Consider the following 121,896-nt stretch of genomic DNA (forward strand, 5'->3'; position numbering starts at 1 on the left):
GCTGTCGTCGCGATAAGGACAAGAGGACCAAGGTGCAGCGTGGTAAGTGTCCATATTAACTTTTAATAAATACTAACACTTGAACAAAAACGACAAACGAACAGTTCTGCAAGGTGCACTACACTAAACAGAAAACAACTACCCACAAACACAGGTGGGAACAGGGTACCTAAGTATGGTTCTCAATCAGAGACAACGATTGACAGCTGTCTCTGTTGGGAACCATACCAGGCCAAACACATAGAAATACAACACACAGAACAAAACATAGAATGCCCACCCCAACTCACGCCCTGACCAACCAAAATAGAGACATGAAAAGGATCTCTAAGGTCAGGGCGTGACATACTGGTCTGACCTGATATCTGTTCTTGATTTATTAACCAGTGGTAAGTCCAGCCTGTGAAGTCTGATATGTCACAATGCAGCTTCTATCAGATACAAAGGTACCAAACTCTGGAATTCTTATCTTCACATTGTCAAAACCTCATCATCCCTCAATAACTTCAAGCGAAGACTTGGGGTCAGCCTGATGAACCAAACTACCCAATAATCCCTTTCATGTAGCCTCTCACTCACACACACAAACACATGTACCCACATATAATCAAATATGTTTTTTCTTGTTTACTGAATATATTATGTACACTTATAATTAATATGCTTTGTTTAACTGATTGAACACACTTTTTTAAAAACATATATTTGTGGTGTGGTTTTCATAACAGCCATTTTGGGCTTCTAACCTCAATAAATAAAATATATATTGATAGATAGATATATAGATAGATAGTGTAGGCCTCCCCTCAATTCGTTGCTAAGTTGTCAGGTGGCAAGCCTGCCCAGCTAACCTTAGTTGTCCCCCCCCCCCCACACACAGAGTGTAGTTTAATTTTGCTTCACATCATTACATTTTGAAGAGTTGAGACGCTGTGTGAAGAAACAAGGTAAACATCTGGGGTTTCTTATCGCCCCCTTCAGGACAGACCTGTAACTACTCCACTATCTTGTGGAACACAATATATATACTAAGATGTGATTGGTCACATAGCAACAACATAACCCCTCAGTCTCCTGGGTCTGTCCCCTCATTCCTTCCTCTCTCTATCTCATCATATTAGTTTATATTATATGTTTCTCAGGCTCATGCTACAAGCCTGAGCTTGAGTATAATTCTCATTAGTTTGTTTTGGGCCGTTTGAAGTTTGTTCGTCAGATTTTCTGTCATGTTTTTTGTTATGCTACTGAACCATGAACTATGATTGTATCTCATGGTTCAGAGGCATGACAAAAAATCTGAAGAACATACTTCAAACTAATGAGAATTGTACTCAAGCTCAGCCATAGGGACACACGTTGTTCCTGATCATTTCAGGGAACTGAACTGGCTTCCAGTTGATCTGGTGGTGGAGCAGATTAAACTGTTGATGGTTTTTAAAGTGATACATGACCTTTCCCCCAGTTACCTGTCTGGTTATTTTAATTTCATTACAGACTCTCATAGCATCACACCAGAGCCAGTGTGGGGGAGGAGTGGACTTCAATGAAGTCAAGAAGGACCCAAACACTCAGATATGTAAAGATATAATGTGAAAATATGTAAAGTGCCACATACAGCATAAATGAAACCTGGAAATGTGCTATATAAAACCAAATACATTTTTGATTAGGTAAGACTCTGCATTGCAGTGTATTATTGTGTAATTATTCATTTAGGCACACTGTAACAAGTATTACACTGTAACAATAAGTACTTACAACACTTGCTACATTGTACTACATGAATAATTACACAGTAATAAGATCATTGTAATATAGTGTGCAACCATTGATTGATGTCAAAATAACGTGTGCATTTGTGTGTTTCAGGTGTGGGTGTTCCTCTGATCATCAACAAGAGAGTGGGGGACTCTGTGGAGCTGCTGGCAGGCATAGAGAATGGACATTTCAAATCCTTGGTGTGGAAGTATATGGGAAAGGATATTGCAGAATTCAACTCAGAAGTTGTATATTCACCTGGATCCCAGTTTGAGGGGAGACTAAAGATGAACACCAAAAACGTCAGTTTAACAGTCAGAGAACTGACACTGCAAGACTCAGGGGATTTTCTACTTACAGGCGAAGGGGACAAAGGTCAGATTGACAGTAAGACCATCACTCTGAAAGTCCACGGTAGGCTGTTTTCATCTTTTTGCATCCTATTTTAAATATCATTCTAATTTATATCCATAACCATGGCTGATGATCTTTAAACTATAACATAGATTTTGTGCTTTTATACTGACCTTACTCACCATGCTTTGTTAAATATCCATAACATTTTCAAGTCTTTCTCCTGGTGGTCTCAATCTCTCTCCTGGTTGGTCAGAGCCTATATCCAAGGTGCGGATCCAGACAGACATCAAGCTATTGGCCAACCACTCCTGTACAGTACGGCTGGTGTGCAACGTGTCCTGCTACCACAACATTACCTACACCTGGGAGAGAGACAATGAGATCTACGGGGACGCCCAGCAGATTTACTTCTCTCTCTCACCAGCAGAGAGAAACATCAGTGTAAAGTGCAACGCCTCCAACCTGGTCAGTTGGAAAACTGCCTCTGCAACAGTAAAGTGTAGAAATGACACAACCACCCCAGGTACCTAGATATCATAATAATCCCTTCTATACACTTTTCACTGTGCTTATACGCTTATGTTGTCAAATATAATATGTAATGCATGTGATTACATTGGATGTATATGATATAGAGCCATTTAGTCTTTATCATATTGTATAGTCTAATCATGTGTGTTGTAGAATATGTGACAGGACTGGCGTGGTATACGATCTACATCGGAGAACCATTGGGAGGCGCTGTGGTGCTGATCCTCACTGTAGCTGTGGCAGTGTGCTACTGCAGGGGCCAAAGTATCACGGGTATGTACAGCTTAGGGGCCTCCACTATATTTAAATTGACATTTCTGTTGGTTCTAGAAGTATTCTTCAGCTGATATGATTTTTGGGGGGATTTGTTAGAAATTAGAAAAAGAGTGAGACCCCTCATTAATTCCTGGGTATGTTTGTTGATATCCTGTATGAAATGTATCTGATTGGTTGATATTTTGTTCTTATAAAACACAGAAGATCTAACTGACAACACAATATATGCTGATGTTATGATCAACACAAGAAGTAGAGATGTAAGTACGCATTGACGTTATTATGTATCTGAGTGTGTGGAAGCTGTATGTACTGTATTGTAATGGGCTGTATTTTGATTCCAGACAATATCAAACAGTCATGTAAACTCAATATCCATCTATGAAACTGTCAATGATCTGGTTATCCCAAGATTGAACAAGGTAAGACATAAATGGTCATAATGGTAAAATGTCTGTGATTGAATGGAAGACTATGTAGTCTACTTTGAGAATAGTCTATACCTTTCTTGATGCTGAAACAGTTTCTTCTTGACTGTCTGTCACATGTAGCCGCAGACTCTGTATGACAAGATCGCATTTGGATGCCCAGAAGGCCCCCCTTGTCCCTACCAGGAAGTACTGTGAGCTGAACAGGATGTGGTCATAGGCTGGGCCTTGCATAGATATACAACCCTCTGCATCCTCTGCATCTTACACATGTACATTCTGTAGATAGGCCTAGATGTTACTGTTTAATTTCATCAGGATCTACACAATTTGCTTACAATTTGATGATTGTAATCGTCTCCCTTTATTAGTTATCATATATACAGTATATCATCAGGCCTTATGCCTTTCTTTGAGGGCCTAGTTACAATTAGGAGATTCTGAAATGTGTCATAGGCAGTTATAGATGTTGTGATCAGACAAGCTCATATGTCGAATTTCTATTTTCTAGATTAAAGAAAATAGTTGTAGATAATAGTATGACATTGATTAGTGAGGTTGATTTATGCCTGTGAATAGAAAGTGGACTCTTTTGCATTAGGATTATGTGCTCGCCAGGCATTGATGAGGTTGTAATCAGAGAGTATATGATGGAGAGTCTTTGTTACATGTGGATTGTAGTTGTTCTTATTTGATTTGTCCGCATGTCCAAAATGGCATTCATGTCTGTCCCAATAACCAGATGGAATTCAATTAATTCCCCAAAATATTCCATTCACAGAATAAAAAATGTTTCTACCTTTTTGCATACGTTGAGTGCCTTGCTTTTAGAGTGAATTGTAATTAACATTCACAACTGTACTTGTTAGCGACAGAGGCATGATTGTTGTATTGAATGGTTTTCAGTACTGTAGCCTTCACCAAGTGAATGTCTAAGTGGATATGTTACCTTTAAAATTAAACTCATTATGACAACACATTACCTATATCATAAAGCCGCTGAGGGCCTAGTTACACCCTGACACACTGGTCTGAAACTCCTGGTTTAGTCAAATTATGCCGGCTTGCAAAGGGATGTGTCATTTCTATTGGAATCCAGTCAAAGTTAGGATATCCAACTATTTAACATTTCAGTCACATGCAACCTGCATTCAGAATGACTGTTGGGGTAGAGAAGATTGATTATTGAGACTACCTAAATCATATAAACTGGAACAGCCATAACAGTAATGTGTGAAATAAGTCTAACAAGTAACAGATAGGATTAGTTTTGAAAAATGTATGTTATCTATGTTTGTGTAGCATAAGATTATTCAACCAGTCATAGTACATGCAAATACACAGGTATTGAAACAAACCATTCTGAAAATCAACCTGCAAGAGATCATGCTGGAATAATGATAATGATGATGATTGGTGTCGTTTTGAGCAAAGAATCATTTTGTATTTTACTCAACAAGCTTGTTCAAATACAACTGACTTCAAGCAGAGTTTTTTGATTAAAGACTAACACTTTGGCTTAGTCCACTCAACTTGCATAATAACGCTAATTAAGCAATTGGTTAAGTTTGACTTTTTCTAGTGCAAAGTGTATGAAATTAAAAGGCTGAGGAACTTCACACTAGGTCACTTGTTTGTCATAGTTGAGTGGTCATGGTTTGCTCTCTTCCTCTTTAGCAGTGTGGGTTTGTGAAGGAAGGCACTGTGTGAAGCTGATCAGAGAGAGTCAAATAGAGAAATGGTTGTAATCATATGCAATAACCTGTGAAAACCTTGTTGTTGATTTGATGAGATCACATGAAAAGGTGTGCTGGGATGTATGTCCTTTTCAGAGAGAAGAATGACATTGTTCTTGCAGCATACATGTTCTGTAGTTCACTTATTAATCTATCTTTTACATTCAATCTACCACTGTGATCACTAATTTCCTGGGTTATTACTTTGAACAGTTGACAGACTGTAACTCAAGAACATCTACATGCAGTTGACCTCCAAATAGCTACAACATAAACCAAATGATAAACATGCCATGACGTCAAACCTTTGACACCTCTCTTAGTGACATTAAAGACTGTACTGAACATGTCAACATGACCAGGTATGATAAATATAATATTGACTTCACGTTTTGTACAACTATGTTTTATCCACTAAGTTTCTTCTCTGATACATACTATAGTTATCTCTTCCTCCCACAAAAAGACCACAGTGTTGATGTGTCCATTCCTTTTACAGTAAGAGGAAGTTGTGTAGAGATGAACATGACATCAGATGCTATTTTTTCTGTTTCTCTTTTAGCATCTGTACCTTTCTAATTCTGTCAAAGCCCCATTCGTGTCACAGCCACAGGAACTGTAGGGGTCCGGAAGACTTGCCAGAGACTTAGAATGGAGTACACTTCATGTGCAACTCTGCGATGATGATGATTAATGTATTTCTCTGGATTTTGAATATTGTTAGATAACTATTTCCTTTGTTGGACAAGAAAATGTTTCATTCATAGAATATGAAGTATGTCATATATGCACAATAAATGTGGCAACTGATGATGACGTTGTTTGGTTACACTGTGTTTTCTGACTGCAGAGAAATGGAGCTGTTGGTCACTACAGCTTTTAATCAGGTTGTAGCATGAGCCTGAGAAACATATAATATAAACTAATATGATGACATAGAGAGATTAAGGAATAAGGGGAAAGACCCAGTAGACTGAGGGGTTATGTTGTTGCTATGTGACCAATCAAATAAAAAACTTTGTTCAATCAGTTAAACAAAGAATATTAATTATAAGTGTACATAATATATTCAGTAAACAAAAAAAAACATATTTGATTTTATGTGGGTACATATGTTTGTGTGTGTGAGTGAGAGTTAGGCTACATGAAGGGGATTATTGGGTAGTTTGGTTCATCAGGCTGACCCCCTGTCACGGCCTTCAAAAGGAGGAGACCAAGGTGCAGTGTGGTGAGCGTACATATTCCTTTTTATTAGAAATGACGCCGACAAAAACAATAAACAATACAAAACAACCGTGAAGCTGAAGAGCTATGTGCCACAAACAAAGTTAACTTCCCACAAAGACAGGTGGGAAAAAGGGCTACCTAAGTATGGTTCTCAATGAGAGACAACGATAGACAGCTGTCCCTGATTGAGAACCCTACCCGGCCAAAACATAGAAATACAAATAATAGAACATAGAATACCCACCCCAACTCACACCCTGACCAAACCAAATATTTGATTGATTGATTATTTCGATATTGTGATCCACAAGAATGTGGAGTAGTTACAGGCCTGTCCCTGAAGGGGGCGATAGGCCATCAAATATACAAACAAATTGAAATACAACCATAAAATACACAATAACAAACATATCTATGTAGACAGTAGCTAACTAAACATATTACTCATAACAGAACCATCTGAGGTGTGGTGTGTGTGTGTGTGTGTGTGTGTGTGTGTGTGTGTGTGTGTGTGTGTGTGTGTGAGAGAGAGAGAGAGAGAGAGAGAGAGAGAGAGAGAGAGAGAGAGAGAGAGAGAGAGAGAGAGAGAGTGATTGAGAAGTGAGAGGTGGCTGGAGATGTCCATTTCCATTGTGCCACAACTGAGGTTAGCTGGCTTGGCTTGCCACCTGACAACTGAGCAAAGGTTTGAGGGAAGGCCTACACTTACTTATCTATCTATTTTTACATTTCTCTAGAATCTTTCTCTCTGTTTTTCTGTGTACGGTGAAGAGGTGTGATCTAAGCAGACTGTCATCATATAGGAAGTAAAGGGGTTTGTTAGAAGGACTGTAGTTGTAGAGAAAGTCACTTGTCTGTGGGGACAGAATGGAGCACACCTTGCTCTGTTTGCTGCTATGTAAATACTGAGTTAGTGGGTTTGTTAATGAACACTAATTACCTGATTTACTAAGAATGTAAGGGAAAAGGGAATACGACATTAATCAAAATGAAGACAGTTTCATGCTTTAGGTTTGTTTTTGGTGTTTTAGCCCTGATTGAGAAAATATTAATAAATGGCACTCAAAGGAATATCAGCAAATATGGTGTAGATATGAAGTAAGAAAGTGACCACCCTACATTGATGTTGCATCTCTGTGAGAACCTGAGCTTGTATAGCCGATGCCATGCAGACCTGGTTAGTGTGGTGGTGTGCATTTAACCAGGTCATTACTCAGGAACTAAAGAGTGGTGCTAACTCAGTGGTTGCAAAATGTGTTGTCAATGACAATGAATATAAAATGCAATATTTGTTGGATGTGTTGTATTATCATGTTGTGATTATTGTAAATGGTTTAGGGTTCCTTCGCTACAGTCATAGTAAACTGTGTTAAGAGATTAATGACTAGTGTTGTGGTGTTTTTGGTCTCTGTACACTCTCTGTGTGCAGAACATGGGAATTCAGCGGCCATTTAAAGCTGCCGTCCGTAATTCAAACTACAACAAAATGGCCACCCTGACACTTTTTGTAGAATATGGCTGAAGGATGGGGCTAAGGAAATTCATTCATCTACATTGTTTACAATAATTGTCATAAAATAAACACAAGTTTTGGTTTATGATGGGATAAGACAGTTTTGAAGGAATTAAAAGTTATACTCTTCAAGAATAAATGCCTGTGATTAATTTAATGATAAAACATTTGTGTAGAAATCATAGATTGCACCTTTAAAATAAATTACAGGATGGATTTGGTAATCAGTAACATGATTATGGCATGTTATTATTTATTTCAAGTTAATATTGGAGCAATGTGACTTTCTTTGTTGTAGTGCTGAGTACACACATCTACTCTGGACACTCTGATGACGATGATGGTAGATATTTGTACACTTGATCAAGCCTCCATCTCTTAATGCTTCATCAAATGTTTTATTTGTCATTTTTAAGCTACTTTTGGAAAGACATATTTTGTGTTTTGAGTGTCTCAAAATAACATGTGTATAGTATTGTTTCATGCTGGTTTTATTTTGTGCAGGACAGGCAAAGGCTGTTCTGACCATATACTCCACATCCTCCCAGATATTCAGTGGAGAGTCTGTCACTCTCAGATGTAACATACAGAGGGGAGAAGTCACTGACTGGGAATACACATGGAGCAAGGATGCTGTAGCCTTATTCAGTAGGGAGCATAAATATGAGATCAGTGAGGTTATGATTTCAAACAGTGGAGACTACTCGTGTCTGGGTAAACATATTGATAATGGGACGTATTCTATGTGGAGTGATGCAGTCAGACTAACGGTAACAGGTATATCATCTTATCTCTCAAGTGCCTCCATGCCCATAACCACTTGACATAGGGCCAATCTCTCTACATTAGTGTCACTGGTGAGCTCACTATTAATCTTCAATCACTATCTGGACTTTATGAATTTTGAGCCAATGAGGGTTAATCTAAATACAGATATACTGTGTACACTGTAAATTCTAACTGAATAGAGTCAACATACCGCTATTTAAAATAAACTTTAATCAAAACTTAAATGCAAAGGCAAAATTATTTAAAATGACCAAGCATGAATCCAGATGTTTTGATATTCTGCTCTCTGTTTTCTTAGCTCTTCCTGAAACTACACTGACCGTAAATCCAAAGCCTGCATACACTGGAGAGACAGTAACTCTGACGTGTTCAGTGGGATCTGACAGTGGCTGGAGGTATACATGGTACAAAGACAACACTAACAAAGTAGTGACCTTGTCTAGCAGACACACTACAACAGGAGCCACCTTCACCATCACTAGAGCTGCTGAGTCTGACCAGGGTCTCTACTGGTGTCAGGGAGAGATCCAGTCCAGATCCATATCATCAATCATCAGTGATTCTGTCACTATCACTGTGAAAGGTGAGTTACTTTATGTGTTTTTTTAATCAAACAAATGGACACAATTTATATTGAGTCAATCATGTAGATGTGGTCTGTGTATCAGTATGAATGGAAAAATGCATAGTTACAGTACTACCTACAGAAGTAAGATCATACATTGGAGAGATTTGTGCTCTGACTGCATTTGTCTTCATATATAACTGTGTTTCCACAGCTCTGCCCACGGCCTCAGTGAAAGCCTCTCCACGCGGTCCCCTCTATTCTGGAGAGACAGTCACTCTGCAGTGTGACATAGACAACAGAGACTGGACGTACTGCTGGCACAGAGACAACCATCTGCTTCCCATTCGGACCAGTAAGACCACCACCATCTCTCTCCCTGACCAGGCTGGTCAGTACCAGTGTGAGGGGACAAGGACAAGACGGCCCGAGAGGACATATATCAGCTATTCTTTCACCATCATTGTTGCTGGTGAGTTTAATAACATAACCATCACTTACTTAAATGTTGAGAAGGATAAGATCTTCATATTATTCTGTACAGTGAAAGTATTTTTTTTCTTTAAACAGATGTATACCTTTAATTCAAACCAAATCAAGTCAACATAACCCTAAAATGGACTTTTATAGTAAGAAAACGTTCCAACAACAGCTAAATCTTTGGATGTTGCTAAGCATGTATCCAGATCTTTAAATTATGCTATTTTCTTACAGCCCTGCCCAAAGCTACACTGACCATAACACCAAACCCTGCATACACTGGAGAGACAGTAACTCTGACGTGTTCAGTGGGGTCTGACAGTGGCTGGAGCTACACATGGTACAAAGACAACACGAAGAAAGTAGTGACCTTGCCTGGCAGACACACAACAACAGGAGTCACCTTCACCATAAAAAGAGTTGCTGAGTCTGACCAGGGTCTCTACTGGTGTCAGGGAGAGATCCAGTCCAGACCCATATCATCAATCATCAGTGATCCTGTCACTATCGCTGTGAAAGGTGAGTAAGTGTGTGTGTGTGTGTGTGTGTGTGTGTGTGTGTGTGTGTGTGTGTGTGTGTGTGTGTGTGTGTGTGTGTGTGTGTGTGTGTGTGTGTGTGTGTGTGTGTGTGTGTGTGTGTGTGTGTGTGTGTGTGTGTGTGCGTGTGTAGACATCACTGTATATGTCAGTATTCTGATAGATCTTGGTAAGTCAGACAGGTCATACTGTATGTTCAGAAATGACAACTTATGATATGGTCATGTTGTGATGAATGCTGATCAACATTATTTTACATTCTAAGGTGTGTGATAATGTTTATTTTCTGTGTTGTGTCTGTGCAGAGAGACCTGTGGCTGTTCTGACCCTTCAACCCAACTGGCCCCAGATATTCTGTGGCGAGACTGTCACTCTCAGTTGTGACATTCAAGGGGGAGAAGAGATTGAGTATGTTTTTTATAACAGTGTGAAGTCGGTCTACACCAAAACAGAGCCTGAGTACAGAATCAGTCCTGCAAAGAATGGTCTATATACCTGTGAAGGTCTTCAGAAATTAAATGGCTTAAAACACTCCCAGACAAGTAATGCTATACAATTGACCGTGTTTGGTAAGTCTGTTTTTATGGGATTGAAAGAGAAAGACAGAAGGGATGAGGTCAAATAGCAGACAGTGGTTTCAATGATGAAACAAAACTATAGTTAGATTTTGGGGTGAGGTACAATACCATAATAATAAAATGGGTAAACATTTTAAAGACTGAACATTTGATTTGTGTCATTTCCTTCATAACAGATAAACCCCAAGCTGTCCTGAGTGTCTCTCCTCAGTGGCTGAACCCTGGAGACTCAGTTACTCTGAGCTGTGGGGTTAAAGAGTCATCTACAGGCTGGAGGTTCTTCTGGTACCGAACTGTTCCCTACACAGCTGGGTTACTCTCCCTATCGGACTCGTCCTACTCTGTAGAGCCTCTATCTGGCAATGGGACTAGTGAAGACTCCTACACTCTGATCCCTGCTGGTCCTAGTCACACAGGAGGATATGTGTGTAGAGCTGGGAGAGGAGACCCAGTCTATGACACACTCTACAGTGAACCTCAGTTTCTCTGGTCAGGAGGTAACTAACTGCATTGAAACTACATTTAATCACATTTAAGTTCCCCTCATGTGTATATAAAACTACTGTATACGTTTGTCTCTGTCACTCTTTGTTTCAGATCCGCAACCATCAGTGTCTCTCAAAATAAGACCTAACAGAACTCAACACTTTACATCAAAGTCTCTCTCACTAAGCTGTGAGGAGAAGAGGAACTCTACTGGATGGAGACTGAAGAGATACAGAGAGAAAGCAGTGGTCAGAGTGTGTCTCTAACTGGGGATCAATAGCAGGGTCCACATGTACCATCAGATCCACACGTAAAAAGGACAGTGGAGTGTACTGGTGTGAGTCTGGATCAGGAGAGTACAGTAATGCTGTCAACATCACAGTGGCTGGTACGTCTGTTATACAACAGTCACTAACGTTTTTTACATTACAATGTGTGATATTGATGTTCAATTCTGTAACTGAATGGTTGCATCTCATAAAATACAAGCTCATGTGGGTGATTACTCCAGATTTACAGTATTATTTATATATTATGTTATACAGTTGGCCCTCTGATCCTGGAGAGCCCTCCCTATCCCATAACTGAGGGAGACTCTATGACTCTGAGCTGTACAAATAGATATCAGGAAACAAACCCGAACCCCAAGGTTGATTTCTACAAAGATGGAGTACTCATCAGGAATGAGACCACAGGAGAGATGACCATCCCTGCAGTATCCAAGTCAGATGAAGGCTCCTACAAGTGTAAATCTAATGAAGGAGAATCACCAGAGAGCTGGGTGACAGTGAGAGGTGAAAAAAACTATTATAATCACATGACCTTTTCATTATATCTGTGGTCATCAGTCATTTGTTGTGTTAAAAAACATACTGTAGGTTTGGAGTTACAAGCTCAGGCTGGTCATCTGATCTCAAGTCAGATGTCAAATATATATTCACGTTGTCCACTACTTTATTTATTTTCTACAACTACCTCAGAACCTGATAGTGATTTGCTGTTCTCTCTCCAGGTGTAACTCCTGGACAGTCTACATCAGTCCTAGTAGGAGTGGTTGTGGGCCTGGTTGTTGCTGGTGTTCTACTGGCCATTCTCCTGGTACTGCTGTGTCGATATAAAAATGCCGGAGGTGAGACTTTTATCAATTCATATTTATCTTTTTGGTTCATGTTTAGGAGAAAAATGTCTAATTACAAAAGTTTAAAACAGTAACGAATTGATACAGTATAATATTATGCATTTCTCATTACAGGTTCCTGTTGCAACAGAATATTCTGGTGAGTACACCTGTCTTTCAACTTTTCATACAGTAAAATAGAATCTGTGTGTTTCATGAGTATCTCTCTCCCTGTAGGCCCCCCCAGCCCCAGAGGACCAACCTGGACCCCCAACAGGATCAAGAATCTACCCAGGGCCGGGCTCCTGATGCTGGGTATACACGTCTGCAGCATGGTCAGTCTCTCATCCCAGACCACTGTCACTCTCCTCTCTGTAACTTCACATACTGACTTTTCACCATTCACTTTATATAGATGTTACCGTACTCTATGTCCCTAGGCAAGCTGAGGGAAAACCAACATATTAATCTAACTCTCTCTACTTTGACCAACAGGTGGCGCTAACATCTATGATACAATCACGCCCTCAGACAGTAATGACAATGGTACTGGGAAAGGGACAACTGAATACCTTCAAATGAAAAGTGTCTTCTGCATTTAACCCAACCCCTCTGAATCAGAGAGGTGCGGGGGGCTGCCTTAATTGACATCCACGTCTTCGGCGCCTGGGGAACAGTGGGTTAACTGCCTTGCTCAGTTGCAGAACGACAGATTTTTCCCTTGTCAGCTCGGGGATTCGATCCAGCAACCTTTCGGTTACTAAACACTAGGCTACCTGTATGTTAAATTGAGCATGAATACAGTATAGAGTTGTTGTTGCTGTTATTCTTCATATGTTTAATATTACTAGCATACTAACACTAAGTAGAGATATTAGTGTATTACCTGTATATTTCAGATGCTGGTGCTGCTACTGCTGGACCAAGTGATGTGACTTACACACAGATTCAACTCAAAAAGTTGGACAAGAAAAAGAAAAGTAACTCTCAACTGTCACATAAATTCATCCAAAATGTAGCAGGGTTTTTTACTCATCAAATTTGATAAAAACATACAAGTTCTCTCCCCCTCCTCAGAAATGACAGCTGATCCAAAAGAAAATCCAGTCTATTCTGAGGTCAAGACAGGGAAGACCACAGGTGAGACTCATTCTACAGGTTGACAGTCAGTGAAATCTAAATGTGTGATTTTGGAGTTTCAAAAAGATGCAGAATATTCAATAAGTTACTTCCTTAATTTGCTGACTGGAAATGTTCATTTTCAGCAGCAACTGGACCTGTTGATGTGACCTATGCTGAGGTTGACCTTAAACAGAAGGCCAAAGCCAAGAAGAAGAAAGGTAAGACTGGATATCCCTCCATCAATATTCCCCCTATCATACCCTCACACCTCTGACCCCATATTGACTAGCTGCATAATATTCTGTATATAACTGTTATATTATTCTGGTGTTCTATCCTCACCCCTTACAGAAACAGCAACACCACCTGAGGCAGATTCGGTCTATTCTCAATTGAAGCCAGTCACAGCACCAGGTAAGACTAATAACCATATGATATTGATACTTAATATGATACTAATATGGATCTAATTCTCTGATATCAAAATATAATGTATTTAAAGTATGTCTCTTTGTTTAATTCTTAACAGTTTATTTGACTGCATGTCCTGAACAACTTTGTGTGATGACATGTTGCAGGTACCTGAGGGATGGAGGTATGGAGGGATGGAAGGATGGAGGGATGGAAGGACACACCATCAGAGGAGGAGGAGGAACCCGGAACATGGATTCTACGCTCAACACACACAAGCAAACACACACATGCACAAACACACACGCAATAACAGCTTGTATATTAAGGAGTTCTTACTTATTTTATTTACTTATTTTATTGTATTTAAGCACGGTTTCATTGTGTTTCACTGTAAAAGCTTATTTTCCTACTATATGGTGCAATGATGATGCATCTTATCTGCAGCTACTGCAATTGTATCTGCTTTGTATTGTGAATTGAATTTTATTGTTGATCTATTCAGATGATAGAATAACATATTTGTTTATGAATTTCCCAAAAGGTATTATTCACGTTTTCTTCTAATGGCCTGTACTTTTACAATATATTTGCATTGTGCTTTTTTAATAAACAATTTTTTATCCACCAGATGGTATGAGTGCTTTCTTACAGTAAATAGATATTGTCATCATCATCATCAACTTTTCCATACAACCTCATTTGGTCAAACCTCCTTTCAGCCTAGTATAGATCTCAGGCTCCACAATGTGTGAGTTAAAGGGGCAATCTGCTATTTCTACATCAATTTTTGGACTTAAATATATCTACCCATTGAATCTTGAGAAATATAACATAAATGCCCCATGAGCAAAGTTGAAAAGCTGTACCCCATCAGCTGAAGACCCATTGAGATGTTCAGAATGACTTTTGGGGGAAGAGTGTGCCTGAAAAGAACAGGTCTTCTCAATTTTATGATGTCATATACTCTGCAGGAGTTCTGAGGAGCTAGTAACCTACGTACGAATGACTACCAGTTCTCCCATATTGCCTCTTCATCCTACAGACAGGTCATAACGATTAATGACATTAGTGGTGTATGACTCTGACTGATATTTTCAGTGTCCCTGCATGGCCCGGAAGGTCACTGTTCCAGTTAGGGGGTTTCTGTGTCTATGTGTTAATGTCTAAGTGGTCAGACAGACAGCCGGCAGCCAGGTCATTGTCACTGCACCTGAAAAACAGTCACAGGAAGTGACATCACCACAAGCTGTTATATGAAACGTAGAAGGGGGGACTCTATCAGTAACCTGGGACCCACTACCTTCCGAAAAAGTTGGCAGGTGTTTCATGTCACTCAGTCACACTGACCTATGAGCATGCAGAAGAAGTCATGCAAACACTTCTGCAGGCATATGAAGCCAAGAGGGAACTGCACAGACACTGTTATGACATTTTTGCTCTCTCTCGCTCGATCTCTCTAAACCCCCCCCCTCTCTCCCCCCTCTCTCTCTCTCTGTCTTTCTTTCTCTTTCTCTGTCTCTGTCTCAATCTCGCTTTCTGTCTTTCTCTCTCTTCTCCCGAGCCGTCTATCTAGCTCCTTCCTCTTTCTCTGCAACATTGAATGGTCTGCTCATAAAGTAACAAAGCTACCGGTATCTGTGAAACACCATGACCATTAACCACACCACCAGCAGCAGCTAGGAAACACATGCTCCAACACCACCACCATCAGACTGATCAACACAGTGACAGACCCCAAACACACCCACGCCTCATCTTCTAGGGGTAGAATGTGACTTATTTTTCAGCTAACATACAGGAATTATTTTATAGAACAGCAGCCCTCATCAAAAGGAAGTCTCTGCTCTTTCTCCTCTCTGCTCTTTCTTTGTGTGTTTTGGATAGTCAACTGCTAGCTACCAGTAACAGTGATAGATAAGGACATACAGCCAGAGGAAACAGTCAACGCATTAAAGAGATGTCTGGTGGTCCCATCTCCTGCTTCTCCAAACAGGGAATACTACTTCTCCTACTCTCCAACCTCCACTATGGTAAGTTCTGTAACTATTCTTATTTATTTCAACATTTTAAACACATTAGAACCATCAACGAGGATGACACAAACAAGTTTAGAAACGTATCCCCATTGTGGTCCTCTTGAATATACAATAAAACAAAAATACAGTGTACACAATATAACATGAAAACAAAATACATCTCAAATACATCTCATGAATAGAGAGGAACCCGTAAAAGGAATAAAATAGATTACCAAGTAACGTTCATTGAAACAATTATACTTGCACAGTTTTGAAGCATTTTGCACATAAACCATTTCTTAAGGCAGAGCTTCTCAAATAGTGGGGCGCACCCCCCTGGAGGGGCTCGGATCGATGCCAGCGTGTGACCCCGGGGAACATGCTTTTTTTTGCCGCAGGGAGTAGGTTTTTTTTGCACCGAACAAGAGCACACAGCACAGAGCAGGATATATGAAGTGCAGATAACAAACCCTTAAGAGACACCATGGAAAAATATTTAACAGGGATGAAAAGAAAGGCGGAGAGAGACGGAGATAATGAGACAAACGTAAGTCTCCCGAAAGCTAAGACGAGGAAATATGACGACGCGTATGTAGTGCTTTGCTTCACTGTGACTACGGTGGGAGAGGAGGAAAGACCGGTATGTTTACTGTGTCTAAAAATGTTGGCAGCGGACAGCATGAAGCCAAATAAATTAAGGCGTCACTTAAAGACATTACATCCCAATCACGCTGATAATCCGCTTTAGTTTTTTCAGCGAAAACGTGCCGAATATTGCCAACAATCGTCCCGCTTTGTGAATGCTACTTCAGTAAACCAGCGAGCACTGTTAGCATCATATAAGGTGGCGTACCAAATTGCTCAGTGCTGATACTACCTGCAGCATTAGACATGGTCTCTGTCATGCTGGATGACGCAAGTGCTGCAAAAATAAAAACTATTCCTCATTTTTTTTTTTTTTTAAATCAGCACAAATTGTTTTATTCATTTATTTTTATAGGTCAGTGTTTCATATATTGTGCTCCTGAGTTAATGTTGCTGATCAATTTGAATGTATTATTATTCATTGATTATATTTTATTTTATTTTTTTGTATCAAATGGTCAAAAAATGTTTACAGTTTAAATAAGGCTTGAATTTTTTTTTACATTTCAGGCAAATTGATGCACTTTAAGTCTTTTCTGTTACAGACTAAAAAACAATGTTAATAAAGTTATTCTTTGTTGTAAGTTGATCTATATTTCTTTCTTTTTTCTTTTTTTGTTTTCTTTAATGTTAATAAGGATACAATGTTATGCAGAGGTGTACTTATAACAATTTTATAGACAAATTATACTATTTACAGTCGCGGCGGAGAGTTGGGGGGCGCAAAATGTTTACTTCTTCCTAGGGGGGGCGTAACAGAAAATAATTGAGAAGCACTGTCTTAAGGTATATATCAAATCAAATCAAATTTTATTTGTCACATACACATGGTTAGCAGATGTTAATGCGAGTGTAGCGAAATGCTTGTGCTTCTAGTTCCGACAATGCAGTAATAACCAACAAGTAATCTAACCTAACAATTCCACAACTACTACCTTATACACACAAGTGTAAAGGGATAAAGAGTATGTACAGAACGGCATAGGCAAGATGCAGTAGATGGTATAGAGTACAGTATATACATATGAGATGAGTAATGTAGGGTATATAAACATAAAGTGGCATAGTTTAAAGTGGCTAGTGATACATGTATTACATAAAGATGGCAAGATGCAGTAGATGATATAGAGTACAGTATATACATATACATATGAGATGAGTAATGTAGGGTATGTAAACATTATATTAAGTGGCATTGTTTAAAGTGGCTAGTGATACATTTTTACATACATTTCCATCAATTCCCATTATTAAAGTGGCTGGAGTTTAGTCAGTATGTTGGCAGCGGCCACTAAATGTTAGTAGTGGCTGTTTAACAGTCTGATGGCCTTGAGATAGAAGCTGTTTTTCAGTCTCTCGATCCCTGCTTTGATGCACCTGTACTGACCTCGCCTTCTGGATGATAGCAGGGTGAACAGGCAGTGGCTCGGGTGGTTGTTGTCCTTGATGATCTTTATGGCCTTCCTGTGACATCGGGTGGTGTAGGTGTCCTGGAGGGCAGGTAGTTTGATGCGTTGTGCAGACCTCACTAACCTCTGGAGAGCCTTACGGTTGTGGGCGGAGCAGTTGCCGTACCAGGTGGTGATACAGCCCGACAGGATGCTCTCGATTGTGCATCTGTAGAAGTTTGTGAGTGCTTTTGGTGACAAGCCGAATTTCTTCAGCCTCCTGAGGTTGAAGAGGCGCTGCTGCGCCTTCTTCACAACGCTGTCTGTGTGGGTGGACCAATTCAGTTTGTCCGTGATGTGTACACCGAGGAACTTAAAACTTTCCACCTTCTCCACTACTGTCCCGTCGATGTGGATAGGGGGGTGCTCCCTCTACTGTTTCCTGAAGTCCACAATCATCTCCTTTGTTTTGTTGACGTTGAGTGTGAGGTTATTTTCCTGACACCACACTCAGAGGGCCCTCACCTCCTCCCTGTAGGCCGTCTCGTCGTTGTTGGTAATCAAGCCTACCACTGTAGTGTCGTCCGCAAACTTGATGATTGAGTTGGAGGCGTGCATGGCCACGCAGTCGTGGGTGAACAGGGAGTACAGGAGAGGGCTCAGAACGCACCCTTGTGGAGCCCTAGTGTTGAGGATCAGCGGGGTGGAGATGTTGTTACCTACCCTCACCACCTGGGGGGCGGCCCGTCAGGAAGTCCAGGACCCAGTTGCACAGGGTGGGGTCGAGACCCAGGGTCTCGAGCTTGATGACGAGTTTGGAGGGTACTATGGTGTTAAATGCTGAGCTGTAGTCGATGAACAGCATTCTCACATAGGTATTCCTCTTGTCCAGATGGGTTAGGGCAGTGTGCAGTGTGGTTGCGATTGCGTCGTCTGTGGACCTATTGGGTCGGTAAGCAAATTGGAGTGGGTCTAGGGTGTCAGGTAGGGTGGAGGTGATATGGTCCTTGACTAGTCTCTCAAAGCACTTCATGATGACGGAAGTGAGTGCTACGGGGCGGTAGTCGTTTAGCTCAGTTACCTTAGCTTTCTTGGGAACAGGAACAATGGTGGCCCTCTTGAAGCATGTGGGAACAGCAGACTGGGATAAGGATTGATTGAATATGTCCTTAAACACACCAGCCAGCTGGTCTGCGCATGCTCTGAGGACGCGGCTGGGAATGCCGTCTGGGCCTGCAGCCTTGCGAGGGTTAACACGTTTAAATGTTTTACTCACCTCGGCTGCAATGAAGGAGAGCCCGCAGGTTTTGGTAGCGGGCCGTGTCAGTGGCACTGTATTGTCCTCAAAGCGAGCAAAAAAGTTATTTAGTCTGTCTGGGAGCAAGACATCCTGGTCCGCGACAGGGCTGGTTTTCTTTTTGTAATCCGTGATTGACTGTAGACCCTGCCACATACCTCTTGTGTCTGAGCTGTTGAATTGCGACTCTACTTTGTCTCTATACTGGCACTTAGCTTGTTTGATTGCCTTGCGGAGGGAATAGCTACACTGTTTGTATTCGGTCATATTTTTGGTCACCTTGCCCTGGTTAAAAGCAGTGGTTCGCGCTTTCAGTTTCACACGAATGCTGCCATCAATCCACGGTTTCTGGTTTGGGAATGTTTTAATCGTTGCTGTGGGTACGACATCGTCAATGCACTTTCTAATGAACTCGCTCACCGAATCAGCGTATTCGTCAATGTTGTTGTTGGACGCAATGCGGAACATATCCCAATCCACGTGATCGAAGCCGTCTTGAAGCGTGGAATCAGATTGGTCGGACCAGCGTTGAACGACCTGAGCGCGGGAGCTTGCTGTTTTAGTTTCTGTTTGTAGGTTGGAAGCAACAAAATGGAGTCGTGGTCAGCTTTTCCGAAAGGAGGGCGGGGGAGGGCCTTATATGCGTCGCGGAAGTTAGTATAACAATGATCCAAGGTTTTACCAGCCCTGGTTGCGCAATCGATATGCTGATAGAATTTAGGGAGTTTTGTTTTCAGATTAGCCTTGTTAAAATCCCCAGCTACGATGAATGCAGCCTCGGGGTGTGTGGTTTCCAGTTTACATAGAGTCAGATAAAGTTCGTTCAGGGCCATCGATGTGTCTGCTTGGGGTGTAATATATACGGCTGTGATTATAATCGAAGAGAATTCCTTTGGTAGATAATGCGGTCGACATTTGATTGTGAGGAATTCTAAATCAGGTGAACAGAATGACTTGAGTTCCTGTATGTTGTTATGATCACACCACATCTCGTTAATCATAAGGCATACACCCCCGCCCCTCTTCTTACCAGAAAGATGTTTGTTTCTGTCGGCGCGATGCGTGAAGAAACCAGCTGGCTGCACCGACTCCGTTAGCGTCTCTCGAGTGAGCCATGTTTCCGTGAAGCAAAGAACGTTACAGTCTCTGATGTCTCTCTGGAATGTTACCCTTGCTCGGATTTCATCAAACTTGTTGTCAAGAGACTGGACATTGGCGAGTAGTATGCTAGGGAGTGGAGCGCGATGTGCCCGTCTCCGAAGCCTGACCAGAAGACCGCTTCGTTTGCCCCTTTTACGGCGTCGTTGTTTAGGGTCGCCGGCTGGGATCAGATCCATTGTACTGGGTGGAAGGCAAAACACAGGATCCGCTTCGGGAGAGTCATATTCCTGGTTGTAATGATGGTGAGTTGACGTTGCTCTTATATTCAGTAGTTCCTCCCGACTGTATGTAATGAAACCTAAGACTACCTGGGGTACCAATGTAAGAAATAACACATAAAAAAACTAAATACTGCAGAGTTTCCTAGGAATGCGAAGCGAGGCGGCCATCTCTGTCGGCGCCGGAAGTTATTTAAACTCCCTAGCGTATTGATAGATTTTATATGGTTTTGTACACCATTCCATTCCACTGCACCAGTGTTAAGGAAAGAGCTTTTTCCAGCCATGCTCCTATAGAGCAGCGGTCTCATATTGGCAACACTGGCTCTGGTGTGATGCTATGAGAGTCTCTAATGAAATTAAAATAACCAGACAGGTAACTGGGGGAAAGGTCATGTATCACTTTAAAAACCATCAACAGTTTAATCTGCACCATCACCAGATCAACTGGAAGCCAGTTCAGTTCCCTGAAATGATCAGGACCAACGTGTGTCCCTATGGCTGAGCTTGAGTATAATTCTCATTAGTTTGTTTTGGGCCGTTTGAAGTTTGTCCTTCAGATTTTTTGTTATGCCACTGAACCATGAGATACAATCATAGTCATAGTGGCCCTGTATCAGAGATGTTGCCAGGGTCCTCATAGTCTCTCTATCCAGGAACTTGGCTACCTTTGCCAGGAACTTGGTCCTGTAGTGAACATTCCCAATGGCCTTCAGAGCCACAAGTTCACATGTCATGTGTTGGTCCAGTTCACATCCCAATGAATGTAACAGAGCTTTTTTCCTTCACCGCTACACCAATAAACTTGACCGAGAAGTTGGAAGAGTTGTTCACTTTGTGTTTGGAACCAAACAGGATACATTTTGTCTTGCCTAAATGGATAACCACTTACTGACTTTAGTCAGTTGGCTGCTTAGGGTCTTTTCAACGGTCTCCTTATTCTAATATGAAACCAAGAGTGTAGAATCATCACCAAACAGGATCAATTGCATGTGCTTGCTTGCATGCATGATAAAGTAAGGAAAACCGTCAGCTTTCTCTAACTTCCTTGTTGGTTTTTACATGGTGTGTGTTGCCTGTAAGAATGCCTAGTCATCAGTGATTGGTTGGATATCTCGAAACATTTGCTTTATTACTGTTTGATAACACCTACATAATACCTATATTCAGGAACATAACATGATGTACTGATTCTGCAGTTTTGAATGAGTGCCGATGGTGTGGTTGGGACAGCAGCTGTTGCAGTGCTTCTAGAACGTAACAGATCTTAAGACCCTGTGCCTAAAGGCTGTCATTCATTACATTTAAGGCGATATGGGACTGTATCAAATTATTGTTTCTATTACATAATATGATACATTGCAGGACTAGGATAACTGCAGTTATGTCTTAAATTCTTCAATGAACTGTAACTGTATTTTTTTCTTAATTCATGACTGACATTTTTTTTATAAGGGTTTATAAAACATTTCTTCAGACTGATATGTAATTATAATGTTGCCCATGCAGTATATGATGCATTTCTGGTGAATAATTACACAGTAAACACAGTGGTATTTGTACTTGTGAGCTGAGGAGGGGTTATCAGATCCACCCCCACTTCTCTTTTCCTGTCATCTCATCCTGTTCTACTGAATGTGGGGGAGGAGTGGACTTTAATGAAGTAAAAAAGGACCCACACACTCAGATACATAAAGATATAAAGTGAAAATATGCTAAGTTCCACGTACAGCATAAATGAAACCTGGAAATGCGCTATATAAATCCAATCCATTATTATCTATTATTGATTAGGTAGGACTTTGCATTGTAGTGTATTATTGTGTAGTTATTCATGTTGGCACACTGTCACAAGTATTACAGTCACACTGTAACAAGTATTAGAGTGTAACAATGAGTAATTACAACACTTGTACATCGTACTACATGAATAATTATACAGTAATAAGATCATTGTAATATAGTGTGCAACCATTGATTGATGTCAGAATTGTTTTATTTGTAATTTTATTTACCCTTTATAACGTATTTATTTGTGTGTTTCAGATGTGGGTGTTCCTCTGATCATCAACAAGAGAGTGGGGGACTTCGTGGAGCTGCTGGCAGGCATAGAGAATGGACATTTCAAATCCTTGGTGTGGAAGTATATGGGAAAGGATATTGTAGAATTCAACACAGAAGCCGTTTATTCACCTGCATCCCAGTTTGAGGGGAGACTAAAGATGAACACCAACAATTTCAGTTTAACAGTCAGAGAACTGACACTGCAAGACTCAGGGGATTTTCTACTTACAGGTGAAGGGGACAAAGGTCAGATTGGCAGTAAGACCATCACTCTGAAGGTCCACGGTAGGCTGTTTTCACCATTTTTGCATCCTATTTTGATATAATTCTAATTTATATTCATAACCATGGCTAAAGATCTTTAAACTATAACACAGGTTTTGTGGTTTCATACTGACCTTACTCACAATGCTTTGTTACATATCCATCACATTTTCAAGTCATCTTTCTCCTGGTGGTATGGCTATGGTAGGGTTCATTTAGAAGATTGGTTACGAGTTTTTTATCTCTCTCCTGGTTGGTCAGAGCCTATATCCAAGGTGGCGATCCAGACAGACATCAAGCTATTGGCCAACCACTCCTGTACGGTATGGCTGGTGTGCAACGTGTCCTGCTACCCCAACTTTACCTACACCTGGGAGAGAGACAATGAGATGTACGGGCACACCCAGCAGATTCACTTCTCTCTCTCACCAGCAGAGGTCGACATCAGTGTAAAGTGCAACGCCTCCAACCTGGTCAGTTGGAAAACTGCCTCTGCAACAGTAAAGTGCAGTAATGACACAACCACCCCAGGTACCTAGATATCATAATAATCCCTTCTATACACTTTTCAGTGTGCTTATACGCTTATGTTGTCAAATATAATATGTAATGCATGTGATTACATTGGATGTATATGATACAGAGCCATTTAGTCTTTATCATATTGTATAGTCTAATCATGTGTTTTGTAGAATATGTGACAGGACTGGTGTGGTATACCATCTACATCGGAGTATCAGTGGGAGGCGCTGTGGTGCTGATCCTCACTGTAGCTGTGGCAGTGTGCTACTGCAGGGGCCGAAGTAACACAGGTATGTACAGCTTAGGGGCCTCCACTATACTTAAGGTGACATTTCTGTTGGTTCTAGAAGTATTCTTCAGCTGATATGATTTTGGGGGGATTTGCTAGAAAATAGAAAAAGAGTGAGACCCCTAATTAATTCCTGGGTATGTTTGTTGATATCCTGTATGAAATGTTTCTGATTGGTTTATATTTTGTTCTTATAAAAATCACAGAAGATCTAACTGACAACACAATATATGCTGATGTTATGGACAACACAAGAAGTAGAGATGTAAGTATGCATTGCCAGTATTATGTATCTGAGTGTGTGAAGCTGTATGTACTGTATTGTAATGGGCTGTATTTTGATTCCAGACAAGATCAAACAGTCAGGTAATCCCAATATCCATCTATGAAACTGTCAATGATCTGGTTATCCCAAGATTGAACAAGGTAAGATATAAATGGCCATAATGGTAAAATGTCTGTGATTGAATGGAAGACTATGTAGTCTACTTTGAGAATAGTCTATACCTTTCTTGATGCTGAAACAGTTTCTTCTTGACTGTCTGTCACATGTAGCCGCAGACTCTGTATGACAAGATCACATTTGGACGCCCAGAAGGCCCCCCTTGTCCCTACCAGGAAGTACTGTGAGCTGAACAGGATGAGGTCATAGGCTGGGCCTTCCATAGATTCCTCTGCATCTTACATGTGTATATTCTGTAGTTAGGCCTAATGTTCCTGTTTAATTTCATCACAACCTACACTATTTGCTTTATTTCCTTCTCCCTTTGATGATTCTCATATATACAGTATGTCATAAGGCCTTATTGTCACGCCCTGACCTTAGAGATCCTTATTATTCTCTATGTTTGGTTAGGTCAGGGTGTGACTCGGGTGGGAAAATCCATGTTTTCTTATTTTATTTTATTTGTCCGCATGTCCAAAATGGCATTCATGTCTGTCCCAAGAACCAGATGGAATTCAGTTCATTCTAATCAAAAATAATTCTACCTTATTTGCATACCTTGAGTGCCTTGCATTTAGAGTGATTTGTAATTTCCACTCACGACTGTATTTGTTAGCAACATGATTGTTGTATTGAATGGTTTTCAGTACTGTAGCCTTCACCAAGTGAATGTCTAAGTGGATATGTTACATTTAAAATTAAACTCATTATGACAACACATTACATATATCATAAAGCCCCTGAGGGCCTAGATACACCCTAACACACTGGTCTGAAACTCCTGGTTTAGTCAAATTATGCCGGCTTGCAAAGGGATGTGTCATTTCTATTGGAATCCATCCAAAGTTAGTATATCCAACTATTGAAACTTTCAGTCACACGCAACCTGCATTCAGAATGACTGACGGGGAAGAGAAGATTGATTATTGAGACTACCTAACTCAATTAAACTGGAACAAACATATCAGTAATGTGTGAAATACTGTATATCATAAGGCCTTATATCTTTCTTTGAAGGCCTAGTTACAGTTAGAAGATTCGGAAATGTGTAATAAGCAGTAGAAGGCGTGGTGATCAGACAAGCTCATATAAAAAAATGATATTTTCAAGAATAAAGAAAATTGTTTTAGATACTAGTATGACATTGATTAGTTAGGTTGATGTAGTCTTTTGCGTTAGGATTATGTGCTCGCCAGGCATCAATGAGGTTGTAATCAGAGAGTATATGCTTTAGAGCCTTGGTTGCGTGTTGATTGTAGATGGTCTTATTTGATTTGTCCGCATGTCCAATATCGCATTCATGTCTGTCCCAATAATCAGATGGAATTCAGTTCATTCTAAAAAAAATATGCTGTTCAGAGAATCAAAAAGAATTCTACCTTATTTGCATGCCTTGAGTGCCTTCCATTTAGAGTGAATTGTAATTAACACTCACGACTGTATTTGTTAGCAACAGAGGCATGATTGTTGTATTGAATGGTTTTCAGTAACCTTCACCAAGTGAATGTCTAAGTGGATATGTTATCTTTAAAATTAAACTCATTATGACAACACATTACATATATCATAAAGCCCCTGAGGGCCTAGTTACACCCTAACACACTAGTCTAAAACTCCTGGTTTAGTCAAATTATGCCGGCTTGCAAAGGGATGTGTCTTTTCTATTGGACTCCAGCCAAAGTTAGGATATCCAACTATTGAAACTTTCAGTCACACGCAACATGCATTCAGAATGACTGACGGGGAAGAGAAGATTGATTATTGAGACTACCTAAATTATATAAACTGGAACAAACATATCAGTAATGTGTGAAATAAGTCCAACTACTAACAGATTGGATTCGTTTAGAAAAATGTATGTTATCTATGTTTGTGTCGCATAAGATTATTCAACCAGTCATTGTACATGCAAATATACAGGTATTGAAACAAACCATTCTGAAAATCAACCTGCAAGAGATCATGCTGGAATAATGATAATGATGATTGTATGTCTTTTTGAGTTGTTTTGAGCAAACATACATTTTGTATTTTACTCAACAAGCTTGTTCAAATACAACTGACTTCAAGCAGAGATGGTGATTAAAGACTAACACTTTGGCTCAAATTCTTGTCATTTTTAAGTCCACTCATCTTGTATAATAACGCTAATCAAGCAATTGGTTAAGTTTGGCTTTTTACAATGCACAGGGAATGAAATTCAAAGGCCGAGGAACTTCACATTAGATCACTTGTTTGTCATAGTTGAGGGGTCATGGTTTGCTCTCTTCCTCTTTAGCAGTGTGGGTTTGTGAAGGAAGGCACTGTGTGAAGCTGCCGTTTCCCGCTGTGATCAGAGAGAGTCACATAGAGAATTGGTTGTAATCATATGCAAAAACCTATGAAAACCTTGTTGCTGGGCTGATGAGTACACATGAAAAGTTGTGCAGGGATGTATGTCCTTGTCAGAGAGACGAATGACATTGTTCTTGCAGCATACATATTCTGTAGTTCACTCATTAATTTCTCTTTTACATTCAATCTACCACTGTGATCAGTACTTTCCTGGGTTATTACTTTGAACAGTTGACAGACTGTAACTCAAGAACATCTACATGCAGTTGACCTCCAAATAGCTACAACATAAACCAAATGATAAACATGCCATGATGTCAAACCTTTGACACCTCTCTTAGTGACATTAAAGATTGTACTGAACATGTCATCATGACCAGGTATGATAAATATAATATTGACTTCACGTTTTGTACAACTATGTTTTATCCACTAAGTTTCTTCTCTGATACATACTATAGTTATCTCTTCCTCCCACAAAAAGACCACAGTGTTGATGTGTCCATTCCTTTTACAGTAAGAGGAAGTTGTGTAGAGATGAACATGACATCAGATGCTATTTTTTCTGTTTCTCTTTATGCATCTGTACCTTTCTAATTCTGTCAAAGCCCCATTCGTGTCACAGCCACAGGAACTGTAGGGGTCCAGAAGACTTGCCAGAGACTTAGAATGGAGTACACTTTATGTGCAACTCTGCGATGATGATGATTAATATATTTCTCTGGATTTTGAATATTGTTAGCTAACTATTTCCTTTATTGGACAAGAAAATGTTTCATTCATAGAATATGAAGTACGTCATATATGCACAATAAATGTCGCAACTGATGATGACGTTGTTTGGTTACAATGTGTTTTCTGACTGCAGAGAAATGGAGTTGTTGCTCACTACAGGTTTTAATCAGGTTGTAGCATGAGCCTGAGAAACATATAATATAAACTAATATGATGAGATAGAGAGAGGAAGGAATAAGGAGACAGACCCAGTAGACTGAGTGGTTATGTTGTTGCTATGTGACCAATCACATCTTAGTTTCTATATTGTGTTCGACAAGAATGTGGAGTAGTTACAGGTCTGTCCTGAAGGGGGCGATAAGAAACCCCAGATGTTTACCTTGTTTCTTCACACAGTGTCTCAAACTCTGCACACTACAAGGTAAATACAACTAAGGTTAGTTGTCTAGGCTTGCCACCTGACAACTTAGCAACGGTTTGAGGGGAGGCCTACACTATCTATCTATCCATCTTTTATTTATTGAGGTTAGAAGCCCAAAATAGCTGATATGAAAACCACACCACAAATATAAGTTTAAAAAAACTTTGTTCAATCAGTTAAACAAAGCATATTAATTATAAGTGTAGATAATATATTCAGTAAAAAAACAAACATATTTGATTATATGTGGGTACATGTGTTTGTTTGTGAGTGAGAGTTAGGCTACATGAAGGGGATTATTGGGTAGTTTGGTTCATCAGGCTGACCCCCTGTCACGGCCGTCAAAAGGAGGAGACCAAAGCACAGCGTGGTGAGCTTACATATTCCTTTTTATTAGAAATGACGCCGACAAAAACAATATACATTACAAAAGAACCGTGAAGCTTAAGGGCTATGTGCCACAAACAAAGTTAACTTCCCACAAAGACAGGTGGGAAAAAAGGCTACCTAAGTATGGTTCTCAATCAGAGACAACGATAGACAGCTGTCCCTGATTGAGAACCCTACCGGGCCAAAACATAGAATTACAAATAATAGACCATAGAATACCCACCCCAACTCACACACTGACCAAACCAAAATAGAGACATAAATAAGATCTAAGGTCAAGGCGTGACAGTATTCCCCCCCCCCCCCCCCCCAAAGGTGCGGACTCCGGCCGCAAAACCTAAACCTATAGGGGAGGGTCTGGGTGGGCATCTATCTGCGGTGGCGGCTCAGGTGCGGGACGAAGACCCCGCTCCACCACTGGCTCACCCCACTTTGGTGGCACCTCTGGTGCGGGGACCCTCGTTGCGGGCCCCGCGGGCCCCGGACTGGGCACCCTCGTTGCAGTCCCCGGACTGGGCACCCTCGTTGCGGTCCCCGGACTGGGCACCCTCGTTGCGGTCCCCGGACTGGGCACCCTCGTTGAGGTCCCCGGACTGAGCACCCTCGTTGCGGTCCCCGGTCTGTGCACCCTCGTTGCGGTACCCGGACTGAGCACCCTCGTTGCGGGCCCCGGACGGGGCACCCTCGTTGCGGGCCCCGGACTGGAGACCGTCGCTGGGGGCTCCGGACTGGAGACCGTCGCTGGAGGCTTAAAGGCTATGTGCCACAAACAAAGTTAACTTCCTACAAAGACAGGTGGAAAAAGGGCTACCTAAGTATGGTTCTCAATCAGAGACAACGATAGACAGCTGTCCCTAATTGAGAACCCTACCCGGCCAAAACATAGAATTACAAATAATAGAACATAGAATACCCACCCCAACTCACACCCTGACCAAACCAAAATAGAGACATAAAAAGGGTCTCTAAGGTCAGGGCGTGACACCCCTAGTCTTCGCTTGAAGTTATTGAGAGATGATGAGGTTTTGACAATGTGAAGATAAGAATTCCAGAGTTTGGTACCTCTGTATCTGATAGAAGCTGCATTGTGACATATCAGACTTCACAGGCTGGACTTACCACTGGTTAGTAAATAAAGAACAGATTCCAGGTCAGACCAGTAAAACCACCACCATCTCTCTCTCTGACCAGGCTGGTCAGAACCAGTGCGACGGGACAAGGACAAGACCGCCCCAAAATTCATATATCATTTTATCTCTCCACATCAACGTCACTGGTGAGTTCATTATTTATCTTCAATCACTATCTGGACTTTCTGAATTCTGAGCCAAGGAGGGTTAATGCAAATACCGTACTGTAAACACTAAATTCTAACTGAATGGAGTCAACATACCCCTATTAAAATAAACTTTAATCAAAACTTAACTTCAACAGATAAATAATTTTAAATAACCAAGCATGTATCCAGATTTTACATTCTAGTCTGTGTTTCCTTAGCTCTGCCTGAAACTACGCTGACCGTGAATCCAAACACTGCAGACACTGGAGAGACAGTAACTCTGACATGTTCAGTGGGGTCTGACAGTGGCTGGAAGTATACATGGTACAAAGACAACACTAAGAAAGTACTGACCTTGTCTGGCAGACACACTACAACAGGAGCCACCTTCACCATCAGTAGAGCTGCTGAGTCTGACCAGGGTCTCTACTGGTGTCAGAGAGAGATCCAGTCCAGACCCACATAATCAATTATCAGTGATCTTGTCACTATCACTGTGAATGATGTTGTGTGTGTTTACGTGTCTGTTGTGAAATGTGTAGTAATGTTTTGCTTTGTCCACTACTTTATTTATTTTCTACAACTACCTCAGAACCTGATAGTGATTTGCTGTTCTCTCTCCAGGTGTAACTCCTGGACCCTCTACATCAGTCCTAGTAGGAGTGGTTGTGGTTCTGGTTGTTGCTGGTGTTCTACTGGCCATTCTCCTGGTACTGCTGTGTCGATATAAAAATGCCAAAGGTGAGACTTTTATAATTTCTCATTTAACTTTTTGGTTAATGTTTATTAGAAAAATGTCTAATAACAAAATTTTAAAACAGTATTATAATATGCATTGTTCATTACAGGTTCATGTTGAAACAGAATATTCTCACGAGTACACATGTCTTTCAACTATGTTCCTTTTCACACAGTAAAATCTAATCTGTGTGTTTCATGAGTATCTCTCTCCCTGTAGGCCCCGCCAGCTCCAGAGGACCAACCTGGACCCCCAACAGGACCAAGGATCTACCCAGCGCCGAGCTCATGATGCTGAGTATACACATCTGCAGCATGGTCAGTCTCTTAGTCCAGACCGCTCTACCCTCTCTGTAACCTCACACTCTGACTTTTCACCATCCACTTTGTATACAACATGTTACCGTACTCTATGTCCCTAGGCAAGCTGAGGGAAAACCATCCAATTAATCTATCTCTCTCTTCTTTGACCAACAGGTGGCGCTAACATCTATGATACAATCACTCCTTCTGACAGTAATGACAGCGGTACTGTACACTATGTTAAGTTAAGCATGAATACAGTATATAGTTGTTGTTGCTCTTGTTCTTCATATGTTTAATATTACTAGCATACTAACACTAAGTAGAGATATTAGTGTATTACCTGTATATTTCAGATGCTGGTGCTGCTACTGTTGGATCAAGGGATGTGACGTACACACAGATAAAACTCAAAAGGTTGGACAAGAAAAAGAAAAGTAATACTCAACTTGTCACATAAATTAATACAAAATGTAGCAGTGTTTTTTACTCGTCACATTTGATAGAAACGTACAAATTCTCTCCTCCTCCTCCCCCTCCTCTGAAATGCCAGCTGATCCAAAAGAAAATCCAGTCTATTCTGAGGTCAAGACGGGGAAGACCACAGGTAAGACCCATTCTACAGGTTGGCAGTCAGTGAAATCTAAATGTGCGATTTTGGAGTTTCAATGAAGATGCAGAATATGCAATAAGCTACTTCCTTCATTTGTTGACTGGAAATGTACATTTTCAGCAGCAACTGGACTTGTTGATGTGACCTATGCTGAGATTGACCTTAAACAGAAGGCCAAAGCCAAGAGGAAGAAATGTAAGACTGGATATCCCTCCTTCAATATTCCCCCTATCATAACCTCACACTTATTTGACCCCATATTGACTAGCTGTATAATAATCTGTATATATCTGTTATATTTGTCTGGTGTTTTATCCTCACCCCTTACAGAAACATCAACTCCACCTGAGGCAGATTCAGTCTATTCTCAATTGAAGCCAGGCACATCCCCAGGTAAGACTAATAGCCATATGCTACTGATATTTAATATGATACTAATATGGAACTAATGCTCTGATATCAAAGTATAATGTATTTATTTAAAGTATGTATCTTTGTTTTATTCTAAAGATTTTGTTTGACTGCATGTCCTAAACAACTCTGTGTGGTGACATGTTGCAGGTCCTTGAGGGGGAAGGGATGGAGGGATGGAGGGATAAAAGGATGGCTGAATAGAAATATGGAGGGTTGGAGGGATGGTGGTATGGAAGGATGTAATGATGGAGGGATGGAGGTAATGGTGGTATGGAAGGATGGTGGTATAGAAGGATGGAATGATGGAAGGATGGAGGGATGTAGGGATGGAATGATGGAGGGATGGAGGTAATGGTGGTATGGAAGGATGGTGGTATGGAAGGATGGAATGATGGAAGGATGGAGGGATGGATGGAGGGATGGAAGGATGGAATGATGGAGGGATGGAGGTAATGGTGGTATGGAAGGATGGTGGTATGGAAGGATGGAATGATGGAGGGATGGAAGGATGGAAAGAATGGAGGGATGGAGGTAATGGTGTGATGGACAGATGGAACAATGTGGAGAAGGAGGAATGGAGGGACACACCATCAGAGGAGGGAACAGAAGGAACCCAGCAACATGGATTATAGAAGGTCAACGTACACAAGCAAACACACACACACACACACACACACACACACACACACACACACACACACACACACACACACACACAAACACACAATAACATATTATACATTAAGGATTTTTTTCAAATGTTTATTTACCAACAGATATATTATACTTAAGCATGGTTTAATTGTGTTTCACTATAACAGATGTTTTTTAATTATAAGGTGTAATGATGATGGATCTTATCTGCAGCAACAGTAATTGTATCTGCTTTGTATTGTGTATTGAATTGTGATGTTGATTTATATCTGTCATTCAGATGATAGAATAACATATTTGTATTTGAATTTCCCAACAAGTATTATTCACGTATTCTTGTGAATGGCCTGTACTTTTACAATATGTTTGCATTGTGCTTTTTTAATAAACCATTTTTTTATCCACCAGATGGCATGAGTGCTTTCTTACAGTAAATGAATATTGTCATCATCATCAACTTTTCCATAAAACCTAATTTGGTTAAACCTCCTTTCAGCCTAGTATAGATCTCAGACTCCACAATGTGTGAGTTAAAGGGGCAATCTGCTATTTCTACATCAATTTTTGGACTTCATTATATCTACCCATTGAATCTTGAAGAATATAACATAAAACATAAAAAAGCCGTACCCCATCAGCTGAAGACCCGTTGAGATTTTCAGAATGACTTTTGGGGAAGAGTGTGCCTGAAAAGAACAGTTCTTCTCAGTTTATTGATGTCATATACTCTGCAGGAGTTCTGAGGAGCTGGTTAGTACTGGTACTGTGTATCACTTCCTTTTTAATATCGAATTGTGGACATGCACATCTATGATGGCAAAGGGATCTTCCAAGTAAGCAAAGGTATGACTCATTAGCCAGGGTGTGGTATCTAAAGGGAAACAATATAAAATATTTTCATTTCTGTGTTGAATTCCACATAGTAACATACGTATGGATGACTACCAGTTCTCCCATATTGCCTCTTCATCCTACAGACAGGTCATGACGATTAATGACATTAGTGGTGTATGACTCTGACTGCTATTTTCAGTGTCCCTGCATGGTCTGGAAGGTCACTGTTCCAGTTAGGGTGTTTCCGTGTCTATGTGTTTATGTCTATGTTGTCAGACAGACACCCAGCAGCCCGGTCATTGTCACTGCTCCTGAGAAACAGAAACAGGTTGCCACGGAGACCACAAATCACAGGAAGTGACATCACCACAAGATGTTACCTGAAACGTAGAAGAGGGGCCTTTGTCAGTAACCTGGGACTCACTACCTAACGAGAAAGTTGGCAGGTGTTTCATGTCCCTCAGCCACACTGACCTATGAGCATGCAGAAGAAGTCATGCAAACACTTCTGCAGGTATATGAAGCCTAGATGAAAATGAACACACTGCCCAAAATAAACTGCCTGTTACTCAGGCCCAGCCAGGATATGCATATAATTGGTAGCATTGTATAGAAAACACTCTGAAGTTTCTAAAAATGTTAAAATATTGTCTTAGACTATAACATAATTGATATGGCAGGCAAAAATCCTAAGAAAATCCGACCAGATTATTATTTTTTTTCACCTCGCAGGCTCTTATTATGGAAACCTATTGTTTCTATATATCTCCGTCACCCAAATTGCAATTCCTATGGCTTCCACTAGATGTCAACAGTCTTTATTCAAGGTTTCAGGCTTCTTTTTTGAAAAACGAACAAGTATTTGGAGTTTTTGTAATGGGACCATATTATTTTTGCCATCATTGTAAGCCTGCCACACACACACAAAACAATACATTTATTAAACATAAGAATGAGTGAGTTTTTGTCACAATCTGGCTCATGGGAAGTGACATAGACCTCTTATAGGATAATGGCAAAAATAATAATATAATAATAATCAATCAATTTGCTCTTTATTTAACCATCTTACATTTAAAACCTTATTTGTTCATCGAAAATTGTGAATAACTCACCACAGGTTAATGAAAGTGTGCGCTTGAAAGGATGTAAATAATCCTATATTTAGTTTTCATGCTAGTAAGGGCCGAGAATCCACTCTCACGTAGGTACGTGGTTGCAAAGGGCATCAGTGTCTTAACAGCGCGATTTGCCAAGGCAGGATACTCTGAGTGCAGCTCAATCCTGAAATCTGGCAATGGCTTCTGATTAAATTAAATTTTCACTGAACCGCTTGTTGCAATTTCGACGAGGCTCTCTTTTTTAAATATCGGTAAGTGGACTGTTGGCAGGGCATGAAAGGGATAACGAATCCAGTTGTTTGTGTCATCCGTTTCGGGAAAGTACCTGCGTAATTGCGCACCCAAGTCACTCAGGTGCTTCGCTATATCAGATTTGACATTGTCCGTAAGCTTGTGTTTATTTGCACACAACATAATCATACAATGATGGAAAGACCTGTGTGTTGTCCTTGTTAATGCAGACAGAGAAGAGCTACAATTTCTTAATCATAGCCTCAATTTTGTCCAGCACATTGAATATAGTTGCGGAGATTCCCTGTAATCCTAGATTCAGATCTTTCAGGCGAGAAAAAACATCACCCAGATAGGCCAGTCGTGTGAGAAACTCGTCATGCAAGCTGTCAGACAAGTGAAAATTATGGTCAGTTAAGAAAACTTTAAGCTTGTCTTTCAATTACAAATAACTTGTCAATACTTTGCAACTTGATAACCGGTGCACTTCTGTATGTTGTGAGAGCTTTACATGGTCGCTGCCCATATCATTGCATAGTGCAGAAATACACAACAGTTCAGGTGCCTTGCTTTAACAAAGTTATCAATTTTCATTGTTGTCTCCAAAACTTATTTCAAGCTGTCAGGCATTCCCTTTGTAGCAAGAGCCTCTCAGTGGATGCTGCAGTGTACCCAAGTGACGTCGGGGACAACTGCTTGCACGCGCATTACCACTCCCCTATGTCTTTTGCGCCATCAGTACAGATACCAACACATCTTGACCACCAACATCCGTTTGATGTCACAAAGCTGTCCAGTACTTTAAAAAGATCCCCTCCTGTTGTCCTGGTTTCCAGTGTTTTGCAGAAGAGGATGTCTTCCTTAATTGACACTCCATAAACGTAACGGACATATGCCAGGAGCTGTGCCAGATCTGACTCATCCAGCTGTAACGCATAGATTTCACTTTCTTATATGCGAAGCAGTAATTGTTTCAAAACATCTCTTGCCATTTCACTGATGCATTGTGAAACAGTGTTGGTTGTTGAAGGCACTGTCTGTATAGTTTTTTGGGCCTTTTCCCCCAGAATTGTCCAAGCCATATCCTGGCAGGAAGAATTAACTCCTCCACAATAGTATGGGGCTTGTCTGTCCTCGCCACTCAGTTGCTCAACATATAAGACACTTCTAGTCCCTTCTTATTAATGTTATCTGTTGCTTTTATTCATGTCTTATTACTCGAAAGTCGTCTTAATACTCGCTCAAAAAACTCCTTTGGCTTATTTTTCAAATTGGCATGTTTTGTTTCTAAATGTCTGTGCAAAAGTGAAGGTTTCATCGAGTTGTGAGATAGTACTTTTGAACATATAACACACTCTGACTGAGGAAAGGCACTGCTCCCAATATAAGTGAACCCCAAATCAATGTAATTCTCATCATATTTGCGCCTCTTTGATGGTCCAACGTCCCTATCTGTTGTTCGGTTCTTTCCCGGGTAAGGGGGCAGTAGCTCTTCGGCTGCATCAGATTCACAACTGTCAGTGTCCATGCTAGCTGGTCTATCAACAAATGTAGAATTACTGATGCTAGCATTGGATGTGCTTGTAGAAGCAGAACAACTTGTGTCATTGACAGGTGCCGGTTTAGTACTGCTGGTAGTATTAGTACTACCAGTAGAGCTGGTATGTGTCTCTATGGTCGCCATGGATCATGTGTCTCTTCGTGCCATTGGTATGTGTCTCTTCGTGCCATGGATCATCACTGGAGGCTTCGTGCCATGGATTATCACTGGAGGCTTCTTGCCATGGATTATCACTGGAGGCTTCTTGCCATGGATCACCACTGGAGGCTTCGTGCCATGGATCATCACTGGAGGCTTCGTGCCATGGATCATCACTGGAGGCTTCGTGCCATGGATTATCACTGGAGGCTTCTTGCCATGGATCATCACTGGAGGCTTTGTGCCATGGATTATCACTGGAGGCTTTGTGCCATGGATTATCACTGGAGGCTTCGTGCCATGGATTACCACTGGAATGGAGAGACACACAGGAGGCCTGGCTCTGGGAGAAGGCACAGGACTCACCAGGCTGGGGAGACATGCAGGAGGGTTAGTGCTTTGCACAGGCACAGAACTCACCAGGCTGGGGAGACATGCAGGAGGCCTTGTCCTTGGCCGAGGCACCGAATGCACTGGACTGTGGAGGCGCACTGGCGGTCTCGAGTGCAGAGCTAGCACCACCCGTCCTGGCTGGATCCCCCCTGTAGCCCGGCAAGTGCGGGGAGTTGGAACAGGCCGCACTGGGCTGTGCTGGCGAACTGGAGACACCGTGCGTAGGGCTGGTGCAGTATACCCCGGGCCGAGGAGACGCACTGGAGACCAGATGCGCTGAGCCGGCATCATCCCTCCTGGCTCGATTCCCACTCTAGCCCGGCCGATTCGAGGAGCTGCGATGTAACGCACCGGGCTATGCATGCGCACTGGGGACATCGTGCGCTCCACCGCATAACACGGTGCCTGCCCAGTCACTCTCTCGCCACGGTAAGCACGGGGAGTTGGCTCAGGTCTCCTACCTGAGTCCGCCAATCTCCCCGTGTGCCCCTCCAAAAAGATTTTTGGGGGCTGCCCCTCGGGCTTCCTTGTCAGCTGTAACGCCGGTTCCCTTTTCCTGCTGCCTCCGCTCTCCTGGCTGCCTCCACCTGTTCCCATGGGAGGCGATCCCTACCAGCCAGGATCTCCTCCCATGTGTAGGATCCCTTGCCGTCTAGAATGTCCTCCCATGTCTTTGAGTCCAGATTGCACTGCTCCAATTTACCACGCTGCTTGGTCTGGTGTTGGTGGGTGTTTCTGTAACGATTCTCGTTGGTGGAAGGAGAAGAGGACCAAAATGCAGCGTGATAAGTGTTCGTCATACTTTTAATTGCGAACTGAACACTACACAAAATAACAACGAGGAGATAACGAAACAGTTCTACAAGGTGAACAGACACTAGACAGAAAATAAACACCCACAACCAAAATGGGGAAAACAGGCTACCTAAGTATGATTCTCAATCAGAGACAATGAACGACACCTGCCTCTGATTGAGAACCATACAAGGCCAAACACATAGAAATATAACAACATAGAAAAAAGAACATAGACTACCCACCCCAACTCACACCCTGACCAACGTAACACAAAGACATAAAAAAGGAACTAAGGTCAGAACGTGACAGTTCCCCAGTTACAGATTTGAAACTCCTCCCATCTCTGGTCAGTGGAATTAAATCAAGCACAAATCAAATCAAATGTTATTTGTCACATGCGCCGAGTACAACAGTGAAATGCTTACTTACAAGCCCTTAACCTCTAACGAGCCTCTACCCCGGGTCCGGGATCACCCCCCATCCCCCCACACACTGATTAGCATAGCTAGCATAGCTTCACAAGTAGATAGTAGCATCTAAATATCATTAAATCACAAGTCCAAGACACCAGATGAAAGATACAGATCTTGTGAATAAAGCCACCATTTCAGATTTTTAAAATGTTTTACAGGGAAGACAAAATATGTAAATCTATTAGCTAAACACGTTAGCAAAATACACCACTTTTCTAACTCCATCAGTTTCTTACTCCTTCAGGTGCTATCACCAATTCGGCTAAACTAAGATATTGATAGCCAATAACCTATAAAAAACCCCATCAGATGACAGTCTGATAACATATTTATGGTACAGGATAGGTTTTGTTAGAAAAAAGTGCATATTTCAGGTAGAAATCACAGTTTACAATTGCACCTACCATCACAAGACGACTAGAATTACTATAGAGAGCAACGTGTATGACCAATTTACTCTTAATAAAACATTTCATAAGAATAGACAAAGCATAGCAATGGAAAGACCCAGATCTTGTGATTCCAGACAATATTTCAGATTTTCTAAGCGTTTTACAGCGAAAACACAATAAATCGATAAGTTAGCATACCACATGTGAAAACGTTACCAGAGCATCGATTCCAGCCAAAGAGCGCTATAACGTAATCACCGCCAAAATATATTAATTTTTTCACTAACCTTCTCAGAATTCTTCCGATGACACTCCTGTAACATCATTTTACAACATACATATACAGTTTGTTCGAAAAGGTGCATATTTAGCCATACAAAACCGTGGTTATACAATGGAAATAGTCACAACTCAAGCCTCAAAATGAGGAACGTCAGCTTTCAGAGTGATCTAGTTTAATCGAAAGCTAATCATATACTTGACTAAAAAATACAGGGTTGACAGGAATCGAAAGACAAATTAGTTCTTAATGCAACCGCTGATTTACATTTTTAAAATTATCCTTACTTTTCAATACAGGGTTCGCCAAGTGAAGCTATACCAAACAAAATGGCGAAATATGCGTTTAAAATATTTCGACAGAACAACGATTTATCATATTAAATATTGCTTACTTTGAGCTGTTCTTCCATCAGATTCTTGGGCAATGTATCCTTTCTATGTTATAAACGTCTTTTGGTCGATAGATGTCCTCTGTCCTTCGAAATGTCCACCACCAACGACCGACACCCCGAAACGTTTCCAAAGCTAAAAAGTGCACGACAAAGAAATTCCTCAGAATCGCACTAAACGGATATAAATTGCTATAAAACGGTTCAAATTAACTACATTATGATGTTTTTAACAACTATAACGACTGAAAACATGACCGGAGAAATATAACTAGTTAAACAACGATTTGGAATGAGGCAAGTCCGATGTCCTTCACGCTTCAGGCGCGCGACGAGAAAGGGAGGTCCCTATACATTTTGTTCTTTTATAATGACTGTGATTGTGCAATCGATTCCATTCAAAACGTGATGACGTACAGACACCCAGAGGAAGACGTAGGCAGTGTCGGTTTCTTCATAGCATTCACTGTCGCCTTAAAAACAGACTCCAGATCAGGGGTAAAAATTTCTGAAATCTGACCCCTGTCATGAAAAGTGCTGTAGATATTGTTCTGTACCACTCAGAGACAAAATTCCAACTTCTATAGAAACTAGAAAGTGTTTTCTATCCAATAATAACAATAATATGCATATTGTACGATCAAGAATTTAGCACGAGGCAGTTTAATTTGGAGACCCAAATATGCTAATGCGGAACAGCACCCCCTATAGTCCCAAGAAGTTTTAACCAACAATGCAGTTTTAGTCAAAAATAATCAAAAATATTTAAAAATGATGTATATACAAATTAATTAATAAATAAGTAAAACAATTATTTACAAAAAGAAAAGTGAAAATAATGACAAAATAATGACAAAATAATGACAAAAATAAACAATATACACTCAAAAACAAATCACACAACACACACACACACACACACACACACACACACACACACACACACACACACACACACACACACACACACACACACACACACATTACAGTACATGAACAAAAGCCCTGATACACATCACATACTGTATACAGACAAATTGATATACAACCATAAACAACACAATAACAAACATATATATGTAGACAGTAGCTAACTAAATGTATTACTCATAACAGAACCATCTGAGGTGTGGTGTGTGTGTGTGTGTGTGTGTGTGTGTGTGTGTGTGTGTGTGTGTGTGTGTGTGTGTGTGTGTGTGTGTGTGTGTGTGTGTGTGTGTGTGTGTGTGTGTGTGTGTGTGTGAGAGAGAGGGATTGAGAAGTGAGGGGTGGCTGGAGATGTCCATTTCCATTGTGCCTCAACTGAGGTTAGCTGGCTTGGCTTGCCACCTGACAACTGAGCAAAGGTTTGAGGGAAGGCCTACACTTACTTATCTATCTATTTTTACATTTCTCAAGAATCTTTCTCTCTGTTTTTCTGTCTACGGTGAAGAGGTGTGATCTCAGAGTGAAGTGGTGTGATCTAAGCAGACTGTCCTCATATAGGAAGTAGAGGGGTTTGTTAGAAGGACTGTAGTTGTAGAGAAAGTCACTTGTCTGTGGGGACAGAATGAAGCACACCTTGCACTGTTTGCTGCTATGTAAGTACTGAGTTAGTGTGTTTGTTTATAAACACTAATTACCTGATTTACTACGAATTTAAGGGAAAAGGGAATAAGACATTAATCAAAATGAAGACAGTTTCACGCTTTAGGTTTGTTTTTGGTGTTTTAGCCCATATTGAGAAAATATTAGTAAATGGCACTCAAAGGAAATTGCAGCAAATATGGTGTAGATATGAAGTAAGAAAGTGACCACCCTACATTGATGTTGCATCTCTGTGAGAACCTGAGCTTGTATAGCCGATGCCATGCAGACCTGGTTAGTGTGGTGGTGTGCATTTAACTAAGTCATTACTCAGGAACTAAAGAGTGGTGTTAACTCAATGGTTGCAAAATGTGTTGTCAATGACAATGAATATAAAATGCAATATTGTTGGATGTGTTGTATAATCAAGTTGTGATTATTGTAAATGGTTGAGGGTTCCTTCGCTACAGTTATAGTAAACTGTGTTAAGAGATGAATGAGTGGTGTTTTGGTGTTTTTGGTCTCTGTACACTCTCTGTGTGCAGAACATGGGAAGTCAGCGGCCATTTTAAGCTGCCGTCCGTAATTCAAACTACCACAAAATGGCCACCCTGACACTTTTTAAGGTGTATGGCTGAGGGATGGGGCTAAGGAAATTCATTCATCTACATTGTTTTGTCATAAAATAACCATATATTTCGGGTTTATGATGGGATCAGACAGTTTTGAGGGAATTAAAAGTTATACTCTTCAAGAATAAATGCCTACGACTAATATAATGATAAAAAATGTATGTAGAAATCATAGATTGCACCTTTAAAATAAAGTAAAGAATGGATTTGGTAATCAGTAACATGATTATGGCATGTTATTATTTATTTCAAGCTAATATTGGAGAAATGTGACTTTCTTTGTTGTAGTGCTGAGTACACACATCTACTCTGGACACTCTGAAGACGATGCTGGTAAATATTTGAACACTTGATCAAGCCTCAAACTCTTAATGCTTCATCAAATGTTTTATTTGTGATTTTTAAAGCTTCTTTTGACGAGACATATTTTTAGTTTTGAGTGTCTCAAAAAAACAATTGTATCATGCTGGTTTTATTTTGTGCAGGAAAGGCAAAGGCTGTTCTGACCATATACCCCACATCCTCCCAGATATTCAGTGGAGAGTCTGTCACTCTCAGATGTAACATACAGAGGGGAGAAGTCACTGACTGGGAATACACATGGCGCAAGGATGATGTAGACACAATCAGTAGGAAGCATGAATATGAGATCAGTGAGGTTAAGATTTCAGACAATGGGGAGTACAGGTGTGTGGGTACACATATTGATCAGAAGAAGCATTCTGAGTGGAGTGATGCATTCAGACTGACGGTAACAGGTATATCATCTTATCTCTCAAGTGCCTCCATGCCCATAACCACTTGACATAGATACATCTCTCTACATTAGTGTCACTGGTGAGCTCACTATTAATCTTCAATCACTATCTGGACTTTAAGAATTTTGAGCCAATGAGGGTTAATCTAAATACAGATATACTGTGTAGACTGTAAATTCTAACTGAATAGAGTCAACATACCCCTATTTAAAATAAACGTTAATCAAAACTTAAATGCAACAGCAAAATGATTTAAAATTACCAAGCATGAATCCAGATGTTTTGATATTCTGCTCTCTGTTTTCTTAGCTCTTCCTGAAACTACACTGACTATAACACCAAACCCTGCATACACTGGAGAGACAGTTTCTCTGACGTGTTCAGTGGGGTCTGACAGTGGCTGGAGCTTTACATGGTACAAAGACAAAAAAAAGAAAGTAGTGACCTTGCCTAGCAGACACACTACAACAGGAGCCACCTTCACCATCAGTAGAGCTGCTGAGTCTGACCAGGGTCTCTACTGGTGTCAGGGAGAGATCCAGTCCAGATCCATATCATCAATCATCAGTGATCCTGTCACTTTCATTGTGAAAGGTGAGTTACTTTATGTGTTTTTTAATCAAACCAATGGACACTATTTATATTGAGTCAATCATGTAGATGTGGTCTGTGTGTTAGTATGAATGGAAAAATGAATAGTTACAGTACTACCTACAGAATTAAGATCATACGTTGGAAAGATTTGTGCTCTGACTGCATTTGTCTTCATATATAACTGTGTTTCCACAGCTCTGCCCACGGCCTCAGTGAAAGCCTCTCCACGGGGTCCCCTCTATTCTGGAGAGACAGTAACTCTGACGTGTTCAATGGGGTCTGACAGTGGCTGGAGGTATACATGGTACAAAGACAAAAAAAAGAAAGTAGTGACCTTGTCTAGCAGACACACTACAAAAGGAGCCACCTTCACCATCAGTAGAGCTGCTGAGTCTGACCAGGGTCTCTACTGGTGTCAGGGAGAGATCCAGTCCAGATCCATATCATCAATCATCAGTGATCCTGTCACAATCACTGTGAAAGGTGTGTGTGTGTGTGTGTGTGTGTGTGTGTATGTGTGTGTGTGTGTGTGTGTGTGTGTGTGTGTGTGTGTGTGTGTAGACATCACTGTATATGTCAGTATTCTGATAGATCTTGGTAAGTCAGACAGTTCAGAGTGCATACTGTTTGTTCAGAAATGACAACTTATGATATGGTCATGTTGTAATAAATGCTGATCAAAATTATTTTACATTCTAATCTGTGTGATAATGTTAATTTTCTGTGTTGTGTCTGTGCAGAGAGACCTGTGGCTGTTCTAACCCTCCAACCCAACTGGCCCCAGATATTCAGTGGGGAGACTGTCACTCTCAGTTGTGACATTCAAGGGGGAGAAGAGATTGAGTATGTGTTTTATAACAGTGGGAAGTCGGTCTACACGAATACAGAGCCTGAGTACAGAATCAGTCCTGCAAAGAATGGTCTATATACCTGTGAAGGTCTTCAGAAAACAAATGGCTTAAAACACTCCCAGACAAGTAATGCTATACAATTGACTGTGTTAGGTAAGTCTGTTTTTATGGGATTGAAAGAGAAAGACAGAAGGGATGAGGTCAAATAGCAGACAGTGGTTTCAATGATGTAACAAAACTATAGTTTGATTGTGGGGTGAGGTACAATACCATAATAACAAAATGGTTAAACATTTTAAAGACTGAACATTTGATTTGTCATTTCCTTCATAACAGATAAACCCCAAGCTGTCCTGAGTGTCTCTCCTCAGTGGCTGAACCCTGGAGACTCAGTTACTCTGAGCTGTGGGGTTAAAGAGTCATCTACAGGCTGGAGGTTCTTCTGGTACCGAACTGTTCCCTACACAGCTGGGTTACTGTCCCTATCGGACACGTCCTCCTCTGTAGAGCCTCTATCTGGCAATGGGATTAGTGAAGACTCCTACACTCTGATCCCTGCTGGTCCTAGTCACACAGGAGGATATGTGTGTAGAGCTGGGAGAGGAGACCCAGTCTATGACACACTCTACAGTGAACCTCAGTTTGTCTGGTCAGGAGGTAACTAACTGCATTGAAACTGCATTTAATCATATTTAAGTCACCCTCATGTGTATATATAACCACTGTGTACGTTTGACTCTGTCACTCTTTATTTCAGATCCGCAACCATCAGTATCTTTCAAAATAAGACCTAACAGAACTCAACACTTTACATCAAAGTCTCTCTCACTAAGCTGTGAGGAGAAGAGGAACTCTACAGGATGGAGACTGAAGAGATACAGAGAGAAAGCAGTGGAATCAGGGTGTGTCTCTAACTGGGGATCAATAGCAGGGTCCACATGTACCATCAGGTCCACATACACAGGGGACAGTGGAGTGTACTGGTGTGAGTCTGGATCAGGAGAGTACAGTAATGCTGTCAACATCACAGTGGATGGTACGTCTGTTGTACAACAGTCACAAACGTTTTTTACATTACAATGTTTGATAATGATGTTAAATTCTGTAACTGAATGGTTGCATCTCATAAAATACAAACTCATGTTGGTGATTACTTCATATTTACAGTATTATTTATATATTATGTTATACAGTTGGCACTCTGATCCTGGAGAGCCCTCCCTATCCCATAACTGAGGGAGAGTCTGTGACTCTCAGCTGTACAAATAGATATCAGGATACAAAACCGAACCCCAAGGTTAATTTCTACAAAGATGGAGTACTCATCAGGAATGAGACCACATTAGAGATGACCATCCCTGCAGTTTCCAAGTCAGATGAAGGCTCCTACAAGTGTAAATCTAATGGAAGAGAATCACCAGAGAGCTGGGTGACAGTGAGAGGTGAAAAAACTATTATAATCACATGACCTTTTCATAATATCTGTGGTCATCAGTCATTTGTTGTGTTAAAAAGCATACTGTAGGTTTGGAGTTACAAGCTCAGGCTTCATCTGATCTCAAGTCAGATGTCAAATATATATTCACTTTGTCCACTACTTTATTTATTTTCTACAACTACCTCAGAACCTGATAGTGATTTGCTGTTCTCTCTCCAGGTGTAACTCCTGGACCCTCTACATCAGTCCTAGTAGGAGTGGTTGTGGGCCTGGTTGTTGCTGGTGTTCTACTGGCCATTCTCCTGGTACTGCTGTGTCGATATAAAAATGCCGGAGGTGAAACTTTTATCAATTCATATTTATCTTTTTCGTCCATGTTAAGGAGAAAAATGTCTAATTACAAAAGTTTAAAACAGTAACGAATTGATACAGTATAATATTATGCATTTCTCATTACAGGTTCCTGTTGCAACAGAATATTCTGGTGAGTACACCTGTCTTTCAACTTTTCATACAGTAAAATAGAATCTGTGTGTTTCATGAGTATCTCTCTCCCTGTAGGCCCCCCCAGCCCCAAAGCACCAACCTGGACCCCCAACAGGACCAAGGATCTACCCAGGGCCAGGCTCCTGATGCTGTGTATACAAGTCTGCAGCATGGTCAGTCTCTCATCCCAGACCACTGTCACTCTCCTCTCTGTAACTTGACATACTGACTTTTCACCATTCACTTTATATAGATGTTACCGTACTCTATTGACCAACAGGTGGCGCTAACATCTATGATACAATCACGCCCTCAGACAGTAATGACAATGATACTGGGAAAGGGAAAGGGGGATACCTAGTCAGTTGTACAACTGAATACCTTCAAATGAAATGTGTCTTCTGCATTTAACCCAACCCCTCTGAATCAGAGAGGTGCGGGGGGGCTGCCTTAATTGACATCCACGTCTTCGGCGCCTGGGGAACAGTGGGTTAACTGCCTTGCTCATTTGCAGAACGACAGATTTTTACCTTGTCAGCTCGGGGATTCGATCCAGCAACCTTTCGGTTACTAAACACTAGGCTACCTGTATGTTAAATTTAGCATGAATACAGTATAGAGTTGTTGTTGCTGTTATTCTTCATATGTTTAATATCACTAGCATACTAACAGTAAGTAGAGATATTAGTGTATTACCTGTATATTTCAGATGCTGGTGCTGCTACTGCTGGACCAAGTGATGTGATGTACGCCAAGATTCAACTCAAAAAGTTGGACAAGAAAAAGAAAAGTAACTCTCAACTGTCACATAAATTCATACAAAATGTAGCAGTGTTTTTTACTCATCAAATTTGATAAAAACATACAAATGATCTACTCCTCCTCAGAAATGACATCTGATCCAAAAGAAAATCCAGTCTATTCTGAGGTCAAGACAGGGAAGACCACAGGTGAGACCCATTCTACAGGTTGGCTTTCAGTGAAATCTACATGTGTAGATGCAGAATATTCAATAAGCTACTTCCTTAATTTGTTGACTGGAAATGTTCATTTTCAGCAGCAACTGGACCTGTTGATGTGACCTATGCTGAGGTTGACCTTAAACAGAAGGCCAAAGCCAAGAAGAAGAAAGGTAAGACTGGACATCCCTCCATCAATATTCCCCCTATCATACCCTCACACCTCTGACCCCATATTGACTAGGTGCATAATATTCTGTATATAACTGTTATATTATTCTGGTGTTTTATCCTCACTCCTTACAGAAACATCAACACCACCTGAGGCAGATTCGGTCTATTCTCAATTGAAGCCAGTCACAGCCCCAGGTAAGACTAATAGCCATATGTGATTGATAATTAATATGATACTAATATCAAAATATAATGTATTTAAAGTATGTCTCTTTGTTTAATTCTTAACAGTTTTTTTGACTGCATGTCCTGAACAACTTTGTGTGGTGACATGTTGCAGGTACCTGAGGGATGGAGGGATGGAAGGATGGAGGGACGGAGGGATGGAGGGACGAAGGGATGGAAGGACACACCATCAGAGGAGGAGGAGGAACCCGGAACATGGATTCTACGCTCAACACACACAAGCAAACACACACATGCACAAACACACACGCAATAACAGCTTGTACATTAAGGCGTTCTTACTTATTTTATTTACTTATTTTATTGTATTTAAGCATGGTTTAATTGTGTTTCAATGTAAAAGCATATTTTTTTTACTATATGGTGCAATGATGATGCATCTTATCTGCAGCTACTGCAATTGTATGTGCTTTGTATTGTGAATTGAATTTTATTGTTGATCTATTCAGATGATAGAATAACATATTTGTATATGAATTTCCCAAAAAGTATTATTCACGTTTTCTTCTAATGGCCTGTACTTTTACAATATCTTTGCATTGTGCTTTTTTAATAAACAATTTTTTATCCACCAGATGGTATGAGTGCTTTCTTACAGTAATAGCAATCTGCTATTTCTACATATATTTTTTTACTTAATTATATATACCCATTGAATCTTGAGAAATATAACATAAATGCCCCATGAGCAAAGTTGAAAAGCCGTACCCCATCAGCTGAAGACCCATTGAGATGTTCAGAATGACTTTTGGGGAAGAGTGTGCCTGAAAAGAACAGGTCTTCTCAATTTTATGATGTCATATACTCTGCAGGAGTTCTGAGGAGCTAGTAACCTATGTATGAATGAGTACCAGTTCTCCCATATTGCCCCCTCATCCTACAGACAGGTCATAACGATTAATGACGCTAGTGGTGTATGACTCTGACTGATATGTTCAGTGTCCCTGCATGGTCTGGAAGGTCACTGTTCCAGTTAGGGGGTTTCTGTGTCTATGTGTTTATGTCTAAGTGGTCAGACAGACAGCCGGCAGCCAGGTCATTGTCACTGCACCTGAAAAACAGTCACAGGAAGTGACATCACCACAAGCTGTTATATGAAACGTAGAAGTGGGGACTCTATCAGTAACCTGGGACCCACTACCTTCCGAAAAAGTTGGCAGGTGTTTCATGTCACTCAGTCACACTGACCTATGAGCATGCAGAAGAAGTCATGCAAACACTTCTGCAGGCATATGAAGCCTAGATGAAAACTGCACAGACACTGTTATGACATTTTTGCTCTCTCTCGCTCGATCTCTCTAAACCCCCCCCCCCTCTCTCCCCCCTCTCTCTCTCTCTGTCTTTCTTTTTCTTTCTCTGTCTCTGTCTCAATCTCGCTTTCTGTCTTTCTCTCTCTACTCCCGAGCCCTCTATCTAGCTCCTTCCTCTTTCTCTGCAACATTGAATGGTCTGCTCATAAAGTAACAAAGCTACCAGTGTCTGTGAAACACCATGACCATTTACCACACAACCAGCAGCAGCTAGGAAACACATGCTCCAAAACCACCACCATCAGACTGATCAACACAGTGACAGACCCCAAACACACCCACGCCTCATCTTCTAACTCTCAAGCTGAGTGAAGGGGTAGAATGTGACTTATTTTTCAGCTAACATACAGGAATTATTTTATAGAACAGCAGCCCTCATCAAAAGGAAGTCTCTGCTCTTTCTCCTCTCTGCTCTATCTTCTCTGTGTGTTTTGGATAGTCAACTGCTAGCTACCAGTGACAGTGATAAATAAGGACATACAGCCAGAGGAAACAGTCAAAGCCTTACAGAGATGTCTGGTGGTCCCATCTCCTGCTTCTCCAAACAGGGAATACTACTTCTCCTACTCTCCAACCTCCACTATGGTAAGTTCTGTAACTATTCTTATTTATTTCAACATTTTAAAGTAGAACCATCAACGCGGATGACACAAATAAGTTAAAAAACGTATCCCCATTGTGGTCCTCTTGAATATACAATAAAACAAAAATACAGTGTACACAAGATAACATGAAAACAAAATACATCTCAAATACATCTCATGAATAGAGAGGAACCCGTAAAAGGAATAAAATAGATTACCAAGTAACGTTCATTGAAACAATTATACTTGCACAGTTTTGAAGCATTTTGCACATAAACCATGTCTTAAGGCAGTCCTTCTCAAATAGTGGGGCGCGCCCCCCTGGAGGAGCTCGGACCGATGCCAGGGGGGGGCGCGTGTGACCCCGGGGTACATGCTTTTTTTTGCCGCAGGGAGTAGTTTTTTTTTGCACCGAACAAGAGCACACAGCACAGAGCAGGATATATGAAGTGCAGATAACAAACCCTTAAGAGACACCATGAAAAAATATTTAACAGGGATGAAAAGAAAGGCGGAGAGAGAAGGAGATAATGAGACAAACGTAAGTCTCCCGAAAGCTAAGACGAGGAAATATGACGACGCGTATGTAGCGCTTTGCTTCACTGTGACTACGGTGGGAGAGGAGGAAAGACCGGTATGTTTACTGTGTCTAAAAATGTTGGCAGCGGACAGCATGAAGCCAAATAAATTAAGGCGTCACTTAAAGACATTACATCCCAATCACGCTGATAAGCCGCTTTAGTTTTTTCAGCGAAAACGTGCCGAATATTGCCAACAATCGTCCCGCTTTGTGAATGCTACTTCAGTAAACCAGCGAGCACTGTTAGCATCATATAAGGTGGCGTACCAAATTGCTCAGTGCTGATACTACCTGCAGCATTAGACATGGTCTCTGTCATGCTGGATGACGCAAGTGCTGCAAAAATAAAAACTATGACTTCCTCATCTTGATTTTTTTTAAATCAGCACAAATTGTTTTATTCATTTTTGTTTTATAGGTCAGTGTTTCATATATTGTGCTCCTGAGTTAATGTTGCTGATCAATTTGAATGTATTATTATTCATTGATTATATTTTATTTTATTTTTCAGTATCAAATGGTCAAAAAATGTTTACAGTTTAAATAAGGCTTGAATTTTTTTTTACATTTCAGGGAAATTGATGCACTTTAAGTCTTTTCTGTTACAGACTAAAAAACAATGTTAATAAAGTTATTCTTTGTTGTAAGTTGATCTATATTTCTTTATTTTTTCTTTTTTTGTTTTCTTTAATGTTAATAAGGATACAATGTTATGCAGAGGTGTACTTATAACAATTTTATAGACAAATGATACTATTTACAGTCGCGGCGGAGAGTTGGGGGGCGCAAAATGTTTACTTCTTCCTAGGGGGGGGGGGGGCGTAACAGAAAATAATTCAGAAGCACTGTCTTAAGGTATATATCAAATCAAATCAAATTTTATTTGTCACATACACATGGTTAGCAGATGTTAATGCGAGTGTAGCGAAATGCTTGTGCTTCTAGTTCCGACAATGCAGTAATAACCAACAAGTAATCTAACCTAACAATTCCACAACTACTACATTTACATTACATTTAAGTCATTTAGCAGACGCTCTTATCCAGAGCGACTTACAAATTGGTGCATTCACCTTATGATATCCAGTGGAACAACCACTTTACAAAAGTGCATCTAACTCTTTTAAGGGGGGGGGTTAGTAGGATTACTTTATCCTATCCTAGGTATTCCTTAAAGAGGTGGGGTTTCAGGTGTCTCCGGAAGGTGGTGATTGACTCCGCTGACCTGGCGTCGTGAGGGAGTTTGTTCCACCATTGGGGTGCCAGAGCAGCGAACAGTTTTGACTGGGCTGAGCGGGAACTGTACTTCCTCAGAGGTAGGGAGGCGAGCAGGCCAGAGGTGGATGAACGCAGTGCCCTTGTTTGGGTGTAGGGCCTGATCAGAGCCTGAAGGTACGGAGGTGCCGTTCCCCTCACAGCTCCGTAGGCAAGCACCATGGTCTTGTAGCGGATGCGAGCTTCAACTGGAAGCCAGTGGAGAGAGCGGAGGAGCGGGGTGACGTGAGAGAACTTGGGAAGGTTGAACACCAGACGGGCTGCGGCGTTCTGGATGAGTTGTAGGGGTTTAATGGCACAGGCAGGGAGCCCAGCCAACAGCGAGTTGCAGTAATCCAGACGGGAGATGACAAGTGCCTGGATTAGGACCTGCGCCGCTTCCTGTGTGAGGCAGGGTCGTACTCTGCGAATGTTGTAGAGCATGAACCTACAGGAACGGGTCACCGCCTTGATGTTAGTTGAGAACGACAGGGTGTTGTCCAGGATCACGCCAAGGTTCTTAGCACTCTGGGAGGAGGACACAATGGAGTTGTCAACCGTGATGGCGAGATCATGGAACGGGCAGTCCTTCCCCGGGAGGAAGAGCAGCTCTGTCTTGCCGAGATTCAGCTTGAGGTGGTGATCCGTCATCCACACTGATATGTCTGCCAGACATGCAGAGATGCGATTCGCCACCTGGTTATCAGAAGGGGGAAAGGAGAAGATTAATTGTGTGTCGTCTGCATAGCAATGATAGGAGAGACCATGTGAGGATATGACAGAGCCAAAAGACTTGGTGTATAGCGAGAATAGGAGAGGGCCTAGAACAGAGCCCTGGGGGACACCAGTGGTGAGGGCACGTGGTGCGGAGACAGATTCTCGCCACGCCACCTGGTAGGAGCGACCTGTCAGGTAGGACGCAATCCAAGCGTGGGCCGCGCCGGAGATGCCCAACTCGGAGAGGGTGGAGAGGAGGATCTGATGGTTCACAGTATCAAAGGCAGCCGATAGGTCTAGAAGGATGAGAGCAGAGGAGAGAGAGTTAGCTTTAGCAGTGCGGAGCGCCTCCGTGACACAGAGAAGAGCAGTCTCAGTTGAATGACTAGTCTTGAAACCTGACTGATTTGGATCAAGAAGGTCATTCTGAGAGAGATAGCAGGAGAGCTGGCCAAGGACAGCACGTTCAAGAGTTTTGGAGAGAAAAGAAAGAAGGGATACTGGTCTGTAGTTGTTGACATCGGAGGGATCGAGTGTAGGTTTTTTCAGAAGGGGTGCAACTCTCGCTCTCTTGAAGACGGAAGGGACGTAGCCAGCGGTCAAGGATGAGTTGATGAGCGAGGTGAGGTAAGGGAGAAGGTCTCTGGAAATGGTCTGGAGAAGAGAGGAGGGGATAGGGTCAAGCGGGCAGGTTGTTGGGCGGCCGGCCGTCACAAGACGCGAGATTTCATCTGGAGAGAGAGGGGAGAAAGAGGTCAAAGCACAGGGTAGGGCAGTGTGAGCAGAACCAGCGGTGTCGTTTGACTTAGCAAACGAGGATCGGATGTCGTCGACCTTCTTTTCAAAATGGTTGACGAAGTCATCCGCAGAGAGGGAGGAGGGGGGGGAGGGGGAGGAGGATTCAGGAGGGAGGAGAAGGTGGCAAAGAGCTTCCTAGGGTTAGAGGCAGATGCTTGGAATTTAGAGTGGTAGAAAGTGGCTTTAGCAGCAGAGACAGAAGAGGAGAATGTAGAGAGGAGGGAGTGAAAGGATGCCAGGTCCGCAGGGAGGCGAGTTTTCCTCCATTTCCGCTCGGCTGCCCGGAGCCCTGTTCTGTGAGCTCGCAATGAGTCGTCGAGCAACGGAGCAGGAGGGGAGGACCGAGCCGGCCTGGAGGATAGGGGACATAGAGAGTCAAAGGATGCAGAAAGGGAGGAGAGGAGGGTTGAGGAGGCAGAATCAGGAGATAGGTTGGAGAAGGTTTGAGCAGAGGGAAGAGATGATAGGATGGAAGAGGAGAGAGTAGCGGGGGAGAGAGAGCGAAGGTTGGGACGGCGCGATACCATCCGAGTAGGGGCAGTGTGGGAAGTGTTGGATGAGAGCGAGAGGGAAAAGGATACAAGGTAGTGGTCGGAGACTTGGAGGGGAGTTGCAATGAGATTAGTGGAAGAACAGCATCTAGTAAAGATGAGGTCAAGCGTATTGCCTGCCTTGTGAGTAGGGGGGGAAGGTGAGAGGGTGAGGTCAAAAGAGGAGAGGAGTGGAAAGAAGGAGGCGGAGAGGAATGAGTCAAAGGTAGACGTGGGGAGGTTAAAGTCACCCAGAACTGTGAGAGGTGAGCCATCCTCAGGAAAGGAACTTATCAAGGCGTCAAGCTCATTGATGAACTCTCCAAGGGAACCTGGAGGGCGATAAATGATAAGGATGTTAAGCTTGAAAGGGCTGGTAACTGTGACAGCATGGAATTCAAAGGAGGCGATAGACAGATGGGTCAGGGGAGAAAGAGAGAATGTCCACTCGGGAGAGATGAGGATCCCAGTGCCACCACCCCGCTGACCAGAAGCTCTCGGGGTGTGCGAGAACACGTGGGCAGACGAGGAGAGAGCAGTAGGAGTAGCAGTGTTATCTGTGGTAATCCATGTTTCCGTCAGTGCCAAGAAGTCGAGGGACTGGAGGGAAGCATAGGCTGAGATGAACTCTGCCTTGTTGGCCGCAGATTGGCGGTTCCAGAGGCTGCCGGAGACCTGGAACTCCACGTGGGTCGTGCGCGCTGGGACCACCAGGTTAGAGTGGCAGCGGCCACGCGGTGTGAAGCGTTTGTATGGTCTGTGCAGAGAGGAGAGAAGAGGGATAGACAGACACATGGTTGACAGGCGACAGAAGAGGCTACGCTAATGCAAAGGAGATTGGAATGACAAGTGGACTACACGTCTCGAATGTTCAGAAAGTTAAGCTTACGTTGCAAAAAATCTTATTGACTAAAATGATACAGTACTGCTGGCTGGTGAAATAGGCTAGCTAGCAGTGGCTGCGTTGTTGACTTTGTTTGAAAGTGTAGCTGGCTAGGTAACCTCGATAACTGGCTAGGTAACCTCGATAACCTCGATAATTAATCTAAACTACACAATTATCTTGGATACAAAGACAGCAAAGACAACTATGTAGCTAGCTAACACTACACTAATCAAGTCCTTCCGTTGTAATGTAATAGTTTCTACAGTGCTGCTATTCGGTAGAAGTTGGCTAGCTGGCTAGCTAGCAGTGTTGACTACGTTAGAAGGACGAAAATAGCTGGCTAGCTAACCTCGATAATTACTCTAAACTACACAATTATCTTTGATACAAAGACGGCTATGTAGCTAGCTAAGAAAAAAATGCTAAGATCAAACAAATCAAACCGTTGTACTGTAATGAAATGAAATGAAATGAAATGAAATGTAATACTACCTGTGGAGCGAAGCGAAATGCGACTACTCGCTCCAACCTGGTCACTTCCGATAAAAACTCAGTTTAGCTGGCACGCTTCATTCAATAATCCACCGGTTTCCCTCCTTCAAAATGCATACAAAATGAATCCCATACGTTACAAATCAACTTATCCAAACAAGTGAAACAATGTTTATAATCAAACCTCAGTTCCACTAATATGTAAATAAATTATCAAATTTAAGATGGAGAATAGTATGTTCATTACCGGAGATAAATAACAAAGAACGCGCTTTCACCCATGCGCATGGTAACACTACAGCCAAAATGGGAGCCACTTAGAAGAACTACAACTTCTTGCTCATTTTTCCAAAAACCAGCCTGAAACTCTTTGAAAAGACTAGTGGACGCCGTAGGAACTGCAATCTGGGAGGACTTCGCCTCAAAATTCACATGAAAGCCATTGGAAACAGTGGCAGGATGAAATGTTAATTTTTTGGGATGGTTTGTCCTCGGGGTTTCGCCTGCAATATCAGTTCTGTTATACTCACAGACATAATTATAACAGTTTTAGAAACTTTAGATTGTTTTCTATCCAAATCTACCAATTATATGCTTATCCTAGCTTCTGGGCCTGAGCAACAGGCAGTTTACTTTGGGCACGCTTTTCATCCGGACGTAAAATTACTGCACCCTACCCAAGAGAGTTTATTGCAGACAGAGAAGAGCTACAATTTCTTAATCATAGCCTCAATTTTGTCCAGCACATTGAATATAGTTGCGGAGATTCCCTGTAATCCTAGATTCAGATCTTTCAGGCGAGAAAAAACATCACCCAGGCCAGTCGTGTGAGAAACTCGTCATCATGCAAGCTGTCAGACAAGGGAAAACTATGGTCAGTTAAGAAAACTTTAAGCTTGTCTTTCAATTAAAAATAACGTGTCAATACTTTGCAACTTGATAACCGGTGCACTTCTGAATGTTGTGAGAGCTTTACATGGTTGCTGCCCATATCATTACATAGTGCAGAAATACACGACATTTCAGGTGCCTTGCATTAACAAAGTTATCCATTTTCGTTGTAGTGTCCAAAACATCTGTCAAGCTGTCAGGCATTCCCTTTGTAGCAAGAGCCTCTCGGTGGATGCTGCAGTGTACCCAGGTGACGTCGGTGACAACTGCTTGCACGCGCATTACCACTCCCCTATGTCTTCCTGTCATGGCTTTTGCGCCATCAGTACAGATACCAACACATCTTGACCCCCAACGTCCGTTTGATGTCACAAAGCCGTCCAGTACTTTAAAAATATCCCCTCCTGTTGTCCTGGTTTCCAGTGTTTTGCAGAAGAGGATGTCTTCCTTAACTTCTCTGCGCTACGGATCCCTTTTACGGGATCACTTTCCTAAACAACCACTAGAATTGCAGGGCGCCAAATGCATAAATACTACTAAAAATATTTATAATCATGCAATCACAAGTGAAATATACAAAAACACAGCTTAGCTTGTTGTCAATCCACCTATCGTGTCAGATATTGAAAATATATTTTACAGCGAAAGAAATCCAAGCTTTTGTGAGTGTAGCTTTCAATGCTACAACAGCTAGCCCCAAATTAGCATGGTCACGAAAGTAAGAAAAACAATAAAATTAATCGCTTACCTTTGATAATCTTCGGATGTTTCCACTCACGAGACTCCCAGTTACACAACAAATCTTCTTTTTGTTCGATAAATATGACTTTTTATCACAAAAAAACGCCATTTGGGTTGCGCATTATGTTGAGAAAACAAAAGCCGTGTTCCGTTCGACAAATTCCAAAAAGTATCCGTAATGGTCGTAGAAACATGTAAAATGTTTTTTATAATCAATCATCAGGTTGTTTTTAACAAACATAATCGATAATATTTCAAACGGACCATAACCTATTCTTTAAGAGAGAAACGGAAAATGGTGAGCCCCTCTGTCGCGCGCAGGAAATATTCAGAGGACACATGACTACTTTTGAAAAATGTCGCTAATTTTTCAAAATAAAAGCCTGAAACTATGTCTAAAGCCTGGTCACAGCCTGAGGAAGCCATTGGAAAAGGAATCTGGTTGATACCCCTTTAAATGGAGGTTAGACGGGCCAGGAAACACAGTTTTTAAAGAATTATCGCTTCCGGGTTACATTTTCTCAGGGTTTCGCTTGCAGAATAAGTACTGTTATACTCACAGACAATATTTTGACAGTTTTGGAAACTTTTGAGTTTTTTCTTTCCTAATCTGTAAATGATATGCATATTCTACGATCTGGGCCAGAGAAAATGTCCGTTTACGTTGGGCACGTTATTTAAAAAAATAATAATAACAATTCTGACCCCTAGCGCTAAGAAGTTAATTGACATCCCATAAACGTAAAAGACATATGCCAGGAGCTGTGCCAGTACCACCACATCTGACTCATCCAGCTGTAACGCATAGATTTCACTGGCTTATATGCAAAGCAGTAATTGTTTCAAAACATCTCTTGCCATTTCACTGATGCATTGTGAAACAGTGTTGGTTGTTGAAGGCACTGTCTGTATAGTTTTTTGGGCCTTTTCCCCCAGCACTGTCCCAGCCATATGCTGGCAGGAAGAATTAAGTCCTCCACAATAGTATGGGGCTTGTCTGTCCTCGCCACTCGGTAGCTCAACATATAAGACGCTTCTATCCCCTTCTTATTAATGTTATCTTTTGCTTTTATACATGTCTTATTACTCGAAAGTCGTCTTAATTCTCGCTCAAAAAACTCCTGTGGCTTATTTTTCAAATTGGCATGTTTTGTTTCTAAATGTCTGCGCAAGAGTGAAGGTTTCATCGAGTTGTGAGATAGTACTTTTGAACATATAACACACTCTGACTGAGGAAAGGCACTACTCCCAATATAAGTGAACCCCAAATCAATGTAATTCTCATCATATTTGCGCCTCTTTGATGGTCCAACGTCCCTATCTGTTGTTCGGTTCTTTCCCGGGTAAGGGGGCAGTAGCTCTTCGGCTGCATCAGATTCACAACTGTCAGTGTCCATGCTAGCTGGTCTATCAACAAATGTAGAATTACTGATGCTAGCATTGGATGTGCTCGTGGAAGCAGAACAACTTGTGTCATTGACAGGTGCCGGTTTAGTACTGCTGGTAGTATTAGTACTACCAGTAGAGCTGGTATGTGTCTCTATGGACGCTGGTATGTGTCTCTATGGACATATATTCTCCGCCTCGGGCTCGTCAGTGTCGTGAAAGAAGACAAATGATTCTGCTAGTCCGTGGTGAGTAATCGCAGTCCAGATGTCTAGAAGTTATTTTCGATCAAAAGAGACGGTAGCGGCAACATTATGTACAAAATTAGTAAAAAAATAAGTTACAAACAACGCAGATAAGCGAGAAGAAAAAAATAGCGGTTGGGGGCACGTAAAACGCCTGCCTTCTGCTCCAGCGCCATTTGTTTTCATGTGACCTATGCTGATGTTGACCTTAAACAGAAGGCCAAAGCCAAGAAGAAGAAAGGTAAGACTGGACATCCCTCCTTCCATATTCCCCCTATCATAACCTCACACCTCTGAACCCATATTGATTAGCTGTATAATATTCTGTATATAACTGTTATATTATTCTGATGTTTTATCCTCACTCCTTACAGAAACAGAAACCCCACCTGAGGCAGATTCAGTCTATTCTCAAGTGAAGCCAGGCACATCCCCAGGTAAGACTAATAGCCATATGCTACTGATATTTAATGTGATACTAATTTGGAACTAATTATATGATATCAAAGTATAAGCTATCTATTTAAAATATGTCTCTTTGTTTGATTCTTAAGAGTGTGTTTGACTGCATGTCCTAAACAACTTTTTGTGATGATATGTTGCAGGTCCTTGAGGGGGAAAGGGATGGAGGGGTGGAGGGATAAAAGGATGGAGGGATGGAAATATGGAGGGGTGGAGTGAGGGAAGGATGAAGGGATGGAAAGATAGGATGGAGGGATGGATGGACGATTGGAAATATTGTGGGATGGAGGGATGGACGGACGGAACAATGGAGAGCGAAGGAGAGATGGCGGGATGGAACAATGGAGAGCGAAGGAGGGATGGAGGAATGGAGGGACACACCATCAGAGGAGGAGCAGAAGGAACACAGGAACATGGATTATGCACGTTCAACGAACACAAGCAAACACACACACAATAACATATTGTACATTAAGGATTTTTGTCTTATTTTATTTACCAACAGATGTATTATACTTAGGGTTAGGGTTAGCATGGTTTAATTGTGTTTCACTGTAACAGTTTTTTATTATCATGTTTAATGATGATGGATCTTATCTGCAGCTACAGTAATTGTGTCTGCTTTGTATTGTGTATTCCACATGTTTTTTTGTGTAAGTTTAGTAAAAAGTATTATCTTTGATTTATTATATCTGTAATTCAGATGATAGAATAACATATTTGTATATGCATTTCCGAAATATTACAAGAATTATTCACGTTTTCATCTAATTGCCTGTACTTTTACAATATCTTTGCATTTTGCTTTTTTAATAAGACATTTTTTATCCACCAGATGGAATGAGTGCTTTCTTACAGTTAATAGATTTTGTCATCGTCATCAACTTTTCCATAAAACCTAACTTGTTCAAAACTCCTTTCAGCCTAGTATAGATCTCAGGCTCCACAATGTGTGAGTTAAAGGGACAATGTGCTATTTCTACATCCATTTTGGACTTATTTATATCTAACCATTGAATCTTGAATGTAACATTAATGCCCCGTGAGCAAAGTTCAAAAGCCGTACCCCATCTGAAGACCCATTGAGATTTTCAGAATGACTTTTTGGGGAAGATTGTCCCTGAAGAGAACAATTCTTCTCAGTTGTATGATGTCATATACTCTGCAGGAGTTCTGAGGAGCTAGTAACCTACGTATGAATGACTACCTGTTCTCCCATATTACCTGTTCATCCTACAGACAGGTCATAACGATTAATGACATTAGTGGTGTATGACTCTGACTGCTATTTTCAGTGTCCCTGCATGGTCTGGAAGGTCACTGTTCCAGTTAGGGGGTTTCTGTGTCTATGTGTTAATGTCTATGTGGTCAGACAGACAGCCGGCAGCCAGGTCATTGTCACTGGTTCTGATAAAATAAACCAGGTTGCCACGGAGACCACAAGTCACAGGAAGTGACAACACCACAAGATGTTGCCTGAAACATAGAAGGGGGGCCTTTGTCAGTAACATGGGACCCACTACCTTCCCAAAAAGTTGGCAGGTGTTTCATGTCCCTCAGTCACACTGACCTATGAGCATGCAGAAGAAGTCATGCCAATGTAACAGTGTGATGTTGTTCCCCTAGATTATGCACCAAGTTGCACACAAGGACCAATTCAAATAGGCCAGGTCAAGACGGGATGTTAATAACTTGATAATAAAAAATAATTATTCTGTGTTTTTTTAAATTTAATTACAACTGCATAGCTAATGGTTTTCTTTGGTGTACAAACACTTTTTCATATCAATATTGTACATACATGTGATTGTAAAAGTTTTGTATATTTTGGTTTGGCCCATCACGGGTTGTCTGTATTTCCGTACCTCATTATTGTTCTCTTTTGCCTGACCTTTGGCTAGCAAGGTGCCTGAGAGCTAGGACTGCGCCAAGGGTTAACATAATGTGTGTTGTCTCTTCGTGTGCAGGGCAAATAAAAAGAATTCAACTAGCAGACCTTCAGTTGTGGCAGCGTCCTAATTAAAAGTACACAACGCAGAACGAACCACGCTACACAAACACTTCTGCAGGCATATGAAGCCAAGATGAAAATGCCCACAAACTGATTTGATATTTTTGCTCTCTCTAACTCACTCTCTCTAACCCCCCCCCCCCCCCACCCCCACTCTCTCTCGTTTTGTCTCTGTCTCACTCTCTCTCTCTAACCCCCCCCCCACCCCCACTCTCTCTCTTTCATTCTCTTTTGTTCTCTCTCTCTCTCTCTTCCCCCGAGCCCTCTATCTACCTCCTTTCTCTTTCTCTGCAACTTTGAGTGGTCTGCTCATAAAGTAACAAGTTACCGGTATCTGTGAAACACCAAGACCACGAACCACACAACCAGCAGCAGCTAGGAAACACATGCTCCACCACCATCAGACTGATCAACACAGTGACAGACCCCAAACACACCCACGCCTCATCTTCTAACTCTCAAGCTGAGTGAAGGGGTATTTTCAGAGAGCAACTATAGAATGTGACCTCCTTTTCAGCTAACAAACAGGAATTATTTTATAGAACAGCAGCCCTCATCAAAAGGAAGTCTGCTCTTTCTCTACTCTACAATTCCATCTCTGTGTGTATCGGTTAGTCAACTGCTAGCTACCAGTGACAGTGATAGATAAGGACATACAGCCTGAGGAAACAGTCAAATCCTTACAGAGATGTCTGGTGGTCCCTTCTCCTGCTTCTCCAAACAGGGAATACTACTTATCCTATTCTCCAACCTCCACTATGGTAAGTTTTGTAAAAAAATATATATATATTATCCTGTTCGTGCTTTGAATCTATTGCATGGGCTATCTTGAATTATAAAGTTAGTAAAACCGTTAGCTTTCTCTAACTTCCTTGTTTGTCTTTGCAACGGTGTGTGTTGACTGTAGAATGCCTAGCCATCAGTGATTGGTTGGGTATTTAGAATCTTTTGCTTTACTCCTGTTTGATAAAACCTACATAATACCTATATTCAGGAACATATCATGAATCATAAAGTGATTCTGCAGTTTTGAATGAGTGCCAATGGTGTGGTTGGGTCAGCAGCTGTTGCATTGTGTTGGATTCGGGGTGAACTTTGAACATTGAGATATTAAAGACATGATAGATCAGACGCATAGTGTATAAAGGAGTGAAAGAGACTGGGTTTTATGTCAGAAGGTAATGGGTCTCTGTAGAAGGACAGATCGCTTTGGAATGTGTTGGGTGGACGGGAGGAGGTCACAGGATTGCTATTGGGGAAGCAGATTGACATCTGTGGATTAGGCGAAGGAGGGGTTGAGGTCAGGAGGTCAGGTCAGATCCACTGAAGGGAGAAAAAATTGATTATTATCCTATTACCCTCTTCCTGTTGAACCATAAGATGTAAGGATTGGAGAGAAGGAGAAGTATATATACTTGTGATCGAGTATATATACTTGTGGAGTATATATACTTGTGATGGTGGGAACATGTCTTTGTCTGACTACAGCTGTGTTGACCCTTTGGGAAGAATTCAACTTGTTTAAGCTTCTCTAGTGTCTAAGAACCTAACAATTGCTTCTAGAACGTAACAGATCTTAACACCCTGTGCCTAATGGCTGTAATTCATGACAGATGTATTTTCGTGTAAGGGTTTATAATTCATTTCTTCAGACTGACATGTAATTATAATGTCGCCAACGCTGTATATGACACATTTCAGGTGAATAATTACACATTTAACTAAGTGGGAGTTGTACTTGTGAGCTGAGGAGGGGTTATCAGATCCACCCCCACTTCTCTTTTCCTGTCATCTCATCCTGTTCTACTGAATGTGGGGGAGGAGTGGACTTTAATGAAGTAAAAAATGACCCACACACTCAGATACATAAAGATATAAAGTGAAAATTTGTAAAGTGTCATGTACAGTATAAATGAAACCTGGAAATGGGCTAAGTAAATCTAATCCATTATTATCTATTATTGATTAGGTAGGACTTTGCATTGCAGTGTATTATTGTGTAATTATTAATGTAGGCACACTGTAACAAGTATTATTAAAGTGTAACAATGAGTAATTACAGAACTTGCTACATCTTACTTACATTAATACTTACACAGTAATAAGATCATTGTAACATAGTGTCCAACCATTGATTGATCTCAGAATAACGTGTGTATTTGTGTGTTTTCAGGTGTAGGTGTTCCTCTGATCATCAACAAGAGAGTGGGGGACTCTGTGGAGCTGCTGGCAGGATTAGAGAGGGAACATTTCAAATCCTTGGAGTGGAAGTATAGAGGAAAGGTTATTGCAGAATTCAACTCAGAAGTTGTATATTCACCTGGATCCCAGTTTGAGGGGAGACTAAAGATGAACACCAAAAACGTCAGTTTAACAGTCAGAGAACTGACACTGCAAGACTCAGGGGATTTTCTACTTACAGGCGAAGGGGACAAAGGTCAGATTGACAGTAAGACCATCACTCTGAAAGTCCACGGTAGGCTGTTTTCATCTTTTTTGCATCCTGTTTTGATATCATTCTTATTTTTATACATGACCACAGCTGATGATCTTTACACTATAACACTGAATTTGGGGTTTTACACTGACCTTACTCACCATGCTTTGTTACATTTCAATCACATTTTCAAGTTTAATCCTCAGTCGTCTTTCTTCTGGTTGTATGGCTATGGTAGGATTCATTTAGAAGACTCATTATGAGTCTCGATCTCTCTCCTGGTTGGTCAGAAACTATATCCAAGGTGGTGATCCAGAAAAATATCAAGCTATTGGCCAACCACTCCTGTACGGTACGGCTGGAGTGCAACGTGTCCTGCTACCCCAACATTACCTACACCTGGGAGAGAGACAATGAGATCTACTGGGACGCCCAGCAGATTTACTTCTCTCTCTCACCAGCAGAGGTCGACATCAGTGTAAAGTGCAACGCCTCCAACCTGGTCAGTTGGAACACTGCCTTTGAGACAGTAAAGTGTAGAAATGACACAACCACCCCAGGTACCTAGATATCATAATAATCCCTTCTATACACTTTTCAGTGTGCTTATGTTATGTTGTCAAATATAATATGTAATGCATGTGATTACATTGGATTTATATGATATAGAGCCATTTAGTCTTTATCATATTGTATAGTCTAATCATGTGTGTTGAACAATATGTGACAGAACTGGCGTGGTATACCATCTATATCGGAGTACCAGTGGGAGGCGCTGTGGTGCTGATTCTTATTGTAGCTGTGGCAGTGTGCTACTGCAGTGGCCAAAGTATCACGGGTATGTACAGCTTAGGGGCCTCCACTATACTTAAGGTGACATTTCTGTTTGTTCTAGAAGTATTCTTCAGCTGATATGATTTGCTAGAAATTAGAAAAGAGTGAGACCCCTAATTAATTACTGGGTATGTTTGTTGATATCCTGTACGAAATGTATCTGATTGGTTGATATTTTGTTCTTATAAAACACAGAAGATCTAACTGACAACACAATATATGCTGATATTATGATCAACACAAGAATTAGAGATGTAAGTATGCATTGCCGTTATTATATATCTGAGTGTGTGAAGCTGTATGTACTGTATTGTAATGGGCTGTATTTTGATTCCAGACAAGATCAAACAGTCAGGTAAACCCAATATCCATCTATGAGACTGTCAATGATCTGGTTATCCCAAGATTGAACAAGGTAAGATATAAATGGTCATAATGGTAGAATGTCTGTGGTTGAATGGAAGACTATGTAGTCTACTTTGAGAATAGTCTATACCTTTCTTGATGCTGAAACAGTTTCTCCTTGATTATCTGTCACATGTAGCCGCAGACTCTGTATGACAAGATCACGTTTGGACGCCCAGAAGGCCCCCCTTGTCCCTACCAGAAAGTACTGTGAGCTGAACAGGATGTGGTCATAGGCTGGGCCTTGCATAGATATACAACCCTTTGCATCCTCTGCATCTTACACGTGTACATTCTGTAGATAGGCCTAGATGTTACTTTTTAATTTCATCACGATCTACACAATTTGCTTACAATTTGATGATTGTACTCTTCTCCCTTTATTAATGATCATATATATAGTGTATCATCAGGCCTTATGCCTTTCTTTGAGGGCCTAGTTACAATTAGATTCTGAAATGTGTCATAGGCAGTTATAGGTGTTGTGATCAGACCAGCTCATATGTCGTATTTCTAGTTTCTAGATTAAATAAAATAGTTGTAGATAATAGTATGACATTGATTAGTGAGGTTGATTTATGTCTGTGTACTCTTTTGCATTAGGATTATGTGCTCGCCAGGCATCGATGAGGTTGTAATCAGAGAGTATATGATGGAGAGTCTTTGTTACATGTGGATTGTAGTTGTTCTTATTTGATTTGTCCGCATGTCCAAAATGGCATTCATGTCTGTCCCAATAACCAGATGGAATTCAATAAATTCCCCAAAATGTTCCGTTCACAGAATAAAAAATGTTTCTACCTTTTTGCATACGTTGAGTGCCTTGCTTTTAGAGTGAATTGTAATTAACACTCACAACTTTACTTGTTAGCGACAGAGGCATGATTGTTGTATTGAATGGTTTTCAGTACTGTAGCCTTCACCAAGTGAATGTCTAAGTGGATATGTTACCTTTAAAATTAACTCATTATGACAACACATTACATATATCATAAAGCCGCTGAGGGCCTAGTTACACCCTAACACACTGGTCTGAAACTCCTGGTTTAGTCAAATTATGCCGGCTTGCAAAAGGATGTGTCATTTCTACTGGAATCCAGTCAAAGTTAGGATATCCAACTATTTAACATTTCAGTCACATGCAACCTGCATTCAGAATGACTGTTGGGGTAGAGAAGATTGATTATTGAGACTACCTAAATCATATAAACTGGAACAGCCATAACAGTAATGTGTGAAATAAGTCCAAATAGTAAGAGATAGGATTAGTTTTGAAAAATGTATGTTATCTATGTTTGTGTAGCATAAGATTACTCAACCAGTCACTGTACAAGCAAATACACAGGTATTGAAACAAACCATTCTGAAAATCAACCTGTGAAGAGATCATGCTGGAATAATGATAATGATGATGATTGGTGTGGTTTTGAGCAAAGAATCATTTTGTATTTTACTCAACAAGCTTGTTCAAATACAACTGACTTCAAGCAGAGTTTGTTGATTTTAGACTCTAAAAGATTGGCTCAAATTCTTGTCATTTTTAATTCCACTCAACTTACACAATAATGCTAATTAAGCAATTGGTTAAGTTTGACTTTTTCCAGTGCACAGTGTCTGAAATTAAAAGGCTGAGGAACTTCACATTAGGTCACCTGTTTGTCATAGTTGAGTGGTCATGGTTTGCTCTCTTCGTCTTTAGCAGTGTGGGTTTGTGAAGGAAGGCGCTGTGTGATGCTGATCAGAGAGAGTAAAATAGAGAAATGGTTGTAGTCATATGTAAAAACCTACGAAAATCTTGTTGTTGGGCTGATGAGGACACATGAAAAGTTGTGCAGGGATTTATGTCATTTTCAGAGAGAAGAATGACATTGTTCTTGCAGCATACATATTCTGTAGTTCACTCATTAATTTATCTCTTTTACATTCAATCTACCACTGTGATCACTACTTTCCTGGGTTATTACTTTGAACAGTTGACAGACTGTAACTCAAGAACATCTACATGCAGTTGACCTCCAAATAGCTACAACATAAACCAAATGATAAACATGCCATGACGTCAAACCTTTGACACCTCTCTTAGTGACGTTAACGATTGTACTGAACATGTCAACATGACCAGGTATGATAAATATAATATTGACTTCACTTTTTGTACAACTATGTTATATCCACTAAGTTTCTTCTCTGATACATACTATAGTTATCTCTTCCTCCCACAAAAAGACCACAGATCTGATGTGTCCATTTACTTTTACAGTAACAGGAAGTTGTGTAGAGATGAACATGACATCAGATGCTATTTTTTCTGTTTCTCTTTATGCATCTGTACCTTTCTAATTCTGTCAAAGCCCCATTCGTGTCACAGCCACAGGAACTGTAGGGGTCCAGAAGACTTGCCAGAGGCTTAGAATGGAGTACACTTTATGTGCAACTCTGAGATGATGATGATTCATGTATTTCTCTGTATTTTGAATATTGTTAGCTAACTATTTCCTTTATTGGACAAGAAAATGTTTCATTCATAGAATGAATGACGTTGTTTGGTTACAATGTGTTTACCGACTGCAGAGAAATGGAGCTGTTGGTCACTACAGCTTTTAATCAGGTTGTAGCATGAGCCTGAGAAACATATAATATAAACTAATATGATGACAGAGAGAGGAAGGAATAAGGGGACAGACCCAGTAGACTGAGGGGTTATGTTGTTGCTAAGTGACCAATCAAATAAAAAACTTTGTTCAATTAGTTAAACAAAGCATATTAATTATAAGTGTAGACAATATATTCAGTAAACAAAAAAAACATATTTGATTATATATGGGTACATGTGTTTGTGTGTGTGAGTGAGAGTTAGGCTACATGAAGGGGATTATTGGGTAGTTTGGTTCATCAGGCTAACCCCCTGTCATGGCCGTCAAAAGGAGGAGACCAAGGTGCAGCGTGGTGAGAGTACATATTCCTTTTTATTAGAAATGACGGCGACAAAAACAATAAACAATACAAAACAACCGTGAAGGTTAAGAGCTATGTGCCACAAACAACGTTAACTTCCCAAAAAGACAGGTGGGAAAAAGGGCTACCTAAGTATGGTTCTCAATCAGAGACAACGATAGACAGCTGTCCCTGATTGAGAACCCTACCCGGCCAAAACATAGAAATACAAATAATAGAACACAGAATACCCACCCCAACTCACACCCTGACCAAACCAAAAATTTGATTGATTGATTATTTCGACATTGTGATTCACAAGAATGTGGAGTAGTTACAGGCCTGTCCCTGAAGGGGGCGATAAGAAACCCCAGATGTTTACCATAGTATACAAACTAAAGGTGAAGTCTGTAACTGCTGTCCTCTGTAACCTTTCTCCTGTTTTCTTCACAAATGTTGTACATGTGTCCCACACTTTACACTCTACAACATACACCTTAGATATTTTTAGAGGTAAATAGTTAACGAAAATAGATTCATGTATTCAACATGTAATGATGTGAAGCTAAATGAACCTCTAGACTTTAACCTGGAAACCCAGTTCCCCAGTTACAGATTTGAAATTCCTCCCATCTCTGGTCAGTGGTAATAAATAACACACAAATCAAATGTTATTTGTCACATCCGCCAAATACAAAAGTGAAATGCTTACTTACAAGCCCTTAACCAACAATGCGGTTTTAAGAAAATACAAAAAAAAAATATATATATATATATATATATATATATATATATAATGTATATAAAAATAAATGAATAAATAAGTTAAAAAAATAATTTACAAAAAGAAAAGCAATTGAAAAAAGTTTAAAATAATGACAAAATGAAACAATAGGCAAACACAAACAATATACACACACACACACACACACACACACACACACACACACACACACACACACACACACACACACACACACACACACACACACACACACACACACACACACACACACACACACACACACACACACACACACACCAACAAACAAACCACACAACACAGACACACACACACACACACACACACACACACACACACACACACACACACACACACACACACACACACACACACACACACACACACACACACACACACACACACACACACACACACCATCACGCACACAAACAACACACACATAATACAGTACATGAACAATAGCCCTGATACACATCACATATACAAACAAATTGAAATACAACCATAAACAACACAATAACAAACATGTCTATGTAGAAAGTAGCTAACTAAACGTATTACTCAGAACCATCTGAGGTGTGGTGTGGTGTGGTGTGGTGTGGTGTGTGTGTGTGTGTGTGTGTGTGTGTGTGTGTGTGTGTGTGTGTGTGTGTGTGTGTGTGTGTGTGTGTGTGTGTGTGTGTGTGTGTGTGTGTGTGTATATTGTCTGTGTTTGCCTATTTTTTATTTTTGTCATTATTTTAAACTTTTTTCAATTGCTTTTCTTTTTGTCAATTATTTTTTTACTTATTTATTCATTTATTTTTATGAGTGAGAGAGAGAGTGATTGAGAGGTGAGAGGTGGCTGGAGATGTCCATTTCCATTGTGCCACAACTGAGGTTAGCTGGCTTGGCTTGCCACCTGACAACTGAGCAAAGGTTTGAGGGAAGGCCTACACTTACTTATCTATCTATTTTTACATTTCTCAAGAATCTTTCTCTCTGTTTTTCTGTGTGCGGTGAAGAGGTGTGATCTCAGAGTGAAGTGGTGTGATCTAAGCAGACTGTCATCATATAGGAAGTAGAGGGGTTTGTTAGAAGGACTGTAGATGTAGAGAAAGTCACTTGTCTGTGGGGACAGAATGGGGCACACCTTGCTCTGTTTGCTGCTATGTAAGTACTGAGTTAGTGGGTTTGTTTATGAACACTAATTACCTGATTTACTAAGAATTTAAAGGAAAAGGGAAAAAGACATTAATCAAAATGAAGACAGTTTCACGCTTTAGGCTTGTTTTTGGTGTTTCAGTCCTTATTGAGAAAATATTAGTAAATAGCACTCAAAGGAAATTGCAGCAAATATGGTGTAGATATGAAGTAAGAAAGTTACCACCCTACATTGATGTTGCATCACTGTGAGAACCTGAGCTTGTATAGCCGATGTCATGCAGACCTGGTTAGTGTGGTGGTGTGCACTTAACCAAGTCATTACTCAGGAACTAAAGAGTGGTGTTAACTCAATGGTTGCAAAATGTGTTGTCAATGACAATGAATATAAAATGCAATATTTGTTGGATGTGTTGTATAATCAAGTTGTGATTATTGTAAATGGTTGAGGGTTCCTTCACTACAGTTATAGTAAACTGTGTTAAGAGATTAATGAGTGGTGTTGTGGTGTTTTTGGTCTCTGTACACTCTCTGTGTGCAGAACATGGGAAGTCAGCGGCCATTTAAAGCTGCAGTCAGTAATTCAAACTACCACAAAATGGCCACCCTGACACTTTTTAAGGTATATAGTTGAGGGAAGGGGCTAAGGAAATTCATTCATCAACATTGTTTACAATAATTGTTATAAAATAACCATATATTTCGGGTTTATGATGGGATAAGACAGATTTGAGGGAATTAAAAGTTATACTCTTCAAGAATAAATGCCTTACGACTAATTTAATGATAAAAAATGTGTATAGAAATCATAGATTGCAGCTTTAAAATAAAGTACAGAATGGATTTGGTAATCAGTAACATGATTATGGCATGTTATTATTTATTTCAAGTTAATATTGAAGCAGTGTGACTTTCTTTGTTGTAGTGCTGAGTACACACATCTACTCTGGACACTCTGAAGATGATGGTAAATATTTGAACACTTGATCAAGCCTTCATCTCCTAATGCTTCATCAAATGTTTTATTTGTGATTTTTAGAGCTTCTTTTGACGAGACATATTTTTAGTTTTGAGTGTCTCAAAAAAGCAATTGTATGAAGCTGGTTTTATTTTGTGCAGGAAAGGCAAAGGCTGTTCTGACCATATACCCCACATCCTCCCAGATATTCAGTGGAGAGTCTGTCACTCTCAGATGTAACATACAGAGGGGAGAAGTCACTGACTGGGAATAGACATGGAGCAAGGATGATGTAGACACAATCAGTAGGAAGCATGAATATGAGATCAGTGAGGTTAAGATTTCAGACAATGGTGGCTACAGGTGTCTTGGTAAACATATTGATCAGAAGAAGTATTCTGAGTGGAGTGATGCAGTCAGACTAACGGTAACAGGTATATCATCTTATCTCTCAAGTGCCTCCATGCCCATAACCACTTGACATAGATACATCTCTCTACATTAGTGTCACTGGTGAGCTCACAATTATCTTCAATCACTATCTAGACTTTATGAATTTTGAGCCAATGAGGGTTAATCTAAATACAGATATACTGTGTAGACTGTAAATTCTAACTGAATAGAGTCAACATACCCCTATTTAAAATGAACGTTAATCAAAACTTAAATGCAACACAATTATTTAAAATGACCAAGCATGAATCCAGATGTTTTGATATTCTGCTCTCTGTTTTCTTAGCTCTTCCTGAAACTACACTGACCGTAAATCCAAACCCTGCATACAATGGAGAGACAGTAACTCTGACGTGTTCAGTGGGGTCTGACAGTGGCTGGAGGTATACATGGTACAAAGACAACACTAACAAAGTAGTGACCTTGTCTAGCAAACACACTACAACAGGAGCCACCTTCACCATCAGTAGAGCTGCTGAGTCTGACCAGGGTCTCTACTGGTGTCAGGGAGAGATCCAGTCCAGATCCATATCATCAATCATCAGTGATCCTGTCACTATCACTGTGAAAGTTGAGGTACTTTATGTGTTTTTTTAATCAAACAAATGGTCACTATTTATATTGAGTCACTCATGTAGATGTGGTCTGTGTGTCAGTATGAATGGAAAAATGAATAGTTACAGTACTACCTACAGAAGTAAGATCATACGTTGGAAAGATTTGTGCTCTGACTGCATTTGTCTTCATATATAACTGTGTGTCCACAGCTCTGCCCACGGCCTCAGTGAAAGCCTCTCCACGCGGTCCCCTCTATTCTGGAGAGAGAGTCACTCTGCAGTGTGACATATCAGACAACAGAGTCTGGACGTACTGCTGGCACAGAGACAACCATCTGCTTCCCATTCTGACCAGTAAAACCACCACCATCTCTCCCCCTGTCCAGGCTGGTCAGTACCAGTGTGAGGGGACAAGGACAAGACGGCCCGAGAGGACATATCTCAGCTCATCTCTCACCATCGTTGTTGCTGGTGAGTTTAATAACATAACCATCACTTACTTAAATGTTGAGAAGGATAAGATCTTCATTTTATTCTGTACTGTGAAAGTATTTTTTTTAAACAAAAACAGATGTATACTTTTAATTCAAACCTAATCAAGTCAACATACCCCTATAATGGACTTTTATAGTAAGAAAACGTTCCAACAACAGCTAAATCTTTGGATGTTGCTAAGCATGTATCCAGATGTTTAAATTATGCTCTTTTCTTACAGCCCTGCCCAAAGCTACACTGACCATAACACCAAACCCTGCAGACACTGGAGAGAGAGTAACTCTGACTTGTTCAGTGGGGTCTGACAGTGGCTGGAGGTATACATGGTACAAAGACAACACTAAGAAAGTAGTGACCTCGTCTGGCAGACACACTACAACAGGAGCCCCCTTCACCATCAGTAGAGCTGCTGAGTCTGACCAGGGTCTCTACTGGTGTCAGGGAGAGATCCAGTCCAGATCCATATCATCAATCATCAGTGATCCTGTCACTATAACTGTGAAAGGTGAGTAACTGTGTGTGTGTGTGTGTGTGTGTGTGTGTGTGTGTGTGTGTGTGTGTGTGTGTGTGTGTGTGTGTGTGTGTGTGTGTGTGTGTGTGTGTGTGTGTGTGTGTGTGTGTGTGTGTGTGTGTGTGTGTGTAGACATCACTGAATATGTCAGTATTCTGATAGATCTTGGTAAGTCAGACAGTTCAGAGTGCATACTGTATGTTCAGAAATGACATCTTATGATATGGTCATGTTGTGATAAATGATGATCAACATTATTTTACATTCTAATGTGTGTGACAATGTTTATTTTCTGTGTTGTGTCTGTGCAGAGAGACCTGTGGCTGTTCTGACCCTCCAACCCAACTGGCCCCAGATATTTCGTGGGGAGACTGTCACTCTCAGTTGTGACATTCAAGGGGGAGAAGAGATAGTTTATGTGTTTTATAACAGTGGGAGGTCGGTCTCCACCAAAACAGAGCCTGAGTACAGAATCAGTCCTGCAAAGAATGGTCTATATACCTGTGAAGGTCTTCAGAAAACAAATGGCTTAAAACACTCCCAGACAAGTAATGCTATACAATTGACCGTGTTAGGTAAGTCTGTATTTTTGGGATTGCAAGAGAAAGACAGAAGGAATGAGGTCAAATAGCAGACAGTGGTTTCAATGATGAAACAAAACTATAGTTTGATTTTGGGATGAGGTACAATACCATAACAACAAAATGGGTAAACATTTTAAAGACTGAACATTTGATTTGTGTCATTTCCTTCATAACAGATAAACCCCAAGCTGTCCTGAGTGTTTCTCCTCAGTGGCTGAACCCTGGAGACTCAGTTACTCTGAGCTGTGGGGTTAAAGAGTCATCTACAGGCTGGAGGTTCATCTGGTACCGAACTGTTCCCTACACAGCTGGGTTACTCTCCCTATCGGACACGTCCTACTCTGTAGAGCCTCTATCTGGCAATGGGACTAGTGAAGACTCCTACACTCTGATCCCTGCTGGTCCTAGTCACACAGGAGGATATGTGTGTAGAGCTGGGAGAGGAGACCCAGTCTATGACACACTCTACAGTGAACCTCAGTTTCTCTGGTCAGGAGGTAACTAACTGCATTGAAACTGCATTTAAGTCACCCTCGTGTGTATATATAACCACTGTGTACGTTTGACTCTGTCACTCTTTGTTTCAGATTCGCAACCTTCAGTGTCTCTCAAAACAAGACCTAACAGAACTCAACACTTTACATCAAAGTCTCTCTCACTAAGCTGTGAGGAGAAGAGGAACTCTACTGGATGGAGACTGAAGAGATACAGAGAGAATGCAGTGGAGTCAGGGTGTGTCTCTAACTGGGGATCAATAGCAGGGTCCACATGTACCATCAGATCCACACATACAAACGATAGTGGAGTGTACTGGTGTGAGTCTGGATCAGGAGAGTACAGTAATGCTGTCAACATCACAGTGGACGGTACGTCTGTTGTACAACAGTCACTAACGTTTTTTACATTACAATGTATGATAATGATGTTCAATTCTGTAACTGAATGTTTGCATCTCATAAAATACAAGCTCATGTGGGTGATTACTCCAGACTTACAGTATTATTTATATATTATGTTATACAGTTGGCCCTCTGATCCTGGAGAACCCTCCCTATCCCATAACTGAGGGAGAATCTATGACTCTCAGCTGTACAAAGAGATATCAGGAAACAAACCCGAACCCCAAGGTTAATTTCTACAAAGATGGAATATTCATCAGGAATGAGACCACATTAGAGATGACCATCCCTGCAGTATCCAAGTCAGATGAAGGCTTCTATAAGTGTAAATCTAATGAAGGAGAATCACCAGAGAGCTGGGTGACAGTGAGAGGTGAGAAGAGCTGTGTGTGTGTGTGTGTGTGTGTGTGTGTGTGTGTGTGTGTGTGTGTGTGTGTGTGTGTGTGTGTGTGTGTGTGTGTGTGTGTGTGTGTGTGTGTGTGTGTGTGTGTGTGTGTGTGTGTGTGTGTGTGTGTGTGTGTGTGTTGATGGTTAAACATGTGTTTTGATATTCCCTCCAGGTTCCATTGTCTCCATCTCTGTGCTGCCCAGGCTGCTGTGTGGTTTACTGGTTGCGTCTCCCTTTCTACTGGTGTCTATCGTGCTCATGGTGAAATGCTGCAGGGCTCGAGGTAACCACTTTATTTCAGTGTGTATCTACGATCAACTTATCCAGCTTGAAAATCTCCTTCTTTATGTCATCCTCTTATATCACTCAAATGGTTGATTTCAAATGTAAATAGACAAAGTGACCAGGGGAAGATATTTTTGTTAAATGTGTTCTATGGAAATGTTCTCCCCCCAGAATGGGCAAACTAACCTCATTATTACTTTTGATGGATTACATTTTAGTGCTGTTCAGTTGAAAGAGCAGTTGAATCAGTTTAACTCCAATGCTTCTCTCCGTCCATTATATTCCTATAGGCCTTTGTTCAACAGCCAAATCTCTTCAATACGAGTTACCATCTGATGATGTCATCAAACAGACTGAATCATCCGTGTGATCAATACAGTAAGAACTATAAACTGAAGACCCATTTTTTGGATGTTTATGTTTTTGCCATTGTCTTGACATTGATTTATGATAGTGTTTACTGAGTCAAATATCTCTGAATGGAATTTTACAAATACTAAATGTTATGGTTTAGCAAGTTGACATTTTCAGCTTTTTGGGGCTTGTTTGCTTTGCTTTGCTATTGTGATTGATTGTTAATTTTCTTGAAATATTATACTTACCCCTCTTTGACTTCAGTTTGTTGATTAAACAATAGTGTATTGTCTGTTTTGTTTAAAAGTTGAATTTGTATTTTTTTCTATTTTGTTTTTTACATAATGTCAATCTTTTTATATACATTTACTCATTTTATTTAAGAAAAAAAGTAGGTTTATACTTGGTTGGCCGACCTGCTAATACAACTTTAATAGTTCATTTGGCAGATTTGTTGTTTGTTTTGAATTCAATTAACGCTTATTTTTATATACATTTTACATCATTTTCACTTCTATGTCTCTATGTTTTTGACATTTTTTTACAGTAGTTGCAGGAACCAGATTAATATTCCACTATGGAACTTGAATGAAGAGGGTGTTTATTGTCTTACGTCAGATAGCGCAATGATTCCGCATGACGACGATTGAATAGCAGTGACGCCTACCGACGTAAGACAATGGAGGGTGTGTTGTATTTTGGATTTTTAAATGTTGTATTAAATCTCATATGTCAAACAAAAAGTCATGATTCCCTACATCATTGTATTGCTTTGAAAACATTGCTGTCAGTCTTCTGTAAACCACATCCAGATTTGACTTCTACTGATATGAACCCATACAGAAGTGGTCCATGTCTGTACTAATATGATGACATAGAGAGAGGAAGGAATAAGATGACAGACGCAGTAGACTGAGGGGTTATGTTGTTGCTGTGGACCAATCACCGTTTACAGTTTCTATATTGTGATCTACAATAATGTGGCGTAGTTACAGGTCTGTCCTGAAGGGGGCGATAAGAAGTCCCAGATGTTTACATGGCTTCGTCACACAGTGTCTCAGAATCAACAACAAAAAACTTAGATATGTTTAGAGGTAAATAGTTTTAAAAATGGATTAATGTATTCAACATGTAATGGTGTGAAGCTAAATTAAACTCTAGACTTTAACCTGGAAATCCAGCTCCCCACTTACAGCTTTGAAACTCCTCCCATCTCTGGTCAGTGGTAAAAAATTCCACACAGCTCTGCCTCTGATGTAAACTATCGTTCAAAAGTTTGGGGTCACTTTGAAATGTCCTTGTTTTTGAAAGAATAGAATGAATGTATCTTATACTCAATCTAAGCTCATAAGAGGTTAATATATTGTGAGTGATAACTCCAGATTTACAGTATTATTTATATATTATGTTATACAGTTGGCCCTCTGATCCTGGAGAGCCCTCCCTATCCCATAACTGAGGGAGAATCTATGACTCTCAGCTGTACAAATAGATATCAGGAAACAAACCCGGACACCAAGGTTGATTTCAACAAAGATGGAGTATTCATCAGGATTGAGACCAAAGGAGAGATGACCATCCCTGCAGTTTCCAAGTCAGATGAAGGCTTCTATAAGTGTAAATCTAATGAAGGAGAATCACCAGAGAGCTGGGTGACAGTGAGAGGTGAGAAAATGGTCATGATCACATGACCTTTTCATAATATCTGTGGTCATCAGTCAATTGTTGTGTTAAAAAAGCATACTGTAGGTTTGGAGTTGCAAGCTCAGGCTGGTCATCTGATCTCAAGTCAGTTGTCAAATATATATTCACTTTGTCCACTATTTTATTTATTTTCTACAACTACCTCAGAACCTGATAGTGATTTGCTGTTCTCTCTCCAGGTGTAACTCCTGGACCCTCTACATCAGTCCTAGTAGGAGTGGTTGTGGGCCTGGTTGTTGCTGGTGTTCTACTGGCCATTCTCCTGGTACTGCTGTGTCGATATAAAAATGTCAAAACTGTAAAGACCTGATATAATCGTATACATTTCTCATTACAGGTTCATGTTGAAACAGAATATTCTCACGAGTACACCTGTCTTTCAACTATGTTCCTTTTCATACAGTAAAATATAATCTGTGTGTTTCATGATTATCTCTCTCCCTGTAGGCCACCCCAGCTCCAGAGGACCAACCTGGACCCCCAACAGGATCAAGGATCTACCCAGCGCCGAGGTCATGATGCTGGGTATGCACGTCTGCAGCATTGTCAGTCTCTCAGGCCAGACCACTGTCACTCTCCTTTCTCTGCATCTTTACACACTCACTTACCACCATCCAATATGTATAAAACATGTTACCATACTCTATGTCCCTAGACAAGCTGAGGGAAAACCAACCAATTCATCTTTCTCTCTCTTCTTTGACCAACAGGTGGCGCTTACATCTATGATACAATCACTCCCTCAATGTACAGTACCACTGTCTATGTTAAGTTAAGCATGAATACAGTATAGAGTTGTTGTTGCTGTTATTCTTCATATGTTTAATATTACTAGCATACTAACAGTAAGTAGAGATATTAGTGTATTACCTGTATATTTCAGAAGCTGGTGCTGCTACTGCTGGACCAAGTGATGTGATGTACGCCAAGATTCAACTCAAAGAGTTGGACAAGAAAAAGAAAAGTAATACTCAACCTTCACATAAATTAATACAAAATGTAGCAGTGTTTTTTACTCATCAAATTTGATAAAAATATACAAATTCTCTCCTCCTCCTCCTCCTCTGAAATGCCAGCTGATCCAAAAGAAAATCCAGTCTATTCTGAGGTTAAGACAGGGAGGCCACAGGTAAGACACATTCTACAGTTTGTCAATCAGTGAAATCTAAATGTGCGAATTTTGAGTTTCAAATAAGATGCAGAATATGCAATAGGCTAATTCCTTAATTTGTTGACCGGAAATGTCAATTTTCAGCAGCATCTGGGCTTGTTGATGTGACCTATGCTGAGGTTGACCTCAAACAGAAGGCCAAAGCCAAGAAGAAGAAAGGTAAGACTGGACATTCCTCCTTCCATATCATAACCTCACACCTCTGAACCCATATTTGCTAGATGTATAATATTCTGTGTCATATCATGATCTGTTTCACCTGTATTTGTGAATGTCTCCATCCCCCTTTAGGAGTCGCTCATCTTTCCCATTATCCCTTATGTATTTATACCTGTGTTCTCTGTTTGTCTGTTGCCAGTTCGTTTTGTTTCTACAAGCCTACCAGCGGTTTTCCCTCTGCTCCTGTTTCTCGATTGATCTTGTTTTCTTGTTTCCTGGTGTTGACCATTCTGCCTGCCCGTACCCTGAGCTTGCCTGCCATCCTGTAACTTTGCCCCACCTATCTGTATTACTGGGTGCAGGCCAGGCAGCAGGCTGTTAGCCAGTCTGCCAGCTTAGTGGAGTCTGCCACTAGCACAGTCAGTGCAGTCAGCTCAGCTATCCCCATTGAGACCGTGTCTGTGCCTCGACCTACGTTGGGCAAAACTAAACATGGCGGTGTTCGCCTAGGCAATTTCACTAGGATAAAGACCTCCTCCATTCCTGCCATTATTGAAAGAGATCGTGATACCTCACATCTCAAAATAGGGCTACTTAATGTTAGATCCCTCACTTCAAAGGCAGTTATAGTCAATGAACTAATCACTGATCATAATCTTGATGTGATTGGCCTGACTGAAACATGGCTTAAGCCTGATGAATTTACTGTGTTAAATGAGACCTCACCTTCTGGTTACACTAGTGACCATATCCCCCATGCATCCCGCAAAGGCGGAGGTGTTGCTAACATTTACGATAGCAAATTTCAATTTACAAGAAAATAAATGACGTTTTCATCTTTTGAGCTTCTAGTCATGAAATCTATGCAGCCTACTCAATCACTTTTTATAGCTACTGTTTACAGGCCTCCTGGGCCATATACAGCGTTCCTCACTGAGTTCCCTGAATTCCTATTGGACCTTGTAGTCATAGCAGATAATATTCTAATTTTTGGTGATTTTAATATTCACATGGAAAAGTCCACAGACCCACTCCAAAAGGCTTTCGGAGCCATCATCGACTCAGTGGGTTTTGTCCAACATGTCTCTGGACCTACTCACTGCCACAGTCATACTCTAGACCTAGTTTTGTCACATGGAATAAATGTTGTAGATCTTAATGTTTTTCCTCATAATCCTGGACTATCGGACCACCATTTTATTACGTTTGTAATCACAACAAATAATCTGCTCAGACCCCAACCAAGGAGCATCAAAAGTCGTGCTATAAATTCTCAGACAACACAAAGTTCCTTGATGCCCTTCCAGACTCCCTCTGCCTACCCAAGGATGTCAGAGGACAAAAATCAGTTGCGCAATACCCTAGATGCAGTTGCCCCCCTAAAAACTAAAAACTTTTGTCATAAGAAACTAGCTCCTTGGTATACAGAAAATACCCGAGCTCTGAAGCAAGCTTCCAGAAAATTGGAACGTAAATGGCGCCACACCAAACTGGAAGTCTTCCGACTAGCTTGGAAAGACAGTAGCGTGCAGTATCGAAGAGCCCTCACTGCTGCTTGATCATCCTATTTTTCCAACTTAATTGAGGAAAATAAGAACAATCCGAAATTTCTTTTTGATACTGTCGCAAAGCTAACTAAAAAGCAGCATTCCCCAAGTGAGGATGGCTTTCACTTCAGGAGTAATAAATTCATGAACTTCTTTGAGGAAAAGATCATGATCATTGGAAAGCAAATTACGGACTCCTCTTTAAATCTGCGTATTCCTCCAAAGCTCAGCTGTCCTGAATATGTACAACTCTGCCAGGACCTAGGATCAAGAGAGACACTCAAGTGTTTTAGTACTATATCTCTTGACACAATGATGAAAATAATCATGGCCTCTAAACCTTCAGGCTGCATACTGGGCCCTATTCCAACTAAACTACTAAAAGAGCTGCTTCCTGTGCTTGGCCCTCCTATGTTGAACATAATAAACGTCTCTCTATCCACCGGATGTGTACCAAACTCACTAAAAGTGGCAGTAATAAAGCCTCTCTTGAAAAAGCCAAACCTTGACCCAGAAAATATAAAAAACTATCAGCCAATATCGAATCTTCCATTCCTCTCAATTTTTTTTGAAAAAGCTGTTGCGCAGCAACTCACTGCCTTCCTGAAGACAAACAATGTATACGAAATGCTTCAGTCTGGTTTTAGACCCCATCAGAGCACTGAGACGGCACTTGTGAAGGTGGTAAATTACCTTTTAATGGCGTCAGACCGAGGCTCTGCATCTGTCCTCATTCTTTTGGAGAGATTGGAAACCCAAATTGGTCTACACGGACAGGTTCTGGCCTGGTTTAGATCTTATCTGTCGGAAAGATATCAGTTTGTCTCTGTGAATGGTTTGTCCTCTGACAAATCAACTGTACATTTCGGTGTTCCTCAAGATTCCGTTTTAGGACCATTATTGTTTTCACTATATATTTTACCTCTTGGGGATGTCATTCGAAAACATAATGTTAATAACTTTCACTGCTATGCGGATGACACACAGCTGTACATTTCAATGGAACATGGTGAAGCCCCAAAATTGCCCTCGCTAGAGGCCTGTGTTTCAGACATAAGGAAGTGGATGGCTGAAAACTTTCTACTTTTAAACTCGGACAAAACAGAGATGCTTGTTCTAGGTCCCAAGAAACAAAGAGATATTCTGTTGAATCTGACAATTAATCTTGATGGTAGTAAAGTCGTCTCAAATAAAACTGTGAAGGACCTCGGCGTTACTCTGAACCCTGATCTCTCTTTTGACAAACATTTCAAGACTGTTTCAAGGACAGCTATTTTCCTTCTACGAAGCATTGCAAAAATCTGAAACTTTCTGTCCAAAAATGATGCAGAAAATTAATCCATGCTTTTGTTACTTCTAGGTTAGACTACTGCAATGCTCTCCTTTCCGGCTACCCGGATTAAGCACTAAATAAACTTCAGTTAGTGCTAAATACGGCTGCTAGAATCCTGACTAGAACCAAAACATTTGATCATATTACTCCAGTGCTAGCCTCCCTACACTGGCTTCCTGTTAAGGCAAGGGATGATTTCAAGGTTTTACTGCTAACCTACAAAACGTTACATGGGCTTGCTCCTACCTATATTTCCGATTTGGTCCTGCCGTACATACCTACACATACGCTACGGTCACAAGACCCAGGCCTCCTAATTGTCCCTATAATTTCTAAGCTAACAGCTGGAGGCAGGGCTTTCTCCTATAGATCTCCATTTTTATGGAATGGTCTGCCTACTCATGTGAGAGACGCAGACTCGGTCTCAACTTTTAAGTCTTTACTGAAGACTCATCTCTTCAGTGGGTCATATGATTGAGTGTAGTCTGGCCCAGGAGTGTGAAGGTGAACGGAAAGGCTCTGGAGCAACGAACCGCCCTTGCTGTCTCTGCCTGGCCGGTTCCCCTCTCTTCACTGTGATTCTCTGCCTCTAACCCTATTACAGGGGCTGAGTCACTGGCTTTACTGATGCTCTTTCATGCCGTCCCTAGGAGGGGTGCATCACTTGAGTGGGTGAGTCACTGACGTGATCTTCCTGCCTGGGTTGGCGCCCCCCTTGGGTTGTGCCGTGGCGGAGATCTTTGTGGGCTATACTCTGCCTTGTCTCAGGATGGTAAGTTGGTGGTTGAAGATATCCTTCTAGTGGTGTGGGGGCTGTGCTTTGGCAAAGTGGGTGGGGTTATATCCTTCCTGTTTGGCCCTGTCCGGGTGTATCATCGGATGGGGCCACAGTGTCTCCTGACCCCTCCTGTCTCAGCCTCCAGTATTTATGCTGCAGTAGTTTATGTGTCGGGGGCTAGGGTCAGTTTGTTATATCTGGAGTACTTTTCCTGTCTTATCCAGTGTCCTGTGTGAATTTAAGTATGTTCTCTCTAATTCTCTCTTTCTCTCTTTCTCTCTTTCTTTCTCTCTCTCTCGTAGGACCTGAGCCCCAGGACCATGCCTCAGGACTACCTGGCATGATGACTCCTTGCTGTCCCCAGTCCACCTGGCCGTGCTGCTGCTCCAGTTTCAACTGTTCTGCCTGCGGCTATGGAACCCTGACCTGTTCACCGGACGTGCTACCTGTCCCTGACCTGCTGTTTTCAACTCTCTAGAGACCGCAGAAGCGGTAGAGATACTCTTCATCGGCTATGAAAAGCCAACTGACATTTACTCATGAGGTGCTGCACCCTCGACAACTACTGTGATTATTATTACTTGACCATACTGGTCATTTATGAACATTTGAACATCTTGGCCATGTTCTGTTATAATCTCCACCCGGCACAGCCAGAAGAGGACTGGCCACCCCTCATAGCCTGGTCCTCTCTAGGTTTCTTCCTAGGTTTTGGCCTTTCTAGGAAGTTTTTCCTAGCCACCGTGCTTCTACATCTGCATTGCTTGCTGTTTGGGGTTTTAGGCTGGGTTTCTGTACAGCACTTTGAGATATCAGCTGATGTAAGAAGGGCTATATGAATAAATTTGATTTGATTTGTATTACTGCAATTACGGGAACGACGGAGGGAGAGGACATTCGATTTCCCTCGCACGTCCAGAGATTCCACCTAGCCTCCGAGTCATCCTGGAAGTCCCCGACGGTCCAGCTGCCGATAGAACCCGAGGCTTCCCGACCTCCCCCGAGAGTCGCCGAAGATAGCTGAGTCAGGCAGAGCTGGGCTGTCGCCAGCGGAATGGCAATACAGGATCAACACTAAGAGTTCTCTGTATTCCTGGAATCTTGGTCATTTTGTGTCTTCTTGCCCTTTAAAAAGACCAGGCTGACCGGTAGGAGTGAGTACTCTGATGGGCCATTCGGAGATATTTTCTGCTTCCCTTGCTCGCACCTCTTTTCATGCCATTCTGCTGTGGGGAAACCAGTCTAAATCTCTTCGAGTCCTCATTGACTCTGGGGTCGATGAGAGCTTTTTGGACGCTACCCTGGCTTCCAAGCTGAACATCCCCACTCAGCCCCTCTCCATTCCCATGGATGTTAGAGTGCTGGACGTGCGCTCCATTGGCCGGGTCTTTCCCAATACCACTCCCAGTCTCAGGGAATCTATTCAATTTCTGCTCATCAAGTCCCCTCAGATTCCCGTGGTTTTGGGACTCTCATAGCTCCAGCTACACAATCCCCTCATCAACTGGTCAACTGGTGCCATCATGGGCTGGAGTCCGTTCTGCCATGCCCATTGTCTGAAGTCAGCACAACCTGCCCCGGGACGTCTTCCTGGGGGCTCGGAAGGTGCCACGGACCTCTCCGCCATTCCCGCGGATTATCAGGACCTTCGGGAGGGGTTCAACAACGCACGGGCCACTTCGCTCCTGCCACACTGACCATATGACTGTGGGATTGACCTTCTCCCTAGCACCACTCCGCCTTGGGGACGACTGTACTTGCTGTCGGGAACCGAAGACCAAGGCTATGGAGACCTACATGGGGACTCCCTAGCTGCAGGATTTATCCGTCCGTCGTCCTCTCCCGCCGGCGCAGGGTTCTTCTTTGTGGAGAAGCGCTCGTGCATCGACTACTGGGGACTAAATGACATAACGGTGAAGAACCGCTACTTGCTACCACTCATCTCCTCGGCCTTTGAGCCGCTCCAGGGGGCCACTGTGTTTTTCAAGCTGGAACTATGGAACGCCTACCACCTATTGCGGATACGGGAAGGGGATGAGTGGAAGACCGCCTCAACACGGCCGGTAGCCACTAAGGGGATTTGGTCATGCCATTTGGCCTCACCAACGCCCCAGCTGTGTTCCAGGCTCTGGCAAATGATGTTCTCCGCGACATGTTGAACCGGTTCATATTCTAAATCTACATTGCTGACATCCTCGTCTTCTCCGGCTCCCCCCATGAACATGTGCTCCACATCCGACAGGTTCTTCAACACCACCTGGAGAATCTGCTGTTAGCTATTAATGCAGAGAAGTGCGAGTTCCATCGCTCCATCCCCTTTCTGGGATACATCATCTCCGCTGGGAGTGTCCAGCCTGCTCCCGGGAAGGTGAGAGTGGTGGTGGATTGGCCCCAGCCTTCGTCCAGGGTGCAGATGCAAAGTTTCATTGGGTTCGCCAACTTTTATAACCGCTTCATCCAGGATTATAGCACCCTGGCTTCCCCCCTGTCAGCACTCACCTCTCCCAAGGTTCCGTTCACGTGGTCCCCTGCTGCTGACCGAGCATTCCGGGACCTCAAACACCGTGTCACCAGTGCTCCCATCTTGGTTCCATCCCGACCCTTCCCGTCAGTTCGTGATGGACGCCGATGCTTCTTATGTAGGAGTGGGGGTGGTTCTGTACCAGCGTTCTGCCCTGGACCTGAAGCTACATCCCTGCGCCTTCTTCTCCCACCGCCTCAACGCCACGGAGAAAAAATATGATGTGGGGAATCATGAGTTTCTCGCAGTGAAGATGGCGTTGGAGGAATGGAGGCACTGGCTGGAAGGGTCGGAACATTCGTTCATCGTATGGTCCGACCACAAAAACCTGGAGTATCTCCGCACCGCAAAACGCCTCAACTCCAAGCAAGCTAGATGGGCCCTGCTGTTCACACGGTTCAACTTCTCCCTCTCATATCGGCAGGGATCCAAGAATGTCAAGAAGGATGCACTGTCTTGCCGCTATAGCCTCAACGCTATTACCGCGGAGCCCGAAACCATCCTTCCCAACTCATGCCTGGTGAAGGCACTCAGCTGAGGTATAGGGAAGCAGGTCCGGGAGGCGCAGCGTTCCAAGCCGAACCCCGGGGGGGGGGTCCAGATAACCGGATGTTTGTGCCTGACTCCTCCAGACTGGCCTGCAACCCAGGCTCCTGTCGGACCCTGGTTTTTGTGCGACAACTGTTCGATGGCCTTCCAATGTCCCTGATGTCTACGCATTCGTCGCCGCTTACACGATTTGTGCACAAAACAACATTCCTCGACAAGCTCCGGCTGGTCTCCTCCAACCTCTGCCTGTCCCTCACCGTCCCTGGTCTCACATCTCCCTGGACTTGGTCACGGGTCTTCCCCCATCTGATGATAACGCCGCCATCCTGACTGTGGTGGATCGGAAACATGCGTGCATGTTCCTGTTGTCAACTTCTGTCTGCAATTGCATTAATAAATGAATGCATGATTTACTTAAAGATATTTTCTGAATGCTAATTTCACCAATGAGCCAATGATTGACAAGGAACAAGGAACGAACCCCAACATGTATTTTCAGTACTGTCGCGAAGCTAACTAAAAAGCAGCATTCAACAAGAGATGATGGTTTTCGCTTCAGCAGTGATGAATTAACCTGTTTGGGACAGACCCCCCCTTTTCTCAATTTCCGCCTGAAAACATACCCTAATCTAACTGCTTGTAGCTCAGGCCTAGAAGGAAGGATATGCATATTCTTGGTATCATTTGAAAGGAAACATTCTGAAGTTTGTGTAAATGTGAACTGAATGAAGGAGAATATAACACAATAGATCTGGTAGAAGAAAATACAAGGAAATCAACAGACGTTTTTTGTTATTTTACTGTTGTTGCATCTTTAAAAATCAACAAGAAAGACCAAACATTCAGTTATGATACTGGGGATCATTTCAAATCAGAACATAGGTAGGCAACAGTATTTGACCAAAGTTTCAGATGGATACCTTCAGGAATGAGTGAGGTACATGCCATTGAGCATGAAGTCAACCAGGTGTCCCTCACAAGTTTCCCAAATGTACCCAAGTGGCCGAATTGGTACAATGATACAATGATATAAATAACTATATACAAAATACAAAACAATTATTCTAACATACCCCAAAAAATATATATTTGAAAAATTCAAAAAAAAAAAAAAAATGAATATTTCAACAAAAAAAATAATTAACAAGGGTAACTATTTACACTTCAATGTTCAATCATGTGAAGACTCTCAGTCCTCTACACAATGTTGCACTCCTGATGCCATATCCCATAGCAGTCTCTCTCTGGTGTGAAACAGAGGGTCACAGCACAGGTGGTGCAGGTGACAGGGGACTTCTTATGGCACAGGGCACAACCTTCCCAAGTTCTCTCACGTCACCCCGCTCCTCCGCTCTCTCCAGTGGCTTCCAGTTGAAGCTCGCATCCGCTACAAGACCATGGTGCTTGCCTACGGAGCTGTGAGGGGAACGGCACCTCCGTACCTTCAGGCTCTGATCAGGCCCTACACCCAAACAAGGGCACTGCGTTCATCCACCTCTGGCCTGCTCGCCTCCCTACCTCTGAGGAAGTACAGTTCCCGCTCAGCCCAGTCAAAACTGTTCGCTGCTCTGGCACCCCAATGGTGGAACAAACTCCCCCACGACGCCAGGTCAGCGGAATCAATCACCACCTTCCGGAGACACCTGAAACCCCACCTCTTTAAGGAATACCTAGGATAGGATAAAGTAATCCTTCTAACCCCCTTAGAGTTAGATGCACTATTGTAAAGTGGTTGTTCCACTGGACATCATAAGGTGAATGCACCAACTTGTAAGTCGCTCTGGATAAGAGCGTCTGCTAAATGACTTAAATGTAAAATGTAAAATGTAACGAAGCCGCCCTACTGAGCCCCTTTTTCCCTGAGGCACATCCCTGCCTGCAATGATGAACTTCAGCATGTGCGTACCGCTGGTTGGAGCAGAAGGGACAGAGGTAGAGGGGACAGAAGGTGCTACAGTGTTCTTGCTGTAGTTAGCAAGCTCCTGGATGAGTAGCTCCCTAAAGGCTAGCTGTGAGATTGGGGTCTGTCCACAGTTCTTGGCCATTTCCTTCTGGAGGATGAAGGAATTCACCACAGCAATGTCAATAAAATGATAGAACAAAGTTTTGTACCATTTCATGGTTTTGTGAAGGACATTGTAGTATCCTATCAGCGCATCCGATAGGTCTACACCTCCCATGCTCTTATTGTAATCCTTCACAGCAGCTGGAATGGGGACATTTCTGGCGGTCCAAGCGCCTGTAGGACCTTTCAAACGTCAAACAACGTGATCCCCACCGAAGGACTTGTGAATAGTGGAGCACATCTCTCGAGTGTCCATCCACTTCACAAAGAGCAAGCCATCTTCACGGATCCATCTCATGGTACCCCGCTCAGCCCGCTTAGGCATGTCGTTCACCCTGGTTTTTGGAAAGCCCACTCTGTTGGTCCTAATGGTGCCACAAGCCCACATCTCCAGCTTCCTCAGGTCTGTGAACAGGGTAGGGCTTGTGTAGAAGTTGTCTACAAATAGTTTGTAGCCCTTCCCCAGCAGCTGGAAATCTAATAACTGCATCACAGAGTCATAACTGAGTCCCTTACAGCTCGCACAAGTGTTCTTCCCCTCAAAGACAAAAAAATTGCACGTGTATGCACACGCAGAATCGGCCAAAACAAACAGCTTGTAACCCCATTTTGTCAGTTTGTTGCGCATCTACTGTTTTAGGCCAATTCTGGCCTTTGAGGCTACCATTCTCTCATCTATGGAAGGTTCTGGGCGGGCTGAAAATAAGTCTTGCATGCCTCAACGATATCGTGGTAGAGAGGTTTGATCTTGCAGAGCTTATCAAACCCTGCCGTGCCTCGTTTCGTCTCGTTGTCCTTATCAACTTCTGGGTCACTTATGTGAAGTGCCCATGAAATTGACAGAAACCTTTTCCTAGACATGACCGTTGAGGGGAAAGGCAGTTGATAGAGGGGTGCAGTTTTCCAGTAGTCTTTCAGGGTTTTCAACTTCACCACCCCCATGTAGATGACCATAGAAAGGTAGTGAAACAGATCTGCAATGGAAATGGCCTTCCATGTCTCTGTCTTGCCTTCCTGCTTCTTAGCGCCATATTTATTTGTGTTCTTCACCAGGTTGTCAACAACTGCCGAGGTGAAAAACAACTGGAAAAGTTGCATGGGGGTGTATTTTGAAGTCAGGTCCAATTGAGGGCCTACTGGGCGTTTTGGCCGGAAAAGTGGAGATGGTGGGGCCACATCCTCCTCCAGAACAGAGTGCCAACGGTCCTCCTCCGCTCTGGCAGGTTCCACGCTGGACGCTCTGGACGGTTCCACGCTGCCCTTCATCCGCTTCTTTGCCGCTGGCTTACCACCCCTTGATGGCCGGGCGGGGGTAGGTGTGGTGCCGGAAACAGCAGGGGTCCAGCTGGATGGACCAGCTTCAGTGGGGGATTTGCACCTTGGCTCCCAATCAGAATCGCTGGGACTGTGAAATAAAGACACAGACACATATTATATATACACAATTAGTAACTATGGTGAGGTTGTCCATTCCATTTTATATAGAAAATACATGTAAACAATTTGGTAATAATTATACAGACACAGACACACATATTATATATACAAATAGTGCCTGTGGTGAGGTTTTATCCATTCCATTTTATATAGAAAATACATGTAAACAATTTGGTAATAATTATACAGACACAGACACACATATTATATATACAAATAGTGCCTGTGGTGAGGTTTTATCCATTCCATTTTATATAGAAAATACATGTAAACAATTTGGTAATAATTATACAGACACAGACACACATATTATATATACAAATAGTGCCTGTGGTGAGGTTTTATCCATTCCATTTTATATAGAAAATACATGTAAACAATTTGGTAATAATTATACAGACACAGACACACATATTATATATACAAATAGTGCCTGTGGTGAGGTTTTATCCATTCCATTTTATATAGAAAATACATGTAAACAATTTGGTAATAATTATACAGACACAGACACACATATTATATATACAAATAGTGCATGTGGTGAGGTTTTATCCATTCCATTTTATATAGAAAATACATGTAAACAATTTGGTAATAATTATACAGACACAGACACACAGACATACACCCACAATGTAGAGCAATATGTACTTTCTACATTTCAATATACTTGTGTACTTTATATTTCATGTCCTAGTCCTATTTTTATATAAGGCAAATAAAATACCAATATCTCAAACAACTCAAATGAATAATATTTGATATTATTAATTTCAAACAACGTTACTTACCGATCCAAAACTGCGTCTTCCCCGTGGAGGAACATATCCTCGAATTCTGAATCTACGGATTCAATTTCACTGGAATCATTTAGATGTTCACTATCACTAGCTCTGTCTATTTCATCAATTATATCGTGCAAGTCTGTGTACTTGGTCTTCGCCTTCGATTTGGCTGATTTATTTGCCATTATTAGGCCTTGAAAATGCTCTAAAAAAACTTTTGCTGCGCGTAAAACGCCGTGGTTTCCTCTTGGAAAATGGCTGTGTGGCTGTGTGTACGCATGAGTTTAGGACAAAGGATGTTCTTCCCGGGTCGAACCATTACATGTTCCCATTTACCTCAGTTCATTGGCTATCTATCCAGCTAGATTTCAAGAAGATCAGAGGTCATTGGTCCGAAATACAGTCAATCAACGAAGGACAGGTCATTCGATTGGCGCGTAATGAGGTCATTGTTTGGTGTGTTCAAATCAGTTCTCTTCGGTCAATATGTCCCAAAAAGAACCATGATGTTTGGTTGTTTTACTAACAAACAGAGGATTGTAATGAAACCGAACATGACTGGATAAACGTCCGTTTAGAGTGAATAATTACAATGAATGTTACGTCCAAAGTTGAAGGACGCTGAATTTTCCACACAAGCCATTTACAAAATGTTTCGTGTTAGGCTATAAAAATGGATTATCTCGAACAAAACGCCACTTGATTGTTTCGTCGTGACCTTTAGGATTGCCGCTAGCGGAACCCTGGGGCTAGAAAGGTTAACCTTTACCTGGTACTCATCCCGGATCCGTGAGCACCCCCCACCCCCCCCCCCCCCCCACTGACTAGCATAGCTAGCATAGCGTCACAAGTAAATTGTAGCATCTAAATATCATTAAATCACAAGTCCAAGACACCAGATGAAAGATACAGATCTTGTGAATAAAGCCACCATTTCAGATTTTTAAAATGTTTTACAGGGAAGACACAATATGTAAATCTATTAGCTAACCACGTTAGCAAAAGACAACACTTTTCTTACACCATCAGTTTTTTACTCCATCAGAAGCTATCACTAATTCGACTAAATAAAGATATATATAGCCACTAACCAAGAAACAACTTCATAAGATGACAGTCTGATAACATATTTATGGTATAGCATAGGTTTTTTTAGAAAAATGTGCATATTTCAGGTATAAATCATAGTTTGCCATTGCAGCCACCATCACAAATCTCCCCAAAGCGACTAGAATTACTACAGAGAGCAACGTGTATTACCAATTTACTCATCATAAAACATTTCATAAAAACAGACAAAGCATAGCAATGGAAAGACACAGATCTTGTGAATTCAGACAATATTTCAGATTTTCTAAGCGTTTTACAGCGAAAACACAATAAATCGTTATATTAGCATACCACATGTGCAAACGTTACCCCAGCATGAATTCAAGGCAAAGGGAGCTATAACGTTATCATCACCAAAATATATTAATTTTTTCACTAACCTTCTCAGAATTCTTCAGATGACAGTCCTGTAACATCATATTACACAATGCATATAGCTTTTGTTCGAAAATGTGCATATTTAGCAGCATAAATCGATGTAATCTATCAAAACATTGCATGCATTCCTTCCGGCGCCATCTTGGATTAGCGCCTACTATAATAAAAAAACTATTCATAAACTTGACTAAAAAATATAAGTTGGACACCAATTGAAAGATAAATTAGTTCTTAATGCAAAACGCTGTGTTAGATTTTTAAAATTAACGTTACTAGACATATAGTGTGCGTTGCAGCCAGACCAGTGCCTTTAAAAATGGCGACCGAACACTATTACATTTTTCCACATAAATACGGAATAACATAATAAATAGTTCCTACTTTTGGACGAGCTTCCATCAGTATCTTGGTCAATGTGTCCATTGTCCAGAAGAATCGTTTCTTGCTTGTAAAACATCGTCTTCAACTTCGTATGTAGCAGCTAACAACAGCCATGTGGAACAGACATCGTCTAACCCTGATAATAGCATACTAAGAAAATGCCGAAAATAACAATATACTCGCATAAACTGATATAACTCGGTTTAAAATAACTACGTTATGATGTTTCCATCACCTATATTTAATTAAATTACAGAGGGATACATCTAAGGTCGATAACTGAGCGTTCCAAAATTTCATCCTGAGCTCTGTCCTTGCGTCCTGACGAAGGAGAAAAAGGAAGGTACTCTCGTTCCACCTGGCTTTATAACCTCGGACAGCTACGCAGAGAGCCCATTCCACTTCTCATTGGTTACTGACATTCAGGGGAAGGCGGGTGCAGTTCAGTTCCAGCCATGGCATATACACAGACTTTAAAACTGAGCACAGATCAGAGTATAATTCTCAGACCATCGCAAGTCATGTCAGGATTTTCGCTGTAAAAGGAGTTCTGTTCCACCCACAGACATAATTTAAACGGTTTTAGAAACTACTGATTGTTTTCTTTCCAATAGTAATAATAATATGCATATTGTACGATCAAGAATTGAGTAGGAGGCAGTTTAATTTGGAGACGCAAAATGTCAACGTTGAAACAGCACCCCCTGTATTCTCAAGAGGTTAATGAACTTCTTCGATGAAAAGATGATGATCATCAGAAAGCAAATTACGGACTCTTTGAATCTGCGTATTTCTCCAAAGCTCAGTTGTCCTGAGTCTGCACAGAACTGCCAGGACCTAGGATCAATAGAGACAATGTCATGCCCTGACCGTAGAGATCTTTTTATGTCTCTATTTTGGTTTGGTCAGGGTGTGATTTGGGTGGGCATTCTATGTTCATTTTCTATGTTTTGTATTTCTTTGGTTTTGGCCGGGTGTGGTTCTCAATCAGAGGCAGCTGTCTATCGTTGTCTCTGATTGAGAACCATACTTAGGTAGCCTTTTCCCACCTGTGTTTTGTGGGTAGTTGTTTTCTGTTTTGTGTTTCTGCACCTGACAGAACTGTTTCGGTTTTGTTCGTTCTCGTTGTTGTTTTGTTATTTAGTGTTATTCAGTTTTATTAATAAATCATGAAGACTTACCCCGCTGCGCTTTGGTCCACTCCTTCTTCTTCAGACGGCCGTTACAGGACAACCCACCACCAAAGGACCAAGCAGCGTGGTGAAAGGGACTCCTGGACAGGTGAGCAGTGCTATCTGGAGTACGAGACAACCTGGGAGGAGATAGAGAGGTGGTCGGTCAACCCAGGGAGAGTGCCGGAGCCCGCCTGGGATTCTCTAGAACAGTGCGACGAGTGATACCGGAGAATGGAATTGGCGACACGAAAACGGCTGGCAAGGAAGCCCGAGAGGCAGCCCCAAAATATGTTTGGGAGGTGGGGGCACACGGGGAGTGTGGCAGAGTCCGGTAGTAGACCTGAGCCAACTCCCTGTGCTTACCGTGGCGAGCATGGGACTGGTCAGGCCCCGTGCTATGGGGTGATGCTCACGGTGTCGAGGCGGAGCATTCACAGGCTGGTGTGCTCGGTGCCAGCCGGGTGGAAGCTGGCATCCAGCCAGAACGGGTGGGGCCAGCTCTGCGCTCGAGACCGCCAGTGCGCCTCCACTGCCCAGTGTATCCGGTGCCTCGGCCAAGGAAGACGCCTCCTGGATGTCTCCCCAGCCTGGTGAGTCCTGTGCCTGCTCACAGAGCCAGATCTCCTGTGTGTCACCCCAGCCCGGTGAGTCCTGTGCCTGCCTCCTGTCCGGAGCTGCCAGAGTCTCCCTCCTGTCCGGAGCTTCCAGAGGCGCCCTTCAGTCCGGAGCTTCCAGAGGCGCCCTTCAGTCCGGAGTTTCCAGAGGCGCCCTTCAGTCCGGAGCTTCCAGAGGCGCCCTTCAGTCCGGAGCTTCCAGAGGCGCCCTTCAGTCCGGAGCTTCCAACAAGGGTGCCCAGTCCGGGGGCGCTACAAGGGTGAATAGTCCGGCCCCCGCTACAAGGGTGCCCAGTCCGGCCCCCGCTACGAGGGTCCCTAGTCCAGGGTCGGCGGCGAGGGTCTACGTCCCTCACCAGAGCCGCCACCACGGAGAAATGCTCACCCAGACTCTCCCCTATGGGTTCAGGTTTTGCGGCTGGAGTCCACACCTTTGGGGGGGGGGGGTACTGTCACGCTCTGACCGTAGAGATCTTTTTATGTCTCTATTTTGGTTTGGTCAGGGTGTGATTTTGGTGGGCATTCTATGTTTTATTTTCTATGTTTTGTATTTCTTTGGTTTTGGCCGGGGGGGTTCTTAATCAGAGGCAGCTGTCTATCGTTGTCTCTGATTGAGAACCATACTTAGGTAGCCTTTTCCCACCTGTGTTTTGTGAGTAGTTTTCTGATTTGTGTTTCTGCACTTGACAGAACTGTTTCGGTTTCGTTCGTTCTCGTTGTTGTTTTGTTATTTAGTGTTCAGTTTTATTAATAAATCATGAACACTTACCACGCTGCACTTTGGTCCACTCCTTCTTCTTCAGACGGCTGTTACAGACAATCAAGATTTTTAATCCTTTCTCTTGACACATTTCATAAAATAGTCATGGCCCATAAACCCTCAAGCTGCATACTGGACCCTATTCCAGCTGAACTACTGAAAGAGCTACTTCCCGTGCTAGGCCCTCCTATGTTGAACATAATAAATGGTGCCCTATCCATCGGATGTGCACAAAACTCACTAAAAGTGGCAGTGATAAAGCCTCCCTTGAAAAAGCCAAACCTTGACCCTGAAAACGTAAAAAACTATCAGCCTATATCGAATCTCCCATTCCACTCAAACATTTTAGAAAAAGCAGTTGCGCAGCAACTCAATGCCTACTTGAAGAAATATAATGTATACAAAATGCTTCAGTCTGGTTTTAGACCCCATCATAGCACTGAGACTGCACTCGTGAAGGTGGTAAATTACATTTTAATGGTGTCAGACCAAGGCTCTGCATCTGTCCTCGTGCTCCTAGACCTTAGTGCTGTTTTTGACATCATCGATCACCACCTTCTTTTGGAGCGATTGGAAACCCTAATTGGTCTACACCAGTGGTTCCCAAACTTTTTATATTCCCGTACCCCTTCAAACATTCAAACTCCAGCTGCATACCCCCTCTAGCACCAGGGCCAGAGCACTCTCAAATGCTGTTTTTTGCCAACATTGTAAGCCTGCCACACACACTATACGATACATTTATTAAACATAAGAATGAGTGTGAGCTTTAGTCAAAACCCGGCTCATGGGATGTGATAAAGAGCTCTTATAGGACAATGGAACAAATAATAATATAATAATAATCAATAATTTTGCACTTTATTTAACCATCTTACAAATAAAACCTTATTTGTTCATCGAAAATTGTGAATAACTCACCACAGGTTATTGAAAAGGGTCTGCTTGAAAGGATGCACATAATGTTGGGTTGTATTGGAGAGAGTCTCAGTCTTAAATCATTTTCCACACACAATCTGTGGCTATATTTAGTTTTCATGCTAATAAGGGCCGAGAATCCACTCTCACATAGGTACGTGGTTGCAAAGGGCATCAGTGTCTTAACAGCGCGATTTGCCAAGGCAGGATACTCTGAGAGCATCCAAATCCAGAATTCAGGCAGTGGCTTCTGATTAAATACAATTTCACAGAACCGCTTGTTGCAATTTCAATGAGGCTCTTGTTCAGATATCAATAAGTGGACTGGAGGCAAGGCATGAAAGGGATAACGAATCCAGCTGTTTGTGTCATCTGTTTTGGGAAAGTACCTTCGTAATTGTGCACCCAACTCACTCAGGTGCTTCGCTATATCACATTTGACACTGTCCGTAAGCTTGAGTTTATTTGCACACAAAAAATCATACAATGATGGAAAGACCTGTGTGTTTTCCTTGTTAATGCAGACAGAGAAGAGCTCCAACTTCTTAATCATAGGCTCAATTTTGTCATGCACATTGAAAATAGTTGTGGAGAGTCCCTGTAATCCTAGAATCAGATCATTCAGGCGAGAAAAAACATCACCCAGATAGGCCAGTTGTAAGAGAAACTCGTCATCTTGCACAATCTGGCCTTAAAGGCCATGTACTCTTATAATTTCCACCCAGCACAGCCAGAAGAGGACTGGCCACCCCTCAGAGACTGGTTCCTCTCTAGAGTTTTTCCTAGCCATCGTGCTTCTACATCTGCATTGCTTGCTGTTTGGTGTTTTAGTTTGGGTTTCTGTATAGCACTTTGTGACATCTGCTGATGTCAAAGGGATTTATAAATACATTTGATTGATAAGTTTCGACATTGTGATCCACAAGAATGTGGAGTAGTTACAGGCCTGTCCCTGAAGGGGGCGATAAGAAACCCCAGATGTTTATCATAGCATACCAACTAAGGGTGAAGTCTGTAACTGCTTTCCCCTGTAACCTTTCTCTCCCCATGTTGGTTTCTTCACACATGTTGTACATGTGTCCCACACTCTACACTCTACACTTTACTTACAAGCCCTTAACCAACAATGCAGTTTTTAGAAAATACCACCCAAAAAGTAAAATATCATGTATATAAAAATAAATTACAAAAAGAATATCAAGTGAAAAAAAGAAAAGAAATTATGAAAATAAACAATAGACAAACACAAACAATATACACACACAAACGCACACAAACAAACCACACACCACACACACACACACACACACACACACACACACAAGCACAATATAGTACATGAACAATAGCCCTGATACACATCACATATACAGACAAATTTAAATGGTTAATAAATAATTAATAGCCGCTGGTTAATAAATAAAGAACGGCTTTCCAGTCAGACCAGTAAAACCACCACTATCTCTCTCTCTGATCAGGCTGGTCAGTACCAGTGTCAGGGGACAAGGACGAGATGGCCCCAAAATTCATATCTCAGCTCATCTCTCCACATTAGCGTCACTGGTGAGCTCACTATTAATTTTCAATCACTGTCTGGAAAATTCTGAATTTTGAGCAAATGAGGGTAAATCTAAATATACTGTATAGACTGTAAATTCTAACTGAATCGAGTCAACATACCCCTATTTAAAATAAACTTTAATCAAAACATAACTGCAACAGCTAAATTATTATAAACGACCAAGCATGTATCCAGATGTTTTGATATTCTGCTCTCTGTTTTCTTAGCTCTTCCTGAAACTACACTGACCGTAAATCCAAACCCTGCATACAATGGAGAGACAGTAACTCTGACGTGTTCAGTGGGGTCTGACAGTGGCTGGAGGTATACATGGTACAAAGACAACACTAACAAAGTAGTGACCTTGTCTGGCAGACACACTACAACAGGAGCCACCTTCACCATCAGTAGAGCTGCTGAGTCTGACCATTAATACTGACACCCAGACCACATCTACATGATTGACTCAATATAAATAGTGTCGATTTTTTAAATAAAAAACACAAAAAGTAACTCACCTTTCACAGTGATAGTGACAGGATCACTGATGATTGATGATATGGATCTGGACTGGATCTCTCCCTGACACCAGTAGAGACCCTGGTCAGACTCAGCAGCTCTACTGATGGTGAAGGTGGCTCCTGTTGTAGTGTGTCTGCCAGACAAGGTCCCTTCTTTCTTTTTTTTGTCTTTGTACCATGTATACCTCCAGCCACTGTCAGACCCCACTGAACACGTCAGAACACGTCTCTATAATCACTTTGTCCACTACTTTATTTATTTTCTTACAACAACCTCAGAACCTGATAGTGATTTGATGTTCTCTCTCCAGGCGTAACTCCTGGACCCTCTACATCAGTCCTAGTAGGAGTGGTTGTGGGCCTGGTTGTTGCTGGTGTTCTACTGGCCATTCTCCTGGTACTGCTGTGTCGATATAAAAATGCCGGAGGTGAGACTTTTATCAATTCACATTTATCTTTTTAGTTCATGTTTAGGAGAAAAAATTCTAATAACAAAAGTTTAAAACAGTAACGAATTGATACAGTATAATATTATGCATTTCTCATTACAGGTTCTTGTTGCAACAGAATATTCTGGTGAGTACACCTGTCTTTCAACTTTTCATACATTAAAATAGAATCTGTGTTTCACGAGTATCTCTCTCCCTGTAGGCCCCCCCAGCCCCAAAGCACCAACCTGGACCCCCAACAGGACCAAGGATCTACCCAGGGCCAGGCTCCTGATGCTGGGTATACACGTCTGAAGCATGGTCAGTCTCTCAGCCCAGACCACTGTCACTCTCCTCTCTGTAACTTCACATACTGACTTTTCACCATTCACTTTATATACACATTACCGTACTCTATGTCCCTAGGCAAGCTGAGGGAAAACCAACCAATTAATATCTCTTCTTTGACCAACAGGTGGCGCTAACATCTATGATACAATCACGCCCTCAGACAGTAATGACAATGGTACTGGGAAAGGGAAAAGGGGGATACCTAGTCAGTTGTACAACTGAATACCTTCAAATGAAATGTGTCTTCTGCATTTAACCCAACCCCTCTGAATCAGAGAGGTGCGGGGGGGGGGGGGGGGGGGACTGCCTTAATTGACATCGACTTCTTCGGCGCCTGGGGAACAGTGGGTTAACTGCCTTGCTCAGTTGCAGAATTACAGATTTTTACCTTGTCAGCTCGGGGATTCGATCCAGCAACCTTTCGATTACTAACCTCTAGGCTACCTGTATGTTAAATTTAGCATGAATACAGTATAGAGTTGTTGTTGCTGTTGTTCTACATATGTTTAATATTACTAGCATACTAACACTAAGTAGAGATATTAGTTTATTACCTGTATATTTCAGATGCTGGTGCTGCTACTGCTGGACCAAGTGAGATGATGTACGCCCAGATTCAACTCAAAGAGTTGGACAAGAAAAAGAAAGTAACTCTCAACTGTCACATAAATTCATACAAGATGTTGCGGTGTTTTTTACTCATCAAATTTAATAAAAACATACAAATTCTCTCCTCCTCCTCCTCCTCCTCAGAAATGACAGCTGATCCAAAAGAAAATCCAGTCTATTCTGAGGTCCAGACAGAGAAGACCACAGGTGAGACCCATTCTACAGGTTGGCAGTCAGTGAAATCTAAATGCGTGATTTTGGAGTTTAAAACAAATGCAGAATAAGCTAATTCCTTAATTTGTTGACTGGAAATGTCATTTTTCAGCAGCAACTGAACCTGTTGATGTGACCTATGCTGATGTTGACCTTAAACAGAAGGCCAAAGCCAAGAAGAAGAAAGGTAGGACGGTGACCCGTCCCTGCAGGTTCATGCTCTACAACATTCGCAGAGTACGACCCTGCCTCACACAGGAAGCGGCGCAGGTCCTAATCCAGGCACTTGTCATCTCCCGTCTGGATTACTGCAACTCGCTGTTGGCTGGGCTCCCTGCCTGTGCCATTAAACCCCTACAACTCATCCAGAACGCCGCAGCCCGTCTGGTGTTCAACCTTCCCAAGTTCTCTCACGTCACCCCGCTCCTCCGCTCTCTCCACTGGCTTCCAGTTGAAGCTCGCATCCGCTACAAGACCATGGTGCTTGCCTACGGAGCTGTGAGGGGAACGGCACCTCCGTACCTTCAGGCTCTGATCAGGCCCTACACCCAAACAAGGGCACTGCGTTCATCCACCTCTGGCCTGCTCGCCTCCCTACCTCTGAGGAAGTACAGTTCCCCCTCAGCCCAGTCAAAACTGTTCGCTGCTCTGGCACCCCAATGGTGGAACAAACTCCCTCACGACGCCAGGTCAGCGGAGTCAATCACCACCTTCCGGAGACACCTGAAACCCCACCTCTTTAAGGAATACCTAGGATAGGATAAAGTAATCCTCCTAACCCCCCCTCCCCCTTAAAAGAGTTAGATGCACTATTGTAAAGTGGTTGTTCCACTGGATATCATAAGGTGAATGCACCAATTTGTAAGTCGCTCTGGATAAGAGCGTCTGCTAAATGACTTAAATGTAAAATGTAAATGTAAGACTGGACATCCCTCCTTCCATATTCCCCCTATCATAACCTCACACCTCTGACCCCATATTCAACTAGCTGCATAATATTCTGTATATAACTGTTATATTATTCTGATGTTTTATCCTCACTCCTTACAGAAACATCAACCCCACCTGAGGCATAATTCGGTCTATTCTCAATTGAAGCCAGGCACAGCCCCAGGTAAGACTAATAGCCATGTGCTATTGATAATTAATATGATACTAATATGTATCTAATTATCTGATTTCAAAGTATACTGTATCTATTTAAAGTATGTCTCTTTGTTTACTTCTTAAGAGTTTATTTGACTGCATGTCCTGAACAACTTTGTGTGGTGATATGTTGCAGGTCCTTGAGGGGGTCAGGGTTGGAGGGATAGAAGGATGGAGGGATGGAGGGATGGAAGGATGGAGGGACGGAGGGATGGTAGGACGGAGGGATGGAAGGATGGAAGGAGGGAGAGACGGAGGGATGGATGGACACACCATCAGAGGAGGAGGAGGAACCCGGAACATGGATTTTGTATGCTCAACACACACAAGCAAACACACACATGCACAAACACACACGCAATAACAGCTTGTACATTAAGGCGTTCTTACTTATTTTATTTACTTATTTTATTGTATTTAAGCATGGTTTAATTGTGTTTCACTGTAAAAGCTTTTTTTTTTTTACTATGTGGTGCAATGATGATGCATCTTATCTGCAGCTACAGCAATTGTATCTGCTTTGTATTGTGTATTGAGTTTTATTGTTGATTCATTCAGATGATAGAATAACATATTTGTATATGAATTTCCCAAAAAGTAGTATTCATGTTTTCGTCTAATGGCCTGTACTTTTACAGTATCTTTGCATTGTGCTTTTTTAATAAACAATGTTTTATCCCCCAGATGGTATGAGTGCTTTCTTACAGTAAATAGATATTGTCATCATCATCATCAAACTTTTCCATACAACCTAATTTGGTCAAAACTCCTTTAAGCCTAGTAATGATCTCACTCTCCACAATGTGTGAGTTAAAGGGCAATCTGCTATTTCTACATACATTTTTGGACTTAATTATATATACCCATTGAATCTTGAGAAATATAACATAAATGCCCCGTGAGCAAAGTTCAAAAGCCGTACCCCATCAGCTGAAGACCCGTTGAGTTTTTCAGAATGACTTTTGGGGGAAGAGTGTGCCTGAAAAGAACAGGTCTTCTCATTTTTATGATGTCATATACTCTGCAGGAGTTCTGAGGAGCTAGTAACCACGTACGAATGACTACCAGTTCTCCCATATTACCTGATCATCCTACAGACAGGTCATAACGATTAATGACATTAGTGGTGTATGACGCTGACTGATATTTTCAGTGTCCCTGCATGGTCTGGAAGGTCACTGTTCCAGTTAGGGGGTTTCTGTGTCTATGTGTTAATGTCTAAGTGGTCAGAAAGACAGCCGGCAGCCAGGTCATTGTCACTGCTCCTGAGAAACAGTCACAGGAAGTGACATAACCACAAGCTGTTATATGAAACGTAGAAGGGGGGCCTCTATCAGTAACCTGGGACCCATTACCTTCCGAAAAAGTTGGCAGGTGTTTCATGTCCCTCAGTCACACTGATCTATGAGCATGTAGAAGAAGTCATGCAAACACTTCTGCAGGCATATGAAGCCTAGATGAAACTGCACAGACAGTGTTATGACATTTTTGCTCTTTCTCTCTCTCTCTAACCCCCCCCACCCCCCTCTCTGCCCCCTCTCTCTCTCTCTGTCTTTTTTTCTCTTTCTATGTCTCTGTCTCAATCTCGCTCTCTGTCTTTCTCTTTCTTCCCCCGAGCCGTCTATCTCCCTCCTTTCTCTTTCTCTGCAACATTGAGTGTTCTGCTCATAAAGTAACAAAGCTACCGGTGTCTGTGAAACACCATGACCATGAACCACACAACCAGCAGCAGCTAGGAAACACATGCTCCAAAACCACCACCATCAGACTGATCAACACAGTGACAGACCCCAAACACACCCACGCCTCTAATTCTAACTCTCAAGCTGAGTGAAGGGGTAGAATGTGACTTCTTTTTCAGCTAACATACAGGAATTATTTTATAGAACAGCAGCCTTCATCAAAAGGAAGTCTCTGCTCTTTCTTCTCTGTGTGTTTTGGATAGTCAACTGCTAGCCATCAGTGACTGTGAAAGACAAGGACATACAGCCAGAGGAAACAGCCAACGCCTTAAAGAGATGTCTGGTGGTCACATCTCCTGCCTCTCCAAACAGGGAATACTACTTCTCCTACTCTCCAACCTCCACTATGGTAAGTTCTGTAACTATTCTTATTTATTTCAACATTTTAAACACAGTACAACCATCAACGAGGATGACACAAACAAGTTTAAAAACGTATCCCCATTGTTGTCCTCTTGAATATACAATAAAACAAAAATACAGTGTACACAAGATAACATGAAAACAAAATACATCTCAAATACATCTCATGAATAGAGAGGAACCCGTAAAAGGAATAAAATAGAAGCATTTTGCACATAAACCATGTCTTAAGGTATATCTTAAAACTCCCTAGCGTATTAAAAGATTTTATATGGTTTGGTACACCATTCCATTCCTCTGCACCAGTGTTAAGGAAAGAGCTTTATCCAGCCATGCTCCTATAGAGCTGTGGTCTCATATTGGCAACACTGGCTCTGGTGTGATGCTATGAGAGTCTCTAAGAAATAAAAATAACTCGACAGGTAATTGGGGGCAAGGTCATGTATCACTTTAAAAACCATCAACAGTTTAATCTGTACCACCACCAGATCAACTGGAAACTGGCACTTTAGTTTGTTTTGGGCCGTTGGAAGTTTGTCCTTCAGATTTTTTGTTATGCCACTGAACCATGAGATACAATCATAGTCATAGTGGCCCTGTATCAGAGATGTTGCCAGGGTCCTCATAGTCTCTCTATCCAGGAACTTGGCTACCCTTGCCAAGAACTTTGTCCTGGAGTGAACATGCCCAATGGCCTTCAGAGCCACAAGTTCACATGTCATGTGTTGGTCCAGTTCACATCCCAATGAATGTAACAGAGCATTTTTCCTTTACCGCTACACCATTAAACTTGACCGAGAAGTTGGAAGAGTTGTTCACTTTGTGTTTGGAACCAAACAGGATACATTCTGTTTGCCTAAATGGATAACCACTTACTGACTTTAGTCAGTTGGCTGCTTAGGGTCTTTTCAACTGTCTCCTTATTCTAATGTGAAACCAAGAGTGTAGAATCATCCCCAAACAGGATCTATTGCATGTGCTTGCTTGCATAATAAAGTAAGGAAAACCATCAGCTTTCTCTAACTTCATTGTTGGTTTTTACATGTTGTGTGTTGACTGTACATATCTGGTCGTCAGTGATTGGTTGGATATCTCGAAACATTTGCTTTATTACTGTTTGATAACACCTACATAATACCTATATTCAGGAACATAACATGATGTACTGACTCTGCAGTTTTGAATGAGTGCCGATGGTGCTGTTGGGACAGCAGCTGTTGCAGTGCTTCTAGAACGTAACAGATCTTAAGACCCTGTGCCTAATGGCTGTCATTCATAACATTTAAGGCGATATGGGACTGTATCAAATTATTGTTTCTATTACATAATATGATACATTGCAGGACTAGGATAACTGCAGTTCTGTCTTAAATACTTAAATGAACTGTAACTGTGTTTTTTTATTAATTCATGACTGAATTTTTTTTTATAATGGTTTATAAAACATTTCTTCAGACTGATATGTAATTATAATGTTGCCCATGCAGTATATGATGTATTTCTGATGAATAATTACACAGTAAACACAGTGGTATTTGTACTTGTGAGCTGAGGAGGGGTTATCAGATCCACCCCCACTTCTCTTTCCTGTCATCTCATCCTGTTCTACTGAATGTGGGGGAGGAGTGGACTTCAATGAAGTAAAAAAGGACCCAAACACTCAGATATGTAAAGATATAATGTGAAAATATGTGAAGTGCCACATACAGCATAAATGAAACCTGGAAATGTGCAATATAAAACCAAATACATTATTGATTAGGTAAGACTCTGCATTGCAGTTTATTATTGTGTAATTATTCATGTAGGCACACTGTAACAAGTATTACAGTGTAACAATAAGTAATTACAACACTTGCTATATCGTACCACATGAATAATTACACAGTAATAAGATCATTGTAATATAGTGTGCAACCATTGATTGATGTCAGAATAACGTGTGCATTTGTGTGTTTCAGATGTGGGTGTTCCTCTGATCATCAACAAGAGAGTGGGGGACTCCGTGGAGCTGCTGGCAGGCTTAGAGAATGGACATTTGAAATCCTTGGAGTGGAAGTATATGGGAAAGGATATTGCAGAATTCAACTCAGAAGTTATATATTCACCTGGATCCCAGTTTGAGGGGAGACTAAAGATGAACACCAAAATCTTCAGTTTAACAGTCAGAGAACTGACACTGCAAGACTCAGGGGATTTTCTACTTGCAGGCGAAGGGGACAAAGGTCAGATTGGCAGTAAGACCATCATTCTGAAGGTCCACGGTAGGCTGTTATCACCATTTTTGCATCCTGTTTTGATATCATTCTTATTAATATCCATAATCATGGCTAAAGATCTTTAAACTATAACATAGATTTTGTGCTTTTATACTGACCTTACTCACCATGCTTTGTTAAATATCCATAACATTTTCAAGTCTTTCTCCTGGTGGTCTCGATCTCTCTCCTGGTTGGTCAGAGCCTATATCCAAGGTGGCGATCCAGACAGACATCAAGCTATTGGCCAACCACTCCTGTACGATACGGCTGGTGTGCAACGTGTCCTGCTACCACAACATTACTTACACCTGGGAGAGAGACAATGAGATCTACGGGGACGCCCAGCAGATTTACTTCTCTCTCTCACCAGCAGAGAGAAACATCAGTGTAAAGTGCAACGCCTCCAACCTGGTCAGTTGGAAAACTGCCTCTGCAACAGTAAAGTGTAGAAATGACACAACCACCCCAGGTACCTAGATATCATAATAATCCCTTCTATACACTTTTCACTGTGCTTATACGCTTATGTTGTCAAGTAGAATATGTAATGCATGTGATTACATTGGATGTATATGATATAGAGCCATTTAGTCTTTATCATATTGTATAGTCTAATCATGTGTGTTGTAGAATATGTGACAGGACTGCTGTGGTATACCATCTACATCGGAGTATCAGGGGGAGGCGCTGTGTTGCTGATCCTCACTGTAGCTGTGGCAGTGTGCTACTGCAGGGGCCAAAGTAACACAGGTATGTACAGCTTAGGGGCCTCTACTGTACTTAAGGTGACATTTCTGTTGGTTCTAGAAGTATTCTTCAGCTGATATGATTTTGGGGGGGATTTTCTGGAAATTAGAAAAAGAGTGAGACCCCTCATTACTACCTGGGTATTTGTTGATATCCTGTATAAAATGTTTCTGATTGGTTGATATTTTGGTCTTATAAAACCCAGCAGATCTAACTGACGCAATATATGCTGATGTTATGGACAACACAAGAAGTAGAGATGTAAGTACGCATTGTCATTATTATGTATCTGAATGTGTGAAGCTGTATGTATTGTATTGTAATGGGCTGTATTTTGATTCCAGACAAGATCAAACAGTCAGGTAAACACAATATCCATCTATGAAACTGTCAATGATCTGGTTATCCCAGATTGAACAAGGTAAGACATAAATGGTCATAATGGTAAAATGTCTGTGATTGAATGGAATAGTATGTAGTCTACTTTGAGTATAGTCTATACCTTTCTTGATGCTGAAACAGTTTCTTCTTGGTTGTCTGTCACATGTAGCCGCAGACTCTGTATGACAAGACCACATTTGGAGGCCCAGAAGACACCCTGGAGGATGTGGTCATAAGCTGGGCCTTTCATAGATATAAAACCCTCTGCATCCTCTGCATCTTACACGTGTATATTCTGTAGATTTGCTGAGATGTTGCTGTTTAATTTCATCACAACCTACACTATTTTCTTTCTTTTATTTCCTTCTCCCTTTGTTGATTCTCATATATACTGTATATCATAAGTCCTTATGCATTTCTTTGAGCGCCTAGTTACAATTAGAAGATTCTGAAATGTGTAATAGGCAGCAGTAGGCGTGATGATCAGACAAGCTCATATGTCGAATTTCTATTTTCAAGATGAAAGAACATTTTTGTAGATTCTAGTATGACATTGATTAGTGAGGTTGATGTACTCTTTTGCGTTAGGATTATGTGCTCGCCAGGCATCAATGAGGTTGTAATCAGAGAGTATATGCTGGAGAGCCTTGGTTGCGTGTTGATTGTAGATGGTCTTATTTGATTTGTCCGCATGTCCAAAATGGCATTCATGTCTGTCCCAATAACCAGATGGAATTCAGTTCATTCTAAAAAAGATGTTGTTCAGAGAATCAAAAATAATTATTTGCAAACCTTGAGTGCCTTGCATTTGGAGTGAATTGTATGATTGTTGTACTAAGTTTTTTTCTGTACTGTAGCCTTCACCAAGTGAATGTCTAAATGAAAAAGTTATCTTTAAAATTAAACTCATTATGACAACACATTACATATATCATAAAGCCCCTGAGGGCCGACACCCTAACACGATGGTCTGAAACTCCTGGTCGACAGGCCACACCAAGTCTCCAAGTCGAATTATGCTGGCTTGCAAAGTGATGTATAATTTCTGTTGGAATCCAACCAAAGTTAGGATATCCAACTATTTAAACTTTCAGTCACACGCAACCTGCAATCAGAATGACTGCCTTGGTAGGGAAGATCGATTATTGAGACTGCCTAAATCATAGAAACTGGAACAAACATATCAGTAATGTGTGAAATAAGTCCAACTAACAAATTGGATTAGTTTAGAAAATTTTTTGTTATCTATTTTTGTGTAGCATAATATTAATCAACCAGTCATAGTACAAACAAATACACAGGTATTGAAACAAACCATTCTGAAAATCAACCTGCAAAAGATCATGCTGGAATGTTGATAATGATGATTGGTGTGGTTTTGAGTTGTTTTGAGCAAACATTAATTTTGTATTTTGCATTTTGCTCAACAAGCTTGTTCAAATTCAACTGACTTCAACCAGAGTGTCTTGACTAAAGACTAACGCATTGGCTCAAATTCTTGTCCTTTTCAAGTCCACTCAACTTGCATAATAACGCTAATTAAGCAATTGGTTAAGTTTGACTTTTTACAATGCACAGGGAATGAAATTAAAAGGCTGAGGAATTTCACATTAGGTCACTTGTTTGTCAAAGTTGAGTGGTCATGGTTTGCTCTCTTCCTCTTTAGCAGTGTGGGTTTGTGAAGGAAGGCACTGTGTGAAGCTGCCATTTCCCACTGTGATCATAGAGAGACACATAGAGAATTGGTTGTAATCATATGCAAAAACCTGTGAAAACCTTGTTGCTGGGCTGATGAGTACACATGAAAAGTTGTGCAGGGATGTATGTCCTTGTCAGAGAGAAGAATGACATTGTTCTTGCAGCATACATATTCTGTAGTTCACTCATTAACTTCTCTTTTACATTCAATCTACCACTGTGATCACTACTTTCCTGGGTTATTACTTTGAACAGTTGACAGACTGTAACTCAAGAACATCTACATGCAGTTGACCTCCAAATAGCTACAACATAAACCAAATGATAAAAATGCCATGACGTCAAACCTTTGACACCTCTCTTAGTGACATTAGAGATTGTACTGAAAATGTCAACTTGACCAGGTATGGTAAATGCAATATTGACTTCACTTTTTGTACAACTATGTTATATCCATTAAGTTTCTTTCTCTGATATATACTACAGTTCTCTCTTCCACCCACAGAAAGACCACAGTGTTGATGTGTCCATTTACTTTTACAGTAAGAGGAAGTTGTGTAGAGATGAACATGACATCAGATGCTATTTTGTCTGTTTCTCTTTATGCATCTGTACCTTTCTAATTCTGTCAAAGCCCCATTTGTGTCACAGCCACAGGAACTGTAGGGGTCCGGAAGACTTGCCAGAGGCTTAGAATGGAGTTATGTGCAACTCTGCGATGATGATGATTAATGTACTTCTCTGTATTTTGAATATTTTTAGCTAACTATTTCCTTTATTGGACAAGAAAATGTTTCATTCATAGAATATGAAGTATGTCATATAGGCACAATAAATGTGGCAACTGATGATGACGTTGTTTGGTTACACTGTGTTTTCTGACTGCAGAGAAATGGAGCTGTTGGTCACTACAGCTTTTAATCAGGTTGTAGCATGAGCCTGAGAAACATATAATATAAACTAATATGATGAGATAGAGAGAGGAAGGAATAAGGGGACAGACCCAGGAGACTGAGGGGTTATGTTGTTGCTATGTGACCAATCACATCTTAGTATCTATATTGTGTTCCACAAGATAGTGGAGTAGTTACAGGTCTGTCCTGAAGGGGGCGATAAGAAACCCCAGATGTCTACCTTGTTTCTTCACACAGCGTCTACACACTACAAGGTAAATAGTAAAAAAAAAATGGATTAATGTCTTCAAAATGTAATGATGTGAAGCAAAATTAAACTACACTCTGTGTGTGGGGGGGGGGGACAACTAAGGTTCGCTGGCTAGCCTTGCCACCTGACAACTTAGCAATGAATTGAGGGGAGGTCTACACTATCTATATATCTATCTATCTATCAATATATCTTTTATTTATTGAGGTTAGAAGCCCAAAATGGCTGATATGAAAACCACACCACAAATATATGTTTTTAAAAAAGTGTGTTCAATCAGTTAAACAAAGCATATTAATTATAAGTGTACATAATATATTCAGTAAACAAGAAAAAACATATTTGATTATGTGTGGGTACATGTGTTTGTGTGTGTGAGTGAGAGTTAGGCTACATGAAGGGGATTATTGGGTAGTTTGGTTCATCAGACTGACCCCAAGTCTTCGCTTGAAGTTATTGAGGGATGATGAGGTTTTGACAATGTGAAGATAAGAATTCCAGAGTTTGGTACCTCTGTATCTGATAGAAGCTGTATTGTGACATATCAGACTTCACAGGCTGGACTTACCACTGGTTAATAAATCAAGAACAGATTTCAGGTCAGACCAGTATGCCACTCCCTGACCTTAGAGATCCTTTTTATGTCTCTATTTTGGTTGGTCAGGGCGTGAGTTGGGGTGGGCATTCTATGTTTTGTTCTGTGTGTTGTATTTCTATGTGTTTGGCCTGGTATGGTTCCCAACAGAGGCAGCTGTCAATCGTTGTCTCTGATTGAGAACCATACTTAGGTAGCCTGTTCCCACCTGTGTTTGTGGGTAGTTGTTTTCTGTTTAGTGTAGTGCACCTTGCAGAACTGTTCGTTTGTCGTTTTGTTGTTTTTGTTCAAGTGTTAGTATTTATTAAAAGTTAATATGGACACTTACCACGCTGCACCTTGGTCCTCTTGTCCTTATCCCGACGACAGCCGTTTCAGAACTACCCACCTCCAAAGGACCAAGCAGCGTGGAGAAGAGGACTGGACATGGGAACAGGCGGAGGCAGCAGGAGAAGGGAACCGGAGATACGAGGGAACACGGTTAGCAAGGAAGCCCGAGAGGCAGTCACAAAAACTTTTGGGGGGGGGGCACAGAGTCAGGTTGAAGACCTGAGCCCACTCCCCATGCTTACCGTGGCGATAATGGGACTGGTCAGGCCTCGGGCTATGGGGTGAAATTGGAGGTGAGCAAAGGAAGCGAAGCCGAGACTGTGAAGGAGTTGATGGGGAGATTGGTGGAGAGAACAATGAGAGAGCTGCTGTGTTGGTGCATGAGGCACGACATCCGCCCGACGGAGCGTGACCGCGATTTGATGTCACCTGAGTCAGCTCTCCATACTCGTCCTGAGTTGCGTGCTAGCCGTCTGGTGAAGACTGTGCCAGCCCCACGCACCAGGCCTCCTGTGCGCCTCCCTAGCCCTGCACGTCCTGTGCCAGCTCGGCGCTACAGCTCTTCAATACGTGCTCTGAGCCCGGTGCGCTACATTCCAGTTCCCCGCATCTGCCGGGCTAGGGTGAGGATCCAGCCAGGACGGATGGTGCCAGCCCTGCTCTCCAGACCGCCAGTGCGTTTCCTCAGGCCAGGATATCCTGCGTCGGCTCTGAGCACTGTGTCTCCCGTGTGTCTGCACAGCCCAGTGCGTCCTGTGCCTGCGCCCCGCACGTGCCGGGCTAAAATCACCATCGAGCCAGGACGGGTTGTGCAGGCCCTTAGTTCGAGACCTCCAGTGCGCCTCCACGGCCCGGTCTATCCTGTGCCTCCTCCAAGGACCAGGCTGTCTCTCCGTCTCCTCCATCCAGAGTCTCCCTCCTGTCCGGAGCTGCCAGAGTCTCCCTCCTGTCCGGAGCTGCCAGAGTCTCCCTCCTGTCCGGAGCTGCCAGAGTCTCCCTCCTGTCCGGAGCTGCCAGAGTCTCCCTCCTGTCCGGAGCTGCCAGAGTCGCCCTCCTGTCCGGAGCTGCCAGAGTCGCCCTCCTGTCCGGAGCTGCCAGAGTCGCCCTCCTGTCCGGAGCTGCCAGAGTCGCCCTCCTGTCTGGGGCCTGCTGCTAGGGTCCCCAGTCCGGGGTCGGTGTCGAGGGTCCCCCCGGGGTCTACGTCCCGCATCAGAGCCGCCACCGCGGTGAAATGCCCACTCAGACCCTCCCCTATAGGTTCAGGCTTTGCGGCCGGAGTCCGCACCTTTGTGTATGGGGGGGGGGGGGGGGGTTGTACTGTCACGCCCTGACCTTAGAGATCCTTTTTATGTCTCTATTTTGGTTGGTTAGGGCGTGAGTTGGGGTGGGCATTCTATGTTTTGTTCTGTGTGTTGTATTTCTATGTGTTTGGCCTGGTATGGTTCCCAATCAAAGGCAGCTGTCAATCGTTGTCTCTGATTGAGAACCATACTTAGGTAGCCTGTTCCCACCTATGTTTGTGGGTAGTTGTTTTCTGTTTAGTGTAGTGCACCTTGCAGAACTGTTCGTTTGTCGTTTTGTTGTTTTTGTTCAAGTGTTAGTATTTATTAAAAGTTAATATGGACACTTACCACGCTGCACCTTGGTCCTGTTCTCCTTATCCCAACGACAGTCATTACACAGTAAAACCACCACCATCTCTCTCTCTGACCAGGCTGGTGAGAACCAGTGCTAGGGGACAAGGACAAGACCCCCCAAAAATTCATATCTCAGCTCATCTCTCCACATCAACGTCACTGGTGAGTTCATTATTTATCTTCAATCACTATCTGGAATTTCTGAATTCTGAGCCAAGGAGGGTTAATGTAAATATCGTACTGTAAACACTGTAAATTCTAACTGAATGGAGTCAACATACCCCTACAGTATGTTAACTCAACTTTCATCAAAACTGAAAACAGATAAATGATTTTAAATAACCTGGAATTTATCCACATTTTTCATTCCTGTCTTTGTTTTCTTAGCTCTGCTTGAAACTACGTTAACTGTAAATCCAAACCCTGCTGTCAGTGTTCCAGGTGAATGGAATAAAGCGGAGTCAGGCGCAGGACACAGGTATGAGTAAAGCCACGATCTTTACTCAATATCAACAATAATCCAACAAGGATGAATATAAACAATCCAGAACACGTACACGGAACCACTTGACAAACACAAGAACGCACAAAACAAAAGGGGACGCCAGAGGGTTAAATAAGGAACGTGATTATGGAATGGAATCCAGGTATGTACAATGAAGACAAAACAAAACGAAAATGAAACATGGATCGGTGGTGACTAGAAAGCCGGTGACGCCGAACGCCGCCCGAACAAGGAGATGGACCAACTTCGGGGGAAGTCGTGACACCTGCATACACAGGAAAGACAGTAATTCTGGGATCTGACAGTGGCTGGAGCTATACATGGTACAAAGACAATGCTAACATGCTGACCAGACCGGACAAATCATGTGCGCGAGCGGTACAAAATAGATTTAGAAATACATGTTATTCAATTATTGCACCGACACTGCTTGTGCGCGACAACGAGCGTCTGCGTTGCCAAGGGCTAAAATAGAAGTCATTCCTATTTTAGACATATATCGCGCTGCAGGTCCTGCCTCTCCCATCTCCCCATTGGTTTAAAGAAGCAGGTACCCATGTGCCATCTCCTCATTGGTTATACCCACGTGGGTGATTGAAAGACGAACTGTTTTGCTGGTTGTCGTGGTAATACTATGAAAGTGGAGATGCCAATCACCATATAAGTTCAAAGATGTAAAAGCCTGGGTGGAGAAATGACTAGAAACGATTCGATTAACCGTTTTATGTGTGGATTAATTGTCGAGGACCTTGTGCATTTCAGGTAAAATAACAACTCAATGTTTATATCCCAGGACAAATTAGCTAGCAACAGCAAGCTAGCTAAATAGGAAAAATGTGTTAGCAAGTGCAAGCTAACTAGCTAAATTGCCATACATGTTTAATGCTTTTCGACCTGTACCTAAATTATAGTAATTGGTTCAGAGTTTGTTTTGATATTTTAACCTGTGTGTCGTGATCGCGTTTGGTGTAGGGGGACAAAAAAAATGTATGCATGATAGCGCACGATGGCACACGCGCACAGCCGGTTTGGGTTCCGTGTAAGAAAGTAGTGACCTTGTCTGGCAGACACACTACAACAGGAGCCACCTTCACCATCAGTAGAACTGCTGAGTCTGACCAGGATCTCTACTGGTGTCAGGAAGAGATCCAGTCCAGACCCACATAATCAATTATCAGTGATCTTGTCACTATCACTGTGAATGATGTTGTGTGTGTGTACGTGTCTGTGTAGAAATGTGTAGTAATGTTTTGCATTGTCCACTACTTTATTTATTTTCTACAACTACCTCAGAACCTGATAGTGATTTGCTGTTCTCTCTCCAGGTGTAACTCCTGGACCCTCTACATCAGTCTTAGTAGGAGTGGTTGTGGGCCTGGTTATTGCTGGTGTTCTACTGGCTATTCTCCTGGTACTGCTGTGTCGATATAAAAACCCCATAGGTGAGACTTTTATAATTTCTCATTTAACTTTTTGGTTCATGTTTAGGAGAAAAATGTCTAATTACAAAAGTTTAAAACAGTATTATAATATGCATTTCTCATTACAGGTTCATGTTGAAACGGAATAATATCACGAGTACACATGTCTTTCAACTACGTTCCTTTTCACACAGTAAAATCTCATCTGTGTGTTTCATGACTATCTCTCTCCCTGTAGGCCCCCCCAGCCCCAGAGGACCAACCTTGACCCCCAACAGGACCAAGGATCTACCCAGGGCCAGGCTCCTGGTGCTGAGTATACACATCTGCAGCATGGCCAGTCTCTTAATCCAGACCACTCTACTCTCTCTGTAACCTCACACATTGACTTTCACCATCCACTCTGTATACAACATGTTACCGTACTCTATGTCCCTAGGCAAGCTGAGGGAAAACCATCCAAATGAATCTATCTCTCTCTTTTTTGACCAACAGGTGACGCTAACATCTATGATACAATCACTCCCTCAGACAGTAATGACAGTGGTACTGTACACTTTGTTAAGTTAAGCATGAATACAGTATATAGTTGTTGTTGCAGTTGTTCTTCACATGTTTAATATTACTAACATACTAACACTAAGTAGAGATATTAGTGTATTACCTGTATATTTCAGATGCTGATGCTGCTACTACTGGATCAAGTGATGTGACGTATGCACAGATTCAACTCAAAAGGTTGGACAAGAAGAAGAAAAGTAATACTCAACTGTCACATAAATTAATACAAAATGTAGCAGTGTTTTTTACTCATCACATTTGATAGAAACGTACAAATTCTCTCCACATCCTCTGAAATGCCAGCTGATCCAACAGAAAATCCAGTCTCTTCTGAGGTCAAGACAGGGAAGACCACAGGTGAGAACCATTCTACAGGTTGGCAGTCAGTGAAATCTAAATGTGCGATTTTGGAGTTTCAAAAAAGATGCAGAATATTCAATAAGCTACTTCCTTCATTTGTTGACTGGAAATGTTCATTTTCAGCAGCAACTGGACCTGTTGATGTGACCTATGCTGAGGTTGACCTTAAACAGAAGGCCAAAGCCAAGAAGAAGAAAGGTAAGACTGGATATCCCTCCTCCCATATTCCCCCTATCATAACCTCACACTTCTTTGACCCCATATTGACTAGTTGTATAAAATTCTGTATATAACTGTTATATTTTTCTGGTGTTTTATCCTCACCCCTTACAGAAACATCAACCCCACCTGAGGCAGATTCTGTCTTTTCTCAAGTTAAGCCAGACACAGCCCCAGGTAAGACGAATAGCCATATGCTATTGATACTTAATATGATGCTAATATGGAACTAATGCTCTGATATCAAAGTATAATGTATCTATTTAAAATATGTCTCTTTGTTTGATTCTTAAGAGTTTATTTGACTGCATGTCCTGAACAACTTTGTGTGGTGACATGTTGCAGGTACCTGAGGGGGAAGGGATAGAGGGATGGAGGGATGGAGGGATGGTGGTATGGAAGGATGGAACAATGTGGAGAAGGAGGGATGGAGGGACACACCATCAGAGGAGGGAGCAGAAGCAACATGGATTATAGAAGGTCAAGGTACACAAGCAAACACACACAATAACATATTATACAGTAAGGATTTCTTTCTTATTTTATTTACCAACAGATATACTATACTTATGTCAGGGTTTACCAGAATTGGACCCAGAAGCAGACCAGGACAAGGTGAGTAAAAAGATGGTGAGTATTTATTAATCAATGAGAATTTGGAGGTAGATAGTTCCGGGTGGAGGAGCGGGCAGCGGAGGTGGGTTGATGGGAGTGGATAGGCAGATCCAATGGATAACAACACACTGGCGACGAGCAGACAGGGATGGGGTATGGGTTCCGGGTGAATGGCTGTAGACAAAACAAACGGCGGTAAGTTAAAGGCAAGCAAGACGTACAAAACAATAAAACAAAACAAACTCTATAAACTGGAGGCTGGTTCGTGGGCACAACATACTGTTCATGGCTAACGATCCGGCAGGGAATGGATGTCAGGTCAGAGCTTTTGAAGGGGAGAGGTGATGATCAGGACAGGTGTGCAGATTACTGATGGGATACAGGTGCGGGTGAACATCGATCTCCCAACAAGCTAATTCGCCCGGCAACCAGACAGGGTGCGTTCCAGGACACCGGAAACACACTCCAGGACAGAAACACAGGCAAACACAGACTCAGGAAGCGGGATTCGTGACAGTACCCCCCCTCCGACGAACGCCACCGGGCGGACTACCTGGAGCGCCAGGGTGGAGGCGGTAGAAGTCACGAAGCAGGTCGTCATCAAGGATCTGACGCCGAGGAATCCAACTCCTCTCCTCTGGACCATATCCTTCCCAATCCACGAGATATTGGAAACCTCGACCCCGCCGTCTGGAATCCATTATGCAGCGCACCGTGTAGGCAGGACCACCTCCGATCATCCGAGGAGGAGGACGAGGAGGAGGGGGCAACAGAGGACTGAGGAGAACCGGCTTGAGGCAGGAGACATGAAAGGTGGGGTGTACTCGAAGCGTTGCCGGCAATTTGAGTCGGACCACAACAGGGTTAATGATTCTATCCACCACAAACGGACCAATGAACTTTGGTGACAGTTTCCTCGACTCCGTCCGTAGAGGAAGATCCCGTGTAGCCAACCAAACCTTATCTCCGATGGTATAAGCGGGAGCAGGAATACAGCGACGATTCGCCTGGATCTGATACCGGTCAGAAACTCTAAGGAGGACCTTCCTGGCCCGATGCCAGGTCTGGTGGCAACGACGAATGTGGGCCTGGACAGAAGGAACCGAAAGATCCCTCTCCTGAGAAGGAAACAAGGGAGGTTGGTATCCGTACAGGCATTGGAAGGGGGACATCCCAGTGGCAGATGAAGGAAGGGTATTATGGGCATACTCGACCCAGGGTAATTAAGATGACCAAGAGGTGGGATCAGAGGAGACAAGACAACGCAGCGTGGACTCCATCTTCTGGTTGGCTCTCTCCGCCTGACCATTAGATTGTGGGTGAAATCCAGAAGTGAGACTGACTTTAGCTCCAATGGCCAAACAGAAGGATCTCCAGACAGCAGAGGTAAACTGAGGACCACGGTCAGAAACAATGTCACTGGGCAATCCGTGGACCCTGAAAACCTCCCTAACCAGGATCTCGGACGTCTCCGTGGCAGATGGAAGCTTGGAGAGAGGGAAAAAATTTGCAAACTTGCTGAATCTGTCCACAATGGTCAGAATGACCGTGTTCCCAACAGAAGGGGGCAATCCCGTGACAAAATCCAGGGCCAGATGCGACCAAGGTCGCCGAGGAATAGGTAGGGGGTGAAGAAGCCCAGAGCTGGGCCGATTGGTACTTTTGTTCTGAGCACAAACAGGACATGCGGCAACAAACCTCCTGGGTATCTTCTCCCATGGCAGGCCACCAAAATCGTCTGCGCAGTAGCGCCATAGTCCGAGCAACGCCAGGGTGACAAGCTATCTTGCTGGCGTGGGACCACTGAAGAACAGCAGAACGGACCGACTCAGGCACGAACAACCGACCGGGTGGACCGTTACCGGGGCCGGGCTGCGTCCGAAGGGCCGCCATCACATCCTCCTCAATCCTCCATGTAACGGCTCCCACGACAAGGTTCTGGGGAAGAATCGTCTCAGTCTTGGCCCCACTCTCATCCGTCTTGGAGAACATCCGGGACAAGGCGTCCGCTTTGCCGTTCTTCGACCCAGGTCGGAACGTCAGGGAAAAATTGAAGCGTCCAAAAAAAAAAGCCCACCTGGCCTGACGGGAGTTGAGACGTTTAGCCGATTGCACGTAAGCCAGATTCTTGTGGTCAGTCCAGACCACAAACGGTTGCTCCGCTCCCTCCAACCAGTGACGCCACTCCTCCAAGGCAAGCTTCACAGCGAGAAGCTCCCGGTTACCCACATCGTAGTTTCTCTCAGCTGGTGAAAGACGACAAGAGTAGAAGGCGCAGGGATGGAGTTTACCGTCAGTGGAGCTACGCTGGGACAGGATGGCGCCCACCCCCACATCAGACGCGTCCACCTCAACAACAAACTGACGGGAAGTGTCAGGTTGAGAGAGAATTGGGGCGTTGGTGAATCGGCTCTTCAAGTTCAGAAATGCTCGGTCTGCCTCAGGAGTCCAACAGAAAATTCTGGTGCAAGACGTCAGAGCAGTTAAAGGAGCGGCCACCCGGCTGTAATCACGGATAAACCTCCGATAGAAGTTCGCAAATCCAGGAATCTCTGGAGCTGCAATCTCGTACCGGGCTGGGCCCAATCCCGAACCGCCCGAACCTTCTCTTGGTCCATCTTGATCTCACCCCTGGAGATGATGTACCCGAGGAAGGATGTAGTGTGGGCGTGAAAATCACACTTCTCTGCCTTCACAAACAGACGGTTCTCCAATAACCGCTGCAGGACCTGCTTAACATGCTGGATGTGGCTGGAAAGCTCCTTGGAGAAAATCAGGATGTCATCCAGGTAAACGAACACAAACAGACCGATCATATCCCTCAGCACGTCATTCACCAAACTTTGGAACACTGCTGGAGCGTTGGAAAGTCCAAACGGCATCACCTGGTACTCGAAATGTCCCATAGGTGTATTGAATCCAGTCAACCACTCGTCCCCCTCTTTGATCCGAACCAGATGATACGCATTGCGTAGATCAAGCTTCGTAAACAGTAGCACCCTGTAAAGAATCGAAAGCGGAGCTCATCAAGGGCAAGGGGTACTTGTTCTTGACCGTAATATCATTCAACCCCCGATAATCAATACACGGTCGAAGAGAGCCATCCTTCTTACTCACAAAAAAAAATCCAGCTCCCAGGGGTGATGACGAGGGACGAATGAGACCTGCAGCAAGAGACTCCTTTATGTAGGTCTCCAGGGCTTCCCGCTCAGGTCGAGAAATACTGTATAACCGTCCCTTGGGAAAGGCAGCTCCAGGGAACAGCTTAATCGTACAATCATAAGGTCGGTGGGGAGGAAGTGACTGAGCTTTCTGCTTACTGAACACCTCACCCAACTCGTGATATGTTTCAGGAACCAGGGACAAATCAGGAGGAGCAGACTCACTGACCCGACTGGGGACAGCATGAGAACAGGCAGTCCTGAGGCAGTTAGCATGGCACTCAATGCTCCAACTAGTTACCTTACCAGTCACCCAATCGAACGAAGGATTGTGTTCTCTTAGCCAGGGGTATCCAAGAACCAGAGGTACATGGGGGGAAGGCAAAATGAAAAAAGAAATAACCTCTGAATGATTCCCCGACAACAACATCTTAACCGGTTCAGTCCTCATAGTGATCCGTGCCAGACTACTGCCGTTCAGAGTGGTTGCTTCAATGGCTTCCGGTAATTGCTCCTTGGAAAGCCCCAGCTGTTCCACTAAGTCGGCATCAATGAAGCTGTCATCGGCACCTGAATCGATGAAAGCGTTAATCGCTAAACTCTGATCTTCATTTATGAGGGTAGCAGGAAAACGAGGTCTGACAGGGCTCTTGAGAGGTTGAAACTGGCTCGCTAACAAACCTCCCAAACTTAACGAGCCGAGCAGTTTAACGGGCGCTGAGGACAAACGAAGATGTAATGTCCCGAACTACCACAGTAGAGGCAGCTGTTGGTCTCACGTCTACGTTGGCGCTCGTACTTAGTTAACCCGTGCCGCCCCACTTGCATAGGTTCAGGATCTGGCGGCAGAACTCCTCCACTAATCCCGTGTGAAGGAAAATGATCAACCCGTTCTGGTCCATTTCCTGACCCGAATGGTAACCGAGTCTCAGATTGATTAGATGGACCCCACTTCTTCTCCCTCCTTCTCTCTCGGACTCTATTATCTACCCGAATAGCTAAGGTGACCAAACTATCTAGGTCACTAGGCTCTGGATAGGAGATCAGCTCGTCCTTGAGTTGCTCCGACAACCCCTGGTAAAAAAACGCTTGTAGTGATTCCTCATTCCAACCACTCTCCACAGCCAATGTCCTGAATTCTATCACAAAGTCTGCCACACTGAGAGCTCCTTGGCGAAGAGAGAACAAACGTTTAGCTGCGTCCTTACCTCGGACTGGATGGTCAAAAATCTTTCTCATCTCTGCCGTGAAACCCTGGTATGACGTCATGCAGGTGTCCCGTCGTTCCCAAACAGCTGAAGCCCATTCCAGAGCTCTACCACGCAGCAGCTCAATAACAAAAGCTATCCTAGCCTTATCTGTGGCGTAAGAGTAGGGCTGCAGATCAAAAACTAACCCACACTGCAAAAGAAATGAACGGCATCCTCCCAGATCTGCCTCGTGTCGGAACCTTGGGCTCACGGAAGGAACCCGCTCCCGAATCGGCAGGTGATATGGGTGAAACAGGTGGTGGATGATCCGCCGGCAACCTGAGCTGATCCTGGATACTCGTTAATCTATCCGATAAGTTCCGGATGGAACCCGCTATCTCGTGTAGCGCCGTGTTGTGTTGTCCCAACATCTTCTCCTGCTGGGTAATTGCATGGCAAACGGAGTCCAGGTCCGCTGGGTTCATCACTGGCCGGATCGTTCTGTCAGGGTTTACCAGAATTGGACCCAGAAGCAGACCAGGACAAGGTGAGTAAAAAGATGGTGAGTATTTATTAATCAATGAGAACGTGGAGGTAGATAGTTCCGGGTGGAGGAGCGGGCAGCGGAGGTGGGTTGATGGGAGTGGATAGGCAGATCCAATGGATAACAACACACTGGCGACGAGCAGACAGGGATGGGGTATGGGTTCCGGGTGAATGGCTGTAGACAAAACAAACGGCGGTAAGTTAAAGGCAAGCAAGACGTACAAAACAATAAAACAAAACAAACTCTATAAACTGGAGGCTGGTTCGTGGGCACAACATACTGTTCATGGCTAACGATCCGGCAGGGAATGGATGTCAGGTCAGAGCTTTTGAAGGGGAGAGGTGATGATCAGGACAGGTGTGCAGATTACTGATGGGATACAGGTGCGGGTGAACATCGATCTCCCAACAAGCTAATTCGCCCGGCAACCAGACAGGGTGCGTTCCAGGACACCGGAAACACACTCCTGGACAGAAACACAGGCAAACACAGACTCAGGAAGCGGGATTCGTGACAACTTAAGCATGGTTTAATTGTGTTTCACTGTAACAGATTTTTTATTATAAGGTGTAATGATGATGGATCTTATCTGCAGCTACAGTAATTGTATCTGCTTTGTTTTGTGTATTGAATTGTGATGTTGATTTAGATCTGTCATTCAGATGATAGAATAACATATTTGTATATGAATTTCCCAACAAGTATTATTCACGTATTCTTGTGAATGGCCTGTACTTTTACAATATGTTTGCATTGTGCTTTTTTAATAAACCATTTTTATATCCACCAGATGGCATGAGTGCTTTCTTACAGTAAATGGATATTGTCATTATCATCAACTTTTCCATAAAACCTATTTTGATCAAACCTCCTTTCAGCCTAGTATAGATCTCAGGCTCCACAATGTGTGAGTTAAAGGGGCAATCTACTATTTCTACATACATTTTTGGACTTTATCTACTATATCTACCCATTGAATACTGAGAAATATAACATAAAAGCAAAGTTCAAAAGCCGTACCCCATCAGCTGAAGACCCGTTGAGATTTTCAGAATGACTTTTTGGGAAAGATTGTGCCTGAAGAGAACAGTTCTTCTCAGTTTTATGATGTCATATACTCTGCAGGAGTTCTGAGGAGCTGGTTTGTTCTGGTACTGTGTATCACTTCCTTTTTAATATTCAATTGTGGACATGCACATCTATGATGGCAAAGGGATCTTTCAAGTAAGCAAAGGTAAGACTCATTAGCCAGGGTGTGGTATCTAAAGGGAAACAATATAAAATATTTTCATTTCTATGTACGTATGCATGACTACCAGTTCTCCCATATTGCCTCCTTATCCTACGGACAGGTCATGACGATTAATGACATTAGTGGTGTATGACTCTGACTGCTATTTTCAGTGTCCCTGCATGGTCCAGAAGGTCACTGTTCCAGTTAGGGGGTTTCTGTGTCTATGTGTTTATGTCTATGTTGTCAGACAGACACCCAGCCACGGAGACCACAAATCACAGGAAGTGACATCACCACAAGATGTTACCTGAAACGTAGAAGAGGGGCCTTTGTCAGTAACCTGGGACCCACTACTTAACGAGAAAGTTGGCAGGTGTTTCATGTCCCTCAGCCACACTGACCTATGAGCATGCAGAAGAAGTCATGCAAACACTTCCGCAGGTATACGAAGCCGAGATGAAAATGAACACACTGCCCAAAATAAACTGCCTGTTACTCAGGCCCAGCCAGGATATGCATATAATTGGTTGCATTGGATAGAAAACACTCTGAAGTTTCTAAAACTGTTAAAATAATGTCTGAGACTATAACAGAATTGATATGGCGGGCGAAAATCTGACCAGAATTTCTGTTTCTTCACCTCCCAGGCTCTGATTATGGAATCCTATTGTTTCTATACATCTCTGGCACCCAAATTGCAATTCCTATGGCTTAAACTAGATGCCAACAATCTTTATTCAAGGTTTCAGGCTTCTTTTTTGAAAAACGAACAAGTATTTGGAGTTTTTGTAATGGGACCATATTATTTTTCCCATCATTGTAAGCATACATAAGAATGAGTGAGTTTTTGTCACAACCTGGCCCATGGGAAGTGACATAGAGCTCTTATAGGATAATGGCACAAATGATAATAATATAATAATAATCAATCATTTGCTCTTTATTTAACCATCTTACATATAAAACCTTATTTGTTCATTGAAAATTGTGAATAACTCACCACAGGTTAATGAAAAGTGTGCGCTTGAAAGGATGTAAATTACCCTATATTTAGTTTTCATGCTAGTAAGGGCCAAGAATCCACTCTCACATAGGTATGTGGTTGCAAAGGGCATCAGTGTCTTAACAGCATGATTTACCAAGGCAGGATACTCTGAGTGCAGCCCAATCCAGAAATCTGGCAATGGCTTCTGATTAAATTCAATTTTTACTGAACCGCTTGTTGCAATTTCGACGAGGCTCTCTTTTTCAGATATCGGTAAGTGGACTGGAGGCAGGACATGAAAGGGATAACGAATCCAGTTGTTTGTGTCATCCGTTTCGGGAAAGAACCTGCGTAATTGCGCACCCAACTCACTCAGGTGCTTCGTTATATCAGATTTGACATTGTCCGTAAACTTGAGTTTATTTGCACACAAAAAAAACATACAATGATGGAAGACCTGTGTGTTGTCCTTGTTAAAACTTCTTATGTGAACATCCGGTGAAATTGCAGAGTGCGAATTTCATATTACAGAAATATAAATATTTAGCATTCATGACAATAGAAGTAATATACATAAAAAAGCTTAACTTCTTGTTAATCCAGCCGCTGTGTCAGATATCAAAAAGGCTTTAAGCACACCATGCGATTATCTGAGAACAGAAAAACATGGAAAACATTTTTCAACCAGGCAGGTGCGACACGAAAGTCCGAAATAGCGATATAATAAATGCCTTATCTTTGAAGATCTTCTTCTGTTGGCACTCCAAAAGGTCCCAGTTACATCACAAATGGTCCTTTTGTTCGATAAAGTCCTTCTTTATTACATTTACATTTAAGTCATTTAGCAGACGCTCTTATCCAGAGCGACTTACAAATTGGTGCATTCACCTTATGATATCCAGTGGAACAACCACTTTACAATAGTGCATCTAACTCTTTTTAAGGGGGGGGTTAGAAGGATTACTTTATCCTATCCTAGGTATTCCTTAAAGAGGTGGGGTTTCAGGTGTCTCCGGAAGGTGGTGATTGACTCCGCTGACCTGGCGTCGTGAGGGAGTTTGTTCCACCATTGGGGTGCCAGAGCAGCGAACAGTTTTGACTGGGCTGAGCGGGAACTGTACTTCCTCAGAGGTAGGGAGGCGAGCAGGCCAGAGGTGGATGAACGCAGTGCCCTTGTTTGGGTGTAGGGCCTGATCAGAGCCTGAAGGTACGGAGGTGCCGTTCCCCTCACAGCTCCGTAGGCAAGCACCATGGTCTTGTAGCGGATGCGAGCTTCAACTGGAAGCCAGTGGAGAGAACGGAGGAGCGGGGTGACGTGAGAGAACTTGGGAAGGTTGAACACCAGACGGGCTGCGGCGTTCTGGATGAGTTGTAGGGGTTTAATGGCACAGGCAGGGAGCCCAGCCAACAGCGAGTTGCAGTAATCCAGACGGGAGATGACAAGTGCCTGGATTAGGACCTGCGCCGCTTCCTGTGTGAGGCAGGGTCGTACTCTGCGAATGTTGTAGAGCATGAACCTACAGGAACGGGTCACCACCTTGATGTTAGTTGAGAACGACAGGGTGTTGTCCAGGATCACGCCAAGGTTCTTAGCACTCTGGGAGGAGGACACAATGGAGTTGTCAACCGTGATGGCGAGATCATGGAACGGGCAGTCCTTCCCCGGGAGGAAGAGCAGCTCCGTCTTGCCGAGGTTCAGCTTGAGGTGGTGATCCGTCATCCACACTGATATGTCTGCCAGACATGCAGAGATGCGATTCGCCACCTGGTTATCAGAAGGGGGAAAGGAGAAGATTAATTGTGTGTCGTCTGCATAGCAATGATAGGAGAGACCATGTGAGGATATGACAGAGCCAAGTGACTTGGTGTATAGCGAGAATAGGACAGGGCCTAGAACAGAGCCCTGGGGGACACCAGTGGTGAGGGCACGTGGTGCGGAGACAGATTCTCGCCACGCCACCTGGTAGGAGCGACCTGTCAGGTAGGACGCAATCCAAGCGTGGGCCGCGCCGGAGATGCCCAACTCGGAGAGGGTGGAGAGGAGGATCTGATGGTTCACAGTATCAAAGGCAGCCGATAGGTCTAGAAGGATGAGAGCAGAGGAGAGAGAGTTAGCTTTAGCAGTGCGGAGCGCCTCCGTGACACAGAGAAGAGCAGTCTCAGTTGAATGACTAGTCTTGAAACCTGACTGATTTGGATCAAGAAGGTCATTCTGAGAGAGATAGCAGGAGAGCTGGCCAAGGACGGCACGTTCAAGAGTTTTGGAGAGAAAAGAAAGAAGGGATACTGGTCTGTAGTTGTTGACATCGGAGGGATCGAGTGTAGGTTTTTTCAGAAGGGGTGCAACTCTCGCTCTCTTGAAGACGGAAGGGACGTAGCCAGCGGTCAAGGATGAGTTGATGAGCGAGGTGAGGTAAGGGAGAAGGTCTCCGGAAATGGTCTGGAGAAGAGAGGAGGGGATAGGGTCAAGCGGGCAGGTTGTTGGGCGGCCGGCCGTCACAAGACGCGAGATTTCATCTGGATAGAGAGGGGAGAAAGAGGTCAAAGCACAGGGTAGGGCAGTGTGAGCAGAACCAGCGGTGTCGTTTGACTTAGCAAACAAGGATCGGATGTCGTCGACCTTCTTTTCAAAATGGTTGACGAAGTCATCCG

The 121,896-nt window shown here is 42.3% G+C and overlaps 5 protein-coding genes, 3 long non-coding RNA genes and 1 pseudogene across 11 annotated transcripts in view; all 9 read left to right on the plus strand.

The window, feature by feature from the left end:
* Positions 1-3,093, plus strand: part of LOC139533328 (uncharacterized) — a 3,845-nt gene extending 752 nt beyond the window's left edge. The window contains exons 3-6 of the mRNA XM_071331383.1: positions 1,495-1,576; positions 1,870-2,172; positions 2,369-2,638; positions 2,800-3,093. Of these exons, the coding sequence (XP_071187484.1) occupies positions 1,495-1,576; positions 1,870-2,172; positions 2,369-2,638; positions 2,800-2,993 (849 nt within the window). The 3' untranslated portion in view covers positions 2,994-3,093. The remainder of the gene's footprint in view (positions 1-1,494; positions 1,577-1,869; positions 2,173-2,368; positions 2,639-2,799) is intronic.
* A 6,703-nt stretch (positions 3,094-9,796) lies between these two features.
* Positions 9,797-46,986, plus strand: LOC139533329 (Fc receptor-like protein 4; annotated as a pseudogene).
* On the plus strand, positions 12,976-13,916 carry LOC139534911 (uncharacterized). The gene is made up of 4 exons (XR_011667026.1): positions 12,976-13,357; positions 13,455-13,517; positions 13,643-13,717; positions 13,851-13,916. It is a non-coding gene; the product is annotated as an uncharacterized lncRNA (long non-coding RNA).
* Positions 15,664-26,324, plus strand: LOC139534901 (SLAM family member 8-like). 3 transcript variants are annotated; one of them, XM_071334436.1, is made up of 7 exons: positions 15,664-15,943; positions 22,687-22,989; positions 23,230-23,499; positions 23,661-23,780; positions 23,986-24,044; positions 24,128-24,205; positions 24,335-26,324. In XM_071334436.1, the coding sequence occupies exons 1-7, from the start codon at positions 15,871-15,873 to the stop codon at positions 24,407-24,409; spliced, it is 978 nt and encodes a 325-aa protein (XP_071190537.1). In that variant the 5' UTR covers positions 15,664-15,870; the 3' UTR covers positions 24,410-26,324. The 3 variants fall into 3 exon arrangements, with proteins under 3 accessions (XP_071190537.1, XP_071190538.1, XP_071190539.1); XM_071334437.1 differs by lacking the exon at positions 15,664-15,943 and adding an exon at positions 16,298-16,571; XM_071334438.1 differs by lacking the exon at positions 15,664-15,943 and adding an exon at positions 16,298-16,478.
* LOC139534817 (leukocyte immunoglobulin-like receptor subfamily A member 6) lies at positions 29,918-43,839 on the plus strand. The gene is made up of 8 exons (XM_071334272.1): positions 29,918-29,924; positions 30,008-30,124; positions 30,342-30,439; positions 36,883-37,018; positions 41,983-42,267; positions 42,463-42,750; positions 43,008-43,271; positions 43,455-43,839. Exons 1-8 carry the CDS (start codon positions 29,918-29,920, stop codon positions 43,781-43,783), a joined length of 1,524 nt encoding a protein of 507 aa, XP_071190373.1. The 3' UTR covers positions 43,784-43,839.
* Positions 46,987-59,662: 12,676 nt separating the features above from the next.
* On the plus strand, positions 59,663-102,855 carry LOC139534907 (SLAM family member 8-like). Of its 2 annotated transcripts, none has more exons than XM_071334443.1 (4): positions 59,663-60,069; positions 61,482-61,784; positions 102,094-102,363; positions 102,525-102,855. In XM_071334443.1, exons 1-4 carry the CDS (start codon positions 59,997-59,999, stop codon positions 102,716-102,718), a joined length of 840 nt encoding a protein of 279 aa, XP_071190544.1. In that variant the 5' UTR covers positions 59,663-59,996; the 3' UTR covers positions 102,719-102,855. The 2 variants fall into 2 exon arrangements, with proteins under 2 accessions (XP_071190544.1, XP_071190542.1); XM_071334441.1 differs by lacking the exons at positions 59,663-60,069; positions 61,482-61,784 and adding exons at positions 99,395-99,619; positions 101,595-101,897 and having other exon boundaries at positions 102,525-102,854.
* On the plus strand, positions 67,476-73,673 carry LOC139534818 (Fc receptor-like protein 4). The gene is made up of 11 exons (XM_071334274.1): positions 67,476-67,836; positions 68,753-68,794; positions 68,947-69,057; positions 70,006-70,266; positions 70,511-70,795; positions 71,113-71,376; positions 71,562-71,882; positions 71,973-72,251; positions 72,409-72,657; positions 72,845-72,955; positions 73,248-73,673. The coding sequence occupies exons 1-11, from the start codon at positions 67,806-67,808 to the stop codon at positions 73,325-73,327; spliced, it is 2,034 nt and encodes a 677-aa protein (XP_071190375.1). The 5' UTR covers positions 67,476-67,805; the 3' UTR covers positions 73,328-73,673.
* Positions 102,856-102,985: 130 nt separating the features above from the next.
* LOC139534921 (uncharacterized) lies at positions 102,986-104,635 on the plus strand. Its single transcript, XR_011667035.1, has 2 exons — positions 102,986-103,062; positions 103,192-104,635. It is a non-coding gene; the product is annotated as an uncharacterized lncRNA (long non-coding RNA).
* A 6,275-nt stretch (positions 104,636-110,910) lies between these two features.
* On the plus strand, positions 110,911-111,657 carry LOC139534919 (uncharacterized). The gene is made up of 3 exons (XR_011667033.1): positions 110,911-111,290; positions 111,417-111,491; positions 111,627-111,657. It is a non-coding gene; the product is annotated as an uncharacterized lncRNA (long non-coding RNA).
* Positions 111,658-121,896: the final 10,239 nt, after the last annotated feature.

The sequence above is a fragment of the Salvelinus alpinus genome, chromosome 11 (assembly GCF_045679555.1).
Source record: "Salvelinus alpinus chromosome 11, SLU_Salpinus.1, whole genome shotgun sequence".
Lineage (NCBI taxonomy): Eukaryota > Metazoa > Chordata > Actinopteri > Salmoniformes > Salmonidae > Salvelinus > Salvelinus alpinus.

Coding starts and splice junctions, on each gene's coding strand:
- LOC139534817 (XM_071334272.1), top strand. Junction 42,751..43,007: donor TGTCACAATCACTGTGAAAG/GTGTGTGTGTGT, acceptor GTGTCTGTGCAG/AGAGACCTGTGGCTGTTCTA. Junction 43,272..43,454: donor TATACAATTGACTGTGTTAG/GTAAGTCTGTTT, acceptor CCTTCATAACAG/ATAAACCCCAAGCTGTCCTG.
- LOC139534818 (XM_071334274.1), top strand. CDS start 67,806: ATGGGGCACACCTTGCTCTGTTTGCTGCTAT. Junction 69,058..70,005: donor AGAAGTCACTGACTGGGAAT/AGACATGGAGCA, acceptor GTGTGTCCACAG/CTCTGCCCACGGCCTCAGTG. Junction 70,796..71,112: donor TGTCACTATAACTGTGAAAG/GTGAGTAACTGT, acceptor GTGTCTGTGCAG/AGAGACCTGTGGCTGTTCTG.
- LOC139534907 (XM_071334443.1), top strand. CDS start 59,997: ATGTCTGGTGGTCCCTTCTCCTGCTTCTCCAAACAGGGAATACTACTT. Junction 60,070..61,481: donor ATTCTCCAACCTCCACTATG/GTAAGTTTTGTA, acceptor GTGTGTTTTCAG/GTGTAGGTGTTCCTCTGATC. Junction 61,785..102,093: donor CATCACTCTGAAAGTCCACG/GTAGGCTGTTTT, acceptor CTGGTTGGTCAG/AGCCTATATCCAAGGTGGCG.
- LOC139534901 (XM_071334436.1), top strand. CDS start 15,871: ATGTCTGGTGGTCCCATCTCCTGCTTCTCCAAACAGGGAATACTACTT. Junction 15,944..22,686: donor ACTCTCCAACCTCCACTATG/GTAAGTTCTGTA, acceptor TGTGTGTTTCAG/ATGTGGGTGTTCCTCTGATC. Junction 23,500..23,660: donor TAATGACACAACCACCCCAG/GTACCTAGATAT, acceptor TGTGTTTTGTAG/AATATGTGACAGGACTGGTG.